We start from the raw sequence: 144,179 nt of genomic DNA, 5'->3' as shown, positions 1-144,179 counted from the left end.
AAATTAATTCCCTTGATGTTCTTGATTTTTTGTTCTTCCAGATGAATTTTGTTATAATTTTTCTAGTACCATAAAAGAGTTTTTTGGTAGTTTGATAGATATGGCACTGAATAAGTAAATTAATGTAGGTAGGATTATCATTTTTATTATATTAGCTGTGCCTCACCATGAGTAATTAATGTTCTTACAATTGCTTAGATCTAACTTTATTTGTGTGAAAGGTGTTTTATAATTGTATTCATGTAATTACTGTTTGTATTGGCAAATAGATTCTCAATTATTTTATATTGTTTAGAGTGATTTTAAGTGTAAATTCTATTTCTGCTAGACTTCGTTGAAAATCTATATAAATGCTTTAAGATTTATAAGAATTTTGTATCCTGTAACTGTGTGTTAAAGTTATTAATTCCACAAAAAAGTGAGTTTAGTTTCCTCATTGCCTACTTTAACTCCTTCAGTTTCTTTTTCTTCTTTTATTGCTAAAGTTAACATTTCTAGTACAATATTAAATAATAGTGATGTTAATGGGCATCTGTGCTTCACTCCTGATCTTACTGGGAAGGTTTCTAATTTATTCCCATTACAGGTGACACTTGTTGATGGTTTTAGATAGATACTACTTATTATTCTAAGGAAAAACTCTTTTATTCCTATTCTTTGTAATGTTTGTTTTTTTATTTTAAACCCTGGTGTATTGGCTCCAAGGCAGAAGAGTGGTAAGGGTAGGCAATGGGGGTCAAGTGACTTGTCCAGGATCACACAGCTGGGAAGTGTCTGAGACCAGATTTGAACCTAGGACCTCCTGTCTCTAGGCCTGGCTCTCAATCCACTAAGCTACCCAGCTGCCCCCTTCTAATGTTTTTACTAAAAATATTCATTGTATTTTTTTAAAGAAGTTTTCTGCATCTAACGAGATAATCATGTGATTTTTCTTTTGTTGGCATACTGATATGGTCAATTATGCTTATAGTTTTCCTAATATTGAATCAGCCTTCCAATCTGGATATAAATCTCACCTGGTCATAGTGAATAATCCTTGTGTTCTATTGCTATAGTCTCTTGCTAGTATTTTATTTAAGATTTTTGTGTCATTATATTTTTAAACCCTTAACTTCTGTGTATTAGTTCCTTGGTGGAAGAGTGATAAGGGTAGGCAATGGGGGTCAAGTGACTTGCCCAGGGTCACACAGCTGGGAAGTGTCTGAGGCCAGATTTTAACCTAGGACCTCCCGTCTCTAGGCCTGGCTCTCAATCCACTGAGCTACCCAGCTGCCCCTGTGTCAATATTTTTTTTTTAAACCCTTGTACTTCGGTGTATTTTCTCATAGGTGGAAGATTGGTAAGGGTGGGCAATGGGGGTCAAGTGACTTGCCCAGGGTCACACAGCTGGGAAGTGGCTGAGGCTGGGTTTGAACCTAGGACCTCCTGTCTTTAGGCCTGACTCTCACTCCACTGAGCTACCCAGCTGCCCCCTCCTGTGTCAATATTTTTAAAGGAAATTGGTCTGTAATTTTCTCTCTGTTTTTGGTCTTCCTAGTTTATGTGTCAGCAAAATATTTGTCTCAAAAAAGAATTTGGTAATATGTCTTCTTTGCTTACTGTGCCAAATAGTTTATATAGTATTGGGATTAATTGTTCTTTAAATATTTGAGAGAATTAACTTGTGAATCGAGCTGGCCTTAGGGATTTTTTCCTTTAGGAATTCATTGATGGTTTGTTCAATTTCTTTTTCTGAGATGAGATTATTTAAATACTCGATTTCCTCTTCTCTTATTCTGGCTAATTTATATTTTTGTAAATAGTTATCCATTTTGCCTAGATTATCAGATTTATTGTCATATAATTGGGCAAAATAGCTCCTAATGATTGCTCTAATTTCCTCTTCATTGGAGACAAATTCACCCTTTTCATTTTTGATATTGGTAATTTATTCTCTTTCCTTTTTCTAATCAAATTAACCAATGCTCTATCTGTTTTATTTGTTTTTTTTTTTTTTCACAAAACCAACTCCTAGTCTGATGTATTAGTTCAATAGCTCTCTTACTTTTAATTTTGTTAATTTTTCCTTTGATTTTTAGGATTTCCAATTGAGTCTTTAATTGGAAATTTTAATTTGTTGTTTTTCTAATTTTTTTACATGCATGCTTTCTCTATCTTATTGATTGCTTTGGCTATATCCCATAAATTTTGATTTGTTGTCTCCTCATTGTCATTCTCTTTAAGAAACCATTGACTATTTCTATAATTTGGCCTTTGACCCAGCCCTTTTGAAGAATTAGATTATTTAGCTTCCAATTAATTGTCTCTCAATGAACCTTTACTGATTATATGACTTGAAAAGGTTGTATTTATTATTTCTGCTTTTCTGCATTTGGTTGTGAAGTGTTTTTTCCTTTAATTTTTAATTTTAATTTTGAATATTTTCCCATAGTTACATATTTCATGTTCTTTCCCTCTCCCCCAAACCCCCTAATCCCCCTTAGCCAATGCACAATTCCACTGGGTTTTACATGTATCATTGATCAAGTCCTAATTCCATATTATTAATAGTTGGACTAGAGTTATCATTTAGCATCTTCATCCCAAATACTATCCCCATCAGACCATGTGTTCAAGCAGTTGTTTTTTTTTCTGTGTTTCTCCTCCCACAGTTCTTCCTCTGAATGTGGCTAGTTTTCTTTCTCATAAGCCCCTCAGCCTTGTTCTGGATTCTTACATTGCTGCTAGTAGAGAAGTCCATTACATTCAATTGTACCACAGTGTTATCAGTCTCTGTGTACAATGTTCTCCTGGATCTGCTCCTTTCACTCTGCCTCGATTCCTGGAGGTCATTCCAGTTCACATGGAATTCTTCTAGTTCTTTATTCAAAAGAGCACAATAGTATTCCATCACCAACAGATACCACAGTTTGTTCAGCCATTCCCCAATTGAAGGAATAATTTTCCAATTTTTTGCCACCACAAAGAGTGCAGCTATAAATATTTTTGTACAAGACTTTTTCCTTATTATCTCTTTGGGGTATAATCCAAGCAGTACTATGGCTGGATCAAAAGGCAGATAGTCTTATAAAGCTCTTTGAATATACTTCCAAATTGCTATCCAGAATGGTTGGATCAGTAGTTTGTAAGGTTTTTATGCCCTAGTACCATGATGGCAACTTTATGGCATATTGCCAAAGATGGCAATCAAAGATCTCTCTGTGGGCATGCAAGCTATCCCTGGCCAGAGTTGCTCCCCTACCCCTCTCCACCACACCTTCCTGCCCCTACCCAGCAGCCCAATGAAAGTTTCTACTCCTTGCTCTAAACAGAGCACTCAGACCACTCCCCTCCCCCTCTTCACATGTGCCTCTCATCACTCACCCTTCTGCCCAGGAGCCCAATGCTGCTTACTCTCTCCCTTGAGCTGAGTGCCCCAGCCACTTCTCTGTTTCTCCCTCCAATGTCTGGGGTAAGGTAGAAGAGAGAGACACATACAGTTTTACTGTCTATTTCTTCCATAAGTTCCTTTAGTTTCTCCTTTAAATTTTTAGAGAGTGTGCCATTTGGTACATATATGGTACTGATATTACTTCATTATCTATATCTTTTTTTCAAGATATAATTGCCTTCTGGAATTTGGAATTGATCCAACCATTCTGGATGACAATTTGGAGTTATGTCCAAAGCTTGATAAAAGATTTCCTGCCCTTTGATACAGCCATACCACTGCTGGGTTTATACCCCAAAGAGATCATAAGGAAAAAGACTTGTGCAAAAATATTTATAGACTCACTCTTTGTAGTGGCAAAAACCTGGAAAATATGGGTATGCCCTTTAATTGGGGAATGGCTGAACAAACTGTGATATCTATTGGTGATGGAATACTATTGTGCTCAAAGGAATAATGAACTGGAGGAATTCCATGTGAACTGGAATGACCTCAAGGAATTGATGCAGAGTGAAAAGAGCAGAACCAGGAAAACATTGTACACAGAGACAGATACACTGTGGTAAAATCAAATGTAATGGACTTCTCTACTAGCAACCATGCAATGATCCAGGACAACTCTGAGGGAATTATGAGAAAAAATGCTACTCACATTCAGAGGAAGAACTGTGGAAGTAGAAACACAAAAGAAAAATAACTGTCTGATCACATGGGTGGATGGGGATATAATTAGGGATATTGACTCAAAATTAACACCCTAATACAAATATCAATAATATGGAAATAGGTCTTGATCAATGACACATGTAAAACCCAGTGGAACTGTGTGTGGGCTATAGGAGGGGTGGGAGGAGAGGAGGGATAGAACATAAATCCTATAACCATGGAGAAACCTATAACCATGGAGAAATAAATTAAGTTAAAACTAAATAAATGAATTAATAAAATAAAATGATATAACTGCCTTCCTTATCTCATTTAATTATATCTACTTTTCCTTTAGCTTTGTCTGAGTTTGTGATTGCTACTCCTGCTTTTTTTGATCTTAAAGTCCAATAGATTCTGCTCCATCCCCTTACCTTTACTCTATGTGTGTCTACCTGCCTCAAATGTATTTTTTATAAAGAACACATAATAGAATACTGTTTGTTTGTTTTTTTAATTTTAAAACCCTTCCCTTCTGCCTTAGAATCAATACTGTGTATTGGTTCCAAGGCAGAAGAGTGGTAAGGGTAGGCAATGGGGGTCAAGTGACTTGCCCAGGGTCACGTGTCTGAGGCCAGATTTGAACGTAGGACCTCCTGTCTCTAGGCCTGGTTCTCATTCCACTGAGCTACCCAGCTGCCCCTGTCTGGTTCTTAATCTACTTTGCCATCCACTTCCATTTTATAGGTGAGATCATCCCATTTACATTCAGTCATAATTAGTCATCTGTATAGTATTATACATCTTGTTTTCCTTTAACTCTGCACTTTCTCCTTTTACTCTGTCCCTCCACACAAGTGTTTTGTTTTAATCACTCCCCCCATACTCCCTCCCTTATATTACTCCCCTCTACTTCTCTATAGGATCTTTCATTCACCCCAGTTCTCTTTCCTTTATATTACTCTCCTTCACACTACCACCTTTCTTATTCCCCTTCTACTTCTCCATAGGGCAAAATAGGGTTCTATACCCCAATTTGTCTGACTGTTACCCCCTCTCTGAATCAATTCCAATGAAAGTAAGGTTTAAGTATTGCTTGTCACTTGCCCATTTATCAATAGGGGAATGGCTTGATTTTTTGTGCAGTTGATTTAGTTCCTTATAAATCTGAGTAATTAGACCTTTGTCAGAAGTTTTTGTTATAAAGATTTTTTCCCCAATTTGTTACTTCTGTTCTAATTTTGATTGCATTGGTTTTGCTTGTTCAAAATCTTTTTAATTTAGTATAATAAAAATTATTTATTTTATATTTTGTAATATTTTCTAACTCTTGCTTGGTCTTAAAATCTTTCCTTTCCCATAGATCTGACAGGTAAACTATTCTATGTTCACCTATGTGTAAATGGAATTAGATCATCCTCATTCATTGCTAGACTCCAGCCATCAGAAATAATGTCACCCCACCCACTTAATTCTAAGTTGGGTGGGGTGACATTATTTCTTTTCTGCTGACTGGAGTCTAGCAATGAATAAGGATGATCTAATTCCATTTACACACCTAATTTACTTAAAGTTTCCTTCTTTATATTCAAGTCATTCACCCATTCTGAATTTATCTTGGTGTAAGGTGTGAGATGCTGATCTAAACCTAATCTTTCCCATACTGTTTTTCAAATTTTCTCAGCAATTTTTGTCAAATAGTGGATTTTTGTCCCAAAAGCTGGGCTCTTTGAGTTTATCATATACTGTCTGATAAACATGGGACATGAATAGGCAATTTTCAGATAAAGGAATCAAAACTATCAATAAGCACATGAAAAAATGTTCTAAATCTCTTATAACTGTTGAAATCTATTTATCATCTGATAAGGATGGTTTAGGTGATAAGAAAGAAGCAGACAAGTCTTTCTGTCAGCTCATGCTGCTGTGTCTCCCAAGTGCCATTAAGTCACAAGTTTATTATATATGAAAATTCAAAATCCCTTTCACCCAGAAGAACAGAGAGAGTTTAATAGCTGTGCAGAATTACAGTTTCAACTTAGACAATACAAAGAGGCTTTAGAAGCTTCAAGGTGTAGATAAGAACCAAGCTGGACTTTCAGCTACCTTGTTATCTGCAATCTAAGTCTGAGAATATTTTGGTAGGATGGGAAGCCCCTGAATTTTTGGCCTTGACTGTCTCACACTCCCTCTGAAACTCAGCAGCTGCTTTCCTGATCAAAGGGGGAATGTTAACCTCTTGACTTCTGGTTTGCTAAGGACTTAAAGTTTTCCAATAAGACTATAATGTTTTTCCAATAAGAAAAGGAGTGGATCATAAAAAAGGTCAAAAGAGGAATCTTGGATTTCTATCCATTTGAGGCTGTTTCTCTTATTGACTTCCCACATATTCACCCTTTTCTTTTAAATTGAAGTGACTTATTATACAGCAAAAACTTTTATTAATGAAAAGAGTCATAGAGTAGTTACAACCATCAGCTATAGCTGGGTCTGATGGGATTCACATTATATATTATTTCTCGATGGTTCACAACATATAATTAGGGAAATGCAAATCAAAAAACCACCTCAAACCTAACAGATTGGCTAAAATGACAGCAAAGGAAAGTAATAAATGTTGGAGGGGATGTGGCGAAATTGGGACATTAAGGAATAATGAACTAGATGAACTCAATATGAATTGGAACTACCTCCAGGAATTGATGCAGAATGAAAGGAGCAGAACCAGGAGAACCATATACACAGAGACTGATACACTGTGGCACAATCAAATGTAATGGACTTCTCTACTAGCAGCAATGCAATAATCCAGGACAATTCTGAGGGATTTTTGAGAAAGAATTCTATTGACATCCAGAGAAAGAACTGTGGAAGTAGAAATACAGAAGAAAAACAACTGCTTGATCACATGGGTCATTGGGGACATGATTGGGAATGTAGACTCTAAGAGATCACCCTAATGCAAATATTAATAATATGGAAATAGGTCTTGATCAATGACATTTCAAACCCAGTGGAATTACTTGTTGGCTATGGGAGGGTAGGGGAAGGGGAGAGGAGGGAGGGAAAAAATATGAATCATGTAACCATGGAAAAATATTCTAAATCAATTAATTAAATAAAAATTTTCAATTAAAAAAATTGCTTATCACCACCCTCATCCTCCCTTTCCACTGTAATAATTTTCCCCCAAGCCTCTTTATGTGATATTTATCCCATTTTACCTTTCTCTTCCCATTTCTCAGTGCAGTCCTCTTTTTCAACCTCTAATTTTTTTTTGCATATCATCCTAAACAGCTTACTACTGTAACTCCTTCTATGTATACTTATTCTAAGAGCTATGACAATGATAAAAATTTTAAGAGTTACAAATACTATCTTTCCATTTAGGAATATAAACAATTCCACCTTGTTGAGGACCTTAAATTTTCTTTTTTTTTTTTTTAATTTACTATTTTATGCTTCTCTTGAATTTTGCATTTGGGCATCAGATTCTATGTTTAGCTCTGGTCTTTTCTTCAGAAATGCTTGGAAATTTATTTTATTAAATAATCATTTTTTCAATTGAAAGAATATAGTCAATTTTGATAGGTAGGTGATTCTTGGTTGTAAACTCAGTTCCCTTGCCTTCCGGAATATCATATTCCAAGTTTTCCAATCCTTCAATGTAGAAGCTGCTAGATCCTTTGTAATTCTGACTCCATGATATTTGAATTGCTTCTTTCTGGCAGTTTGTAGTATTTTCTCCTTGACCTGGAAGCTCTTGAATTTGGCTATAATATTCCCAGAAGTTGTCATTTGGGAGTTTCTTGCAAAAGATCTGTAGATTCTTCTGATTTCATTTTACTCTCTCATTCAAGAATATCAGTGAAGTTTTTTTTTTTTAATAATTTCTTATAATATGTCTAGGCTTTTGTTTTTGGTCATGACTTTCATGTAATCCTATAATTCTTAGATTCTCTCCTAGATCTATTTTCCAAATCAACTTTTTCAATGAGATATTTCTTATTTTCTTCTATTTTTTCTTCTTTTGATTTTGTTTTATTCTTTTGATATCTTATGAAGTAATTAGCTTCTAATTGCCCAATTCCAATTTTTAAAGAATGATTTTCTTCCATGATCTTTTGAATTTCATTTTCCATTTGGTTAGTTCTACTTTTCATGGAACTCTTTTCTTCATTGGATTTTTTAAACTCTTACTAGTAGGTCAATTCTGTTTTTTAAAAAAACTTTTTCTCATTGAATTTTTGTGCCTCTTTTCCTACTTGACCAATTTTACTTTTTTAGCTATTATTTTATTTTCTTTCACTTCTTTTTTTCCCCATTTTCTTCCAACTCTCTGACTTTTTAATTTCTTTTTGAGCTCTTATAGTGCTTGAGGTCAATTCCCATTTTTCTTTGAAGTTTTGCATGTTGCTGCTTTGATCTCACTGTCCCCTATTGAGTCTGCCCCTTTCTCTTCTTTGTCTCCATAAAATTTTTCTATGGTTAGGTATTTCTTTTTCTGTTTGCTCATTTTCCCAGCCTCTTTTGTTTTGTTTTATTTAACTTTTACTTATATCTTAAAAGTGGGTTCTGATCTCAGGTTAGAGGGTATTCTCCCTTAAACTTTAGTTTTTCTTTGCTATTACCCTCAGTTCTACTTCTGGTTTTCTGCAAGTTTCAGTTCTTCCAAGGTGGAATGATGGTGTGTAGCCTGGGAGTTCTGAAAGCTGCTGATTCAGTTTCCTATAGAAACTGCTAGTGGATTATGGGACTAAAAGCACTGTGAGCTATTTTGCCCTGGGGCTAGGGACTTCACCATAGGCTTGAACAGGGCAAACTCTAGGGACTTTGGGGCCTTATTGCAGGCTTGTGCCAGAACTTGTGACTTCAAGGGGTGGGTGCAGGGTATTATGCTTTGGCTTAGGCAAGGTCTTGGGGTCTGGAAATCGGAACCTGGCACAGTAGGTGGGGTGTGGGGAGCCTACACTCCGTTGTGTGCAGATCAACTTCTGGCAAAAATTGACCCTCACTGACTACCTTTCAAGTTTTTTTCTTTAGGAGAGTCACCTCACTCCATCCCTTTGTTGGTTCTGTGACTCCAGTCATTTTCAGGTGCTATTTTAAGGTTGGTTAGAGAGGATCCTCAGAGCAGTTCCAGTTTTTGTTACTGGTAAGTTGCCATCTTAGCTTTGTGCCCCCCCCCTGCCCTTTTTTAGATCTTAAGGGATAAAAGGATTAAGGGCAGACTAAACCCTGACCACTAGAGAGATTAGATGAAGTCAGCAAGATCTCTCCTCCATGCTGGGAAGGATGGTAGCCCAGTTGTGTGGCTAGGAGGAAAGGGCATATTGACATTTATAAGGCCCACCTCTTCCTGTGATAAAGTGATAAGGAAAAAGTTGGGGAGGGTCTCTAAGTCCACTTCTTCAATGACTATTTACAAATCAGAGATATCTTGGGTTATCCAGGGTAGGAATTGAGCAATAAGGTCATAAGGGATACATATTGGCCCACACAAGAGGTGTCTTGATCAGTCAATTAATAAATTAACTTAAAATTAAGAAATACTGTGTCTCGAGAATTTCAATTATGATACTAAAGAGATTTTTTTTAAAAAAGGAAAATTATCTGTATGCAAAAAATGTTTATAGCATCTCTTTTTGTAATGGCAAAGAATTGGAATTAAAGAGATGTCTATTAACTGGGGAATGGTTGAACAAGTTGTAATATATAATTGTGATAGAATAGTATCATGCCGTAAAAAATGACAAGCAGGATGGTTTAAAAAAAAAGTCTGGAAAGACTTAAATGAACAAATTCAAAGTGAAATGAGCAGAACCAGGAGAACACTGTACAAAGTAACAGAAATGTTGTACAATGATCAGCTGTGAATAGCTATTCTCAACCATATAATAACTTAAAAAAGTTTTGAAGGATTCATGATGAAAAATGCTATCCACCTCCAGAATACTTTTTTTTAAACTTTATTTTTCTTGGGGTTTTTTGGAGATGGGTATGTGTTTTCTTTCACAACATTACTAGTATGGAAATATGTTTTACATGACTGAACCTAAATTAAATTGCTTACCTTTTAAAAGGAGTGTGGTGCATATACCACAATTTGTCTAGCCATTCCCTAGTGGAAGGGCATACCTGTGGTATATGGTGGTGATGGAATACTATTGTGCTCAAAGGAATAATAAATTAGAGGAATTCCATGTGAACTGGAAAGACCTCCAGGAATTGATGCAGAATGAAAGGAGCAGAACTAGAAGAACATTGTACACAGAGTCTGATCCATTGTAGTAAAATCGAATGTAATGGACTTCTGTACTAGCAGCAACACAATGACCCAGGACAATTCTGAGGGATTTATAGAAAAGAACGCTACCCACATTCAGAGGAAGAACTACAGGAATGGAAACACAGAAGAAAAATAACTGCTTGAACACATGGGTTGATGTGGACATGACTGGGGATGTAGACTAGAAAAAACCACACAAATGCAACTATCAATAATATGGAAATAGGTCTTGTCAATGACACATGTTAAAACCAGTGGAAATGCGTGTTAGCTATGGGGATGGGGTGGGTGAAGGGGAAAGTAAGAACATGAATCATGTAACCATGGACAATTTTTCTAAAAAATAAAAAATAAAATAAAATAAAATAAAAGGAGTGTGGTGGGGGATGAAGGGAAGGAGAATTTGGAACTCAAAATTAAAAAAAAAACAAATGTTATTGTACACAGAGACTGATATATTATGGCACAATCAAATGTAATGGACTTTTCTACTAGCAGCAATGCAATGATCCAGGACAATCCAGAGGAACTTATGAGAAAGAATGCTATCCACATCCAAAGAAAGAACTGTGGGAGCAGAACCGCAGAAGAAAAACACATGATCAATCACATAATTTGATGAAGATATGATTAGGGTTTTGATGTTAAAGGATCACTCTACTACAGGGGTCAGCAATGTATGGCTCTCGAGCCATATCTGGCTCTTTTGAGGGCCAGATATGGCTCTTTCTGCAGGAGCCATAAAGTCAATTTTTTTTCAGGCGCTGTTATAGAAGCTGTTATATGTAACGAACTGTTACAGGAGCGCGCACTGTGAGCACTGTATGGCTCTCACGAAATTACATTTTTAAAAATGTGGCATTTATGGCTCTCACGGCCAAAAAGGTTGCTGACCCCTGCTCTACTACAAATATGAATAACATGGAAATAGGTTTTGAGTAATGATATATGTATAATCCAGTGGAACTGCTTGTCAGCTTTGGGAAGGGGGAGAAAACAGCGGAGGGAGGGGGAAGAATCATGAATCATATAACCATGGAAAAAATGTTCTAAATTTTAAAAAAATTAAAAAAAGAAGACTATAGAGTTATCTAAAGAGACATAATTTTCCCTTCATTTTTGGCTGGGAATATAATTTTTGACAATAAAATCTTCATGTAGCAGAAAAAAAAATTTTTACATTTAATTGAAAAAAAAATTGAACTGTTCCCTTCATCTTAAAATCAATATTGTAGGGGCAGCTGGGTAGCTCAGTGTATTGAGAGTCAGGCCTAGAGACTGGAGGTCCTAGGTTCAAATCCGGCCTCAGACACTTCCCAGCTGTGTGACCCTGGGCAAGTCACTTGACCCCCATTGCCCACCCTTACTACTCTTCCACCTAGGAACCAATACACAGAAGTTATGGGTTTAAAAAAAAAAAGAAAAAGAAAAAAGAGGATAAAATCAATATTGTTTATTGGTTCCAAGCAATAGAGCAGTAAGGAGTAGGCAGTGGGGGTTAAGTAACTTTCCCAGGGTCAAATAGTGTAACACAGGGTTGCAGCAAATCTCTTGCGTTTGCAAATCCTACTGAAGCATCCCTGACAGTTGAAGAATCAGAATGTTGACCCTGGTCTCACTGGCAAAAACCCTTGGACCCTGGGACTATAAATGTTCCTGCAAAACCAAATGAGGGGCCTTTTGCTTTTGGGGCTTTGCCTGATTTCCCTTGACCTCTCCTTTGACATCCTATTCCCTGGATTTCCCCTTTGGGACCTAGGAGGAGGGTATTTTGGTGGGTGGAGTTCATGGGAATTAGCTTCTGTAGGCATGCAGGCACAACCTAAAACTAAGCCATCACCTCATCTAGTAATCTGCTGAATCTTATTACATCAGGGCAGTGAAATTATCCCTGGCTGAGGGAGCTGGCTTCCCTTAGTCTGATCCCCTCCTCTGTGACCCTCCCCCAACACCAGCTTCTCCCTTAGCAGCAGTTATCAGACCTTAAACTCCTTTCCCTCAGCTTACCCTTGGCTCCAATAAACCCCTTTGGCCTTCATACAAATAGCTTCTGGTGATTTATTGTATCAACAACTAGGGTAAAGGCTGAAGAGGGAAGAACAACTTTCCTTTTATTTCTTGAAGGCTAAACAGGGCATCCATCTTGGGCAGGAAGTGGACCAGCTTTCACTTCCTGTACACTGGGTCTGGCTCTACAGAGGGGAGGGGCTCTTTACTCCTCCCCTCAAGGGAGTTTGAATAACATCTGTGAGGCTGAATAAACCTTTCAGCTAGGCTTCCTCAATCTCTGACTGAAAATCTCTGTACTAAAAGATAGCCTTCCCTGCCTGAAGACCCAACTGATACCTCCCAGAGACTTCAATTACAAGCCTCTTGATTAGCATTGATCAGACATACCATATTCCTTTTTATTTCATAACAATAGCTAGGAAGTGTCTAAGACCAGATTCGAACCTAGAATCTCCCATCTCTAGGTCTGGCTTTCAATCCATGGAGTCAGTCACCTAGTTGCCTTTTAAAAAATTCATTTTTTTTTTTTTAACCCTTGTACTTCAGTGTATTGTCTCATAGGTGGAAGATTGGTAAGGGTGGGCAATGGGTGTCAAGTGACTTGCCCAGGGTCACACAGCTGGGAAGTGGCTGAGGCCGGGTTTGAAAAAAAAATTCATTTTTTAAAGTTCATGATGGTGTAGATTGAAGCATTTTTTTCACTTTATTTTTCTTGGTTTTTGTTTAACAATATGGCTTAGTATAAAAATGTTTTATATGATTATGTATGTATAATGAGTAGGATCATTGCTTGCTTTCTCAATTAATAAAATGTACAGGAGTGATCCTAATGGGTTAGATCCCACCCTCAAAGCCAGCAAGATGGAGACAAGCCTCCTAAGTTCTAGTAGCTTTGCCCTTGAAGATGGTGTTTGGTATTCATCTTCCCCTCAGCCACAAGATCAGTCTTCCTCTCCTCAATGTAACAGCCCCAAACTACCACTAATAAACTAATAAAGATTTTTTTATAAGGATAAGGGAAGTCAGGATAACAGGGTGAGGGATGTTTGAGGATTTTTGAGGAAGGAGGGTATAGGGATTACTTCTCTATCAACTATGAACCCCACAAAAGGAGAGCAATTCTGGTTTCTTCTGTAGCTTTGACTCAAAAACTGACTCTCCCTCCCCTCACAATATCCTATCCTTAACACTACCTCACAAATAGAGGAATAACTGCAAGGAAGGGATATAAGAGGGATCAAGGAAGGGTCCCCCAAGTGCCCGTTCCCTCCGGAGTCTGGGCACTAACTCTAATTATGGAGCACAGCTCTTTCAGTTTCTTCTTCTTCATTGGCAATGAAGTCAGTAGAAAGGTTTTGCTGTTGAAATCTGCAGGTTGCCCCTGAATTTTGGTACAGAAGAGCTTAATTCCTGTCCAGAACCTCCCAGCCACCCACAACCATCCACCCCAAGCCCACCCAAGACTTGAAAGTCCTCTCAGGAGTCTTTGGCCTCTGGCAGTTGGCAGTTAAGAATCTTCAGAATTTTCACCAAACTCCTGCCTTCACTGGCCCCTCCCAAACAAAACCTCCTGAGGTCAGCTTCAACTCCAATTACCTGCTCTCCTTGGCAAAATTCAGACCATACTGTTACAAGAGGAAAGGCTAAAGGGAAGGAGAAATTTTTGAATTAAAAATGTTTTTAAAGAATGTTAAAAAATAGTAATAATGATATTTCCAGGTGTATGTCCATTTCAAATAAATCTAAGTTTCTTTCTTATCAGAGTAAAACTTTAGAAGAAAAAAAAAGTTCATTAACTTCCAATTAAAAACATCTGGTTTAAGAGAATCACTTGATCAGAAATTGAATCCCCCTAGACTCTAAGAGGTTACCAGAGTTATATATCAGACACACCCTACCTTCAGGGAGTTTATAATCTCATTGGGAAACAAGATTTATACACATAATCTAAATGCACAGCCCATTTTATAGTGCATTTAAAAGAGAAACAGAGAGAGGAAACCTAATAGTCATTCAGGCCTTGCAAAATCTGAAGTAACAATAAATCTGGAATTCAATTTAATTCAACAAACATGTACTAAATACCTGCTGTGTGTGTAACACCAAGGTTTCAAAGTTCACAAAGCAAACAAAATTCCTGCCCTCAAGGAGCTTAATATCAGCCTCTGTTGGGGAAACTTATGGAAAGTAATGACATGGGCATTGTGCAGAGATGGCAGGGACCCTGCACCCCTTAACTCAGGCAGGCTGTGGACAGGGAAATTCCCTTCCTCCTTCCAGCCCTAGTGACTCCCTAGGCAAAGACCATTATCCTGGGACTTCCTTTAGGTTGAGATTAAGAGATACACCTCTGGGCCACACCTTCAGAGCCTAAACCCGGAGGATCCCAGACAGACCCTCCCCACCCACCTAATGCCTGAGTGCCAGAAGTCTCAACCAGACTCTTGAGAAGGACACAAAAACCCCTGAACTGGGGCATCTGGGGAGCAACCCCAGACAGTTGCTCCACTCATGCTGCCTTGCCATTCCCTGGAGGGCAACCCCCCCAGGGTTGTTCCACTCATGCTGTCTTGCTGGCCATCGATTCTATCTTACTAATAAATCTTTCTTTTTACTTTTAAGCTAAGCTTGGAGTCCTCTCATTCTTGAGAAAGGTTTCCTTCCCAAACTCAGGGGTCCACCATTTGCACCCCTATAACAGTAAGAGGTACAATCTATCCTAAAAGAAGCAGAACTGGAAAAAACAAAATCTGCTTTTCTGCCTGTGGGCCTACTTAAATGACTTGTTTCAGTGACAGCCCCTTCCAAAATGATATATGTTCTGCCAATGCCTGGGAAATGGCCCTTTTGAAACCGTTGGTTTCTTTGCTTCAAAATATTTAGTGACTTTCCAGCCTTGGAATGTATTTTGGTCCTCTCTGCTACTGCTGTTGTCATTTGCTAACTATATTAAGAAATGCCATTTACCCCAGACTCTGGCTCCAAGACCTCTTTGTAACTTCCCACCCTTTAAAGTTCATAAATAAATAACGAACCCACTGTGTACCTTCCCTGAGTCTCCAACCAGCCCATTTGCTGCAAGGGAAGACCCAAATACTTAACAATTACAGGTTAGTATCACTTTAAGAAAACCTGTAACATAGAAACAAAAAATCAGTGAATTTAGCTTGGTGGTTTTCATTAGAAAATGAAATTTTTATCCACATCTCTTGACATATGAAATATTACAAAATTGGGGAAAATTCGATTTATACGTACCTTTTCTGGAATCTGGTAGATAGCTATTAAGTACATTGGAAAGATAACTAGATTTGATATTAGAAGAATTAGGTTCAAATGTCTAATTCTATTACTACCACTTTCACTCTGCATGAGTTAAATAATTCCTCTATTAACTTCAATTTCCTCTTTTGTAAAATGAGAGGGCTGAACTCGATTAAATGTCAAAGGTCTCTTCCAACTCAAATATTCTTTGTTTTATGATTCTATGATCTAGATCTGTGGCCTGGTTCTGGCACTTATTAGCTACATGACCTTAAGCAAGTCACCTAAACCTCAGGGGATACAGCTTGTTTATATACATTCAGATTCTCCAAAATATATATAAAGTAAACAGGGAATAGGAACTGAACCTGAGATTTCACTGGGATGGGGAATTCTCTCTCCCAGGGCAGGTTAGCATCTTTTCTGTAACTACTAGTCTTAGGAGAGTTGCCAAGAGCACAGTTAAGTAACTTGCCCAGGGTCACATAGCCCTTAAGTGTCAGGAAAGGGTTCTGGCAGAAAGTGATGCCTAAACTGGTCTCTTTTATCTGAGCTTGTGCCACCTCCTCCTACAGTTTCAGTGACCTCCATCTCTGAAGCACCCAAGGTCACCTTCAGGGGCAGATAGTCCCTTCTTCTTTCACTTTCTTTTTTAATGGGTGTTTTGTGAGAGTTTAAGAGGCTTCTGAAAGCTGACCTGAGGGACAAAGCAGAAAGAAAGGGAGCACATCCATATCTATGGGGTTAGCAGGTGCTCACTTATATCTGAGTTTTCAGCTATCCCATGGTAGGCATTAGAATGTATCCCTGTACTAGGAATTCAAAAAGGTGGCCTTTTATGGGGACAGAGCTCATGCAAAAGAATGGAGATAGGGGGTAGATGGGAAAGAAAAAAGGTTGAAGCCAAGTTATGAGGCCTTTGGACATCCAACAGGTATTTGTTTTTGATCTTGGCGATAACAGGGAACCATTGGAGGGAGCTTTCCTGAGTGGGGGAGTGAAATGATTAACCAATGCTTTAGGAATATTCCTGTACTTCCTTACCATGGAATTATTATGAGGATCTGATACATGTATGTTTCTTGTCTTTTGTTTTTGGTGTTCTGCTTATCTTTTTTTTTTCCTTAAAACTCTTACCTTCTGTCTTAGAGTCAATCCTATGTATGGTTCCAAGGCAGAAGAGCAATAAGGGATAGGTAATAGAAGTGACTTGCCCAGGGTCACACAGCTAAGAAGTGTCTGAGGCCAGATTTGCTAGGCCTGGCTCTTATTCCACTGAGCCACCTCACTGCCCCCTTGTTCATCTTTTAAAAAACAAAAATAAACACTATGACTACTTCTACACTTAAGTACCCTGTCTTATCCAAGGGGGCAGTTAGGAAGGGAGAAAGCAAGGAGAAAAAAATGGGTTTTAATGCCTAGAGCATTACAGAAGTTGGGCAGCAAGCTTGGAATATCTGTTATTTTCTCATGGCCTGACACAGGAAATGATACTATAAGCAACGTGGACACTTGAGTGGTCTCAATCCTAAAGAGATTCCAATATTGTTGGTATGAATGAATGTTCAACTTCCCAAAGAAGTTTGTCCACCAATAGCTTGGGTCTGATTTGGGAAGACCAGAAAGGTGAGAGATCACTTCTCCAAAGACCTCAGAATTTCCACAAGAGCTCTCCCTGGAAGTAGGACCCAGATACCTTCTGGAGTTGTCATGGTTTGCTACAAGTGAACTGATGAGAATATAAACCTTAATGGCAGCTAGGGAGCAGCTACAGTCAGGCAGTGAGCTGTAGAAGGGTGATGACAGAGGACTTGGCTTGGGGGAAAGAAGCTATGTACATGTAAGGAACCAGCACTGTTGAATCTCATTGTGTGTGTGTGTGTAGGGGAGTAAAATGTAAGAAAACTGGAAAAATAAGAAGGGACCAGGCTGTGAATAAATGTCAAAAAGAGAAGTTTTTATTTATTATTATTATTATATATATTATACATATCATATATATAATAATATATTATTATATATTATCTCAGCAGTAATAAGGTATCACTGGACTTGTCAAGGGGATGGTGATATAGGGTAGCCCTACACTTTAAAAAAGCCATTGAGGCAGCTGAGTAGAAAATGAATCAAGAGGGGGCAGCTGGGTAGCTCAGTGGATTGTGAGCCAGGCCTAGAGAGGGAGGTCCTAGGTTCAAATCTGGCCTCAGACACTTCCCAGCTGTGTAACCTTAGGCAAGTCACTGAACCTCCATAGCCTAATTTAAAAAAAAAAAATGGATCACAGAGGGGAGAGGCTTGAAGCAGAGAACCAGTCAAAAGGCTACTTCAGTAATCCATGCAGAAGTGAATTACAATTGGAGGCTATATAGGTAGAGAAAAGGGGGAATATGCCAGAAATGTAGAGAAAATGCTTCATCATCAAGTCCTGGAGTAAAAAAAGGTAATGGAGGAGGTGGTCAAAGGGATGTGAAGTGAGAATGAGAGAAGGAGGTGGAGTTCTCAATTTCTGGCCTCTATTTTTTCTGTAAAGTAATAAAAAGAGTATCAAGAGTAGTGTGACAAAAAAAAAAAAATGAGGGGAGGGGAAGAGTATCCAGGAGGAAAAAGATTAATAATATGAAATGTTGCAAAGACATTATCAAGGAAGATTGCAATTTTTAAAAGGCCATTGGACTAGGCAACTGTAGGAAAATATAAGTGAGGTAATGGGGTCACCAGGGTTATTACAATAAACTAAGTGGTTTGTGGGAACACACTCTAGGATTTATGAGAGACTGGACCAGGGTGAAGAGACCAGAGTTTACTGGATTTCCACAGGAATGGCAGTTGATCTTAACTGTCACCCAGCTTCCACTAGACCAGAGTATAGTAACAGGCTAACAAGGTAAAAGGGACTTAACAGCTTTAATTATGTTAGACTAAAAGGTGGGAAAGGATTTCTATACTTAAAAACTAAAGGATAAAACCACAGGGCAATAGGAGGACTTATTCTACTCTTATCTAAGTGATCTAAACTAACAGGGCCCAAGGAGCTATAAATGGAGTCTCTGGGTTTCTGCCTCAGACCTGGAACCTGCCAGGCTTGAGTACAACTAGGACTTTGTGACTTTGGGATTCTCACTGCAATCCACTGATGATCTCTGGATGCCAGGAGCTAAAGTTGTCTCAGGAACCAAGTAGTAAGGGTTTTGCTTGAAGCACTGTCCTCCAGTACTCAAACTTCACCTCTTCTCTTGGCTCTGTAGATCTTGTCCTTTTTCTAGATGCCACACCACACAGGATCCCAGGGGAAAACAGGAAGCAGGATGTCCTTTGCTCTGAGGTCTCCCAGGTTGGCAACAGTTTTGCCCACCACTAATGGAGTCCACACTCAGGGCACAGACAGACTTCCTCCTCCTTCATTCCAACCTGGAATTCCCAGCTCCAGCTCCTTCCTGCTATGTACTTCCTAATCAATATATAATCAATACCTAATAACCAGCTAATCTAATCTTACTCATAACACAAGTAAGAGCTCACTGGTAACTTTGGAGAGGGAAATGGCTGAACAAATTATGATTTATTAATCTAATGGAAAACTATCTATTGTACTATAAGAAATGAAGATGGTTTCAGAGAAACTTGTAAAGATATGTTAATTGATGCAGAGAGATGCAAGCAAAACCAGAACAATTTATACTCTAAAATCAATACTGTATGAACAACTTGGGAGTCTGAAGGACCTGGGTTCAAAGCTGGCTTAAGACACTTCCTAGCTGTGTGACCTTAGACAAGTCACTTAACCCCAATTACCTAGCCCTTGTTCCTCTTCTATCTTAGAATTGATACTGACAGAAGCTAAAAGATGTATATGTGTATGTGTATGTATGTATTATATGTATTATATTACATACACATATATAATACAGAAAGAGAGAGACTCAATCACCTGATTTAGAAGTATTTATGAATAAAAAGAGAAAGAAAGAGTGGAAAGAGAGACTTCAGTCATTAATTTAAGATAGAGTTAAATCCCAGATTTCAGCCCAGCCAGATCTGCTGCATACCAAGGACCAGACCAAGCCTCTCTCCTTCCCTCACCTGCCTTTTAAGCCCTACTAGCTCCTTTCTCTGTGGCTACATTGCTACTTGCTACTTGCACTGATGCCAGAGTATGACATATTGTGACACCTATTGTTGTGAGGTGTAATGGTGAACCCCTGGGTTCGTAAAGGATGCCTCTTGCAAGAATGCAAGACTCCAAAACTTAGCTTAAAAGTAAAAATAGAGATTTATTAGTGGTGTTGAATTTTGGCCAACAAGACAGCATGAGTGGAACAACCCTGGGGGCTTGCTCCCAGGGTGCCTCAGTTCTGGGATTTTTATATTCTTTACAACAATGAGGACATGACTCTGGAGCTAGGGATTTGGGGGAAAAGGGGTAAGGTTTGCCCCAGGGCATGAGGTGGCTAGGTAGCACTTGTGATTTGGAGGGTGTGTTTCTTTATCCATCTCAATTCATTGGGGCAATCAAAGGAGGATAATCTTCTAGGTCAGATGTTTGGGGTTGGGAGTCTAGCGGGTGTAAAGGCACAAAGGAATTTTTCTGCTTGTAGTTTGCCTGAGTTTTGGGGGCACAATGCCCATGCCACTAGGTCCCACCTTGGGGTACTCGGGATAAGTCCTCTGGGTAATTTACTTCACATACAGAATAAGAAACACAGTTTTGGGATGTCTAATGTAGGAATTTGTTTTGTTTGACTATGCTTACTTGTTATAAGGGTTTTGTGGTTCTTTTTTTACCCCAGGAGAAATGAGACAGGAGGGAGGAAAAAAAAATAAATGCTTGGCAATTGAGAAAATAAAGAATAGACAAGACCTTGGTTACTATTCAGTTCAATGTCTGTTCAATTAAATCAACGTGTCATGGGCATTATACCCCCCAAAACTAAGGCAAACTATTAGCAGGGAGATTCTTTTGCTCCCTTATACCTTTGGGGCTCCCCACCCCAAACATCTGACCTTGAGCTTTACCCTCCTTTGATTGTCCCATTGATTTGGGATGGACTAAGAGACATATCTCATTCTTCTGTTCTAGGTGTCAACCGGAACCTCCCTCATGCCTTCAGGCAAACCTCCCCCACTCCTGGCTTCAGTGCTTACCACTCTAGAGTCACAGGGTTCACTGTTGTAAAGAGTACAAAAACCCCAGAATTGATGTCCTCTGGGGGAACAGCGATTCCATCCAAGCTGTCCTCCCTAGGAGGCAGGCTTCCACCTATCCTGGCCAGATTCAACATTACCTTCCAAATTAATACATTTCTCTTTTTATTTTTAATTTAAGTTTCGGAGTCTTGCATTCTTGCAAAAGTTATCCTTCCCGAACCCAGGGGGTTCACCTCTGCACCCCCAACAAACATTGCTGATTTATTTTAAATCTTTATCCTGTTTTGTACAAAATTTGAAAACAAACCGATTTGGCGTTGATTTAAAAAAAAAATTTTAAGCCCTTACTTTTTTTCTTAGAGTCAATACTGTGTATTGGTTCTAAGGCAGAAGTGTGGTAAGGATTAGGCAATGGGGGTTAAGTGACTTGCCCAGGGTCACACAGCCAGGAAGTGTCTGAGATTGGATTTGAACCCAGGACCTCCCATCTCTAGGCCTGGCTCTCAATCCACTGAACTCCCTGTATTGATTTTTTTAAAAAAGGGAAAAAGAAAAAAAAACAAAACAGAAATCCAGGGAACCACTTAAAGAGGCACCTCTCCCAAGACTAATCTCCGTCCGTTGGCACATAGGTCCAGAACTTACTGAGAAAGGAGTGAATCCATTGTCTCAACCATTTGGGGCCCTAGTTTGAGAGTCAAAGTGTCACATTGATCCCAGGAGTTGTTTCAAAAACCTGAATGCCCAGAGGTGGAGGATTAGAAGGCAGTAAGGAAGACTACATCAAAATAGAATTCCCCCCACACACACACACCTCCATCCCTTCTTCCCACTCCCCCAAACATAATCTAGGAGAATTGTTTGCTTATCTGTCAATTCCCAGAATAGAATGCCCAGTCCCTTTTAAATAACCTCATCTCTCATCACTCAGGAGCTATTAATGCAATTTGCATATAACCTTAAAGGAATCCTTGCTCAACTTTTAAGTCCCAGGATCTGGCTAGTTCATTATCTACAAACTCAGACCCAACCCCCTCCTTCCCCACCCTGAGGTGAATGGACTTTTATGGGAGAAGAACTAGAAATATCAGTGCCAAGGACCCTCCATGGTACAGAGCCTAATGCCTTATTAGGCATTTCGGACATGACCCTTAAAAGCTGCTCAGTTTGTTTTATTGGGCAAAAAAATGTGTGCTTACATTAATGGCTAAAGGTTTGTTTTCTCTTCGGAGAAATGTAAACATGTAGTTCTACCACCAAGCTGGGTTCCTGAAACAAATCTCTTTACCCTTCTTCCATATTTTCGCAGGTTGAGCTGCAGTATCTCAAAAGAGGGGTGATGTGTCCAAGGTCGAGCAGCCAGCAAATAGCAGATTTGAGACTTGAACACAGGTCTTACAACTCCCAGGCCAATGCTCCTGTGAGTACAGGTTAACAGGACTCGGAATGAATGTAATTCATAGCTTACACAAAAAATGAAGCAAGTACAGATGTCAAACATCAGACTTCTATGAAGCCTGATTCTTTCAGCTAGAAGTAATCCTAGCTTCACCACATCATTCTCTTCCTCCCTTGGCTTTCTATTACCTCTAGGAGTTTGACATTTAAAGTCCTTCACACCCTGGCCTTAATTTATCCTTCCAACCTGATTACTCTTTACTCCTTTCCATACCCGCTAACGAGCAGTCACATGGTCCTTACTGTTCCTTGAACTCAGCCCTCAATCTCTCATCTCATCTCCATGCCTTTGTCCTGGCTGTCCACAGGCCAGCAATGCACTTCCTCTCTCCTTACCTCCATCTCTCAGAATACCTAGTTTCCTTTGGGCCTCTGCCCAATCCCCCCAGCTGTTATTGACTCTCCCAAAACCACCTGTATCTATTTTGTACATACCTACCTCTATTATAAGGGACAATGAGGTGGCACAGTGGCTAGAGTGCCAGGCCTGTGATCAGGAAGATTCATTTTCCTGAATCAAATCTGGTCTCAAACACTAGCTGAGAGACTCTTGGCAAGTCATTTATTCCTATTTGCCTCAATTTCCTCATCTGGAAAGTGACTGAGAAAAGGAAATGGCAAACTACTTCAATATCTCTAATCAAAAAGGGGTCCAAGGAGATGGAAGTGACTAAACAACAATCTTTATTTATGTCATCTCTCTCCTTCTATCTCCAGGCTATAAACTTCTAAAGTCTGTTTTCAGTTTTATCTCTTATCTTTACCATCTGGCACAGTGCTTAACACATAGTGGCTGCTTTAAAAATGTTAGCTATATGACCAGTCAGGTAATTTTCCTACATGTCACAGTAGTAATCAGAATTCACATTTCTCTTTATGGCTCACAGAGCACTTTCCCTCATGACAACCTTGTTATGGTAGGTAGTACAAATATTATTGAGGAATCTTAATAAATGCTTGTTATATTTAATAAAATCTATATCCACTATCTGACTCACATGCAGTCCCTTGGGAAAAGTGTACAAGTAATCAGAGAAAGGCTAGAAAAATAGCAAAATCATTGAAAACTTTTCAGAGAACAATGTGATCACACATAATTGTTTTAGAGATCATACCACTGCTAAAACTTTATTTTTTAAATATCATGAATCACAAAAAGCTGAAAATGAAATATATGTACAATGATTAGAGGATACCTGAACTACTTATGGTATGGAATACTATCACTGTGTCTTATTAATAGCCAATAGTTATGGGGGTGCAAATGGTGAACCCCTGGGTTCAGGAAGGAAACCTTTCTCAAGAATGAGAGGACTCCAGGGGGCAGCTGGGTGGCTCAGTGGATTGAGAGCCAGGCCTAGAGACTGGAGGTCCTAGCTTCAAATCTGGCCTCAGACTCTTCCCAGCTGTGTGACCCTGGGAACCTCAACTCCAGAAAATCAAGCTAGGAGACTAATACCAACCTCAGCTTCTTCCTCCATTTTTCCTCCAATTTCCTCCAGTTTCTCCAATGATTGTAGAGCTGATCCATACAAGGAAGTACTTCCCCTGATCCCCCTCTCTTTGGCCTAGACAGTGAGAATGGACAGGACGACTGGAGGATGCCAACTAGCACCACAGCTTCTTTACAATTTTGCTATGTGCCTGCTCTTTTGAAGCTACTTTAATAAATCACATGGTCATTAAGTCAACTGTTGACTCTGTGAATGAAGTTGGCCAGTTGTGATCAGGAGGTTTATCAATGTGGAGTGGGGATTTAAAAGAGGAAAATAGACTTCCTATTACAGTAATTTTGGAGTAGATTCTACTTCATACTCCCACCTAGAGCTGTATTAAACTCTGGGTCAGCACCCAGGCAGGCAACATGAGCTAAAAGTAGGCCGAGCATATTCTCATCAGCAGTGAAGAGTACTGGGGTCTTTGAGAAAGTCCACACATGTGTACTGAAAATCTTTTCATGAAGCCACTTAGCTAATAGCTTGAGAGTAGTGACATGGGCATTGTGCAGAGATGGCAGGGACCCTGTACCCCTTAACTCAGGCTATGAACAGGGGAATTCCCTTCCCCCTTCCTGCCCTGGTGACTCCTGAGGCAAAGACCTTTGTCCATGGAATTCCTTTAAGTTGAGATAGATAAAGAGGTACACCTCCTCGATAACAAGTTGTATATCTCAGACATCCATTTGTCCCCCGAAACTATGAGGGTCACCCCCTATGTCTCCAGGCAGACCCCGATCAGATGACCAATACCCCCCCACACCGAATACCTGAGTGTTTACCACTCTAGAATCACATCCTCATCATGAGACAGCATCACGTCCCCACAATTGTAAAAGTATATAATCCCCAGGATTGAGGGATTCAGGGGGAGCCTCCCATGGCTGCTCCACTCATGCAGTCTTGCTGGCCATTAATCCTATCTTACTAATCTTTCTTTTTACTTTTAAGCTAAGCTTGGAGTCCTCTCATTCTTGAGAATGGTTTCCTTCCTGAACCCAGGGGTTCACCAATTTGCACCCCTATAACAGTAGTACCGTTGGATGGCCAAATTACACATTAAGCTAGCTTGCTTTTCTGTGATGCAGAAAAAAGGGAAATGAGCCAGGTGTGGGTTGTTACTGCTTCTGTGACACCACTAAGTGTTCCCTCTAGCCCACACTGGATGAAGTAGAGTGGATAGAGCTATGCAAAAGAACAATGTTCAAAATGACAACAATGTAATTAAAGTCAACATGGGGAGGCAACAAAATTGGTCATAGAGAATGCTAAATGTTTGTGTCACACTGTCAAAGTTATAAGATATACACTCCGTTCTCTTAACAATTGGCAAGCCAATTTTTTCAGAGAATATACTTTGCAAGAGACTTTGAATATTTATTTGTAAGTTTCTGTTGTGCCAAAAGTAAAATGTATAGCTACATGAAATTTTTAATTTAAAAATAGATATAATGAATAGGGGGAAAAGATCTATCTTTACAAAAATACCCATACTGCTCTATTTCAAAAGCAACATATTGGAAACAATCTCTATGCCCAAAGACTAAGCAAATAAATCATGGTATAAAATAAATTCATAGGATCATAGATTTAGACCTGGAAGGGATCTTAGAGGCCAGCAAGTCTCATACTCTCATTTTATAGACGAGGAAAAGTTTTTAAATCAGAGTTTGAATTCAGGTCTTCCTGTCAAAAAAGCATTACACTAGCAACTCTACCACCTAGTTGCTATAGTAGAGTACCATGGCAGTAACCAAATTAAAAATCATGTAAAAAAAATTTTTTTTTAACCCTTCCCTTCCCCCTTAGAATCAATGCTATAAATTAGTTCCAAGATAGAACAGTGTTAAGGACTAGGCAATAGGTGCTACATAACTTGCCCAGGGTGACACGGATAGGAAATATCTGAAGTTAGATTTGACCCTAGGACCTCCCATCTCTAAGCCTTGCTCTTAATCCACTGAGCCACTTAGCTGCCCCCTAAAAATTCTTTGTAAAGAACCAAAATATTTTTAAATGTAAGAAAGGCAAAAAAAGTGAGGAACAACTTACTTGTAGTAATGAAAAGCGAAAGTAGTATCACAGTCATTGACTACAAGGAAGGTGTGTAGGATCCTTGTAAAGGAAGCTATGTACTCCTTTGGTGCTTAATAAAGGTTTATTTACTGACTGACAAAATTGCATACAACTGTTGATGACTTTATTTTTAGATAATCCCATTACTGACTCTCTTAGAGTCTTAAAGAACTTTAAAGACAGATAATAATTGAATAGACTATGAATTATTTTTTTTCCTCTTTCCCAGGATTTAGTTAAAGAAGACAATTAAATCCAAAGTACCTTTCCAAACACCCTAGTCTCTGGCTATAGCATCTAGATTGCTCCAACCACCCTACTTTCTGGCTACCACAACTTTACTAAGCTTTTTGTGAATTCAAGTAACCTAATTTTTGTCCCCTCCTTCTTTTCAAAAGACTATTTCAGAATCTCTTTTTCTGTAGTTCCCTGGAAATCTCAGTGCTGCCACTCTGTGCATCTTCCCAGGTTATAATCTGCCTGCCTCAATTAAAGACTCTTTTTATAACTCCTCTGGTAATTCTGTATTTTTTCCAGTCCACATAGACTTAACCCTGTTTGCCTCAGTTTCCTTACCTGGAAAATGTGCTGTTGAAGGAAATGTCAAACCATTCCAGTATCTTTGCCAAGAAAACATTAACAGAGTCACAAAGAGTTAGACATGACTAAACAACAAAGGAGGTGTGGAAAATATTAGATCCAAGAGAAAAATTAGGCACACTGATTTCAGGAGTAAGCGGCCACCAGGCAAAAAAGTCTTCTCCTTTAAGAATCATTCTTTCCACACCCTCTCAGTTGACAAATCCAATGGCTTATTCTCAGTCTTCATTCTCCTTGACCTCTTTGCAGCCTTTGGCACTGATAATCACTTGATACTCTCTTCTCTCTAGGTTTTTGAACACCAGGCTCTCCAGATTCTCCCATCTATCTGACTGTTCCTTCTCTGTTTCCTTTGCTGGATCCTCCTCCAGACCAGAAGCAGCTGTCCCTCAGGGCTCTGTCTTTGTTCCTCCTCTCTTTTCCCTTTACATTGTTTCACTTGGTGATGCCATCAGCACCCATGAATTTAATGTCTGTCTCTATGCTGATGATTCTCAAATCTACCTTTTTTGTCTCAAGATCTTCAAACTTGTATCTCCAACTTTCAGAGATCTTGTCCAGTAGACATCTTAAATTCTCTATCTCTGAAACAGAACTCATTATGTTTTCCCCACCCCCACTCCTACTCTGTTCCCCTAATAAAAAGATATATTACTGTAGAAGACAAAACAATCCTCCTACTTCCTCAGACTCTCAACCTAGGAGTCATCTTGAATTCCTTACTATCTCATCCCCTGCTCCTTCCAAGTGGTTGCTAAAACCTGCAGAATTTGTCTTTTGCAGCATCTCTCAAATAGGACACCTACCCTCATCTGAGATTGCTACTACTCTAGAAACAGGTTCTCATCATTTCACGACTTGATTAATATAAGAGCCTGCTTACCTGTCTGCCTGCCTTAATTCTTTCCTCATTCCAATTCATTCTCCATTTAGCCACTAAAGTGATTTTCCTAAAATACAGTACTGATCACATCAGTAAACTCCAGTGATTTCCTCCAGGAGCAAATACAAAATCCTTTTTGGCATTCAAAACCCTTTATAACCTCGCCTTTTGAGCTTGGTGTGTCAAAATTCACCAAAAAAAACGGGGCATAACTCGGGTGGTGTCACTTTGAGAAAAAAAAACACCATAATTTTGTGATATTTATAGTTTAAATAACAAAAATGCATAATTGTAATCTATAACTGTATTTAATAAACCAAAATAGGTAAATTAAAATGGGTAGAATTGTCATCTATAGTGCAGTGTCTACACTGTGCTACAGCAAATGTTTCATCCTCCGCATTCAGCCCCATATTTCTCCATAGGTGGCCTTGTGTCATCGAAAATGGCTAGTGTGTCAGTGCTAACCTACACGAGTGTATCATAGGTTTGCCATTACCAACCTACCCCCCTCCTACCTTTCTAGTCTTCTTATACTTTACTCTCCAGTATATTCTCTTGATTCCAGCGATACTAGCATCCAGGCTATTCCATACACTTCATCTTTTGTCTCCAGGCATTTTCTCTGGCTATTCCCCATGCCTAGAACACTCTCCTTCCTGTGCTCTGACTGCTGACATCCCTGACTTCCTCTAAATTCTAACCACCTTCTATAATCTCTCATTGCCATTGTTTTCCCTCTTTTAATTACATTTTATTTATCCTGTACAGAGCTTATTTTATAGAAAAAACTGTATGACCCCCACTCTCTATATTACATTGTTTGTATGCTGTCACTCTAACTAGATTATATGCTCCTTGAGGACATGAATTATCTTCTGCTTCTTTTTTTATCCCTAATGCTTAGCATAGTGTACAACACATAGAAGCAGCTTAATAAATGCTTACTGAATGACTGATCCTTGCAGATATCTACCAACTATGAGGAAAATTAATGTTGAATTGTAATAAGCCTTTTTTTGAAAACCAGCCAGCTTCTAAACTATTTTACTCTCAGACTCAAGGTATCTCATTTAACTGGCTTTTGTTAGAGGCACAGTGGAGACTAGCTCCTTATTTATCTGTAAACAAGAACTCTTTTAGGGGGGCAGCTGGGTGGCTCAGTGGATTAAGAGCCAGGCCTAGAGATGGGAGGTCTTAGGTTCAAATCTGGCCTCAGACACTTCCCAGCTGTGTGATCCTGGGCAAGTCACTTAACCTCCATTACCTAGCCCTTACCACTCTTCTTCTGCCTAGGAACCAATACACAATATTGACTCCAAGATATAAGGGAAGGGTCAAAAAAAAAAAAAAAAAAAGAACTCTCTTAGGTCTCTTAGGTAAGGGAAGTCAACAAGCTCTAGCTATTGAAATTTGTGGCTGAGGAAAGCTTCTGCTGGTATCTTCCTAGTGAGACACCCTTATCTCTTGTGATGAAGTAATAAAGTAGGAGTCTAAGTCTGTAAAGTCCATCTCCTCTCACATAATAGCCACTAATGGGGACCAGGAGGTGAGGTCCTAAGGTCCAGTTGTCAGGCCAATCAAAAGTTAAATACAACTCCCTTTCTAAGCAAGAGACAGGATTTGTTCACTCTTCTGGGTAGGAGGCCAATGGGAGAGCCATTCTTTATTAGCAGATACATGTATCTATTAATAAACAATGTGATTCCTTAAGAAATGGCCTCATATTTATTGGGTAAAAATTTGAATATTGCCGCTAATAGGTAGGTTCCTTTTTTCCTTCAGTACTTGGTTCACAGGATTCTTCTTCAGTCCAACCCCTATCCGTACACTAGAGGACTTCAAAATACATGTTGATATTTCTCTTTAACATCCTGGCTTCCTAATTCTTCAATCTCAGAAGATCCTAAGACCTAAACCTTCATTCCATCCGAGACACACACAAGGATAGCAACACCCTTGCTCTCACCATCACCTAGAAGTGTTCTCTGTGTGTGTGTGTGTGTGTGTGTGTGTGTGTGTGTGAGATCAAAAATTCTGAATTCTTCTTTCTAACCAAAACCTCCCATGATTCCATGTTTCCGTATACCTAATTCAATGTAAAGAGCAAAATTTATAGTTGGACTGAATATTCAAGAGTTTTGTCACCAGGAATTAAGTACTTAATTCCAAATGAAAGACTCAAGTCAGAATGACTTTTATGGTAGTTTATTTACAAATAGGAAGATGTATTTACAAAAAGGAAGAGAGAGAGAGAGAGAGAGAGAGAGAGAGAGAGAGAGAGAGAGAGAGAGAGAGAGAATTACTCCCACCTGGTCCAAACCAGGCAGAGCTTCAGATGCCCCAGCGAAGGAACCTACAGAGGTTAATTAAACAAGGTTTCTAGCCACAAGGCCTCCTCCAAGATGAGGGCCTCTCCAGAGGCTGGTGCCTCCAGAAAGCCAAGGAAAGGGGGTTGGTCTTTTCACTCACTCACGGGGCAGTCCAAAGGGAAGCAGTCTGAGGTCTCAAGCCCGAGTTCCTCCAAAGCCAAGTTCAAAGGAGAAAACCCTCCTCATAGGAAGTTACCATCATATTTAAAAGACAGTTCTTTGCATCACTTCCTGTCTTCCTTCCACTTAAATGTGGACAAATGGCAGCTTAAACTTTGCTTTGGACTGCCCAATGGGCAGTCATTTGTTTTTGATTTGTCACTCACTAGCACACAAGGGTCAAAGATCTCCTTCCCTGATTTAAGGATTAAGTGGGGCTATATACATTCCTGGTGGCTAAAATCTAAAGAATAATAGGGGAGAGTTAATCCCATCCTCACATAATCTTGACTTCTGGCTCTCTTTGCTCTCTTCTGAATCTCAGCCATATAGTTAATCAGTTCAACTTTACCATTCTCTACTTTTGAACTTCTTTACCTCCTGACCTATTGATACTTAAATTTATCTAAGCCCCAACTCTGTGTCTTCTACTAATGTTGTGATTTATTCAAAGAGATCAAGTATGATGAGAAGGTTGTTTTCCTTCTGTAGGAAATCTAATCCCTAAGAATAGTGCCATAAAGCTAAAGGACAAACAAATGGGTCTTCTGGGATGAAAGTGGTACAATATGAAAGTTAAACTCAAGTTCATTTAGAGGCAGCCAGATGACATAAGAATATAGAGAGTTGGACGTGGAGTTGTAAAGACTTGAGTTCAAATCCTATATTACTTGTTATTATTACTGGACAAACCAATTAACTTCTCTTAGAAATCAGTTTCCTTATTTATAAAATGAGGTAGGTGGCCTCTAAGATCTCTTCTAACTCTAAATCTATTTTCCTCTTTCAGTCAAGAATATTCCTAACCTTCTAGTCACCCAGGTCCACAATTCTTTCCTCTTCCTCATCCCCATTTTCAGTTAGTTGACAAGTCCTATGAATTCCATCTTCACAATATTTCTCAAATCTGACCCACATGGCCAATACCTGGAAGAGCTTTTATATAATTTGCTCAATAAAGGGAAGTAATAGGAGGGATGGAGGAATAAAAATATCTCTTATTTTAAAAATAAAATAATAAACTTTTAAAAAATAAAACAAAGGGAAGTAACTTTGAAAGACTTCAAATCTCTGTTTAATGCAATGGCAATCAGTGCTTCAGAGGACAGATGATGAATTATGATTCCCATGTTTTGGCCAAGTGGTGATGGACTAAAGGTGCAGATGGAGACATACAGTTTTAGACATAAACCATACACTGATTTGTTTTGCTTGAACTAGTTTATTTAGCAAATTTAGTCAAGGTCATCCAGATGAATAAGTAATGATGGAAGCTCTTCCAAATAAATCCTTCAGTATATAGCTGTATCATCTGACAAAATAAATTCCCATATTAGCCATATCTGAAAATGTATGTTTCTTTTTGCCTTTTATGTTTACCACTTATCTATCAAGAGAGGAGTGTAATGTTTCGTCTTTATTCTTTGGGACTAGTTATGTTATCATTGTCTAAAATCTTCTAAATTGTTTTTCTTTATACTATCATACACATTTCTGTTCATTTCGCTCTGCATCAGCTCTTATAAGTCTTCTCACTTTCCCCTGAAATTATCTACTTCATCATTTCTTATAGCAAAACAATACTCAATTATATTCCTAAAGCACAATACATTTATTTATCCATTCCCAATAAGAGGAGAATACCTTGGTTTTCAATTTTTGGCTATCATGAAAAGAACTACTCTAAGTATTTTTGTACATATGGGTCCTTTTCCTCTTCCTTTGATTTCTTTGGACTATAGTATGCCTAATAATTGAATCACTAGGTTACAGAGTATGCACAGTTTGGTAACTTTTGGCGAGTAGGTCCAAATTGCCTTCTAGAACGACAACCACATCACAGATCCACTAGCAAAGAATTAGTGTGCCTGTTTTCCATAGTCTGTCCAACATTTGTCATTTTCTTCTTTTTCATCTTTGCCAGTCTAATAGATGTGAGGCAGATCCTCAAAGATTTTATATTTCTCTAATTATTAGTAATTTGGAATATTTCTTCATGTCATTATCCACAGCTTAGATGCCTAGTCCTTTGAACACTATTTGTTCATACTCTGTGGCCATTTATCTATTGAGGAATGGCTATTGGGCAGCTAGATTTGAACTGGTTTCTTACCTATCTTGGATATGAGAACTTTATCAGATGAACTTATTGCCAAGATTTTTTTTCCAGTTACAACAGACTTGATTGTGCAAAATGTTTTTAATTCTATAAAATCAAAATTGTCTATTTAATCTCAAGCAATCCTCTCTATTACTTGTTTAGTCACAAACTATTCTCCTACCTATAGACCTAAAGATAATTTCTTCCTTGCTCTCTTATTTTGTTTATTATGTGACCCCATAGCTAAATCACATATCAAGTTGAAGCTTATCATCATTTATAGTAACAATTATTACCACCCCCCCTCCCCCAATGCTAGATTCTATCCCCATAGAAACATAGAAGCAGAGATCTACAAAAGACTTTGGAAATTATCCAATCCAACCTCTGTTCCAATGCTTTCTGTGAAGATGCCCTCTCTGGAAGGTGTACAGCCAGCCTCCCTTTGAACATTTCCTGTGATGGGAAACTCACCCCTTCCAAAAGTATCCCATTCCATTTTCAGATAGCAATTTGTTAGAAAATTCTTTCTAACTCTCTTTCACCAGAGCAGAATTGAAGTTGGACCATTTTGCAGAAGAAAAAGAAGTTGAAGATCATTCTGTATACAACCTTTAACCAGTTTGCAAATATCCTGATTGACAGAGTGTAAAATGGAAATTCAGTGTAATCCAAACCATTTTGTTATTCAATACACAAATAATTTATCCAACTTTTAAAACACCATTGTGTAAAGTGCTGATAGAAATTAAAAGTTGTGCTGTTCTAAAAAAAAAAAAGTTCTTCCTAATATGAAGATTTAATCTGCCTGTAGAGACACAGCCTAATTCTAAATCCCATTATTTATGCTTACTTCCACCACACCCATAGAAATGTAAAGAGTGAGGTTCAGAGAAAATGAAATTATCCTTTTAATTCTTGTGAAATGTCTGGAGTTTCTTTCAGACTTCTAAAGTCTCTTAGAAGCTAGTAACGTTTTTAAAGGGCTCTCAAAACTTATGAAAAAGGATGCTCCAGAGAAAGTAGGAATACAGATGAAAGCATATGATTTATCACTTGTTTATTTGGGTAAATTGTTGGAGTTTTGGTTTTACAAGATTACTCAGTTACAAAAATGAATTACATGGATGTATATCTTGCATGAGTATACATGTATAATCCAGACTGAATTGCTTGTCAACTCTGGGAGTGGGGAGGGAGACAATTTGGATCATATAACAGGAAAACTTATGTGGAAATTTGCTATTAAAATAAAATAATAATAATAATATAACATTTAAAAAGTAAAAAATAAATAAATGAAAGGTCCCTCAAGCTCCAAATTATTTATAAACATTCACTCTTGGAAATTAATTCCTGGGATTTGGTGTGATAGAAAGATCAACAGACCTAGAATGGGAAGATTTCCATTTAAATATAGGCTCTTCTAAATAATAGTTATGTGGGGCAGCTAGGTGGCTCAGGGAATTGAGAGCCAGACCTAGAGACAAGAGGTCTAGGGTTCAAATTTGACCTCAGACACATAATAGCTGTGTGATCCCGGGCAAGTCATTTAACCCCCATTGCCTAGCCCTTTACCACTCTTCTGGCTTGGAACCAATATAAAGTATTAATTCTAAGATGGAAGGTAAGGTGTTTTTTTTTTTAAACATAGTAGCTACATAAGACCTTGGCTAAGTCACTTAAACTTTCTCAAACATAATTTCCTCTTCTATAAAACGAGATATGGCTCCCTGTTGCTTCCAGGGTCAACTATAAAATTACATATTTACCTTTTAAAGCTCTTCCTAACCTGGCCCCTTCCTGCCTTTCCAGCCTTCTTTCACTTTGCACCTTCCCCTACATGATCCAGTTACATTGGCCTCCTTACTGTTCTTCCCACAAAATACTCCATCTCTTGGCCCTGGACATTTTCACTGGCAATTCCCCATGTCTGTTTTTCTTTCCCTTCTCATCTCTACTTCCTGGTTTCCTTCAAGTCTCCACTAAAAATCCTACCTTCTCCAGAAAGCCTTTTTCCACCTTCCTTAATTTCAGTGCCTTCCCTCTGAGATCATCTCCAATTAACTCTGTATATCATGGATTACATATAATTCTTCCCCATTACATTAGAGTGGGTTTCTTGAGAACAAGAACTTTTTTCTTTTTGTCTTTCTTCATATCCCTGACATTTAGCGCTATGTCTGACACATGGTAGATACTTAATAAATGCTAGCTGACTTTTTGACAGAGTAAGAGGAAGCAGAACAGCCCAACTCTTTCCCATAACTACTCTAATAAATATTGAAGAAGAATACCAGACTGAGTAGCAATTGGGAAATCCCAGAAGTCATAATGAGTTATTTTTCTAGCTGTGGTCAGCATAAGGAGACAGCTAGAGACTCTGGAAAGGAAATCTAGCCAGGAAGGGTCATGACATCCAGCACAGGGACCAGATGATAGCCTATGTGATTGTGTATCCTGACAATGAGAAAGGTCACAGATTCACTATGGATGAAGCTTGCCGCTGTATGCGGGACAGGGAAGAATTAAGGAGAAGTAAGGATTCACTCCTGGGCCAAAAATTACTAAGAAAACTGGACAGTAATCTGGTAAAAATAATGTTAGTCTCATCATACTATATATCAAGATAAGTTCTAAATTAGATATCTGAGTTAGAAAAGATCACTTGAAACAAATCTGAGGATCAAGGAAGAAATTCTATTTGAAATCTATGGATGAGGGGAAGAATTCATGACCAAACAAGCGATAGGGAGGATAACAGAAGATAAAATGAAAGATTTTGATTACATAAAACTAAAAAGATTTACACAAACAAAATCAAAACAGCTAAAATTGGGGGAGGGGTCTTTCTGATAAAGTCTCTCTTCTAAGATACATAGGCAATTGCTTTAAATCTATAAAAAGAAAAGACATTCCCCAATTCATAAATCATCAAAGGACATGGACAAGAAATTTTCAGAAGAAAACCAAGCTATCAATAGCCATTTGGAAAAAAAAAAATTCCAAATCACTAATTTTCTGAAAAATGCACAAAGTGCCTCTGAAATTATATCTCACAGTTATCAGACTGACAAAATTGACCCCGCTAAAAAGGAAAATTACAAATGCTATACAGACTGTGGAAAAACAGGTATATTAATCCACTGTTGGCAGAACTATGAATTAATGCATTCATTCTTCTCTTTTTCTTTTGCACTCTAAATCCTTAGTTTATTGAAATTCTGAACAATTAATTTCATTCATAAAGTGAGAGGATTTGGAACATTCAGAAAAGTTACATATAATAATAATAATAATAATAATAATAATATCATGGAGAAAAAACAAATATTGGTCTTAATTGCAGCTTTTCTAAAAAATTATGGGTTTGCATACACTTTGAAGGAAAATTATTATTGCTGAATTTCTAAATATTTCACATAAAATAGCCCCAAAGATGTTTAAAATAAATTAGCAAAGAATACAGGTCAAGTATTGCTTCAATATACTAATTCTGAACTATTGTGCTATAAGGAATGATGAAAGGGATGATTTCAGAAGGAGCTGGAAAGACCTACATAAACTGAAGAAGAGTGAAATAAGCAAAACCAGGAGAACATTATACACAGTAACGGCAATATTGTGGGATGTTCAGATGTGTTAGACGTTGCTACTAACAGCAATACAATGATCCAGGATAATTCTGAGGGACTTTTGAAAAAGAATGCTGTCTACCTCTAGAGAGAGAACTCTTAAGAGTAGGAATGCTGATGAAAGTATATGATTTGTTCTTGTTTATTTGGGTATGTGATTTGGGGTTTTGGTTTTATTAGATTATTTACTTATAAAAATGAATAATATGGAAATGTTTTGTGTGATAATACATGTACAACCCATGTTGAATTGCTTGTCAGCTCTGGGAGGGGAAGGGAAGAAGGGAGGGAGACAACATCAATCATGTGACTTTGGAAAACAAAAAATTTCCCATAACTTCTCTAATATTGAAGAAGAATACCAGACTGAGTAGCAACTGGGAAATCCCAGAAGAAAAAAAAATTTTGGAAAAAAAATTTTTTTAAGAAAATTTTTAAAAATGTTACTTCTAGGCCTACTTACTAGTTATGGAAATGTTATTTCTGTTGTACCAGATGTGAACTTTACAAGAATACTCAGAATCAAGATGCATATAAAAACATCTTATAATGATTTGGTCTGGTCCAGTATTTTCAGGAATGTCTATATCAATCTTATTGTAAAAATGTTCATAGAGTACAACAGGACATTTTATATATTAGTGTTCATTAGGCCTTATGAGTCCCTTAGTTAAGTGCAGTGGTACAGTAGAAAGAGTAATTATAAAAAGTAAGACACCAAAAATTTCTTTTAGAAGTTTTAGAAAATGAGTGCATTTGCACTCATTCTTAAAAGTAGTTTGAGACTATATCCCAAAAGTTACAAAACTGGGCAATATTACTACTAGGCCTAAACCTACTATGATCCCAAAATGAGGATAAGAATCAATATGTACAAATATATATGTAGCAGCTCTTTTTGTAGTGGAAAAGAATCAGAAACTAAAGGAGTAGTCATTAATTGGGGAATGACCAAACAAATTATGGTATATTCATGAATGGTATTCTATTGTAGTGTAATAAATGATGAAAGGAATGATTTTAGAGAATCCTGGGGAGACTTGTATGAGCAGATGGAGAGAAGGGAGAAGACTAAGAACGACTTATGCAATAACAACAATGTAAAGAAGAAACTTTGAAAGACATAAAAATTTTGGTCAATGCAGAGATCAACTATGATTCCAAAGAACTGATAATGAAGCATATTACCTGACTTCCTATAGAGAGATGATGAACTCAAAGTGCAGGAGATATCATATACATTTTTTAACACGGACAATATGAGTATTTTTTTTTTAATTTTTAAAAAACCAACACTGTGTATTGGCTCCAAGGCAGAAGAATGGTAAGGGGTAGGCAATGGGGGTCAATTGACTTGCCCAGGGTCACCCAACTAGGAAGTGTCTGAGGTCAGATTTGAACCCAGGACCTCCTGTCTCTGGGCCTGGCTCTCAATCCACTAAGCTATACCCATCAGCCCTCACAGTATGAGTATTTAACTGTGCATATTTGCCACAAGGGTTTTGTTTTTCTTCTATTTTCAGTATTATTGGAAAGGTAGGAGGGAAATAAATTCTTGCTAATTGAGGAAGAATTTCTTTATTAGTCTATGAGGAAAAAAAAACAAGGAAGCTTTCCTGTTCCATAAGCATGGGTTGGGGAAATCAGCCTAAGCATTTGTAATTTTTTGTTGTTGTTCAGACATATCTGAATCTTTGTGACCCCATTTGGGGTTTTCTTGACAAATGTACTGGAATGGTTTGCCTTTTCCTTCTCTAGTTCATTTTAAGGATAAAGAACTGAGGTAAAGAAAGCCAAGTGACTTGCTTAGGGTGGCACAACTAGTAGTTGTCTGAGTTCAGATTTTAATTCAGGAAAATAAATCTTCCTGATTCTAGGCCAGCCCTCTATTGCTTAAATCACACAATCAAAATATATAAGCATGATTTTTATTTTGTTTTGTTTTTTTAATTGTGTTAATATTATTGAATTGTACATTTTCTAGTAGATGAAACTGGACTTTTCTCTTTTCTTAAATTTATGCTTCCTGGGAATCTTTTTTTTACTAGACAGCTAGATATTCTGATGCCAACTGTCCTTATATCATAGGACATTCTTGGAAAATACCAGGGTAGGTAGGAAAGTGGGATTATAGGAAGTAGTAGACATTTTCTAATTCAGTTCAACCAAAATTTATTAAGCACCTTTGTGGGAAGCCAATAAGAGAATAGATAAAAATCTGAGACCCCTCTTTTGACACCTCTTATGATCCATGCCTTTTCTTATTGGAAAAACATTATAGAGTTATTGGAAAGTCCATACTCAGACCAGAAGCTACTGAGTTAACAATTTCTCTCCTTGATAATTAAGAAGTCCAAACCCTAAAAAATATATTACTTAGATAAGGATTGGAGCCAGACAATTTAGTCCAGACTATCTGACCAGGTGCAGATCTGTAAATCAAGGCAGAACGCAATTAGTAAACATCTCCATGAAATTTATTTCTGCTCCCAGAAGTAAACCCCTACTAATTGGTGGTTGGAATTTGGCCCTTGTCCTTGCACCTATATCTCTACTTTTTAGACTTTAATGGATTGTGTATGATTTGTAACCCCATTCACAGCTGTTATTCTTTCTTTGTGTTCTTTGTTTGAAACCAGTATAAAATAAAGTCCAAATCCCATTGCGTTAGAACAGCATGGGCTAACCACTAGTCTAGTTGTTCTCATTTTCTTTCTCCTGCTTTAACCATCCTATGCCACCACGCCGCTCAGGACCCCAAAAAATCATATAGAGGCATGGCCCCCTATACACCTTCTATGTTTCTATGTTCAAGGGATACAAAGATAGCTCCAACAAAGACCTAGTTCTAGAGGAACTTACAATGAATAGAGGGAGAGACAGGCACACAGACATATAAGGGAAATATATAATGAAAAAGCAAGATAAACCTGAGGGAGAAGTCAGAGCAAAGTACTCTGAGAAATCTGCAGGGAGAGATAACTTTCACCTGGGGAAGGGAATTATGGAGGAATGCATCATAGAGAGTTCCTGAGTTGGACCATGAAGAAAGAGAAGGAACCCAAAGAGATGGGGGAAGCCCCTTCTAATTGGTCAATTTCTGCCAGAAGCTCCATTTTAAGGAAAATGCTCAGGTCAGGCACATGTGTTCCTTTATTCCTTTCTGAACCTCCTTCTTGACTCTCTGGACCACTTTCTTCACCTTGATCCAGTAAGGTATGATCTCTTCCGCCACCTGCTTTTCAGCTTCCTTTTTTTGTATTATCTTCCTACATTAGAGTATTAGCTTCTTGAGGGTAGGGCCTCCCTTTCTTTTTGCTCATATTTGTATTTCCAGTATTCAGAAGAGTGCTTGGCACATAGAGAGCACTTAATAAATACTCGTTGACATGCTTATTCCATATGTACTATAAAATATTATTAATACATGGTGATAGGGGCAATGAGGTGGCACAGTGGATAGAGTGCCAGACATGGAGTCAGGAGATCCTGGGTTCAAATAGGACCTCAGATATTTCCTAGGTGGTGACCCTGGGCAAGTCGTTTAACCCCATTTGCTTAGCCTAGAGATGTTACTAGGACAGAAAATAAGGGTTTTTAAAAAAAATACATTGGGTATATGCTAAGAGTCAAACTTAGCATAAGCTACTTCTGAGGTAGTAATCTATCATTTGTCTGTTTTCAAACTGATTGGATGAATACTTGGGAGTGTTGTTGAAAAGATTCCTACTTTAAGTAGGGATTGGACTAAATGATCTTTAACCCCTCTAGGACTTCTGGCTGGAATGAATCAATGTGTACAATACAATAAACACTTATTAAGCTTCAGGAATGTAAGCTTAATAGCTTAAGTAGCACTGGGGATTCAAATAAGAAATAGAAACATAATCCCTGTTCTCAATCTAATGGGGTGGGGGGCGGAGGGGGACACACAAAAGGAAACTGAAAAGCAGAGATAGGAATCCACATGATGATGCCACAGTACAAGCCAACTGCTTTATGTGCCTCCTTTATTTAAAACTATGTGGCTCTCTGAGGCTTCTGGGATCAAGTTTAAATTTCCTTTTTTGTTTGTTTTTTTAAACCCTTAATTTTATTTTAAAATTTTAAAACTTTATTTATTTAATTAATTTAGGATATTTTTCCATGGTTACAGGATTCATGTTCTTTCCCTCCTCTACCCCACCCCCTCCCATAGCCGGTGTGCAATTTCACTGGGTTTTACATGTGTCATTGATCAGGACCTATTTTCATATTATTGATATTTGCACTAGGGTGATCATATACAGTCAATATTCCCAACCATATCCCCATCAACCCATATGATCAAGCAGTTGTTTTTCTTCTGTTAAACACTTACTCTAAACCCATACTTACTAGTAACAACTCTATGCAATTGAGGTTAAGTGAGTTGTCCAGGGTCACACTGCTAGGAAGAATCTGAGACCAGATTTAAACGCAGGTCTTCCCAACTCCGAGTCTGGCTTTCTATCCACTGTGCTAACTAGCTGCCCCCAATTTTAAGTTCTAGATCAAGATATTCAGAGTCCTTTAATATGGCTGCAACCCACTCTCCAGCCTTAAATCATACTCATCTCTTCATTTTGGTAAACTTTCTCTCTAAATTGAATAACTTTCCATTGTCCATGCTTTTCCTGCGCATTCTCACTGACTTGGGATAGATTATTGAAATTCTCCACTTCTTTCTAGGCCATTAAACTTTCCCCAAACCTCCCCATCTCTGTCACATTAAAATGAAAGTGATCTCTCCTTCCTTAAATTTCTCATAGCATTTTACCTGGGACACTTCCTTTGACTCTATCACATTCTATATTGCATCCTACTTGTGGATCTTCATGTCTGATTTCTTTCCTTGAGGTCAATGACTATGCCATTCTTCATCTTTGTATCCCTAGCACCTAGTCTAGTACTTAATGAATGTTTATTGATTTAATTTGTTGAAATAAGGTAGTAAGGAGAAAATCCATTCCTGATGTTAATTTTGTAACCTTAGGCAAAACACTTCCCTTCACTGGGCCTTAGTTTCCTTACCTCTAAAATGAAGATTTTGGACTAAATGTTTCCTTGATAATGGGCAGCAACTCTGTTTAACTAATTTTTGTATCCCTCATAGTACCTGTACATAGAAGGCAATATTGGTTGAAAGGATATTTTCTAAGGTCCCTTAAAATTCTAAAATCTTTGGTATTTATGAAGATGATGAGGCTTTGTTATTTGGCACGGAGGTCACATGTCCAGTGCTCTTAGAAAGAAGGGTTGTGGGGGACATCTGGGTGGCTCAGTGGATTGAGAGCCAGACACCAGGCCTGGGTTCAAATGTGACCTCAGACACTTCCTAGCTGTGTGACCCTAGGCAAGTCACTTAACCCCCATTACCTAGCTCTTCTGCCTTGGAACCAATATATACAATAGTGGTTCTAAGATGGAAGGTAAGGGTTTAAAAAAAAGAGAGAGAGAAGGGTTGTAAGGAAAGAGAAGCAGCCTTGGAAAGGGGAGGTCTTGGTTTCGAATTTGACCCCAGATACTTCCTAGCTATGTGACTCTGGGCATGTCACTCAAGCCCAATTGCCTGGCCCTTTTGCTTTGGAACAGATATTTAATATTCATTCTAAGACAGAAGGTATGGGTTTGTTTTGGGGTTCTTTATTTTAAGGAGTTGCACTTGAAAGATTTGAAAAAGACAGACTTTGGGCAAACAAGAATGTAAATCTATCTGGTTCATTAAGGACTCTAAAGATTTATTAATGCCATGCAGTCTGATCTTTGCAAGAATGTCAGCAATTTCTTCATACAAATGACTAGTAATTCATTTGGGAATGGGTGCAAAAAGCACTGTTCATCATGTCATGGTTGGCTGTATATTTAGTGGCATGAAACCTCCCCTTCAAGGTCCACAGATCTAGAACTGTGGACACTAAAAGCCTTGGAGTCAAAGATAATGGCAGCATAATGTTATAGGATAGAAAGAGCATTGGCCAGGGAAGCCAGCAGACTTGGGTTCTAATCCCAGCTCTCTCCCTTGCTAGTGATGTGATGTTATAGGTCACTTCATTTCTCTTAAATCATTATTTCCTTCTCTGGAAAATTGGGATAATCAAACAGATTCCTACCTGCTTCACAAGTTTGACTTAAGGCTCAAAAAAAATTTTTTTTCTTTTTTTTTAAACCCTTACCTTCTGTCTTGGAGCCAGTACTCTGTATTGGCTCCAATGCAGAAGAGTGGTAAAGGTTAGGCAATGGGGGTTAAGTGACTTGCCCAAGGTCACACAGCTGGGAAGTGTCTGAGGTCATATTTGAACTCAGGACCTCCCATCTCTAGGCCTGGCTCAAAATCTACTGAGCCAATCAGCTGCCCCCAAAGGCTCAAATTTTATAATATGTGTAAAGTACTTTATGAACAGCCAAGTATTATATAAAACCAGTTGTATTGTCGGTCAAATAAAAAGGTCAGATTACATAATTTACAAAGCCCCTTATATCTGGATCTCAAGATGCTCTCTGGCTCTAACATTCCCAGTTCTAAAATCTCTCCCTGGTCTAACGGTCTGGGTAGGTAGTTGAAGAAATGGTAGATGAAATAGGCAGGCACATTGATTTCACGGGGTGGGGACAAGAATAACAGTAACTGAGTAACCAAAAAATGCTGCAAATAACTTTCTGTTTTGTGTCAACTCTGGACTTCTCAAAAGTACAAGGTCCAACTGAATGAGCTCATAATATTTCTTTGTTCTCTGCCCCTGTCAGGTATGAGGCCAGAAGACCCAGGTACAATCTCACAGAGCTATTAGAGAGAAGTTAGGAGATTCAGCAGGAAGGATTATTAGAAAAGAATGACGGGCCAAGCAAGTACTGAAAAGAGACCAATGAAAAGAGAGGCAAAGGAATTTTAATGAAAATTAAAATGTTAGAGATGGAAGAGATCTCCAAAGTAATCTAGCCCATTTTATAGTGAAAGTGGAGGTCTCGTGTTTATGACTTGGTCATGGTTACATGGCTAGCTCCTAGAGTAGACAGGACTAGAACTCAGGTCTCCCAAATCTTGGTTTAGGACTCTTTTTCCTATCTCACATTCAGATAGGTAACCTATGGAAATTTTTTTGGTGGGTGCCAAAATGCTAGGTTCTATCTCCTTTGAATCACAGAAGCAGAGAGCTACAAGGGACTTTAGAAATCACCCAATCCAAGCTCTCTGTGGACACTTTTTTTTTTTTAAACCCTTACCTTCCATCTTGGAGTCAATACTGTGTATTGGCTCCAAGGTAGAAGAGAGGTAAGGGCTAGGCAATGGGGGTCAATGACTTGCCCAGGGTCACACAGCTGGGAAGTGTCTGAGGCTGGATTTGAACCTAGGATCTCCCATCTCTAGGCCTGGCTCTCAATCCACTGAGCTACCCAGCTGCCCCCTCTGCCAGTACTCTCTATAGAGGTACTGGAACATTCCTAGCAGATAGGCAGTCAGTCTATTTGAACATTTCCTATGATAGGAAACTCACAACCTCCCAAAGTATCCCATTCCATTTTCAGACAGCTCTTGTTAGAAAGTTCTTCCTACAATCATAAAAGAAATCTGGAAAGACTTCCATGAGGTTATGCAAAGTGAATGAGCAGAAACAAGATAATATCACACATAGTAACAGCAATAATGCATTGATGATCATCTATGAATGAATTAACTATATTCAGCAATACAAGAATCCAAGATTACTCCAAGAGATTAATAGCCAAAAAAACAAAAACCAAAAAACTATCCACTGTCACAGAAGAAAGCAATGGAGTCTGAATGCGATATGCTTCATATCATTTTTCACTTTATTCCCTTAATGAGTTTTTTCCTTGTATAAGCAACATATATCTTCTTTCACAACATTACCAACATGGAAATATGTATTGTATGATAGAACATATATAACCTATATCATATTACCTGCCATCTTGGAGAGGGATGAGAATTGCAAAATGTCAGAAAATGATTGACTATTCAGTGCAATCTAGAAAATAAAAATATAATAAAAAATTTTAAACTTAGGAAGTTTATCTGAATATAAAGATTTAATCTGCCTGTAGAGACACAGCTAAATCTATATCCTGTTATTTTATACTTACCTCCTCCACTCGCATAGAAATATAAAAATGAGAATAAGAGAAAATGAAATTATCCTTTTAATTTTTTTTCTTTGATATGGGAAATCTTTATTTTTTGAAAAAGCTTTTGCCTTCCTGGTTACACATAATAATAATTTCCAACATATATTTTCCAAAATTATAATTATAAATTATAGATCTGACAAGTAAACTATTGCATGCTCCCCTAATTTACTTGCAATATCATCCTTTATATCTAAATCTCTAAACTGTATACCCATTTTGACCTTATTTTGGTATAGGATATAAGATATTGGTCTATGCCTAGTTTTTGCCATATTGTTTTCCAGTTTTCCCAGCAGTTTTTGTCAAATAGTAAATTCTTATTCCAAAAGCTGGGATCCTTGGGGTTATCAAACATTGGATTACTATAGTAATTTATCACTGTATATTATATATCTAATCTATTCTATTGATCCATCATTCTATTTCTTAACTAGTACCAGGTTGTTTTGATGATTAGTGCTTTATAGTACAGTTTGAGATATCATACTGCTAGGCTATCTTTCTGCATATTTTTCCCCATTATTTCTCTTGATATTCTTTATCTTTTTTTCCTTCCAAATTAATTTTATTATTATTTTTTTAAGTTCCATAAATTTTTTTTGGTAATTTGGTTAGTATGGCACTCAATAAATAAATTAATTTAGGAAGAATTGTCATTTTTATTATATTAGCTTGGCCTACCTCTTTTAAATTCTTGTGAAATGTCAACAGCTTCTTTCAAACCTCTGAAGTCTCTGGTTCAATTTCTCTGAGAAGTCAGTGACTTTTTAAAGGTCCCTCAAGCTTCAATATATCTATAAACATTCACTCCTGGAATGAATTCCTGGGATTTGGTGTGGTGGAAAGATCAACAGACCTGGTATGGGAAGATTTCCATTTAGCCTAAGAGTTCTAAATTGTTAACTGTGTGAGGCCTTGGCTACATCACCTAAACTTTCTCTGAGACATAATTTCTTCATCTGTAAAATGGGATAATGACTCCCTGTTGCCTCCAGAATCAAGTATAAAACCATCTGTTTGGCTTTTAAGGTCTTTTATAACTTGATCCATTCCCACCTTTCCATCTTCTTACACCTTGCACCCAGCCTCCCAATCCCAAAGGGATCCAGTGTCACTGGTCTTGCAGTTCTCTGACTGACAGCCTATCCCCAACTCTGAGCATTTTCATTGGCTGTTCTCCCATGCCTGGCTGTCTTTCCTTCCTCCCCTCTACCTTCTAACTTCCTTCAAATCTCAACTAAAATCTTGCCTTCTACAGGAAGCCTTTCCCAGTCTTCCTTAATCTTAATGCTTTCCCTTTGAGATTATCTCTGGTTTGTTTGTTATTGTTCATATGTTGTCTCTTCCATTTGACTATGAGGTCCTTGATAGCAGGAACTATTTTTTTGCCTCTTTGTATCCTTTGGCACATTGCACTGTGCCTACACATAAATTCCCTTTTCATAATTTTCTTGCATCATCCTTATTTCTTTTTCCCACTTTCCTATCTACTATTTATCTCTAGTAGGTGCTTAATAAATTCTTGTTGACTCTAGTTGCAGTACTTCCCTAACAAGGCTGTTTCCAGGATCAAATGAGATAATTTGAGTGAAAGGGACTGATCATTGCAAAGTGCTACAGGACCATGGATCTTGAGTTATTGTTATTGATGACAGAGTTATTGTTGAATAGTTATTGATGAAAAAATCCAAATCTGTCCATTCTAATTCTATTCCCCACCCTCCCTTTCTTCTTCCTCCCCGTTACACAACAATTTCTGCCAATCTTCTTTATAATTAATTTGATTAAATAATTACCATAAGATACCAAGAATTTAGCATATTAGCTCTCCTAGGGGATTTTTCTTTGTAAAAAAACTCAAGGTGCCTACAATGTTTAATCCAAGGGATGAAATCTTAATCCAGGAATTTCAGGCATCAGTGGAAGAGATAATTGAGCACTAAAGCAAGACCTGAAATAGCAACAGCACAAAGAAATTAGAAAATGAACAGTTTATTTCTGTTGCTAATTCTCTTCATATCAAACTCCAAAAAAGATTAAGAAATTCACAAAGTGATCAGCAAAAGAAAAGGAGGAGGGTAGCTAGGTAGCTCTGTGGATAGAGAGCCAAGCCTGGAGAAGGGAGGTCTTAGGTTCAAAACTGGCCTCAGATACTTCCTAGATGTATGACCCTGGATGAGTTACTTAACCCCTATTGCCTAGCTCTTACTACTCTTCTGCCTTGGAATAGATATTTGGTATTGATTCTAAGACAGAAGGGATAGGTTTTAAAAAAGAGAGAGAGAGAGAGAATGAAGAAAGAAGCCCCTTTGCCTTACCTCTGTGAGTTGATCAGCTGTCTAAAGGTAGGAAAGGCAGAAGGCAGAAAATTAAACTGTATTTTAAATTATTCAATCTCCCAAAGCATTCTTATCTTTATAAAAGAAGGATATTTTGTATACGATTTTGGCCATGTGTTGGATTTATGTTGAATTTTTATTTTTTCTGGGTTTTATGACTCAAAACCAAGCCATAGAATTTGGTTGAAGGAACTAAGAGTAGATCTCAGAGAAAAGAAATACAGGACATAATAGCTATATTCAAGTATTTGAAGGGCCATCCTTTGGAAAATGAACTAGTTTTCTTTTTGCTTGACTTGGAGGACAAAACTAGGAGAATGCAGGAAATTTTTAGTTGTTTAGGAAATTTTTCTGATGATTAAAGGAAGATAGCTAAATTAAATTTCCCTAATGAACTTGATGATGTTTTAGAAGGTTAAGCTTTTATTTTGGACTTAGATTATAGCTTCCTTGGGAGAATATGGATAAATTCCTACCCCACCCCCATCACTGATTAGATAATCTACTTGGATACACCCAGTAAATCCCTCAGGGAAGATGAGGACCACTCCTTAAATCTCATCTAAGGGGAAAAAGCTGGTTGGTTTGCATCACTGTGTGTCTTTGAAGTGGGCTATAAAAGGGGTTCTCAAGGAAGACTCATATTCTTACCCTTTTCTCCCCAAGATGATCATGAATTAGAGGCTTTGGTCCCTGGATGGTCCCTAAACCTTAAGGGCCAATCAACCATTCTCTTTTTTTTGAAACTGGGAAAGAATATTTGTACTACATTCCAATTCTTGTCATTCTGTCCCAGTCTCAGTGAAAGTAACTACCATAAGTAAATAATCCTTGAGATTCAGAGAAGCTCAAAGGTATTGTGCTATTCCAATCAAATGATCAAAGGGATACTTTATATGACTAGACAAAATAATAATTCAATTGGAAGAATAAATGATCTAGAAACTCAAAAGCTTTTTTCTGCATTTATTGACATAATCAAGTGATATTTATTGCTTCAATTATTAATATAGGCTATTATATTTAGTTTCCTAATTCTGAATCAATTCTACATTTCTGATATAAATCTAACTTAATCATAATGAATATTTCAACATTATAGTAACCTCTTTGTTAAGATTTTTTTCAATATTTTGGCATTTGTAAAAGATGGTGGCACCAGGGGTGTAAATGTGCCCTAATGGTTTGTGGGTACACATACTGGGTTGAAGAAGAGACAGGACCAGCCAGGATAGGGAGACCAAGAATCAAGAATGGCAGTTGGCCCCAACTGTCACTCTGCTCACCCTAGGCCAGGGTCTTTGGAACCAGCAGGCAAGGTAAAGGGTTTTAACTGTTTTAATTATGATTAACTAATAAAGGTGGGATAGGGGATTCTACACTTAAAACCCTAAAGGGCAAATTACTGGGCAAGGGGAGGAATTGTCTACTCTAATTATAATTGGCCTAGGCCAGGCAGGACTCAAAGGAACAGTTCTGGAGTCACTGGGAAGTCTGCTTCAAACTTGGTTCCAGCCAGGTTTGACCAGCATAGCTAAAGGGCCTGAGGGTGGCTTTGGGGCTCACGGTTATCCAAGGATGATCACAGGATGCCATGAGTCAAGGTGGTCCAAGGTACCCAAGTAGAGAGAGTACTTGAGATGCTGTCCACCAGATCCCAAACCCCTCCTCCACTTGGTGCAGCTCTGCAGGTCTTGTCCACTTGCTGAAAGCCACCACCACTCAGGATCCCAGGGAATCTGGATGCAGGGTGTCCTTAACTCTGAGATCTCCCAGGCCTAGCAACAGTTTGTGCCAACCACTAATGGAATCTCTCTCAGAGCACAAGCCCTAATTCCTGCTCCTTCATTCCATCTTGGAATCCTCCAGCTCTTCCTGCTAGGTCCAACACTATATGTAACTAATACTAAATCATCTTTCTCACAACACATTAATATTTATTAGAGTAGCTATAATTTTTATTTTCTACTTTATCTCTCCTTGGTTTGGAAATCTAGACTAGTATTGCCTCTTAGGGGGAATTTTGTCAAGTTCCTTTTTTTATTCTCTTTTTGCAAAAATTTATTTCCTATTATAGTTTATTGTTTTCTGAAAGTTTGACTTAATTCACTTGCAAATCCATCTGGGCCTGGATTTTACTTATGACTTTATAAACTTCTTTTTCTGAGTTCAGATGATTTTGACAATCCATTTACTGTTCTGTTAATCTTGTGTTATGGGCCAGAACATTAGTGGAAATGGGGTGGTTTCAGTTAAATTTCATGCTTTAATACCACCAATCTGGGTCATTGTGAGCCAAGAGTTTATGAAACAGAAGAGGCAATTTAAGTTCATGTTGACTTGGATGGATTGATCTGAGGCTTAAATGTAGGCCACTTGAGCTAGGAGGATATAGAAACAGTTTTAGGACATCTTTTGGGAGCTCTAAGACCCCCAGGGAACTTCCTTGGTGACTGCTTTTCATCTCTTTGCTGGGAGCTTTTATTTACTTTTTAGTTGTTGAATATATTTTTTTAAAAGCAATTTTAATTTTTATTTATTACCTGAACCCTTGGATTCTGAGTGATCCATTGTACTAGATATGTAACCAGGATTGGGACAGCTGGGTGTTTTATAATTTAAAAAGTATTCATCCATTCCATTTATCAAGATTAATGTTATAAAAAATTGAGTAAAATCATTTCTAAAAATTTTCTGCTTTCCAACTGTAATAAATTCTTCATTTGTTATGGATTCTACTTTTCCCTTTTTTATTTTAGTCACTTAGTTTTCCTCTTTGTTTTTCTTTAAATCAAATTTGCTAATCATTTGTCTATTTTTTAGTCTTTCTTAAATAGTTTCTACTCCTATTTATTTATTTTCAACTTTATTTATTTATTTGATTTTCAGAATCTTTTCTAGTGAGGTTTTTTAACTTTCCAATTTCCTAGATTTTCAGCTGAAAAACCCAATTCAATGATTTCTTCTTTAAAAGGTTTAAAATTGGGTTTATTTTATTTTATTTTTTAGAAAAAATTTTTCCATGGTTACATGATTCATGTTCTTACTCTCCCCTCCACCCCCCCAAACCTCCCAGCTGACGCGCATATCCACTAGTTTCTTCATGTGTCATCAATCACATTTTGTATTTGAGCAACATTTGAGTAATTTGAGTAACATTTATAAGATAAATACATACATATATAACAGAATTTAAAATTAGAAGATACAAGAAAAAAAATTGAGAGGAAATAATGGAGGAAAATGGTAAATATGAAGCATATAATAGAACTGAAAAATATCAACAGAAACCACTAACTCCTTATAATGAAAAATAAGGTTGAGTACAATGCAGACCAACTGGAAAAACATGTTCAGAAAATGAGTGAATTATTGAAATTACTACAAAATGTTCATATTCAAGGGACAGACCTGAATTATAGGTTAGAATGCAACAAATTCAAGATTATTGATATGCCAGAAATTTTCAAAAAAGAAAAGAATTTGAACACCTTATTTTAGGAAATTGTTAAAAGAAAAATCTTTAGAATTAACAGAAACAAATAACAAAATCCAAATTCAAAAGAATTTAGTTGGTTCAATTAACCCATTATTTATTTAAAATTTATTCTGTTTGTGTTCTTACAACAATGACCAATTTGAAAGTGTGCTTTGCATGATAGTAAAAAAATGAAAAAATGAAAAAAAAAAACACCTCTCTGTTAGGCGCTTTTGATACAAAGAAAGACAAAATACAGCCCCTGCTCTCAAGGAACTTACAGTCTAATGGGGTAAGCAACATGGATATTATGTACAAACACAATAAATTAGAAATAGTTAACAGAGAGAAGGGTTCTCCTAGAAGGTGGTACTTTAGCCAGGGAAGCTGAGAAGCAGAGATGGAAACAGAGAGTATTCTAGAGATGGAGGACTGTAAGAGAAAATGCCCAGAGTAGGGAGGGAGGCCAGCATCAATGGATCAAAGAGTACTTGAAAAACTTGGATCCATAGTGTAAGGAGTTTGGAAAGATGGAAAGAAGCCAAGTTACACATGAGGGACTTTCAAAGTCAAACTGAGGATTTGATTCTGGAGGCAACAATGAACCACTGGAGTTGACAGAATAGAGGATGACATGTACTCTAGAAGATCAGTTTGACAACTGAGTGGATGATAGACTAGAGCAGGGGTCGGCAACATATGGCTCTCAAGCCATATCTGGCTCTTTTGAGGGCCAGATATGGCTCTTTCTGCAAGAGCCATAAAGTCAATTTTTTTTCAGGTGCTGTTATAGGAGCCCACACTGTGAGCACTGTACGGCTCTCACGAAATTACATTTTAAAAAATGTGGCGTTTATGGCTCTCACAGCCAAAAAGGTTGCTGACCCCTGGACTAGAGGGAATAGAGAAGTCAGATGAGATTTCCTAATGGTGAGTTTACTGGAGGCCTGGTGAAGCCAAAGAAGTACAAAATGAGTGATCAGAACTTTCCAAATCACTCTATTTTCATTAGCAGCTTTGCTTGGTTTCCACTCTAAAAAATATCATATCTCACCTAGGACAAGCTGATCACCTAAAATCTCATCACTATGCAGATTAACTTGGTTTTTGATACCCTAGACACATTTTTTTTTTAAATCTTTACCTTCTGTGATAATTAGATTAAGTCTACACTGCTCATCTTTAGATTTAATCACCAAAAGTGAGAGTACCTCCAATTTTGGGAGATCAGTAAGGAATCAGAATCAACTGACTGCCCCCTAGGTAGTACTATGAGAATCGTCTATTGTGATTGGACATGCAAATTAGGAGGGAGGAACAGGAAGTGATGCATAAGTGACCCCTTTAAAAGGAGAAGGTTCTCAGTCAGCTGGGGTCTTCAGTGGAAGAGAGCATCTCGGGAAGGACCTTTTCTGATTCATGGGGGAGTGTGGGAATGCTGACTCTGGTGGGACCTCTGACTGCTTCCCTTTGAATTGTCACATGTTAGGCTATACTCTATCTCTTCCCTTGGCGTTTTTGGAGGCTCTACCCTCAAGGAGGTCTCTCTTGCCTCTCTAATTGTAGAAGTCTTGTTTAATTAACCTCTGTGCCCCTCTGCTGGGACCTCTAAATTCTTACCCGGTCTGGGCCTCTGGTCTGGGTCAGAGTTTCTCTTTCTCAAATTCCCTACTGTAAACCTTCCTAATTGTAAATAAACTTCCAGAAAAGTCAATTTTGACTTGAGATTACTATTAATTGAGGATTGATAATAGTTCAATCCTCTGGAGACCATCTTTTAATATATTGAACCCAAAAAAACCCTTTTTGCCCCTTAAACTTCCATCTTAGAATCAAGATTATTATACCAAGTCCTTTTCTTATTTGTATCCCCAGTGCCAAGCACAGTACCTGACACATCAAGAATGCTTAATGAGTGACAGAGTAGCAGCTGCTTCTATTATTTTTGCTAGTGCCAAGTTCAGGTGTTTTATGATGTTGAAGGTGTCCATAAAGTGAAGTAAAGTTTAGAGCCATCTAAATTTCAGGGCTTTGGAGCAAAGCTTCAGTCCACCTCTACCTTAGCCCCCCTATCCATTTTGCAGCTTCAATAGACTATTTTATTTCATGAAGGCAGGAATGTTGTCAGGTACTTATTTGTATCCCCTTCAGTGCCAACAATATGGTAGATACTTAACAGACATCTGTCCTGGTCCTTGAAACCTTTCATCTAGGTCAGTGGTTCCCAAACTTTTTTGACCTACTGCCCCCTTTCCAGAAAAAAATATTACTTAGCCCCCTGGAAATTAATTTTTTTAAATTTTAATAGCAATTAATAGAAAAGATAAATGCACCTGTGGCCATCACCACTCCCCCTGGATCGCTGCAGCACCCACCAGGGGGCGGTAGCGCCCATTTTGGGAATCACTGATCTAGGTTATTATGCCTGGCTAGTCTTATCTGTCCTCCAGTTTCTTTCATCTCCAATCCATCCTTCACAATTAGCAAAATAATCTTTCTAATGCCCAGGTTTAGCAATATCTTTTCCCTGCTCAAATTTTTCCAGTAGTTCCGTGTTACCTCTAAAGTCTTCAATCTTCTGATTTTAAGCTACCTTTCCAGCCTTATTTCATATATTCCCTACTTCATGTATTCCCTATTCCAGCTCAATTGGACTAACAGCTATTCTGTGATTTATCCTGTCTAGTCCAGTCTTTGTGTTTTCTCATAGTACATCTCCAGTGCCTACCTATTAAGATTCTTTTATGCCTTCTAGACTCAGGTCAGGTGTGACCTCCTAGAACATGCCTTCCCTGAATGCTCCACCTGAAAGTGATATCTCTATCTTGGAATATCTCTTCCAGGGCTGTGCCAGTAAATGTTTAACAATTGGCTTTGGAGTGAGGGAAAATGTAGGAAAGAATTTTAAATTTAATCTTCATTATTAGCATTTCTTTCTTATCTCTAGCTCACTATAGAAGGAGCCACCTAGCTGCCTCTTTTCCTTACTTTCTTAATTTTAGACAATCAAAAAATATTAAGTTGAAGCCGGATTTATAGAAACTGTTTTCTGAGGTTTAAGTGCTCACATTGAAAATTATTTTTTTTAAAAAACCCTTACTTACCTTCAATTTTAGAATCAAAACTATGTATTGGTTCCAAGGCAGAAGAGCAGTAAAGACTCTGCATTTGGGATTAAGTGACAAGCCCAAGGGTCACAAAGCAATGAAGTGCCTGAGGTGGAACTGAACCCAGTTCTTCCCTTTTGAGGGCTGGCTCTTTATCCACTGAGCTACCTAGATGCCTCTCACATTAACATTTTAAGGATCCCCTTTGGGAAGCCGGTTTAAACTGACTCTATTCAAGCCCCTTCTTCTCAGCCCATTGTCCAGACCAGTTCTTTGCATTTTAATCACATTCTACCTAATATCTCATTTGTCTTGTCCTTGCCCCTCCTCCCAACTCAAGTACTTGGAAGCAAAATTTGTTGAGCTAATGAACGAATGAATGAAATTGTTGGTGGGAAAATCTAGAGGGGATTGAGCTCTTTAAACTATAGCTCCCTCATAAAAATAAGACTGGCTGTAACCTATAGAGATAGAGGGAAGAAAGGAGCTAAACAAACTGCTTTCTAACAGTCCTAAAGGCAGAGTTTCCAAAGCTGGGGAGTCAGTGCTGCCCTTCTGCAATAAAGCTGCGAAAGAGAAAGTTCTTTCTCCAGGCTACCAAGCAAGAGAACTTTGTCTTTGGGTGGCTTAGGGAACAAAGTGCCAGATTTGGAGTTAGGAAGATCTAAATTCAAATCTGACCTCAGACATTTACTAGCTGTGTGACCCTGAGCAAGTCACTTAACCCTGTTTGCCTCGCTTTCCTCATCTGGATCACCTCAACTGGAGAAGAAAATGTCAAACCACTTTAATATCTTTGCCAAGAAAACCCCAAATGGGATTAGAAGAACCTGAAACAACTGGACAGCAACACATTTTTCAGTCTGACACTAGCTATAAGATTGTTAGTATGTTACTTAATGTAACCTGTAATGTAATGTAGCCTGTTACCTCATCCATAAAATGAGGGGGGATTGAATTGCTCTATCTCATGTCTCTAATAGCTCCAATCCTAGGATAGCCCAGCCTTTCTTGGATTATGAAGAATTTGAGCAAGGCAAGCATTTAAAAGATTTTCACTGGTAGGAAGAACTAGTATGAAAAACATTCAGAAAATATTCTGGTTCTACTCTGTAACACACTGACTCCTAGTGGACAAATAACCAAGCACTTTGATCCATGTGACCTTTTCATAGAGTATGTTTCTTTTTTTGTGTGTGTGGTATTTGCAGATTTTTTTAATACTATCTTTTATTTAATTAATTTAGAGCATTTTTCCATGGTTACAGGATTCATGTTGTATCTCTCCCCTCCTACCACCCCCTCCCATAGCCACACAATAATTCCACTGGGTTTTACATGTGTCATTGGTCAAGACCTATTTCCATATTATTGATATTTGTGCTAGGGTGCTCATTTTGAGTCAATATCCCTAATTATAACCTATTGATCCTCTCACGTGATCAGGCAGTTGTTTTTCTTCTGTGTTTCTATTCCTATAGTTCTTCCTCTGAATGTGGGTAGCGTTCTTTCTCATAGACCCCTCATAGTTGTCCTGGACATTGCATTATTGCTAGTAGAGAAGTCCATTACATTTGATTTTTACCACAGTGTATCAGTCTCTGTGTACAATATTCTTCTGGTTCTGCTCCTTTCACTCTGCATCAATTCCTGGAGGTCATTCTAGTTCACATGGAATTCCTCCAGTTCTTTATTCCTTTGAGCACAATAGTATTCCATCACCAACAGATACCATTATTTGTTCAGCCATTCCCCAATTGAAGGGCATCCCCTCATTTTCCAGTTTTTTGCCACCACAAAGAACAAACTATAAATATTTTTTGTACAAGTCTTTTTCCTTATGATCTCTTTGGGGTATAAACCCAGCAGTAGCATGGCTGGATCAAAGGGCAGGCAATCTTTTAGTGCTCTTTGGGCACAAATATATATTTCTGAGACTATTGTCATTCACTTAACCCACATGTTGAACATATACAATGGGCGAGACACATCCAATGGCTGTAGTCAGCCAGCACCATTTATTACGCTTCTATTAGGTTCAGGCAAAGGAGACCACAGTCTAGGCTGGGATAACTCCCAAGCCTAACACATGCATAATGATTAGAAAATATATGGAGTATTTGCCAACGAGGGCAAAGATGAGCAAGTTATTAATAACAGACGCATAGCTCTTAACAGTTAAGATGTTGAGAAGATAAGTGATTAGTAAGTTGTTTTTTTCCTTTTAACTTTTGCTTTAACTGGAGTATTTTGTTCTTTATAAATAGAACAGAATGCAAAAGAGATCAATTCCTATGCTGATATCTAAACAACACACATACGAACTAGGTATATTTCATATATATCGTGTGTGTGTATATATACAGGAATTATATATATTGGGGTATAAATTTCTAAATTACACACAGGAAATATATATTTCATTATATGTGTGTATATATATAGGGATATATATCTAAACTACACAATTTGAACTATGTATATTTCATATTATATATAAGGATATAAATCTCTAAACTACATGCATAGGAAATAAGTATATTTCATTTATATTATATGTGTATATATGTATATATACAGGGATTATACAAGGATATAAATCTCTAAACTACACACATATGAAATATATATAGTTCATATATGTATATGCATATACAGGGATATATCTAAACTACACACATATGAAATAGGCATATTTCATATATCATATGTGTGTATGTGTATATTATATATACTGTGATTTCATATATAGGGATATCTCTCTAAAGTACATACATATGAAATCTATATTTCATATATAGGGATATCTCTCTCTAAACTACATATATATGAAATATATATTTCATTCCTCATTACTCAAGAGTGGTGGAGTATAAAGAACTGTTCCTTGGGAGTCGGAAGGGACTGAAAGAAGACTGGACTTGGGGTAGCTAGATAGCACAGTGGAAAGAGCACCATGCCCGAGTCAAGAGGATATAGGTTCCAACTCGGCTCAGACAGTCCTGGCTGTGTGACCCTGGACAAGTCACTTAACCCCATTTGCCTAGGCCTTGCCCTCCTACCTTAAGAGTTGCTACTAGGACATAAGATAAGGGTTTACAAAGAAACTATTAATAGCCATATGAAAGATTGCTCAAAATCACTACTAAGAGAAATAGAAATTTTGAAATTTCACTTCACATCTAACAAAGGATGAGAATAATCAGTGTTATTTTCTGTGTGATCTTGGGCAAATCATTTTACCTCTGCTTCATCCTTTGCAAATTGAGGGGGATTGATTAAGCTGCCCTCCAAGGTCCCTTGTAGCTCTATATCTGAGCCTACAGAGACAGCTAAGTAACTCAGTGGATACTACTTGGCCTATAGTCAGGTGAGATTAAGTCTGGCTTCAGATACTTACCAGCAGTTTGAAGTGGTCACCTAACCTCTGTTGGCCTCCATTTTCTCAATTGTAAAAATTCGAATAATAATAGCACTTACCTCCCAGAGCTGTAAAAATCAAAGGAGAGATTTGTAGCATGTTTAGCATAATGCATGGCACATATTAAGCACTTAATGATTGCTGCTCTCCTTGCTAGTTTGAATCCTGACTCCTAGACTTTCAAATCTGTTGAAGTCTCAAAGTGCTCTACAGCTGTGAGTTGCCTGCAAAGTAGCCCAAGGTCTCTAGTGAGTTGTTCTGGCCAGGAAGGAAGTGAGGGGAGTTGGGAGTTTCAACTTTCTTCTACAGTTTCTTCCCCCAAATGTTGAGGTTCAGTACAAACATGAATAAGGCATGTTTCTTGGCAAAGAACTGGGGGGGGGGGCAGGGGGGACCTTGACAAGCTGTTGAGTATTTTGGAAGGATAGATTCTTTGCTCCAAGCAGGCTTTCTTTTATGCCTCTACACTTGCTATTAGCACTTGTTTATTCCTGTCTGTTCCCTTGAAAAGATTTTTAAACAAGTGTCTATATTTGCAAATATCCCTCAGGGGAAAAGTTTTTTTGATATGCATATTTTTCCTCCCTTATTCCTTGAAAAGAACCTGCCTTTATTCTTTGTTTTGAACTCAGCATGTCCTTGGGAGAGTCTCCTTTTTTCACTGCCATGCAGTCTCTCCCCTCTCAAATGGAGCTTTCTGACCAGAGGTCCAAACTCTTTCATAAAAGCCCTTTCTGTTGTATTTGAGCAGAATGTGAAACGCTGGGAGATGGTTTGTTGCAGTTGGGGGCGGCCCCAGTTCTTGCCCAAACTAGTCATCTCAAAGCAAAAGCTTTGTGTATTTCCCCCTCCTCCCTCCCAATCTTGGCCTCTCCAAGCTGGTGTCCTTCCAACCCCCCCCCCCCCCCAACAACTAAAGTTTCCACTTGGCTCTTCAGAGTTTCTTTGTACTTTCTACTGTAAAGAACCCATTGCTAGCATTTTCTTGTTAGACTGAGGAAGAAGAAATTCCCTACAGGAATTGCCCAGATTTTGTGGCAACAGCTGGATACCAGGCCTTGGTAATTTGCTCCTTTAAGTCAGTTACAAGTGTAGGGGATTGCTCAAAAAGCAGAGTGCTGGCAATCTGGACTACCCCAGCCCAGCTTTGCTACTGCCATCCAGAGGGAAGCTGCTCCCACCCCAGTGCTGGCTGATGGCAAGTCTGAGGTACCCTGCTAGGGCATCCCATGTCTCCTGACTTACTCCACCAATTTTTAAATAGGTCAAAGACATTTCCAGAAGCCCAGGAAATAACAGTATTCTTACAGCTTCCTTCTTTCTACCCTTCACAGTCAGTCAACAAGCATTTAAATACTTACTGTGTGCTCCTGCTGAATAATGGAGGTATAAAGAATAGCAAAAACATTTTCCTCCCCCTGCAAAAAACTCACATTCTTCTTTAACTTGCTTAATGTTCTAGAAACAACTCTTAAGACCCAAGGGCAAGGGCTAGACAAAGAGGGGTTAAGTGACTTGCCCAGAATCACTAGGAAGTATCTGAGGTCATATTTGAACCCACTACCTAGCTTCCCCATAAGAAGGTACATTCTAATGAGGGAGACGACATTCAAAGAGCTATGTACATATATGACATTATTTAGTGTAAATGGAAGGTAATGGCGACCGAGAAAAGTAGGAATTGAGCTGAGTCGTAAAGAAGGTCAGGGAAGAGGGAGATGGAAGTGAGGTTTTAGGAGTTAGAATTTGAGCTAAGTCTTGAAGGAGACCTGGATCATGGGAAGGTAGAGGTGAGGAGGGAGAACACTCCAGCCATGGAGACACTTGGGATGCTTTCTAGTGATAGTCTGGGGGATTGGAGGAAATGGCAGAGAGGAAGTCTGGTCAACTATTGGGATATGGTACCATGAGCCTTTTAGACTAAGGAAGAAGAAAATTCCCTACGTGGACTGTCCAGATTTTGTGGAAACAGCTGGCCATCGTTACTTGGTCATTTGCTCCTTCATGAATCCAGGGCAGTTAGATGGCATTGTGGATAGAGTCCTGGGCCTCACCTTCCTGAGTTTAAATCTGATCTCAACACTTATTAGCTGTGTGACCCTGGGCAAGTCACTTAACTTTGCCTCACTTTCCTCATCTGTAAAATGATTTGGAGAAGGAAATACCAAACCACTCTATTATCTTTGCCAAAAACCCCAAAAAGGGTCACAAAGAGTTGGACATGATTGAAAAATGACTGAATAACAAAAAATATGAGCCACTTAAATGGTCTGGGCTAAAGTCATTCAAGAATTATGCTAGGCCTATGGAGAACAGAAAGACATAGAAGAGCTCTATATATGATCTTAAGAAACTTTAGTGGGGCAGCTGGGTAGCTCAGTTGATTGAGAGTCAGGCCTAGAGACAGGAGGTCTTAGCTTCAAATTTGACCTCAGACACTTCCCAGCTGTGTGACCCTGGGCAAGTCACTTGACCCCCATTGCCTACCCTTACCTCTCTTCCGCCTAGGAGCCATACACAGAAGTTAAAGGTTTAAAAAAAAAAACACTTTAGATTTCCTCATAATTACAAGTATCTCTATTACTGTTGAGAGCACCACTATTCTATAATTATTCATTTTTTGCAACTTCAAAGGCAGAAACCTTTTGACTTCCAACTCTCCTTCACCCCACTTATCCAGTCATTTCCCCAATAGTGTCATTTCTACTTCTACAGTATGTCTCTTCTCAATATACATGGCTTTTAACCCAATTCAGGCTCTCATAATCCCTTGCCTGGACTATTGCAATGGGTCTATTTGCTTTTAGGATGGAATATATACTCCTCTGTTTAATTTAGTCCTAAACTACCTTTCCAAATTTATCACTCATTATCTTGCATCCTGTGAGCTAAGGTCCAATTAAACTGGTCTCCTTTCTGTTCCTAACACAAGACATTCCATCTCTCATCTGGCCGTCCCCTCAGAGCTGGAATATTCAAGTATCCCTTCAACATGGTGACTTTTGTTATATTGAATCTGGGAGCTTGAAGTTCACCTTTGATTGACTAATAAGTCAGTTGGATAGAATGTTCCCAGGGAGGCAAGCGAAAGGCAGGAGGGGGGCAGTTGAGAACCCTGAGGGAGTTCTGAGTCTTTGACCTGTGCTGAGGCTGGAGATTGGTGGATCCTGGTCTTGGAGTGAGAGGGTGCAAACATCTCTCTGCCAACTCTTCCTGTACTTCATATACTGTTTTCAACCTGTACTTGACCACCACCTTGGTGTCTACTGCCCCTAGATATTAGGAGTTTCATCATCTAGATATCTAGGTTTCCCAGGGCCCGGGAGGGATCCGGGAAGTGGGCAGGAGACAAAGAAGAGGGTGGAAAGGGTGGACATAACTCAACTGTTAAGGCTGAAGATCTACAGAAGAAGAATCTGAAGATTTCCCAGCAGTTTACCTACTCTGGTTTAGCCCTGGCCAGGCTGAACTAGAGGGAAGCTAAAACTTGATTCTTCATTTGCCAGCAGTTGAGAGTTTCAATAGTAATAAGTTTAATAGGGTTTCCCATTACCTCAGTCCTTTACCCTTATCCTTCTTATTAATATATAAAGTTTAAAGTACCTTCCTAAATCAGTTTCAAAGCTTGTTTGGGAAGGGAGACAACGCAGTCAGAATATCGTCGTTTTCCCAGCTGAAGAGCCCAAATCAATATATCAATTAACCCCAGGTGGGTCCTAAAGGATAAACCTCTTTTGACCTGAAGGATCCTGCCTGGGCAACTGTTATAAGGAGAAGTGTCATCTTATTCCTCTCTGCACATCATTCCTACCACCTCAAATAGATACAAGAGACCTTCCTTAATTATAACACTTTCCCCATCAAGGATTCAATATATTGCAGGTTGGCATAAAAAATTAAATGGGAATTTGGGGGCAGTTTTGTGGAAGCCACAGATAACACATGAAGGCCAGCAGAAGACACAGAAAAAGTTTGGAAACTCAGAAATGCATAAATATATGTGTACTATTATAACATCAACATTATATTTTAATACCATAAATAGATATACTTTCTTAAAAAGTTAAAGTATCATTTAACATTTTTATTTATTTTAATTTAATTTAATTTAATTTAAATTTTTTTAATTTAAAATTTTTTAGAATATTTTTCCATGGTCACATGATTCATGTTCTTTCCCTCCCAAGACCCCCTCCCTGTAGCTGATGTGCAATTCCATCATTTCCAAACATATCATAATTTTTTCACATTTAAAAAAATTTTTTTTAATACGGTATTTTTACTTAATACTGACCTAAATGTAGTCAATGACCAAATACTTAACCCAAATTTTACATGAATTTTCCAGATATGGGGGGAGTGCTCCTAACCCCCACAAGGTAGAAGGGATACCTGTACTTGCTCCTCACCACCCTGGATTCCTACAAAACTCTGACACTTTCTATATGCAGCCTTTCTTGATTTCCCCATCTTCTATAAGGTGAGGCTCCTTTTTTGCTTGTGTGAATAATTGGATGGTTGAAAGAGGCGCCAAGAGAACATTTAGTACTAAAAAACTGTAAAAATGCAACTGTGAAGCACAGTGAAGGGGAATATCTTAATAGCTTAGTTTTTCATTTCTGTTTCCCCAGGGGAGTATGACTGTTTAACAACTGACTGGGGCACAGGGAAATAAATGTACACACCACAAACTTTAAGTCCAATCTACATTAACATTTTCTTTTAAAGTGTAGGCAATTAAAAACAATAAGCCCTGATTTGTAGTTTTTACTGGTTTCCAAGGGGTAAGTACTCAGACTGAAAATTTAACATTTTGGCTCCAACACAACCCGGCTTTCTCCCCAAATCTTTTTGGGCGCTAAGATAAATAATTCAAAGATAAGAAGGCTTGTCCATGCTATGATTTACACTAACCTTAAATAAGATAGTGCCTGCCTTCTTGTAGCTTATAGTATAATAGTATATATTATAAGCTATATACTCATTGAAGGATAACAAATATTAAGGCAGAATATATGGAATAGGCACAAGGAAGAATGAACGCATAAAACAGGAGTTTGGGGGGCAGTTAGGTGGCTCAGTGGATTGAGAGCCAGGCCCAGAGCCTAGGTTCAAATCTGACCTCAGACACTTCCTAGCTGTGTGACCTTGGGCAAGTCACTTAACCCCCAATTGTCTAGCCTTTACCACACTTATATATACCAATATATAGTATTGGTTCTAAGGCAGAAGGTAAGGATTTTTAAAAAACAGGAGTTTGGGGTAGAGCTATAAATTTAAAAATATTATAGCAAGATTCTTCTGTTAGGTCTTTGTATCATCTTATTTTAAACTTTAAAAAACCCTTAAGGATCATCCACATGTTTTAGAAACCTGGCTATCCCCCTATTTTGCCTAGGCATGAAGTGAATGGCTTCTCTGGGCCCAATCCTTCTATTCATTGATCAGCTTGAAACTTTAACCTGCTCCATTTCTCCTAGGCCACTTCATATTCCCACAGGCAACCTGGTGGCCCCCAACTCCCAAGGGTTCAACATTCAGATGCCAAGACTTAGTGCATACACCCAAGAGGCTTAGCCCATTGCAGCTCAGAACTCCTGAGGTCAAGCAGTCCCCCAATTTCAGTTTTCTTGGATATAGGAATTATAGATATGTGCCACCTCACCAACCACTGTAATTTTATAAATGAGGAAACTGGGGGGAGGGAAAGTTGACTTGCCTAACATCACATTTTGTGGCAGGACAATGACTAACATCCAATTTCTTGATTTCCCATTCAGTGCTTTTCCCACAGCATTGCACTTCTTCAACATGGGTCCATAGCAGATCTACTTTAGAATTAATTTCTTTCTTTTTTTTTTAAACCCTTACCTTCTGTCTTGGAGTCAATAATGTGTATTAGCTCCAAGGCAGAAGAGTGGTAAAAGTAGGCAATGGGGGTCAAGTGACTTGTCCAGGGTCACACAGCTGGGAAGTGTCTGAGGCCAGATTTGAACCCAGGATCTCCTGTCTCTAGGCCTGACTCTCAATCCACTGAGCTACCCAGCCCCAGAATGAATTTCTTAACTGACTTACAACATGTAATTTTATATAGAGCATATAATAAAATATAATAAAAATATAATAGTTGTACTTCTCAAAGAGAGGCAATAAGAGAGGAAGCAAAGGAAAAAGACCTGGAGGACTCAAGACTGAGATTTTCAAGTCTGGATTTTATATCTTCCATTCAAGAGAGTTAATATGCTGTCTTCTAATTTTATATTTTTGGGAAAGGCCCCGACTTAATGGGGCCAAGTATTATATTGCTAGTCACATTCTCTAATTCAATTCTGGTGCTGTGTGCTCAGCACATAAATCAGCAGGAGTGGAACAATTTCTGGGAATTGGATTTAGAAGACCTAGATTTGAGGGCTTGGTTTTTTTTCTCCTTTTAGAAGTCACTGAAATGCTCTGTGTCTCAGTTTCTCCATTTGTAAAGTAAGTCCTACAACTCTAAATTGTAAGTAATATGCTTTATCACGTGGGCTGCTATTAATCTATCAGTAGTCAGTGCAGTTCTTTTTGCCCATTTAGTCCTTTCACAGAATAAATATGCCAGCTGTGCTATTTAAAAAGGAAGGAAATTCCCACAAACAGAGCAGTGAAAATTTTTTTTCCAAGAACTAACTTGAGAAATTTTCCAAACTTTTAAAAGCAATAATTCCTTTCAGCATTTCTTTGTTGTTAGGGTCTTAATTGCTGTATAGTATTGTGCTGAGTACTGATCGCCATCTACTGGAATTTTATTGAATTTCACTTTGATGCTTCCCTCTGAACCTTTGACACCCAATGAGTTTGCCTAGTCTTGGCCATTTTTACTGAGTATTTTCTTTCCTTTTTCTCCTACTGTCTATTTGTGCTCTCACCACACTAGAAGAGACCCTCATCATCACCCCCATGGTTTATTGCAACATTTTTTCCTAATAAATTTTAATTAATTAATTAAGAATAGTTTTTTCATGGTTATAAGATTCATGTTTTTTCCCTCCTCTCTCCCTTCCGGCCTCCCATAGCCAACGTGCAATTTAGATCAAGACCTATTTCCATATTATTGATATTTGCACTAGGATGCAAATATTGACTAGAGTCAATATCCCCATCAACCCATGTGATCAAGCAGTTGTTTTTCTTCTGCATTTCTACTCCCACAGTTCTTCCTCTGAATGTGGATAGAGTTCTTTCTCATAAGTCCCTCAGAGTTGTCCTGATCATTATTGCAACATTTTCTTAATGTTTCAGTCCACCCACATTCTCTCTCACTTCCAATCCATTTTGGATTGCCAAACAGTTTTCTTATGCACAGGTCTCTTCAGTCATTCCTCTGCCTACTACAGCACCTGAAGCACCTCCCCTCACATATTAGGCCCCCAGAAGAGTTGGCTACCCCAGATTCGCAGTATTTTCTAGAGCCCTGTCTACTTCAACTGTGGTTCATTTTTCTCCCCCACCCCACTCCAATAAAGACGTTTTTCCTTTAGTCATCAATGAGACACAAAGCAAACACATTTAATGAAATATTAAACAAGTCACAATAAAACATTCCTTCCATAAACTTGAGCCACACTCTCCTGAAATACATATCAAATCAGTGGGGAGATTGGGCATGCATTGGGACCATGTATGAAGAGTATATAGAGCAGGCACAAGACTATGAGTGGTCAGGGTATATGTATGGAGGAGCAACACATGTGCCCACTCTTATTCAGGATCACTGATTTTTCTGGTGGGGTCATGCTGCCTTCGCTGGAGCAAACACAGCTGACTTGTTCTCACTGGGCCGGCTTCCCACTAAGTGAAGCTTGTCTCCTGGGCATAAGACCTGAAGAAGCTGCTCAGGTTAGAAAACTCCACATCCACTACTCTATTAGATCATGTTGCCTCCTCAACCCAAGAAGTAATTAGAAGCTCTCATCGATTAAGGAGATAGCTAGGCAAATCTAATCACAGACACTAGCCATGAAAACCTGGACAAATCATTTAACCTCCATTTCCCTTGATTCCCTGGAAAAGGAGATACCAGACTACTCCAGTATCCTTGCCAAGAAAATCCCATGGACAGTGTGGTCTACAGGGTCACAAAGAATCAGACAAGACTAATTGACTGAACAACAAGAAATCATCTGCCAAACCAGTGTGGTTCAAGGGCTGGACTTGACTCTGGAGTTCATAGGATCTAAATGACAAGCAGTAAAGAGTAGGAGGGATTGTAGAAAACCCAACATGGATGATGAGATCAGAGCAAGCAAGGGATTTATTAGGTTTTCAAGTTTGGGGGTCACACAGCTGCCTTCAGTGTCCCAGGGGCAAGCTACAAGGCTTTTGGATGTGTATCAGATTTATGCCTTGAAGGAGGACCCAGGATGTCAGTCGGAGGGACTTCTTTTGGATTTCAGTTATTAGAAAAAAGATGTGGGTTCAATGGGAGCCCCATTAATCAGCTAGTAGAAAGAACAAAGAACAGGTTTGAGGAACCAGACATGAGTGATATAGTTTTGGAAAGAGCATGTTTGGGCAAAAGCATGTTTGGGAAAGGGCATGCATGATGCTTCCCATGGAAGCTTTTCATACTCAACTGCCTGTTCCCTTAGGGCACTCTGAGGTCAAATAGTAATGGCTCAATAATGTGGAGCTTTGCTGAGGACTGATAGCCTAGCCTACAGACTAGGTTCAAATGGTGCTCAGTATGTCTTTAGGGAAGTCACTTAATTTCCTTTGGTCTATATTTCTTTATCCGTAAGTTCATAGGAGTTGGTGTAAATGGCCTCTTAGGTTTCATACAACTTTAGATCTATAACGCAAACACTATCCACAGAGATTGCATTATGCCCTTTAAAAAAACCCCAACTTATTTTCTGGCTTAGTAACAACTGTAAGACCGAAGGGCAAGGGCTAGACAAATGGGGTTAAGTGACTTGCCGAGAGTGACTGAGCTAAGAAGTGACTGAGGTCAAATTTGAACCCAGGTCCTCCTGAACCAGGCCTCACACTTTATCTACTGTGCCATTTAGCTGCCCCACATTATGCCATTTTTTAAGAAATAAAAGAATAATATTGAACCTAGCTCCTCTGACTCCAAATCCAGTGCTTTTTTTGATATTGCTCTCCCTTTAATAATACTAAATGACATCATAATTGTTGAAGTGGTTGTCCCTTTTTTGACATTGTTCTCTCTTTAATAATACTAAATGGTGTCATAATTCTTGAGGTCTAAAGAATTCTACATAATCTTAGTGGATCCATTGGAATGCAACTAGTAGAAACAGTGATCTAAAAAGAACAATATAAGTAAATTACAAATCCCAGGTTCCCTACTATTCTAGGTCTTAGTTCTGCATCATTTACTCAAAATATCTAACCTTTCCATGTTTCAGGTTTCTAATTTTAAAGCAGGAAAAAGAAATGTATGTCCTATTTGCCTTATAAAAACTTTGGGAAAAAATTAAAACATCACAAAAATTTAAGCTATCAAGAAGTAACAAAAAGATCATTAAAAAAAAGCTAAGTAGACAATCTGAGTGTGATTTAAAAAAAAAAAAACAATCAAAAAGAGGCCAAAGAGTCTTTGATATTACCTTACTAGATATTCCTACATTTAAGATCTTTCTTTCTTTTTTCCCCTTAGACAGATTGAGTGTATAATAAATGCTTGCTGAGTTAAATAGAATTATTTATAGATTTGTTTCACTTGAGATAGAAATAGATTTGACTAAGTAAAGGACTTGGCTTTGGGAAAAATTACACAACTTATACAATTAACAGTAACATTGTAAAGACCAACAATATCAAAAGACATAGTGCCTTTGATTGACACAATGAACAATTATGATTCCAGAGGATTCATGATGAAACATGTTATTCACTAGATGAGAGATACTGAGAGCTGACTGAAGTTTGTTTTATTTGGATATGGCCAGTATGGGAATTTATTTTCCTTGAGGGTACACGTTTGTAACAGGGAATTTGTTATTTTTTTTCTCAATAGAAGAGGTAGATTTTTGTTTACTAAAAAAATTTTTTTAATTAAAAAAAGAAAAGTGTTTCAATATTTCCAGTGTTCCTTAAAGCATTTAATGGCATGGCATAAAGATCACAGCTGGAAGGGACCTTTGAGTCTAGTCATCTAGTCCAATCTACTCATTTTATAGACTCCACGAAGATTCCTAGTGGGTAGGACACTCAGAAAGAGGAACCAAGGACTGAGCGAAAATGGGTTACTGGTTGAGATCTAAGGGAAAGAGAACATAAGGCGAGAATAAAGACATGTAGACAAAGAAAGTTCTGGCATAAGGTAGACAGAAATCGAGTGAGCTCTGGTGGACAAGAGCTTCCAAGGTTCAGAGCTTCACTGGGATGAAGCTCTGTTGGTTAAGAGCTTTCAGTGGTTCCCAAACTTTTTTGACCTACCACCCCCTTTCCAGAAAAAATATTACTAGTGCTTCTGGAAATTAATTTTTAAAAAATTTTAATAGCAATTAATAGGAAAGATAAATGCACCTGTGGCCATCACTGCCTCCCTGGATCGCTGCAGCACCCACCAGGGGCCGGTAGTGCCCACTTTGGGAATCACTTCAGAGCTTAACCCTCAGCTGCCATATAACTACTTTTATTGGGGTTACAACAGTATAGGGGGAAGGGAAGAGCCAAGTGGTCTGATACATTAACATTAAGAGGTAATCATCATGAGATACAAACAGTTGGAACCTAAAACAATAGGAAGAGCTAACCCCTAGATGGGGAGTTCAGATGGCCTAAGGCATCTACAGTTGTTCGATACATATGTTAACTGATTGTTTTAGGTAAAATTAGGAGACTGAGATAACTGACCAGTCTTCCAGAGTGTAGCCTTAGGGAAGGGCTAGGAATTTGGCAAGGTTGAGGTTCAATTTAACACAAGGTTACAGAAATTAATCATGAGCAGTACAAGAGTCAGTTTTTGAGCACTCTTAAAATAATATCCAGATTAATGTATACCTGGATTGCTACAGATACCGAGACCCAGGAAGAAATCGTTATTCTCTAAGCAGAAGGGAAAACACTACTTATTGGCAATCTCACCCTGAGGAGGCCTTTTCTTTCTCGACAAAGAAGTTGTTATATTGAGAAAAACTGCTGCTATAAAGGAATGAGAATTCATTGTTGAGACTTATAACTTCTGACTCAGGAAAAGAGGTACATATCTAACCTGATTTACATGACCAAGGCATAGCATTTGTTCCTTTATTTTCTTCTCAATTAGTAAGGTATAGCATACACACGTATGATTAGAATTTGCTCCCCAGAAACTCTCTTTCCCAGCTTCCCTTGCTCCTTCTCACACACATTATGTGCTAAAGTAGGGAGGATATAAGTTTTGTGTAGCCTTACCTTTGGCTTTCTTTTCCCCAGATCTGTTTGTGGAGGTGGGGGGAGTGCCAGGCAGGAGAATTTTTCTCAAGTGTCTTTACTCAGGTTTTTACTTTTGTTCTTGTATTTTTTCTACTTTAAGTGATTATTAATAAATCTTATAAAATATAATACTTGGAGTTATTGGATATTAATTTAAATTTTACAAACACACATACACAGACCTTAAATCAAGGTCCATTTTATTTAGTCATTGTCGACATGGAATCTAGAGGCCTCAAACTTGTGGCTTAGTGAGATCTGATGAACCCCAAGTTTTAGGAATAGCTTGTAGGTTGGAGACCCCCAAAGCTTGTGCTTGTTCCCTGTTTCCATGAGAATCCACCCTGAAGGTGGATTCTCAGGCTAGCAATTGCAAACTGAATAATGGATCCTAATAATAATAATAATAATAATAATGACTCTTTAGCACAGTGGGCAGCGGATAGCACATCAGTTTCATAAGCTGAAGGTCCTGAGTTTGATCCCCAAACGGGGGATGTGGTACAATGGGAGAAGCTTCTAAGGCAAAAGAATCACTACTGCACTGCCTAGATACCCAAGGTCCATTTACCAAAAATAAATTATTTTTCGTGGTTGAATAATATAGTTTGCCTAGCTAGGTGGGGTATAATGATAACCCCCTTTCTCTAATGTTTCTTTTCTGAGATATTAGGTACTTATACTACCTCACCAAAGTGTGAGATAAAAACAGTGATAGTGAACTTTTTAAGAGATGGAGTGCCATGCCACAGCCCCGCCCCGCCCCCAACAGAGTGCCATGCCATGCCCCACCCCCCAAACTGAGTTCTGTACCCTGCACCCCCCAACTTGACCCCTGGCCCCCTTCCTTACTCCAGACAGGGGAGGGAGGAAGAACTCTCATTGGCTGCTAGGCAGAGGGATGGGAAAGTGAGGAATGTCCTCAGGTGCATGGAGAGGAGGAAGGGGAACAGCTCCATCCCAGTCCCTCAGGCTTTCTAGTAGGGAACTCTGGCAGGTGACTGCAGATGTGCCCACAGGGAGGGCTCTCCGTGCCCTTTTTGGCACCCATGCCATTGGTTTGCTGTCATGGGTATAGAAGAACAATAAAGGAATATAAAAGGAGATTTATTCAGTATACCTGGAAGTTACTCCTCTTCTCCCCTGAGCTGGCTCATACCTGCCCCTGAGCCTTTCTTTGTCCTCACATCCCTGAGTTATCAGTCAGTCATCATTTATTTATTTGTTGGAAAATCTTTCTGTCTTAGGATGTATGAATCCTAAGGCATTAGAGCAGTAAGGATTAGGGAACTGGGGTTAAGTGACTTGCCCAGGGTCTTCTGAGTCCAAATTTGAACCCAGGACCTCCCATCTCCAGAGGTCTGGCTCTCTATCCACTGAGCTACCTAGCTGCTCCCAGTCATCATTTATTAAGAACCTACTAAGTGCCACACACTGTGTGCTAAACAGAAGGAATACTACAAAGAAAGGCAAAATATACTCCCTGACCTCAAAGAGCTCACAATCCAATGGGGGAAACAATAAGCAAGAGCATTTTATTATGAGTGGATTCCTCTATTTCTTATCCTTTATCTTATCCAGCCTATATCATAAAGGCTGTAGTATACTGTAGAAGAGAGAACACTAGCCTGAGAATGGGAAAGAACACAGTAAAAGATTTGACATTCTCCCTTATAGTCGTTAAATGCTAATTGATCACAGAACACAAAGTATTAAAACAATAGAACAACCAATTAATCAGCCAATATCTATAAACATTTATTAAGCACCTTTTTATGGACCAGGCACTGTGCTAATTGCTGAACACAGAATGCTCAAGCAGCTCTATGGAATACAGGACTTGGAGTCAGGAAAACCAGAGTTTAAATCCTGCCTTAGATTAGTGCCTCTGTTTCCAAAAGAGGAAAACTTAGTCCAGTATTTGGGTAGATCTAATTAACGAATGTAGAGCACTCTATAAATGCTAGTTATTACTCTACCAGAGGGTCTTTTATATACAATTATTTTCAAATTAGCCTCATTTTTAAGGGAAGAAACCTTGTTTTTGCCTTTCTTACATAGTACAAGGTCAAATACATAGTAAGTGCTTAATAAGTGCTCCTTGATAGATTGCTGGATTTGGAATCTGGAGAACAGGTTCAAGTCACGCACCCAACATTTTCTGAGTTAATAACTAACCTCTCAGAGACTCAGTCTCCTAATCTATTAAGTGGGAATTCTATAAGTTGTACCTAACTCACAGAGTTGTTCCAGGGGCTCAAATGAGATAAAGATCATGATGTAGTCAGAAGAGTTTAAAATGCTATATAAATGTCCATTTTTATTTTAAATTCAAGTTACACTGTTCAATTTTGACATTATTAAAGAATAACAAGAGCTAACATTTTATATAACATCTGCTATGTGACTGTGCTCAGCACTTGAGAAATATTATCTTATTGGATCTTCGCAACAACTCTGGGAACTGTGGCATAAATTTTCAGGGTCCTTGCTAGCCGCCGCATAAATAAATCAGCACAGATTACAGACAAACAGGTACACTGCAGTTTATTTATCTGCTCAAGAGTGGAACATATACCATCAGCAGGTGATAGCCATATGTGTCTCACAATTCCACAGATATGGGATCGTGCCCCTAGGAACAAGGAAGGAGGATTAAAGTTTATTTGGTATGGAGTACAGTTTTATAAAGTTAGTAACAAGAGGCAAAAACAAACAAACAAACAAACAAAAAAAACCACAAAACAACATACAGCAGTCTGGTAAACTTTAAGAGCATATTAAGAGAGATATTTATAGGTAACCAAAAAACAATGGTTGAGAGCAGAAAAGGTGAAAAGGAGGTGAGAAGCTGGATTGACTGCGAAAACAAGGTTTTAAAGCAAAATATTGAAGAACATAGGTTAACCCAGGAACAAGAAAAACAAGAAATAAGTTGAATGTAATGCAGAGATATGATGTATCTATTGTTATGAGTAAGATTAGATTAGCTGGTTATTAGGTACTGATTATGTATTGATTAGGAAGTACCTAGCAGGAAGGAGCTGGAGCTGGGAATTCCAGGTTGGAATGAAGGAGGAGGAAGTCTGTCTGTGCCCTGAGTGTGGACTCCATGAGTGGTGGGCAAAACTGTTGCCAGCCTGGGAGACCTCAGAGCAAAGGACACTCTGCTTCCTGATTTCCCCTGGGATCCTGTGTGGTGTGTCATCTAAGAAAAGGACAAATCTACAGAGCCAAGAGAGGAGGAGAAGTTTGAAAACCGGAGGACAGTGCTTCAAGCAGAACCCTCTCTACCTGGTACCTGAGATCATCTTGACTCCTGGCATCCAGAGATCATCAGTGGATTGCATTGAGAATCCCAAAGCCACTAAGTCCTAGCTGCACTCAAGCCTGGCAGGTTCCAGGTTTGAGGCAGAAACCCAGAGACTCCATTTATAGCTCCTTGGGCCCTGTTAGTTTAGATCACTTAGATAAGAGTAGAATAAGTCCTCCTATTGCCCTGTGGTTTTATCCTTTAGATTTTAAGTATAGAAATCCTTTCCCACCTTTTAGTCTAACATAATTAAAGCTGTTAAGTCCCTTTTACCTTGTTAGCCTGTTACTATACTCTGGTCTAGTGGAAGCTGGGTGACAGTTAAGATCAACTGCCATTCCTGTGGAAATCCAGTAAACTCTGGTCTCTTCACCCTGGTCCAGTCTCTCATAAATCCTAGAGTGTGTTCCCACAAACCACTTGGTTTATTGTAATAACCCTGGTGACCCCATTACCTTACATATATTTTCTTACAGTATTAATATTCGTTGTTTCAAGTTGAATGCCAGGTAGTTCAGGAAAATATCAAGGTATCAAAAAGATCAATATATAGAAAAAATAAACTTTTAAAATATGAACCAATGTTTAAGTTAGAATGGATGTTAGATCTGAGTTTTGACTTGAGGTTGCCATAAAGCAAGGAGGAAAGTCTGGGGCACCAAGTAAAAAGTAAATGTAATGGGGAACTTGACAGTGAGAGCCCAGTCCTGGGAATATATGCAATAACAGACTGCTAACTCATGTCTGCGGTAAAGGGAGTCTGCTTTTGGAAGGGAGTGATGTTTAAGGGTTCTGCTTCCTAGTTCTAACCATGCATAGGTATTCTGTGACTGTTTCCTACTGATTTACTGAAAGGTGAATAAGAGCCTTTTGATTGGCTATTGAGGTGAAATCACGAGCTTATAAAAGTTTCTAACAAAAGATCTCAAGAATTTTCTGTCTTATTGGCCATGAGGTGTAAGGAGGACTCTGAACTCCAGTGGGCTGGCCAATGGATGCATGCATGGTTTCCTAGGCAAGTCTGTGTCTCAAATGGAATTGGCTTCTATGTGAATCTTCTTTGGTACAAGGGCCTTAGAGCTCTCAAAAGGTGGACCAGAGTTTCAATGATCAACCCAGAGTAGTCATGTGCTTGACCCATTCCAGCAATGAATAAATGAAGCCTTTTAAAAAAAAACCTTTTCCTTCTGTCTTAGAATTGATACTAAGGGGACAGCTTAGTGTCTCAGTGGATAGAAATCCAGGCCAGGAGATGGGAGGTCCTGGTTAAAATCTAGCTTCAACACTTCCTAGCTGTGTGACCTTGGACAAGTTACTTAACCCCATTTGCCTAGCCCTTACCACTCTCTACTTAAGGATTTGTTGATTTATTTGTTTAATTTAAAATTTTTATTTTAAAATACTTTCCCACGTTTCCATGATTCATTTTCTTTCCTTCTCCCCTTTCCTCCCCACTCCTAGAGCAGACAAGCAATTCCATTGGGTTGTACAAATGTTATCACTTGATACCTATTTCCATATTATTAATTTTTGCTATAGAGAGATCTTTTAAAGCCTAAATCCCAAATCACATACCCATATATACATGTGATAAGTGATGTCATATGTTTTTCTTTTGCATTTCTATTCCCATAGTTCTTTCTCTCAATGTGGATAGAATTCTTTCCCACAAGTCCTTCAGGAGTGTCCTGGCTTGTTGCATTGCTACTAGTCAAGTCCTTTACATTGGATTGATCCACAATGTTTTACTTTCTGTATACAATGTTCTCCTGGTTCTGCTTGTTTCACTTGGCATCAGTTCATTGAGGTTCTCCCAGTTCATATAGAAATCCTCCAGATCATCAATCCTTACTGCACAATAGTATTCTATCACCATCATATACCACAATTTATTCAGCCATTCCCCAATCAAGGGACAACCCTTCATTTTCCAATTTTTTGCCACCACAAACAGAACAGCTATGAATATTTTTGTACAAGTATTTTTCCTTAGTATTTCTTTGGGGGTATAAGCCCAATACTGGATGAAAGGGCATTTTAAAGTCCTTTGTGCATAATTCTAAATTGCCTTCCAGAATGGCTGGATTAATTCACAACTCCACCAGAAATGCATTAGTGTCCCAATTTTGCCACAACTCCTCCAACATTTATTATTTTCCTTTACTGTCATATTGGCCAATCTGCTAGGTGTGAGGTGGTACCTCAGCATTGTTTTGATTCGCATTTCTCTAATTATGAGAAATTTTGAACACTTTTTCATGTGCTTAATGACAGTTTTGATTTCTTTATCTGAAAACTACCTATTCATGTCCCTTGACCAATTGTCAATTGGGGAATGACTTGATTTTTTTTGTACAATTGATTTAACTCCTTATAAATTTGAGAAATTAGACCTTTGTCAGAGGTTTTTTTGTTATAATTTTTCCCCTTAATTTTTTGCTTTGGAAGGTAAGGATTTAAAACAAAATAAAACAAAAGAATTGATACTAAATATTGGTCCCAAGGCAGAAGAGAATTAAGAGTTAGGCAATGGTGGGCGAGGGGTGTTAAGTAATCTGTCCAGGGTCACACAGCTTGGGAGTGTCTGAGGTTAGATTTGAACCCAGGACCTCCCTTCTCCAGGCTTGGCTATTTACTGAGCCACTTAGCTGCCACAAATTAAACATTTATTAAGTGACTGCGATATACAAAAGCACTGGGGATATAAATTTTAAAAGTAAGATGGTTCCCTGTTCTCAAGGAGCTCATATTCTAATAGAGGAAATAACACATATAGAAAGTTCCAGCTGCAAATCAGATAGGAAGGTCCAAAAGTTCTTAAGGTATGGTAGCAAAAGTCAATGATCATATTTCATTTTTAATGTAATTTCCACTGATAAAATAATATTGATTTATGATGTTGTTGCATTTGACAATGCTTCTCTAAGAACTTTGGTGGCAAGAACATTCCTTTCTGAATCTTCAAAAGATGTGGATCTTACCCCTGCAGAAACAGTTGCCAGGCTGCTTCTCCACAGGGTGCATCTTCCCAGGATGACAATGACACATTGGGCTTGAAGCATTACTATTCCAAAGACTCTTGCATTCAGGGTCTTGGGCTATCTCCATCTAAGTACGAGGGAAGAGGGTGGTCAAGGTGGTGGTAGAGGGGGTTTGCTGGGGGGTTCGAAGGGAGATTTCCAGCAGTCCAGTTCCCCTTGGGGGCGGGACAACTGAGCGAAAATGGAGTGAGAAGAGCCAGAGACCCAGTAGGTTTGCGGTGGCTGATTTCAAGTGCCATCTGCTGATTTTAATTTTTATATCATTTTCTTCAAGATTACATCAATGTTGGCATGAATTCCATTCCCACCATACATCTTATCTTTAGAAACATTGTGTTAGGTGTGTTTGGCATATCTCTTGTGTTACAGTGGTGAGAACGTACAGGCCTTTTCATGGGAGACAATTTCTTCAATTCATTGTTCTTTTATATTAAATTACTGTACCAAATCGGATCTGGAAAGGGCAGGGGAAAAACTTGGAGACTGTTCTGGCCTGTTCTTGCAGGCACCTGTGTATGGGAATCTGAGTTAGAGATTTGGAATTTTTTTTTATTTTAAACATTTATTAATATTTATATTTTAGAAAAGTTAACATGGTTACATGATTTATGCTCTTACTTTCCCCTTCACCCCCCGACCTCCCCCTCCCCTGGCTGATATGCATTTCCACTGGTTTTAACATGTGTCATTAATCAAGACCTATTTCCAAATTGTTGATAGTTGCATTCGTGTGGTACTTTCGATCCCCAATTATGTCCTCATCAACCCATGTATTCAAGCAGTTGATTTTCTTCTGTGTTTCCTCTCCTGCTGTTCTTCCTCTGAATGTGGGTAGCATTCTTTTCCATAAATCCCTCAGAATTGTCCTGGGTCATTGCATTGCTGCTAGTACAGAAGTCCATTACATTCTATTTTACCACAGTATATCAGTCTCTGTGTACAATGTTCTTCTGGCTCTGCTCCTTTCACTCTGCATCAATTCCTGGAGGTCTTTCCAATTCACATGGAATTCCTCCAGTTTATTATTCCTTTTAGCACAATAGTATTCCATCACCAGCATATACCACAATTTGTTCAGCCATTCCCCAATTGAAGGGCATGCCCTCATTTTCCAGTTTTTTGCCACCACAAAAAGCGCGGCTATGAATATTTTTGTGCAAGTCTGTTTATCTATGATCTCTTTGGGGTACAATCCCAACAATGGTATGGCTGGATCAAAGGGTAGGCAAGATTTGGAATTTTTAACATTAACTCACTAACTGCTGGCCCTTTGCTGGGCTGATTCTAGGGGAAATTTCTATACTCTAGGGGGTTGTACAGGGGTTTATTTTGGGATAGTGGGTAGTCTGTGACTGTGATTGTTCTTGCCATGAACCTGTATTGTTTTTCTGTGCCTCTTTGGAGCCGAATAAGGATATTAATTGTAATAATTTCAATGCAAGTGAATGTCACTGTTAAAAGAATCACATAGGGGAAACTGAGTGTGGAATTTTCATCCTCCTGATAACCTGCCGTGCTGGATTGTCAGAGCTTGTGAGTAGCCTTGCTAAAACATCACAGCCTTGATAGCTTCCGGCAGGGGTTGATTTTCCTGGCACATGCTGCATCCTTAGGGTGCCTTGCTCATCTGTCTTGCATTGTGAGTGGAAGTTGGTTGACATTTGATGAGAAGAACTGGCTCCTTCTCCACAAGAGCTGGATGATGGCTGGATGATAAACAGAACCACTCTCTTTCTGCCTGTTGATGGAAAATGAAAATGAGCTTATTCTTCACAGTGATTTCTCCCCTCAATAATGGCTGTAGGGGCTGGCTTAAGGCAGGCTTTGATGTTTGAGAGACATTATTTTTCCCAACATTCTTTGGTTTAGGATTCTGGACTCTCTCCATTAGGGTATAAAGGGGAGATGATGGTCAAGGTGGTGGTGGGGATTCAACTTGCCTGTACATTCTTCTTCCTTTCTTCGCCTCAGGGGGCTCTAATGAATCTACCCAGTAGCCAAGATACACTGTGACCTTCAAAAATGGAGTTATTTGGGGGGCAGCTGGATGGCTCAGTGGATTAAAAGGCAGGCCTAGAGATGGGAAGTCCTGGGTTTAAATCTGGCTTCCAACACTTCCTAGCTGTGTGACCCTGGACAAGTCATTTAACCCCCATTGCCTAGCCCTTACCACTCTTCTGCCTTAGAACCAATATACAGTAGGGATTCTAAGACAGAAGGTAAGGGGAAGGAAGGAAGGAAGGAAGGAAGGAAGATAGGAAGGAAAGAGAAAGAAAGAAAGAAAGAAAGAAAGAAAGAAAGAAAGAAAGAAAGAAAGAAAGAAAGAAAGGAAGGAAGAAAGGAAGGAAGAAAGGAAGAAAGAAAGGAAGAAAGAAAGGAAGAAAGAAGTGAGCTCAGAGACAGAAATGTTGGTAGCAATCACTTTAAGTTGGAGTTCATTATTCTTAAAAAGGTAATTGAGGGAACAGTATGCCACGCTTTGGGGGAATTTGGTTGTATTTCTGTTCCTGTTATATTTTCTTAGCAAATATCTCTTTATAAAAATTCATTGGTGTTAACTGGTTGATTAATATTAGGGAGAGAGCAGTTGATGATAATGATAATGGAGCACTAATCACTGGAACTGATGGTATTGAGAAGGCATTAACTGGCACTGGCAAATGATATTGAGGAGAACACACCAGAAAAGGGGCTATAACATTTGCAGAACCACACAATCCCCTCAAGAATACCCCCATGAACTGTGAGGGGGAAATGAGTGAAGAAAATTATGAATGAAAATTATATATTAAGCTTTTATTATGGTCAAGCACTAGCCTAAGCACTGTGAATCCATACAGAAAATTAAGATAGTCTCTGCTCTTGAGGAACGTGTGTGTGAGAATGAGAAGACTTGTTCTTGCTCTTATAAATTAATTGTCTTTGGGGCAGCTGGATAGCTCAGTGGATTGAGAGTCAAGCCTAGAGACAGGAGGTCCTAGGTTCAAATCTGGCCTCAGACATTTCCCAGCTGTGTGACTCTGGGCAAGTCACTTGACCCCCATGGCCCATCCCTTACCACTCTTCCACCAAGGAGCCAATACATAGAAGTTAAGGGCTTAAAAAAAATAAACAAACAAATAAATTAATTGCCTTTGATCATTCTGAAATTTTTTTTAAAAATTATTTTCTTCCCTTATAGATCTTTAGGAACCTAACAACAAAATAAAATAAGACAATAAATGAAATCAGAATTGCAAGTGGTTGATAAGGCAAGCAGTGATATTTTCCCTCAACCTTTATAAAGAAAGATTTGGTTCTCCACTGACCTTTTTTTTTTTTTTTCCACTTTCCTCAATTCACCTTTAAGCCCTTAAAAACAGCCAATGGCCCTTTACTTCTAATCTAGGCAACACTGGTTATTTGAGGAATGATGAGGTTGAAGTAGATTTAAAAGTTAGATAAATGTGGGGAGCTGAGTTATTTTGTCATATGACCAACAGATGTTTGGTGAAGTTAAAGGAGAAGAAACCTTAGGGAAAGGCATGTCTGAAACTATCCAGATATCTTCTGTGGCTATTTGGTTTGTATATTTTTCCTTGGATATTAGTTTTCTGATTGTGCCTCAAGGCAGATCATCTGTCAGTAGCAAAGACCCATGAAACTACTAAGCCCTAGGCATCTCATAACTCAGTCACATAGTGGAGGTTTGAAAGCCAAGATCAGTGGAAGTCAAAACCACTTCCATTTTTCTCAAGATAAAGGAAATAAGATCATAGATGTCAAGACAACCATCACTTTTATGGCTGGAAATCAATATTCAGAAATGTTGTTGGTGAATTTGCTTCTGCAGATGTATGATGAGATAATGGAGGGGCCCTACTCCTCTATCAGTATATCCTCATCCTCTTCTAGATTCATTCTCAAATCAACTCATTCCTTCCAAATGTACAAGTGAAGAAGGCAATTGTCTTTCTCAATGGCAAAGCTAGAAGTCTTTTTTTTTTAAACCCTTACCTTCTGTATATTGTGGCTCCTTGGTGAAAGAGTGGTAAGGGTGGGCAATGGGGGTCAAGTGACTTGCCCAGGGTCACATAGCTGGGAAGTGTCTGAGGCCAGATTTGAACCTAGGACCTCCCGTCTCTACGCCTGACTCTCAATCCACTGAGCTACCCAGCTGCCTTCTAGAAGTCTTTTTGAAAAGAATGCTGTGCCAGTTTTACCCTTACCTGGCATAGATGTGATGGCAGTCAAGACATTATGAAGGATGAGTTTTTTATAGTATATGTGTTATATATCTTCAGTGAGGAATGTTGAAATATGTATTGCATGAAAACACTAGTATAATCTCTATCAGACACTATTTATTGCCTTGGAAGTGGGGAAGGAGGGAAGGAGAGAATCTGAAAATAAATTTCAGAAAACAATTGTCAAAACCTTTTTCTACATTAATTGAAAAAATTACTTAAAAAAAAAGACATTATGAAGGGGAAGACAAGAAGTTGCTAGAATTAATGGAAAATTCACTTCCTCTGCTCCTGGGCCCTATTCTCCCATTAGTACATTCTTCCTAGAACCTCCATTTTGAACAAGGGCTCCAACCAGGTATTCTTCATTCTCTGGACTTTAGCTCCATCCCCACAAGTTCCTCTCTTCCTTCTCCCTCAATCCTTTTCATATCCACTTTTAATGTGTTGCCTTTCCTCATAGAAATGTAAGCTCCATGAAAGCTGGAGCTGCCTTTCTTTTGGCTTGCATTCATATCCCCAGTATTTAGTGCTGTGTCTAGGACAGAGTAAGTTTTTAATAAATGCACATTGGCCAAATGGCAGAGAGGTCATAACTTGCAAATATATTTCTCAAGTATAAACTTGGATCTTTGCCCTACTACTTGTCAGAACTCTGGCTCCAAATTTCCAAACACCTATGAGACGTTTTTAGTTGGGATGTCTTATTGACACCGATTTCTCACATTCAACATGAATTAATCATCTTCCCTTCCTTGGCCAGCCTTTTTATTTAACTTCTTTCTTTTTACTGTTAAGCCATTTATTCTTCCTGTCCTCAAGTTCAGTATTTACTGCCATTTTTCATTCTTTCCTCTCTCTTGACTTCCATGTTTACTCATCTGCAATAATAGTTTCTAAGCTGATATCCCTCACTCTAGCCTGCCTCTATTTCTACCTGTTGTGCAGATTCTTACTGGACTAGTTTTCACTGGCTCCCCATAGCCCATAGTATAAAGTACAAACTTGATCTGACACTCAAGGCTTTCACAACATGGTTCCAACCTATTTTTCCAGGTTATTCTTAACTACTGTGTAACACTAGGTGTTGTCATGGAACCTGAAGGTACTGTTGTCCTTAGTGAGTCGTGCACCATAATTCTATGGCAAATCAACAGGTTAGGCTTATAGAATGGTGTTGCAGATCTAAGAGGCCAGTTTCATATTAATTATGCCCTTAGGAGTATAGTTATTAAACATATAAAAGGCTTGTTGTCCCCATTCCTCCTCCCTATTAGAGACAAAAAAAAAAAAAAAAAGCAATGATGGGAGTTGTTCCCTTGTTAGGAAACATCACTCTCCCCTGTGTGACTTACCAAGCTACCCCTGGACCCTCATCCTTTAAACCGTGGATTTAAGGAAAATACACATATTTGGTTCAACTGTAGGAACTGATAAGGAGTAGTTTTTTTGTTGTAAGATAGCAGAATAAAGTATCACACTTAGAAACAAGCTTCAGCTGCACTCAATGGATGTTATGAGTAATATGAAATAATTGCTTACTGGTGATGACCTTCATAACTTAGCCCACTCCTACATTTCCAATTTTGATACATCTTAGTACCCCAACATGTACTCTGTAATTCAATGACACTAGCCTCCTGGCTCTTCCTGAATAAGGCCCTCCATCTCTCATCTCTGGGAATTTTCTCTGGCTGTCTCCCATGCCTGAAATACTTTCTTACCTCCGCTCTGACTACTGACCTCCCTGGATTCCTTTAAGTTCCCACTAAAATCCTTATTTCTACAGAAAGCCTTCCCTAACCTCTCTTAATTCTTGTGTTTTCCTTTTTAAAATTATTTCCTAATTATACAGAATATAGCTTGCTTTGTGTATATTTGTTTGCATATTGTCTCCTCCATTAGATTGTGAATTCTTTGAAGGCAGGGCCTATCTTTTCCTTTTTGCATGGTATCTGGCACATAGTAGGTACATAATAAATGTTTATTGATTGATTGAGTGGAGCAGCCTATGCTTTTGTCTGTGCCTCTTCATTTTGCCTTTGATTCCCTCTGACCTAAAAGAGGGGAAATATCCCAGCAAACTACACCTCTGGCTGAAATTGCCAAAATAGCTCCTTCTCTGCAGGGCTGCACTAGCCATTGCCTTCAGGCCTTCTCTCTCCCTCTGCCTCTCTTTTGAATCACTAGGCTGCTAAAGGAAGTGTCATGCTCTATCTCCTCTTTTTTTTTTTTTTTTTAAAGTCTGACTCCATCCTAAGTCACATGATACTTCGTGGCCTCAGGAAATGAGTGAAAAATTCCAAATACCACCCTACCAGTGTATGCTAGTCTAAGTGGTCCTTCCCTCTTCAAGAGGAGGCTTCACAAATGCTTAAAAAACAAAATTTCACTCAATTATACAAGGAGCTAAATCAATTGTACAAAAAAATCAAGCCATCCCCCAATAGATAAATAGGCAAGGGACATGAATAGGCAATTCTCAGATAAAGAAATCAAAATTATCAATAAGCACATGAGAAAGTGTTCTAAATCTCTAATAATTAGAGAAATGAAAATCAAAACAACTCTGAGGCATCACCTCACATCTAGCAAATAGGCTAAAATGACATCAGGGGAGAGTAATGAATGTTGGAGAGGATGTGGCAAAATTGGGACATTAATGCATTGCTGGTGGAGTTGTGAATTGATTCAACTATTCTGGATGGCAATTTGGAACTATGCCCAAAGGGCTTTAAAAAGACTATCTGCCTTTTGATCCAGCCATAGCACTGCTTGGTTTATACCCCAAAAAGATAATAAGGAAAAAGACTTGTACAAAAATATTTATACCCATGCTCTTTGTGGTTACAAAAAACTGGAAAATAAGAGAAGGGAAAAAAAATCCCTTCGATTAGGAAATGGCTGAACAAATTGTGATATCTGTTGGTGATGGAATACTATTGTGCTCAAAGGAATAAAGAACTGGACTCAAATCCGGCCTCAGACACTTCCCAGCTGTGTGACCCTGGGTAAGTCACTTGACCCCCATTGCCCACCCTTACTACTCTTCCACCTATAAGTCAATGCACAGAAGTTAAGGGTTTAAAATAAAAAAAAAATTAAAAAAAAAAAGAACTGGAGGAATTCCATGTGAACTGGAATGACCTCCAGGAACTGATGCAGAGTGAAAGGAGCAGAACCAGGAGAACATTGTACACAGAAACTGATACTCTGTGGTATTGTGGTACAACTGAACATAACGGACTTCTCTACAAGCAATAATGCAAGAATCCAAAGCAAGGCTGATAGACTTATGAGAAAGAAAACTAGCCACATTCAGAAGAAGAACTGTGGGAGGAGAAACACAGAGGAAAAGCAACTGCTTGAACACATGAGTTGATGAGGATATTATTGGGGATGAAGACACTAAACGATAACTCTAGTCCAACTATCAATAATATGGAATTAGGTCTTAATCAATGATACACATAAAACCCAGTGGAATTGTGCGTCGGCTAAGGGAGTTTAGGGGGGTTTGGAGAGAGGGAAAGAACATAAAACATGTAACTATGGGAAAATATTAAAAGTAAAAATAAAAATATTTTAAAAATAAATAAAAAATAAAAAACAAATTTTCTTCTACATACCAAGTGACCTACTTTCCATTCTTAGAACATAAAGGCAACATATGTAGTAAAGAATATAAGCTTCCTCAGTAGAATGTAAACTCCTTGAAAACTGGGAAGTCTTCATTTGTGTCTCTATCTTTAGGGTCTGAAGAATATCTTGTACATAGAACTGAATTGCTGTTGTTGAATGTTTAACGCACCAAATGGGCTAGAAATACAGGGCCTAGGAGATGTTGGGCCTTAGTAAACTCATCTATAAAATGAAAGGATGGAACAAAATGCCTCCTAGGTCTTCTCTTGTTCAATCCCCCCCCCCCAATTCTGTTCCTTTGCTCCTCCATGATTACCATGCCATTTTCTACCCCATCTCCATCTATTCATCAAAATTACTTCTCTTTCAGGATCTAGATGAAAAACCAGGAAGCATGTTTTAGTGATGGCAAGATGAAATGGCTACTGCTTTGCTAACTTAATATTAATCTAAAAAGTTATTTCTTTTGGTGGTCTATGAATGACTATTTCTGCTTTTGTTCAGGATAGCCATGGCAAAGAAATAAAGTCTCTCACCCAGTCCCAACTTCAGCTTGGATAACTGTCAACAAGTATTTAATTATGGACTTGCTATGTACTAAACTCAATAAAAACTGGAAAAAACAGTCTTTACTTCTCAAAGAGGTCACATTCTACTGAGTGCAGAGTTGGTATCATTATAGTTGGAATAGTCTGTAAATAATGCATTTATCACAACTGGACTCAAAGGACTCATTTCTATATTACTGGGAAATAGAAAGAATGGGGCAAACAAGTACAGGAACTGGGGAAATATGGAGTTGCAAAAGAAGCTGGAAATAAAGAGGTTAAGAAGAAAAACTGAAAGAATGGGAAGTCTTTAAGCAGAACTTAGATACCCACTCATAGGGTTATTGTAGAAATGGTTACTGTTTGCATATTCCTTGGAATATAATAATAGAATCACAGGTCTTAAAACTGGAAAAAAGACCTCAAGAGATTAGCTTGTCTAATCTTCTGCCTTAAAGAAGATATTACTATCATTCTATAGATGAAGTAATTGAGGCAAAGAAAGACTAAGTAATCTGTTCAAGGTCATACAACTAGTAAATGGCAAAATATTCATGTACAAATTTTTTGACAGAAAAGGACTTTTTTCATCTTTAGCTGTCTTATGTCTTTACTCAAGAGAAAGAAGCCCCACTGATGGAACACTAGAGAGACTCAGAATTTACTTACCAATCCTTTATTTATTCAATAACACTGAAACATTTATTCAATATATAAGGTTGTATGTATGAAGGCTGTATAATACAGAGATAAATGGCTAAGAGAGTCATAAATAGATATCTATTCTGTGATATATCCTGCTCTGTCTTCATGGAACATTGCGTATGCCCAGTTGTCTAGCAAGATCCAAGACCTATATGGGGAGATAGTTTCTCCAATACTTTCATCTCCAAGAATGGTATTAGGTTGGAATTATATTTTATCAATATAAATAAAAATAAGTCAAAGAAGTTATACAGGTTAGGTTAGACCAGGGGTTGGCAACCTTTTTGGCCTTGAGAGCCATAAACGTCACATTTTTAAAAATGTAATTTCGTGAGAGCCATACAGTGCTCACAGTGTACCCTGTAACAGCGCCTGAAAAAAAAATTGACTTTATGGCTCCTGCAGAAGAGCCATATCTGGCCCTCAAAAGAGCCAGATACAGCTCGAGAGCCATACGTTGCTGACCCCTGGGTTAGACCAAGTACATAAAATTGAATGAACTCTTTGGCTGGAAATGAGATATCTAAGGTCAACTAAGGAGATATATCTCACCAAGGAGAGTCTTTTCGAAGCACTATCTGTTTTAGGCACCTGGGAATTAAGGGGCATGATGGAGGCCAGCTTCCCCATGTTTTCTGCTTCCAGGAGATTTCCAATCTGCCTTTTAAAAGTCCATGCTTGCCTTTTTGTCATGGTCTAGCCAGACTTCCTTTTCTTAAACTTCTCCAAAGTGTGTGCCAATTTTACTGAGTGCCCTAACTCACAGTAATTCCTCAGCCAATCAGTAATCACAGCTCCCTCAGTGTCATATCAGCATTTAGTGTCAGAAGGCTATGACTCAGGAAACCTCACTTGGACAGAAGTGGGGTTACACACAGGTATTTAAATCATTACCATATTGAGAATATTGTGCAGGGTGTTGGGTTAAGTACAAAAACAAAATAACATAGTCCTTCCTTTCAAAGAGCTTGCATTATACTATAAAATTTATTATTTTGTGATTATAAAAGGCTTTTCCAACACCTGTTGTTGATTTGAACCTCACAACTTTGTGCTGTAGGAGTTATAAGTATAGATGACCTATGAAGTCTCTTCCAGTTCTAAGATTCTGGGATTCTATACTTCAAGACACTTATGAAGTAGAACTGGGGAGAATGCAGATGAAGAATATGGCAAAGAGAGATGACAGAAGAAGAATAGGGGGAAATGGAATCAAAGAAAAGGAAAAGAGAGAGAGAAAACTGATGATCATGAACCTCCCTTGCTCAAAATCCTTCAGTGGCTCTCTGTTGTTTCTAGGATTAAACACAAATTCTGTGACCTGGAATTTGTGCTTTTCAAGTCTTATTTCAAAAAATTGCCTTCAGGTCCTCTATTCACATAATAAACCTCTAGATGTACCCCTCAATTCAACATTCTACTTTGCTCATTTGCCCCCTGTCTAAAACTTAATAGGTCCTCATTCTTGCTTCTCAGCCTCCCTAACCTTCAAAGTTCAAAATTTCAGCTGCCACATTCTGAGTAAGCCCTTTCCTAAAGCCCTCCCCAGTTATGAGTATTCTTTCCTTCATTACCTTGCATTTATTTATCTGGATAGATGTAGTATTTCCCCAGCAGAATGAAGCCTTGAGGGAAGTAACTCTTGGTTTTATCTTTGCATCTCCAGAACCTGGAAAACACTTTTGCCTCTTTTTTGTGTTCCCAGAACCCAATACAGTGCATAGTAGGGATTTAATGAATGCTTATCTACTGAATGACTGAGGAATGTTTACTACATTTTATTGGGGCAAGCAGGTGGAAGAGTGTGTGACTCTGGCCAAGTCACCCCTGTTTGCCTCAGTTTCCTTATCTGTTAAATGAGCTGGAGAAGATATGGCATCTCACTCCAATATCTTTGCCAAGAAAACCCGACTGAACATTTTGTTTGGGGGGAGGGAAGAGGAAGGGAACATGGCTGAGGACCTGGAGAACAGAACAGAATTGAGAAGAGAGGAAGTGGGAGGGAAAGCCTGGGGTTAGGAAAAACACCGTTTTCTTCTCTGTAGAAATGAGGGCTTTGAGTGAGACCATTTGTCAAGTACATTCAAAGTATAATCCGGTGAATTTGGACTCGGAAGGAATTTCAGAATACCAGGCCCATTTCCCTTCTGACAGGCGTCATCAGACGCACTTTATAAAGAGAAATACAGGCTCAACAAGCACAGAGAGATCGCAGGAAACTGGACCCAACCCCCCGCCCATTTTGCGCCTCAAGATTTGACCTCGGAGGGAAGAAAGATGTGGGAAGGGAGAGAAGAGGCCATGTTCCCGCGCTCTCTTACCCCAGGTCAAGGCTCGCTGAAGCCTTGTCCCGAGTGGGGCGGGGCCTCGCGTTTAGCCAGGCTGGGGGGAAGGCGGGACTTCCTGTTGCCCTACTAGAACGGCTTCCGTCAGGGGCCGGAAACTCTGATCTGCGGCGGTCTCAGGGACAGCCGGACGCCCGGGACAGGAAGGTGAGATCCGGGATCTTCCCGGGGAATCCAGGATGTCCGGTCTCTTCGGCTCTGGGCACGGGGCCTCCGCCCAACCCTTCCTCTGCTGGGGACGGCGTGGCGCGGGGCTCCTGGAGAGGACGCAGCGCTCTCCTGAAGAGCTGGGGGCACCGTCCCCGGGCCGGCTGCGGGGCTCGAGGAGGAGGACTGAGAGCGAGCGAACTACTGGTCCCGGGGATGCGGTGGGAGGCTCTGGGGCGGGGCTGGGTGGGGGCGGGGTCTGTGGCTTGGAGGGTCCACATGACTGAAGGCTTGATCACGCTTCTGTTAATCATCTCCAGCCTAGCTCCGTGCGCCTGGACCTGGGGATAGCTCGTGGGGTTTAGTAGTAAGTGATGCCACGCGTGTTCACCTGCCTTATTTGGTCTGGGCAGGGAGCAGTAACTGGGGGGAGTTTGGGCAAACTAGGGGTATTACTTTTTTTTGAGGTCAGTTCTGAAGAGGATTTCAGTTCTTTTGTGGTCGCCTCATCTGAAATGCCAAAACACCCCAAGTATTCTGAGCTAATTGACTCTAACTCTTGCCGTGGGAAAAGGAAAGATGGGAGCGCTGTAAGTGTTTTAAGAGTTACAGTGTTTAACTTTAGGTTTCCTGGAGTTTGTTTGAGTTCTATGTTAAAACTTTTTCAGGAGAACATTTAAAGCCCTAGATCTGTGCCAAAAAGAAAATATTTGAACAACTAAAAGAGGTGAAACGCTCCTCAGGAGGCTGGCTTGATTCCAGTTTTCAACTAGAGGTACATACTTGAACTATGTTTAAAATATAAAAAGCATTGCACTTTTAAAACAGGATGTCATTTGATTTATAACATTGGAGTTGTCTTCCAGTTAAACATAAAAGCAGTGAATATTTTATATCTTGGTACTAGATTTTTTTTTTTTTGCTCAGCAATTTATGTGGCATAATATTTCTTAATGGGTTTTAAAAGCAAAACATGAATTTAAAAGTTTTAGACCTAAAGTTCTCCACGTTGAAGCCAGTAAGGTTAATAGCAGAGCTATAACAATCTGTAGCACTTAAAATATATGTATTCTTTCATTTTAAGGCACAGAGCATGGAGAATGATGAACTTCCGCCAGAGGATGGGATGGATTGGAGTGGGGCTGTATCTGTTAGCAAGTGCAGCTGCAATTTACTATGTTTTTGAAATCAACGAAACTTACAACAGACTAGCATTGGAACACATTCAGCAACATCCAAAAGAACCACAGGAAGGAACGACATGGACACACTCCTTGAAAGCTCGTCTACTTTCTTTGCCTTTTTGGCTATGGACAATTATTTTTTTAATCCCATACTTACAGATGTTTTTGTTCCTGTATTCTTGCACCAGAGCTGACCCAAAAACTGTGGGTTATTGTATCATTCCTATATGCCTGGCAATTATTTGCAATCGCCACCAAACTTTTGTCAAAGCTTCTAATCAGATCAGCAGATTACAACTGATTGATACATAAAATGAACACTTTTCCAAACTTAATTATTTTAAAATTGCAAGTACTGTATCAAGTTTAATCACAAGACTGAGGTTCTCAAGTTTACAGAGGAAGTTATGGTTGGGCCTGAGCCTTTTTTTTTGAAATGTGAGGAGGCAATTTTTTAATAATGAGTTTTTAGACAGACCATGGTATATACAGTGCTGCAATCATGATGACTTCAAATAAGGATGTTATTCAGATTTTCTTTGGAAGCAAGATCACGTCATTCCACCTAGAGCTTCTAGAGGACATACATCTGGATTCTGATTCTGTTTTATTGTGCAAGGAAATAATGATTCAGAAATCTTTCCTTTGGGCAAAAGTAAATAGATACGGACATTTCCTTTGTATTAAATGTAAAAAGTTCCTAACATGATTATAAAATTTAAATTTTACATAAATATTTGGCTTCCTTTTCTTTAACCGTTACAAACTCTGCAATAGGTAACCTGCTCTCTGCATTCTAAGAACTTATGAAGAATGGTGCATATGTATTGAGCTGTTTTTATATAGAATTTGTTCTCTCTATAAGGTAACTTTTGGATTCTATTAATTATTGGTGGGTCTTAAATCACTTATATGAGGGAATAGCTGAAAAAAGGTTTTAAATTCTGTAAGTTTTAGAGAAAGTGGGAGAATTTTTCACTTTTTCCAAGGTCAGAATTTAGTTTCTACCTCAATGATGAAACTTATCTTCTGGAAATCTAGCAAAAGTTGTTAGGCCAAAATCTTTGTACCTCCTTTTTTGCATCTGTACAAGCCATTACTTAAAATACCTAACCAGTTCATATTTAAGAACTATTGGTATTTTTTGGTATTAACTATCTAAGGTCATAAACAGCAGAACAAAATTTTACACTAATGCATTTAAAATCCTAAGTATTTCAGCTGTGGAATCTATGCCAGGAGCTAAGAATAAACTGTAGAGCATGTTGGGGTAGGTTGTTGAAAGATAGAAAAATGACTAGGAATTTTTAAGTCATCAAATTTGCATAGAATGGAGAGTACTGGATCTACTTGCAGCTTTCATTTGATAGACTGGAAAGACATTCCACTTCAAGCACAATACTAAAAGTTAGATGCTTTAATATTTATTTGCCAAATTTTAGTCTGAGGGTTGGCAAATTATGGCAGAAGAACCAAAGAGGCCATACGAATACAGGCACTTGCTGGTTAATTTGCAGACTTCTAGTCTATTAATTTGATTTCTAGCTACCAAAAAAAAAGCAGTTAAAGCAGTTCAGTTTTTAAGATAGGTAGCTTTGTAGAAAGATTGTGCTGATTTACTTTAGAGATCTGATAAACACCACAAGGAGGAAAATTTTGAAGAACAAAACTTCAGTAGTTAATTGGCCTTTAAGAGTCCTATGATTTGGGGCAATTATGTTTGGAGTACTAATTTCATAAAATGACAAGTTCAATTATGTATAAGCTCTATAGTGCTTTTCTCTGATAGGCCAGTACTAGTAAAAAGTATAATCAAAGCCTTCAAGTGACAGCCTTGTTGGAGACAAAAGTTAAACATGTGAAACATATATGGCACTATATGTTCAATGACATGAATGATGCAAAAAAAAGTGCTATGGGAATTCAGGGAGGGGAGTGCCCTAATTACTGTCTAAAAGATAAATTTTTGATTTTTAAACTTAAGTATAGTCATATCCCTTATTACTGTTTATAAACTATAATTGTCATTTGTGACAATAATATGGAATGAGTGAATACCTAATATGTTTTTAAAGGCTTTTTTTAGCAACTGCAATCACATAAAATAGCTTCACCATGTCCAAATCACATCGCTCTAGTTAGTAACTTGATTTTGCTAATTCAAAAGCCTTTGCTATATGGACCTCAATCCTAAATTTAGAATTTAGGGTTTTATTACAGAACTTTTAAAATTTTAGAAAATTTTCTTTTTAGGTTATCCAAGAACAATGTCATCCATTGAAATAGTTCTTTTGTTGCTCCTTTTCTAAAAACTTTTATATTAAAGTTCTTACTGGATTCCTTCTTGTGCCCCTTGCCATTTATTCTCAAACTCTAAAACAGGATGTAATGGAAAGATTATATTTAGAATGAAAGGACTAGGAATTGAATCCTGTCTGAATTAGTTTCCTATTCTAGCAGCTTCTTGTCTTTTTTTAATCTACCTTGACTATAGTCATATCCATGGCAGTTAAGTGTAAAATCAGTGAAACACTCTTTTAAAAAGATTTTTGGCTCATGCTACAAGCTCAAGAAAACTTGGATGAGCTATTAGATAAACAGCTTGACCTTTTCTGGATTGAGTTTCCTTATTGTAAAAAAGCAGGTTGGGGTAGATATTTACGGCTTCTTCCAGTTCTAAATCTGATTCTAAAAATCTGCAAATAGTTTATTCTTGCATCAAGAAGACTAAGTAATTAATTCTTCAATTTGTGCATTTTTTCAAACATTATATAGTAAATTCTCATTCTGGAGCCTGGTTCTGAATAGTTTTTGAGTTTTTTCTATATATACTTAATGCTTCAAAAAACAAAGCAGTAGAGCTGAATCAAGAGAACAGGAGGTCTGATTGATTTTAGGAAAGCCTTGTGCAATGTTCTGGTAGTTTGCTTCATCTTATTATCATTGTCCATTGTCATGGACTTCAGCAGCCTTGGAAGGCAATTTTAAAAAATTAAGTAGTCTAACCACCCACGCCTAAACTCACTTATCTTAGATAAAAAAGAGAATGGTTATTTGTAGGGTTATTTCAATAGACAATCATAAACAGTTCAGATCAACATCAAAGGTAAGATTTTATAAATTGTGTTATTCTAATTCTTTTAGATCTCAGTCTTCTGAAATTCCCATTATTGATGTGCAAAATAACTAATATTGAATTGGTACTCTGGGTTTATTTGTTTTTAGAGTCTGAGAATCATTTAAATAGTTGGAACTATGTCAATACATCAAGCCTGCCAAATTGAAACTGGAAATCAAAGTGAATAAATGGACATGGAGCCATAGTGATGATCTAAGGACCTTAAAGTACTCCCTTCAAGCTAGTAATATGCTCCCTCCTATAATCTTTGTATAATGTTCCACTTTCCAGCAATTCTTTGGCTTTTGGGAGCACTTTTATTTAAAATTGTGACCCCTCCCCCTGCAAGAGGTTTTGTTGCTGCCCCAAATTGTGACCTCCTATTTTTATTAAAGATTTAAATAGAAACTTGAAATTAACCATTCACTATTTCCTGAACCATAGCTTAAAATAGAGGTATTTTTGACCCTAAAGATTAACTGTATGCTAAAATGTCTCAAAGAAATAACAGCCTTACCAATTTGAATTCACTGTACAAACTCTTCATTAAGACTGAGCATGTTGGTTCTTTACTTTGATACTTTGGATCTGTGACCTTATCAATATGAGGACTTACAAATCACAATTTACAAGTGCTATCCTGAATAACTTTGTCTATATTGTCCTGTGAATCCTTCACAGGAGGGGCCACTCAACATTTTGGGGGCCTCACTAGTTTTCTTGATATTGCATGCAGCTATCCATCAGTTTTCTCACTCCCCATGTCCAGCTCATCTTTTTTTTTTTCCTGGTTTCAAATTAATGTTGACATTCTTTATGCCTCTTTTACAATTCTTTGTAATGCTGCAACCTACTCAGTACTATTTTACTATCAGACTCCCCTCCACTACTCTTTGGATGACCTGGAAATTTAATTCATTAAGGAATTTTAATTTGTAATTATTAAAATATGCAGTTTCCATTTCCTGTTTAACTCTGGACCCTGCTTATCATTCAATGTGCATTGTTTCTGCAATATGCACTGGTAAACTAACTCTATGGACTGTCCAATCAACTGTCATATTTTAGACAACAGTCATTCTTCATCTGTTTGGTTTTTCTAATATAGATTGCCAGGTCAAACTCTTAAATGATTATGGGCTTCATTCAAGAAACTTCAATGTTCTGATTGGCTTGACATAGACAGCTCAATGCTGTCCACAAACAGGAGCATTTAGAAGATTTCACAAAGGGAAGTTCCTCTGAGGAGTCTATTTGTACTCTACGCTGCATATCTCCATATCCTTAATGAGCATAGTTATTTTTATAACTGTTAAGTTATATGTTTTATGCCTTGCTTGATATTAAAAATAAAAAAAACCAAAAAAAAAACCATGGAGTTACTTCTAGCACACAAATATTTTTTCTGTAGTCCAACTTATGCTTCCTGTATTTTCTTCAGTGCTGTTTCCACTTCCTTGTGTAGGACATTTGGGACTGTGATATTAGATTTCAAATGTGATAGCTTCCCTGACATTAATTATGAAGAAAGGTTGATATAAAAACTTTTATACATCTTCAATTCTTATACTTGGGGAAGGGGAAAGAAAAAGAACATTTTCATTAAGCCTACCCATGTGCCAGCCTCTATTTTGAGCACTTAACAAATATTTCATTTTTTTCTTCAGGTGCTATTATCCTCATTTTATACATAAGGGAACTGGGGCAAACCAGTTAAGTGAATTGCCCAAGGTCATACAGCTAGTCTGAGGTTGGACTTGCACTCAGATCTTCTTGACCTTAGGTCAAGCACTCTATCCATTGGGATACCTAGATGGCTTCATATTTGTTATCCTCTAATCAGTTTCATTCCTTTACTTCTCACTTTTTCATGAAGTAATGTTACATACCATCTTATTTTCTCAAAGTTTTATAGATGAATGTATATATCCTATAGGAATGTTGCCTTATCTCTCTGTTTGACAAGTAGGTTAAATGTTTGCCCACTTTGGTTTCTAGGTCTTTTTGATCTTCCATTATGTTAACTGATTTATATTGGTTAAATTTTTTTTTAGAAATGAGTGAATAGTGGCCATTTGTGTTTGGCCTGGTTTTTTTCTCTTTTTTATTTTTTTGCATTGATTGCTTAAATTATAGTTGCTTCAAGTACACACCATACATTCTCATTTTATCTAACTTGATATTGATTTTGATCTTTGATTAAAAAGTCAGTAGTATAACTGTAGACAGCTAGTGCGGAAATGCCTCCCCTATCAGTAACTACTTGTTTCCTGTTATGAAATAGAATTTCCAATTTTTGTGATATTGTTTGGTGTTTGCTATCTATAATGTCTCCCAACTCTTCTAGAAGAAAGCATCTTTATACATAAGGGGTAAGTCTGGTATATTGCAAAAACCTTTGGCTTCAACTGTTCTTATTTGCATAACTATAATAAATCACATTTCCATAGCCTTTTACAAAGTGTTTTCTTTATATTTCTTTTAGGTGGGCCACACTTCACACTTACAGATAAAAGAAGCTGAATATTATAGTAGTGGTTAAATGCTTATGATTACACAGGTTGTAAACTGCAATTCCAGGGCTCATCAAAGTCAAAAGGTCTGTTCTTTTTCTAACCTAAGCCTCTGGGGATAGTTACCATTTATGCCCTTTTCTGATGGGAAGGATGTTTTTGCTTTAAAATAAGCTCTGAGAAGTTTCATTTCAGTTTGGATAATTGGTTCATTTTCTTCATTTCCATTATAGTTTTTTTGTGTCTACAAAGTTGACTTACACTAAAAATCATTGCTGTTGGGGGCAGCTGGGTAGCTCAGTGGATTGAGAGCCATGCCTAGAGACGGGAGGTCCTAGGTTCAAATCCAGCCTCAGACACTTCCCAGCTGTGTGACCCTGGGCAAGTCACTTGACCCCCATTGCCTACCCTTACCACTCTTCCACCTATAAGTCAATACACAGAAGTTAAGGGTTTAAAGTAAAAAAAAAAAAAAAATCATTGCTGTTACTTAGAAACTGCAATTTAATAATAACTAGCATTTATATGGTATACATTATATGCCAAACACTGATTTAAGCCCTATATAAATATTACTTTATTTGTTCCTCACAACTCTGGGAGGTGGGTGATATTACCATCCACATTTTACAGATGGGAAAACTTGAAGGAGAGAGAAGCCAAGTGATTTTGCCTAAGGTCAAACAGCTATTAAAGGCTGAGGCAAGATTTGAAACAGGTCTTCCTGACTCCAAGTCCAGTATAAGTCCACTATATAACTGCCCCAATTTCCTCCTTTCGAGTTTGAATTAGACAATTCCATAATCTAGCCTTCAGCTATTAGGTTCACAAAAATAATCATCACCAATAATGATTAGATGGGAATTGCAAGCCTTGCTTTCAAATAAAAGGATAATTATGGCTTTCTTGTAGACTGAAAAAGAAGCCCTTATCAATTAGTGTCTCACATTTAGAATAAAAAAGATAAAAGTTGGGAAACTGCCAGCTTTATTGGCTGAAGTCAGTAGAAAGCTGTCCCTGAATGAACAGTATAGCTTGCTGAGTATTATTGGTATTCTTGCATTTCAGTTTCTGTTCCTATTTCATCTGTAGCCACATGGTAGAATACAAAGGACTAAGAATCAGAAGTTCCCAGTTTTTATCCTGGATCTGATAAAAATATTTAATAAAAAATATGCTTTTTTTTTTTTAAGAAAAATTTGGCATCAGATCACTTGGGACCTACCTTAGTGGTTTGCATAAAACCAAAGACTTATTTTGTCCTGAGAGTAATGACAATCCTAAAATGAGATGGTTGTCTTATATTTAATCTCTGCTGGATACCAAGTACACAAAAACAATCATTATGAAAGGCTCTTTTTTCAGGAAAACATTGAATTGAGTTTTATTGTTTAGATATTCTTATCTTTAGATCCAAAGTTTTTTATCCTTTGGTTGCAGACATTTCTAATCACAAAATAGGTAGCAAAGTTCAAAGATAGTGTTCCTTTTAATAAGTTTTTAAAAGTCTTGACAAAACAGCCTGTGTATTTTCCCTCTGGCTGTGTCATTTCCATTTGGCATTAAATACGCCCAATGCTTCTAATAAATTCAACACAGCCTGAACTGCCTGGGATACTTAAGAAAAAAACTTTTTTAATTGAAAGCATTCATGAAAATCTTCATTTTAGTTATGATTCACTTAGGAAATATTAAAGCAAGAGTCTGTTACAGTTGCGGCAAAGTGGCAGATGAGTTTATGTTGGCATTAGTTCAGTAGCCTTCAAAGGACATCTAATAATGCTTCCTTGCCTTTTATAGATTGTGGCCAACTTCCTTTCATTCCAGACAGGGTTACTAGTTGTACTGCTAGAAACACCTCAAAACATTTTGCATGTTAGATATAATGCCACAAGAGGGCACAGGAATAGGAAGTGGGAGAATGGAGACAACAAAATTAAAAAGAAAAAATAAATTTTAATGGGGGCATTCCTAGTTATCTTTTAAATCTCAACTCAAATGCTACTATGTGCATGAAGTCTTCTGTGATCTGTCACCATCAGTAACAACCTTCCCATTTCACAACTCACATGACACTGTCCTGCACCTCTGTACTTAGGTAATATAAAATCTTTGTGTTTGTCCCTTTTCTAGACTGTAAGTAAACTCCATGAGGCATGGTCAGTGAAAAAAAGTGGAGTTCTCAAGTTTGCTGTATGAATGAAATGGGCATGAATATTTAAAAAATAGACCAGTCTTCTTCCTGACTTAAATGATATTGAATGCTCAACTTTACCAGCTATGTCTCAGATAACTTGGTGATTTAAACTATCCCCCCCCCCGCCCCAATATATATATATTTGGTAATGTAGGATTATAGAACTATTTACTATTGACATTTAAAGTAGAATTTTGGATTAATCTTATTAATTTGTAACAATATGCAAAAGAAAACAGGCAAGTATGCATTCTGTACATATTCAGAATACTAACAGTCTCATAAAATGTTTTAAGCCTATAAATATTTTTGTTTTGTACTTGCTTTTGAACGCTGACTTAGAAAACAAACGAAGTTATAGTTTTTCAATGCCTTCTCCACACAGATGACAAAATGATTTTTCTGAAGCATATCTAACTGGTCACTCCTTTGCTCAGAAATCTTCAGTGGCTACCAATTATCTTTAGGCTAAAACAAATTTCTCAGCTTCACATTTTAAAGACCCTTCCAATATGGCTCAAACTTATTTCATACTAATCTCACTTGACATTTCAGCCAAACCAGATGGTTTGCTGTTCCCCAAACTTGGCAGCTTTTTCCTTTTTTCTGGGCCTTTCCATAAACTTTTATGAACAGCTTCCTTCATTGTTCAGCTCAAGTGCCGACTTACACAGAAACCTTTCTAGACCCCCTAATCCCAAGTGTTTTTTCCATATCCTCAAATTATCTTGTATTTACTATTTATGTTATATCCTGGTACAATGTAAGCTTTTGGAGGGTAGGAGCCCATTTCCAGTTTTGTCTTTATTATCCAGTGAGCCTAAATGTCTTACACACATAGGTCTTGTATTCCACCTTTTCCCAGGGACAATTTTCTTCCTCCTTTTAAAAAAATATTTATTCATTTACATGTAGAAGCAATTTTTGACAATTGTTTTCCTAACATTTTAGGATTCAGATCCCACCTCCCTATTTCCAAGACTGTAAATAGTATAGGCTATATCAGTGATTTCATGCAATCCATATTTCCAGATTGCTCATGCTGTGACAGAAGACATTTATCACACATATAACAAAACATTCAGGAAGGAAATAAATAAAATGAAAGATAGCATGCTTTGATCTGCAGTCAGACTTCAATAGTTTATCTGGCTTTAAAAAAATTGTATCAATAGCCTAAAATTTCCCCTGTATCCTGTTTCCTCCTAGCAGTCTTTCCATATAACCACAAATCAAAACATAAAACCTGGTAATATATGCAATGTACCACACCTGTAGATTCCTCCATCCTTCTCCATCACCCTCCCTCTTCCCCAGCTCTGGATAGACAAAGTAATGGAAGGGAGGTATCTTTTCAAAGCTCCTCGGAGTCCAAGTATGCACTATGAAAAATTCATTTTCATAATTATTGGTTTTTTGCATTGCTATAGCCATCCTGTATGTTGAATCTGTTTACCTTAGGAATCTTTTAAGTTTTATACTTCTAAACAAATATTCTAGCCAAGTAATTGTGAACTGTATAAAACTGTATAAGTATTTCTGGCACCAGATCACAGTATTATATTCACTGAAGAACAAATATTTCTTGGTATCAAATTAAATTTTTTTAAAAAATCTTATCAGAATTCAACCCATCATGATTTACATTCTTTCCAAAAGTGCTCATTACAATGAGTCTTGAATAAAACCCACATTACTCATTTTTTAGATTCTGTATTTGGGTTAACTGTTCTACAAAAAATAAAATAGTTCTTGCTCGGCTAAATTGGAACACACTCTTCTCTTAGAGAGGTTAGGTTAGAGGCTACAGGTGAGAAACACTGCATGCTCATCAGTTTGAATATCAGAAGATTTTATTTCTTTGTTATAGGAGAGAGTTCTATGGATGGGATGATGAAAAACAAAATATTGATAAAAAAATAGTTCTTGTTATTTCAGAGATCACTTTTCCCCCTCTCAGCTGTGGCTGAAGTTTATATGTTTTGAGTTATAGCAAACTTAGGAAATAAAAGAATAAAAATCTGAGTCATTACTTCTATTTTCCATCAAACCTAGTTTTGTTACTTATTTTGAGTTTTATGAAATTTATCTAGTGCCTATATATTTAAATTACACAGAATACTAAGTAATACAAACATTTCTTCATTCTTCTCTGGTTCAGTTCCTGACTCTTCAGAATTTTCTATCTCTTTACCATAAGCATTCATACCATAGAGATGCCTCCATCCCTTCAGCTTCATCCTCTGATTCATAGTTTCCTATTTGGGGCCACCATTGTAAGCTCCTGATCTACTCCTGGCCTCCCAGACTTTTCCCCCTAGTTCTCCTGCACAGATAACTTCCCCACCTTTTTTTCAGTTCCCTTTTTATGTATTTTCTCCCATTAGGAGCTCTTTGAAGGCATTTTTTTTTACTTCCATTTGAATTCCCAGCACTTGGACTATAGTAAGCACTTAATAAATGCTATATATATATATGTATCCATATCCATATATATATGAAAATCATATATATTATCCTTTAGTGAGATGTAGCCTTTAATACATGCACTAGACAAAGTACACTGGAATTTGTAGAAATAAATCTGTATTCAGCATTAAATATCACAAAATGAAAAATTCTAACTGAGAATAAGGACATGTTTTTTATGTTAAAAGATTATTTGCAATGAAAAATGTTTCATTATATTTTGACATAATTAGGCTGTCTTTACATTCTTTTAAAAGTAAAGTCTAACCAAAATTTCCAGAAAAATTTTTTTCTGAACCATTTAAAAAAGGCTTTACATAACTGGAATTATTATTTTGATTATTATGTAAGAGCTCTTAACAGCAGGTAGAAATGCCAAGACAAACAAACCTGAAGAGCTGAAGAAAGTTATGTGATTCCAGTAGCTTTAACTGTTCTTTGGGTATAGATTTCAGAACATGTTTAACTCACCTTTCTACTCACATTTCCTAATTAGAAAAACAACAGGTGTAAGTAGTTTAAATTATCTGGTTTCTCAACCACTCCCACCTAGACTGCTCAATGATATTCCAACTGAATCTGTAGGCTGAAAGAAGAAAAGTGTACTTAATAGATAAATGTATTGTTCTAACATAAAAAGACATTTATATCCCTGGCTCTGTGACCTTGACTAAGACATTGGGCTATTTCCTGACTTGTAAAATAAGGGCTGGTAGTTAGCTCTCAAGTCCTATAAGTTTCATTTAATTCTTCCACATATGATTTGCATTAATTTCCATGACTACCATTATTAAACATAATAAGAAAATGGTAGGTTTGCCCTTTGCTATCAGACTTGGTAGATGAGTTATTTCATGAAATAATATCAAGATTGCTGCATTTAATCCCCAATATTAAATTATCATGTTAAATCTGGAACAAACACCTCTGGAAAATACCTTTGAAAATGAATCAAATTTTTTTATTTCTAAGCTGTGTTTAACACACACACAAAGAAAATAGTTCATTACTGTATACTCTAAAGACCTAATTTTTAGTTTGTTTTTAATTTATACATTTTTGGCATAGATATATAGCTCAGCAGGCCTCATGATATAATACTTGCTTGAACTTTCTTAATGAATTAAGATTTTGCAAAATCCACAATTCAAGTGGTTATAAACCATTATATCTCTGGCAGCCAAGAAGTAAATGGTAGAAGAGCTGTCTCCTTCATATGTGTGTCCTAAAAGCAATTTTGTAGAAGTATTTAAATGTAATATATAAGTCAATAAGGAGCACAGGATTTTCTTGGAGTGCCAAGGGTTTTCCCTCTTTATTTCTTTTAGCACTCTTTTACTTTGAACCAGTCTTCTGAAGTCCTATCACTACTATATATAGTTAAGTTTGAAGCTCTCACAAGCTCTGCTCTTTACAATTCTATCACTCACGAATCTTGACATAACATTTTTTTTTTTATACACAGCAGAAGCAAACAGTCAAAAGATACAGACACACCATCCCTAACATTGTTAATTGGTTCTGCACAAATATGATGATAGGCTAAACATTACAGGATCTCAGGTATTTCACAACATTAGGGTGAGGTCTGGTCATAACATCTATATGTCACCATGGAACAATTGTTATTTTAGGGGAAAAAAAAAGAAAGAAAAATGATAAGTTGCCTCTTAGGAGGAATTTCTAGACCATGTAAGACATAATGTCAGGGTTCTTTTAATTTAAAATTTATATTAAAGCTTTTCACAATGTAGATCCAGCATAATTTTGCAGATAGATCATTTGACTCCCTACTTTTGTATCTTAGGTTTTTGCTAAACTGGCCCTTTTCTTCCCTATAGCAACATACCATCTTCTCTCTTTGCATAGGCTGTTGGTTCCCATGCTGGAAGGGATCTCCTTTACCAGATCTCTTGTACTTTTAGCTGTTCTTTAAGGTATAGCTTAAGGGCCACCTCCTTCAAAAGGCCTTTCCTTATTTCCCCAGTTGTTGGTCTACTCTTCCCATAAATTTATTTTGTATATGGGGAAACAATGTGGTAAATGTAAATTTACAAAGTAAATGGGCAAACTATTTAATTCTCCATGAACTCAGATTTATAAGACGAAGGAATTGGATCAGATGGCCTCCAAAGTTACTTCTAGCTCCAGATGATATGGTATTTTGTCCTTCTGTGTCTGTGTCTATGTTACATCTCCCTGGTGGAATGTAAGCTCCTTGAGGGCAGGAATTGTTTAATTTTTGTATCCTCAGTGCTTAGTATCTAATAGGCGCTTAATAAATGCTTGCTGATTGAATGATGTCCTCACCCAAGAGGATTGCTTTTATTTCCAAATATGGGTAATATCTTTTTTTTTTTGTTGGCAATACACAAAAGAAACATTTTTCTTGACAGAATATCCAAGAAGGTAAAAACAGATGCATTTCCAAAATAGAGTACAAATTTTTGCAAGATGTCAATATATTCTGATTTACATGATGATTTAGCCAAGGTTTTTTATTCCAAAACTACATTCAAGACTATTGTCAAAATTTAAGGGTTTTATCCGTTTTGCAGGTGGTCCACTTGAGTAAGTTTTGTTATGAGTGTTACTTTCTTCATCTTCAGCCTCATCGTCTTCACCTTTTAAAATAACAAATATTTGTTGTATGATAGTATTTAAGATGGATAACTAAAGGAATTGATGTGACCAAAGGAGATAATTATAAAGTACTTTTAAAATTACAAAGCATTATATAATGTACTATAATGGGAATATTTCACTTCTGAGGTAAAAAAAAATAAAACCAATACACAAACACACATTATTACTTTTGACACTATTAACTCATTTTCAATAAGAGTATTTTTTTTTTCTGATTTAAGGGGGGGATAGTGGTTCTTGTCCTTATTACCAATCAATAGCACACAATTTCAAGAAATTAGGAATTGAGTTTGAGGCTATGAACCATAGCAGTTGCCCACAAGCTAACTGATTTAAACAAGGATGGAAACTACCATCTTATATTCAATATCATGCTTTAAGAGAGCTAACCAGCCTGAAGTCACAATGTTGTAATTACTGAGTAATTTTTTCAGTCATGTCTGACTCTTTGTGACCCCATTAGGGGTTTTCTTGGCTGAGATACTTCAGTGATTTACCATTCTTCTGCTCATTTTTCAGATGAGGAAACTAAGGCAAATAAGGGTTATGTGACTTGCCCAGGGTCACTCAGTGTCTTAAGGCTAGGTTTGAACTCAAGAAAATGAGTCTTCCTGACTCCAGACCCAGCACTCTATCCACAGCTCCACCTAGCTGTTATAAGAGTAACATTACAAAATATCTGTGTTACCAAGACTGTAAAACTTTATGGCCTATCCTTTAAAAAATTTAAATTGCAGTCAAAAGGGATGAGATTTGTCTGGTAAAAGAAAATTTCAAATCATAGTACTGTTCAAAATATACAACTGGTGTGAAAATTTACCTATCTGCATGTAAAACCATAAGCATCCCATAAAAATACATGGAAAAAGATGTAATTTCATGCTCTTATACTCCCAATTTTCAAACAGTATAAATCTAAGTACTTATAGACATATATACAAAAACGACTAATCCAACTTAAGAATTCAAAATTGAAGATGTAGGGATAAGGGAGACAAGCACCGTAAGTCGTTTATATGAATATGCGAAACAGTGGTAATAATAAGTGGCAATAGCTAATACTTAAATAGCACAGTATAGATATCTTATTTGATCCTCACAACAATTCTGTGATATGAGCTACACCCCCATTTTACAGATGAGAAGTAGTCACTCTAATCCACCTTCCTGCCTCTAAGTAAATAATAAGTACTGCAGGCAAGGGGCAAAAAAATAACCAGACAACTCAATTTGGGCATTATATCCAACCACAAAGTACAGACCCTATGTGACATGGGCAAGCGATTTATGTAAAGGTACCTCAGTTTCCCCATCGCTAAAAATAAGATATGCATGACACCTCCACTTAAGTCTTTCTCTTCTTCCTTGTTCTGGTGTAGATGTGACTCTCATTTCTTGAAAGCTATCCATAGAGCATAAGCTTAGAGAAGCTCTAACAAGTAGGAAAAATTTCAAATAAAAATAGGAAAGAATCTCAAATAAAATGACCCCTGGGTGTGTGGGTCAGCATTGCCACATTCGGAGAGATATTTATTCCTTGGTGAATTTTTTTTTTAAACAATCAACTTATAAAATATCTGTTAAGACATGGAATGGGCTGGAGTGCTAACACTAGCAAAATTATGGATTTTTATTTTTACTTTTAGTATTTGTTGTTTTGTAAAGGACCTGGATTTAGAGTCACAAGACTTGGGTTTGAATGTCGACTTTGCTCCTACTACCAGTGTCAATTTGGACAAGTCACTTCCCCTTTCCAGATCCCTTTGCTAGCCTTTGAAATAAGGGGCAGTCTAGATGAACTCTAAGGTCCCTTTTAGCTCATTAAGTCTATTATTTATAAGTTTCCCACCATACAAAGTTACTTTTCTGAGAATCTACTATGTATAGTACTTGGTAGTTGGAACCACACTGTACCATAGTAGATCTTCAGTAACATAGCTTTGTAGGGCAAAAAGTGTAAAGGATTTGGCGCAGGATTTAAATACTCTCAGATGCTTAGTAGCTCTGTGACCTTGGGCAAACAAGTTAACCTTTCTGAACCTCGGCTTACTCATTTATTAAACAAAAAATGGGGATAATACTTGCACTCCTGACCTCCCAAGGTTGTCCTAAGAAAACCTGAAAGTACCCTATATGTTTGCTATTATTTTTCCTTTCTTTTTCTTATTTTCAATTATCATAATTGTTATTTTGTTTGCAATGACTGAACATACAAAGGACAAAAGAAACCGGACAAGATGTGAATCAAAATTCTAAGACTATCCTTTCCTCCCTCAGGCTGTTTCTACCCACAAGACCTCGTTCTCAGGGGTCAACAACTCCGACCAGGTGCCCCTTCCGGGGTGTGCACCCTCTAGGGCTCAATCTAGAGTCCACCCCCCTACCCCTCCCAATTTCCTTCTAGCTCCTCCCCCATTCCCACCAGCACAATCAGCTCCGCCCTGGACCCCCCCCCCGGTTGCCAGGGTAACAACGTCGCCTCGGCCGCAGTTGTCGCTCACCCTCAGAGCCTGAGGTGGAGCCCCCAGCCACCTCCGCGTCTTGCGGCTCCTTTCCTTCCACGGTTTTGAGGAGTTCGGTCACCTGCTCTCTCATCTGCGCCAAACCCGAAAGCAGTCCTTGGAAGCGACTAGATTCGCTCGGCCCCTCGCAAGTTACTCGAATCCGGTGCGGCTGGCCGTCCCGTCCCACAAACTCTCCCAGAAGCTCCATGACGACAGCTCTTCAACTACCCGCCACAAGGGCGACCCGGAAACGGAAGCAGGAGCTACCGCTACAGCCGCCCCTGCCACATGGGGGAGGGGGATGGGGAGGTGAGAGTGAGGGGGTAGAGGAAGAGGGGAGGGGAGAAAGCAACAACAAAAAAAGAAGCCTGCTCTTTCCGTTCCTCCCTCCTCCCCTGGACTTCCGTTTCCGCAGTTGTATCCTCCATTCTCCTCCCTGCGCTTTGATTGGTTTCTAGAGGCGGAGGGGCGGGGTTCCGCCATCTCCGGCTACACCCCTCGCGCGCACTTTTCCCGCCGCCCCCGATGTTGAGCTCCGGGCCTGCCGGCTGACAGTTGAGTATGGCGGGAGCCGAGCGGGGCGGGGGGCGGCCGGCAGAGCAGGAGCCCGTGGTGTCGTTAGTGGATGTGCTGGAAGAGGATGAAGAGCTGGAAAATGAGGCCTGTGCGGTGCTGGGCGGCAGCGACTCTGAGAAGTGTTCCTACTCGCAGGTGGGCGGGGGGAGGGGTGCGCACGGGCCAAGATTGAGGGTCTCACGGCCCCCATCCTGTCTGAGGTCCTCCAACTCCCCGCTCTCGCGACCTCCTCCCCCGGGCTCAGTCTAGGTTTTCAAGCCCCCAGCCTGCCCCCCCAACCTCCCGGCCCTTTCAAGATTCTCCCTCTCCCAGTATCATTCTGGATCCTCCCATTCTCGCCCGCCCTCCCCTCTCCGGTTTTTGGCTCGTTTTCTCCGCTTGAGATTCCTTCTGTTCCCCGCCCGTTCTCTCTACGGAGATTCCTAACTCCCATTCTTTGCTCGTTGACCTCCCCTTTAGCGAGTCTCCGCCCCCGTGCTTGATGTGCTCTTACCCCTTCCTGCAGGATCTCCGACCTTCTCTGCTTACCTTGCTCTCAGGGATTCCCTCCCCAATTCCCAGCTTGCCCCCCCATTCCCAATCTTTCTCCAATTCTCAAACCACCCCTCTCCCATTACCAACTCAATTTCTCATTCCCAATGGCACTCCTTTTCCCTTTTTTCCCCCCTTAATCCCAACCTGTTTTTCCCATTCCCAGCGGGACCTCCCATTCTCAATCTTATCTTCCATTCTCTATTTATACCTGCTTTCACTTAATCCTCTCATTTCAGGGTAAGAACACCCTTATTTCACTCTTAAAGGCTTTCTGCCTTTGAAGGTATTTTTTCACAGCCTGCCCTCTCTCCTTGAGATTGTCAGCAAGCATTTACTAACTGTGCTCCAGTCCCTGTACAAAGTGCTGAGGAAACTAAGGAAAGGCAAAAAATACCAAGAGCCTTGCCCTCTGAGGACATCACACAATCAGATTGCTTTTGCCCTTCTATGCTAAGTATCAGCTTCTGCCTTTGCACAAGTGCCTGAAACATTGTAGGCACTTAATAAGCTAACAACTTTTAAAATAGTATGTACAAACAAGATAAAATATAGATAATCTCTGGGGAAGACAGGAGGATTAAGGGCGTTGGGGAAAAGCTTCCTGCAGGTGGTGATTATTTTAGCTTGAATTATTGCTACTTAAAGGCAGAGTATCCTAAGGATGAGGGGATAACCAGTGAAAATGCACAGAGATTACCTCGTTCTTGATTTGTCCTCTCTTCCTAGAATACTAGCCTCCCAGCCTTCTCAGGGTCACCTGATTCCTTTTCCAGATCTCCTTGGATCTCCCCAGTGCATTCATGACCAACTCTTACTCACAACTTCTATTTCCTACCACCTCCTCAGTCACTCTCCATTTATGGTTTGCCTTCCCCATTCCTTTTCATAGGTAGGATGGTCCTGTTCTCCCACCTTGCCCCCTCAAAATTATTCCTCTCAAGATTTTCTCCTCTACTGCCTTTTCCCCAGGATTATCCTTCCCTAAGGATCTCCCAGCCTTTAGTCTTCCTCACTTTAGATGCCATTCCCTTGTTTCTTACTCTGGATGTTAGTGTTCTCTAAAATCCCACTCACTCCTTTTCTTCCCTTTTCTAACTCAGCTTTCCTCCCTCCCTTCTTTTTTCTCTTCTTTTCTCTCCTTTTTCCTCCATAATCTTTTGCCCTTTTGGTGCTTGTCTTTCATCCTGGCCTCCCCACCCCCAAAAGAAAGAATGGATAGTAAATTCCCAGTGGGCAAATATCCAGATCCAAAGTTGGGGATTCTTTGGGATATGAGGTTCTTGGGCATCTTCTATCTCTAGTTTTGTAGACTTGATAAAGCGTTTTGTGGAAATGAATCATTTGTAGATCTGCCTTAACATAGTCCCTCTAATCATTACAGAGGAATTAGCTCTTACAGATAATTGGCAGAAGAAAAAAGAGCAATTTGCCCAGCAAATTTGGCATTGGAGGACTGTGCAACAGAATTAAGGTTAAAGGGACTTCCCTTTACCTTACAGGAGTACATAGAAGTGGAGTAAAAACAATAACTAGAGGAATGAGAATTGGTAGAGGAGATTGCTCAGCACCAGAGAGCTCAGTGGAGTGTGGAAAGAAAGGGACTTGAAGACATGTGATGTGGACCGAAAATAATACAGCAGCCACTGAGAAATACATGAGCTGCTGCAACATTAAATAATAATTTTCAGTATCAAGTTTCCCTTGTGGATATCAAGGCAATACTTTTTAATTTACAAGATATATTCTTCAGGACTCCATATTAGTGTTATATGTTATCCTTTTATCAGAAGAGGGTACCTACAGCTGTGCTAAAGCACATCAAAGGTGATTTTTAAAAATTTTGATTAGCAGCAGGTGGATAGTAAGAATCTGTTTGTTCTGCAATTTCCTTACTGGAAAGAAGGAGAGAAGGCATTATTTATTCTTCCCATAAAGTAAATTGTCTTTCAGATTTGAATGTCTAAGTAGACCAAGCATTTTCCAAGATGAAAATGGTTAATTCATGTTCTCAAAAATAGCAAATTGTAAAACATCGATTTACCAGAACCCAATTACTCTTAATTAGCTAAATTTGTTTTGCTGTTTTCTATTTTTAATAAAACTATATAAGTCATAAAGCAAGTAGCATCAATATTTTATTACAAAAAGTATATTTCAAGTTATGTCTGGAAGCAAATAGAGATTCTACACAACCCCTACATTACCCACATCTTTTCCTATAATCCTTTATAATCATAGTTGATATGAAATGATGGTAATGTGCCACTAAAAAAGTCTCAATAATCAAATATTCAGTTATCTGTCACAGACTATTATTAAGGCAGAGCAGTTCCTTGATTCATTTTAGAATTTTGAAAAGGGTTTGGAACACATTTTTTGACAGAACCTTAGTTGACCATAATCGCTCATTCTTTGTGTAGTTAATAAAATAACTATTGAGCAACACAACTTTATGCAAATATGTTTGACTTGGTTCTTTTTCTCATGGATTTTTGAAGTTGGGGACTGAATTGGGCATATACACACATAAAAATAACTGTCACTAGAAGGCAGTAAATGATAAGTACAAAATGAACAAAGCAGTTAAAGTGAATTAAGACTAAAGAGGGAGGAGAGATCTTCAGAGGGGTCAGGAGAGTTTTTCAGAGGAGGGAGGATTTCATCCAGACCTTGAAAAATGAATAGAATTTTGATGGGTGGGAAAGTTCAAGGCAACTAAGTGGTATTAGTTGGTATAGTGGATAGAACACTGAGCCTGCAGTCAGGAAGACTCATCTTCCTGAATTCAAATCTAGCCTCAGATACTAACTGTGTGGCCCTGGGCAAATCCCTCAACACTGTTTACCTCAGTTTCCTTATCCTTAAATGAGCTGGAGAGGGAAATACTCCATCTCTACCAAGAAAACCCAAAATTGGATTCACAAAGAGTCTGACGTGACCAAAAAGACTGAAAAGCAATAAAAGGTTTTCCGGATGGGAGGTGATCATAATGATTTGTGACATGACTTTTAGGATATAGATGCTACTGGTCAATGTAAAGCATATTTTAAGAATAGTAACAGGCCATAATTTAGACTATATGATTAGAAAGGTAGGCTAGGAATTGCTTGCCAATTCTGGGACGGGGAGGGAGAGAGACAATTTGAATCATATAACTTTTGGATCATATAACTTGTGGAAATTTGTTGTTACATACAATTGGTAAAAAAGTAAAATATAACTTAAAAAGAGAGAGAGGTTAGGGCCTAGACAAAAACAAAAAATTTAAATACAATATATGGAACCTATATAGAAATCTGACCATAGATCTAGAGTTGGAAGGGACTTCAGAAGCCATCTAGACTAAGCCCTTCATTTTGTATGTGAGGAAACTACCCAAGGAAAGTTAGGTGTTGTATCCAAGGTCACAGGGGTAGTTAATGTTAGAGGCAGGATCTGAACCCAGGTCCTCTTACTTCAGAGCTTGTGTTTCTTTATAAATACTTTTTTTTTAAAATCATATTTTGTGGTCCTGTTGTACTTCTTAAAAATTGACTTGTAATGTACAACCTAGATTGAATTGCTTGTCGGCTCTGGGAGGGGAGAGGGAGACAATATGATCAGATAACTTTGGAAAATTTACATGGAAATTTGTTGTTAAAAATAAATAAGAAAGAAAAAATTTTAATTGACTTGTAAGTTTGTATAGGAAGACCTTAACTACAGATCTATGAGTTTTGAATCAAATTTCACTTATTTAGATCCCAAACAAGCTTAGAACCAGCTATACTACTTTTGAATGAATTGTTCTTGATGATTTTCTTTTTCCTCTTTGTGCCTTTTATAGGGCTCTGTAAAAAGACAAGCATTATATGCCTGTAGCACGTGCACTCCAGAAGGAGAAGAACCAGCAGGAATTTGTTTAGCATGCAGTTATGAATGCCATGGAAGTCATAAACTATTTGAGCTATATACAAAAAGGTAAAGCTGTTCAAAGAACATCAATGTCTGGATTAGTTCTTAAATGTTAACACTAATCCAAAGAATCAAACTTTGTATAGTTTTTGCCTTCTCAACTATATTTTCCCTAGCCCCAACTTTTTAAATTTAAAAATGATCTTTATAAAAACCTAGAATTGATTAAAGCTGATGTGTGTTAATAAAGCAATGTAATCAGTATTATTTTTTTAAAAGGAATTAGTTCTTGGGAACATTTTTTTAAATGACAGCTTAAGGTATAAAAATTAATTTGTGTTTGATAATTTGGCATATTTAAGCTCAGGCAAGTGATCTTTTTCTGTAGAAATTTTACTTATTTTTGTATTCTTCTTGGCCTCTTTATATTTTGGGCATCATACAATTTTTCTCTTAGTACTTAGGATTCAGTAGTACCAAGTGCACTTTTTTTTAACCCTTACTTTCTTTCTTAGAGTCAATACTGTATTGGTTCCAAGGCAGAGGAGTGTTAAGGGCTAGGCAAGGGGCTTAAGTGACTTGCCCAGGGTCACACAGCTAGGATGTGTCTGAGGTCACATTTGAACCCAGGACCTCACATCTCTAGGCTTGGCTCTCATACCACTGAGCCACTTGGCTGCCCCCAAGCCCCCCTTTTTTGTTTTGTTTTTTATTTTTATTTTCACACTTTATTTTATTTTATTTTATTTTATTTTTTAAACCCTTAACTTCTGTGTATTGGCTCATAGGTGGAAGAGTGGTAAGGGTGGGCAATGGGGGTCAAGTGACTTGCCCAGGGTCACACAGCTGGGAAGTGTCTGAGTTCAGATTTGAACCTAAGACCTCCCATCCCTAGGCCTGGCTCTCAATCCACTGAGCTACCCAGCTGCCCCCCCTTTTTTTTTTGTTTTTTTAAACCCTTATCTTCTGCCTTAGAATCAATATTGTAAATTGGTTCTAAGACAGAAAAGTGTTAAGGGTTAGGCAATGAGGTTTAAGTGACTTGCCCAGGGTCATACAGCTGGGAAGTGTCTGAGGCCACATTTGAACCCAGGACCTCATGTCTTTAGACCTAACTCTCAATCCACTGAGCTACCCCAAACTCACTTTTTTATTTATTTTATTTCTTAATTTTTAAAAATGTCGTATGTATATATGGTTCTTTAAAAAAAATTATTATTGTTCCAGATGTTTACAAACCCAGACAAAACAATCATTTCCATATAGAAAGAAAAACAACATTACATAAATGAAATCACAGATCTCCTATATGTTTAACTTACTTTTCTTCATATCTACATAATTGATCCCTTCTAGTGTCCCAACCCTTCCTCTCATCACATCTTGTCATGGAGGCCAACATGTTCATATAAATTCTTTCATGTTTTATCTTCTGTTCATTTTCTGGAGGTAATATTTTCAGTTTATTCTTCTAGTATTACTTCTGTGACTGTTGTATACTGTTCTCCTGGTTTTACTTCTTTTTTTTTTTTAAACCTATACCTTCCATCTTAGAATCAATAATGTGTATTGGTTCCAAGGCAGAAGAACAGTAAGGGCTAGGCAATGGAGGTTAAGCGACTTGCCCAGCGTCACATAGCTAGGAAGTGGTTCTATTCATTTCATTGTTTGTTATCTCATATAGTTCTTTCCAGATTTTTAAAAAAATCAATAGCATAATAGTATTTTATCACAATCATACAGCACAATTTTTTTCTCCAATCATTTGGCATCCCCTTCAGTTTCCAATTCTCAACCACCACAAAGAGAGAAACTGCAAATATTCTGGAAAATGGGTTCTTTTCTTTAGTTTTTTTGAGTAACAGACCCAGCAAATCTATTCCAAGCCCACTTTTTAAAAAATGGGGGATGACTGTGATCTGACTCTTAAACATAAAAAATAAGACTTTAAATTTAAAAAATAAATCGATATGATTACCTTTCTCCTTTGTTTCAGAAATTTTCGCTGTGATTGTGGAAATAGCAAATTTAAAAACCTGGAATGCAAATTGCTTCCTGTAAGTAAGACTTTCAACCATTTAATGGGGAAAAAAGTGAATTGAGATTAATACTAGAAAGGAAATTCTTTTTTATTTTACTTAACAATTAGCTTAATCTGCATTAGATTCTAATCTCTTTATTATTTGTTTTCAAGGCTAAATGGTAAGTCATCAAGTTCTAGAGTTTAGAACAAAATTAAAGTACCTAAAAAATAGATGACTACTTAAGTTATATTACCAAAGTGTGTTGCATATCAAATTGAATTTGTTGAATGCTCTTGGTCTTTCTGAGTAAAGAGGGTATTTTAAAATCTGAATAAAAAGTATTTCTAGAGAAGTAAATGTAGACAAAGAACTTTTTGTTACTTTTCATTATCATATTGACTAATCTTGTAATAAAGTTCTGTTCTTATAACTCATGTTATGAAGAGTAGCCCTAAGACCTTGAAGGTTATGCTAGTAAATTACAAACAAGAAAGACTTTGCATATGGATCCTGTAATGAATCCTATCATCTGAAAACCAGTTTAGTTTTGTTTGGAGACGCTCATCACCATAGGGTTGGTGTTCTAGATAAACTAGGTAAAGAAACTATCTACTTTCAGTCCGCATTGGGAAAGTTTTTTTGGTTGACAGAAATGTTGGTTTACTCAAAAAATTTGCTTGAATTAGAAAAAGTCCTTACTTTTCAAAAGAAAGTAAGGGATATTAAATTAATTAATCAGGAATTCATTCCTGAAGGTTTTGGGCTATTTCTCTGATTGCCTTTGAGGAAGGGTAATTAATTTGAAGAAGTAGGACTATTATCTTGCCTTTCTGGGACACTTGGATCATTCTGAGTGGGCATTGAGATCCAAAATTTCACCAGGATTTCAGTTTCCCTTTAATTTAGGGTGATTCTTATTTGTCTACAACATTAGATACTCCGTTTCCCATGTTGCCATTCTGATTTTCTCTAGATTTGGTGGCAGCCTTTTGAGTTTTTTGCTCAAATGTTTATACAACCTGTCTTGTTAATTCTTGAGAGACTGGTAATTAATGTAATTGTATTAATTATAATAAATCTTAATTTACTGAGAAACCAAGATTTACCACTAATGTCAAGAAACAAGAAAAGTTTTTCTTTTTTCCTTGTATCGGAGACAAAACCTTGCTTTGAAGGGCTGAATTTTTCTGGTTTGAAAATGTCTTTAAAAAAAATTCTAAGATAATTTTCATGGTGTATATCTTTTTTCTGTCATTAAAGTTTTAGTCATATTGTATACTGAAACTAGTATTATCTTGCTTTTAGGAAAAAGGAAAGTTAAATTCAGGCAATAAATATAATGACAACTTTTTTGGACTGTATTGCATTTGCAAGAGACCTTATCCTGATCCTGAAGATGAGGTAAGAAAATTGAGAGTCAAAACTAGAGTCCAAAGGCATCTGGGTGGCTCAGTGAATAGCAAGCCAGGCTTAGACATGGGAGGTTCTAGGTTCAGATATGACCTCAGACGCTCTTAGCTCTATGACCCTGGGCAAGTTACTTAATCTCAGTTGCCTAGCCCTTGCCCTAACTCTTCTGCTTTGGAACTGATACTTAGTATTGATTCTACTACAAAAGCTAAGGGTTTAAAAAAAAAAAAGTGTTATTAGAGTCCATGTCTCCTGTGGCCTAAGCCCCTTGAATCATGGGAATGCATGGTAAGGTTTGAGCTTCTTTAAGACTAGACTTTTTTCTTAAAGACCCTAGAATGATTGAAGCAGCCAAGTATATTGTAAATGGTGGAAGCTAGGTTCTTGTCCCAGAACTAGTGCCAGAAATTAGTTGTGTTATGTTGGCAACTTCTTTCAGCTCTCTGGGAATCAATTTTCCTGTATGAGAAATGATAAAATTGAACTAGATGGATTCCTAATGTACTTTTAAAGCTCTGCCTCATTTTCCCATTACTTCAGGATCATCTTTGGGTTGAAAAGGACCCATATAGGAAACTAAGCCAGGGAGAAAAAGACTTCCAAGGGCACATAGGTCTTGTCCTTCTAAATTCAGTGTTCTTTTCCATTGAGCTTTGCTGCTTTTTTCCTCTGCCATGAAAGAAGTAGGGATTTATGTTGGCAGTTTGAGCTTTCTCTAGAACCACAAGGGGGCCCTAGGCTCAGGTGTAATAATAACGTGCCACATCCCATATCTTTTCTGTTATAACTAGTACTTCCTTAATTGTCTTCCGTTTTTACTCTGAGCAAATAGTTTCGTTTCTGTTCCTGTTAATTATCTTTGGACTACATTTACTAAATTAAATTGAAAAAGAATAACAAATTGAAAGCAGCTATGAATTAAATTTTTTTTTTAGATTAAAAATTGAGCATTTTATATGGGTTTAAAGAAAGGGGACAGAAGCCATAATTGAATAATAAGAGGAAAAATTAAGTTAGAGCAGAAAAAAGAAGGAAAAACTCTAGCTTTTAAAGAAATTTTTAAAAAGTAGATATATAATGTAAAGTATTTTTAGATATGAAAGACTAGAAAGAAGTAATAGAAGAAAGACATTTATAAATTAGGTACTTCTTTGTATTTTTTTTAACCCTTACCTTCTGAGAATCAATACTCTATATTGGTTCCAAGGCAGAAGAGTGGTATGGACTAGGCAATGAGGATTAAGTGACTTATCCAGGATCATACAGCTTGAACCCAGGACTTCCCATCTCTAGGCCTAGCTCTCAATCCACTGAGCCAACTAGCTGCCCCACTTTGTTTTCTATAATTCTGTTACTGCATTTACTGCCCTCCTTTTGGGGTTAGGGAACTTATGAAGAATTCCCAATGTGGATTTCCTGCTTCTGCAGATCAGAGCAATTTATCTGTAGTATGTATTCTTAGAGAATTGCTTGAAGAAGTATTAAGAGGTCAGTGGTTTATTTTCCCCTGGCCACACAAGAGTATGTTTCAGAGGAAAGACTTTGAATGCAGGTTATCCTGACTCCCATGGCCTTAATTCCTAACTGTCTATTCAGTTGTATTGTCTCTGATTGCTGCCTTTATCCTGACTCTGATTTCAGCAATGGTTTTCTGATTCATTTTCATGGTATTATACTATTTATTGCCAGCTTCACTATTCCATCTATTTTTTATGTAATATTTAAGTTAAAATATATGCTTGAAATCTAAATACAGGCAGGCATGGAGAGGGCTCATGAAGAGTTCTCAACTAAATTGGCAATATGAGCACAGAATGACTTAAATTTTTATGTATGAGGACTATTTTTGTGTCTTGGGTATCTTTATTCATCACAACATTGCCTTTTTGTACTAGATTCCAGATGAGATGATCCAGTGTGTAGTTTGTGAAGATTGGTTCCATGGAAGGGTGAGAAGTGTTTCTTTTCTCTTTTAAAACTTAGGAGATCTTTTTTTTTAATTAAGGTTTTCTATTTTGTAATAGGCAATACTAAAGGTTATTATATAAACTTTACTACTTGTTTAAAAATTAATGTATCTATTGGATAAATTGGAGATCATTTTCTTCTAAATTGACAGCATCTGGGTGCAATTCCTCCTGAGAGTGGAGATTTCCAAGAGATGGTGTGCCAGGCTTGCATGAAACGCTGTTCCTTTTTGTGGGCTTATGCTGCACAATTAGCAGGTAAAACTTTTCTATTGTCATATTTACACACTCCTAATGTCAACTGAAACAACCTGCCAATCAAACTGTTGTTGAGTACACTATTACAGGCCCTGTATTGCTAGGTGTTATGGAGAATCCAAAAAAGCTATAAAGTTTGATTTTTGTACCTTTGGGAAATAGAGATCAATGAAGAACACATCTTTAGCTATATCTTTTAGAATATCGGTTCAATAGACATCAAAGAAAGCAGAGAGCAATATGAGCTGGAGAAAGCTTTATTGAAAGCTGGAACTACTTAAGCCTTTCTTCTCTCATGTTACTTATCTGCATTGTCATTTCTTCTTTCACAGAGAACATCCTTACCTTCCTTTTCAATCTTTATCACCACTACCACAGACTTTTATAGATTCTTACCAGGACTACTGAAGTCACCTCCTACCTGGTTTTCATTGCCATCAGTCTCATCTGATGACACAACAGGGCCAAATTCATCTTTATATAGGATAGCATGTTCCTTTTTGCTTAGAAACCTGTAGTACCAGAGGAATAAAGTCCTTACTGCCTGGGCTTCTCTAATCTTATCCCAGTTTCCCCTTTCAAATGCCACTTCCACTGCTTTCCTACCCAGGCTCTTTATTGTAGCCACAATACTCAAGAGTTCCCTGAAAGCCACTTGGTTCAACCCAGTGGGAGAAGTGCTGAACTTGGAATCGGGAGACCTGGAGTTGGCTTCAGCCTGTCTACTTCACCTGTGGGATCTTGAGCATCAAATCACTCTCCCTCACTAGATCTTGGTTTCCTCATCTGTAAAATGAGTGGGAATAAATAATGTCTAATCATCTGCAACTATGCTTTTCACATAGGACTGAAAGAGAGTCTTTCCAGCTCTCAATCCCACCCTTTTTTTCTACTCATGGATCAAGCACATATACCCTTATACCCTTAAAAGCCTTCCTACCTTACTTTGGAGAGCCTTCTGTGGAGTGGCTGTTGGGTGCCAAGGTTATCAGGTAACCAGAGGCTTGGCCTGCTCCAATTCTTGAATTGTTGGCCTTCATTGTCAGTCTGTAGCTCTCTGGGAACTCATAGCTCTCTTTCTAAGCTGACAGAGATCTTTTTGCATGTTTGGTATCCAGTAACTGATGAGTCTTAAGTTGGAGTAATAGCAAAGTGTGTGAGCAATTCAAGAGGTCTGTCCTTTTTCTTCCTCCATCCCTTCCTCTATTAAATTCTATCATAGAGAGATCTTTCTGGATTTTTGTTTGGGGTTTTTTTTTTTTTTGGACTTTTGAAAGAAGATAATAATTGCTAAAATTTATATTGTGCTTTAAAGTTTACAAAGTACTTTTACTATATTATCTCACTTGATGTTTACAACAGTCTTGTGAAATAAATGCTATTATAATTTTTCAGGAGAGGAAACTAAGGCAGATAGTGGGAAAGGGACTTGCCCAGGGTCACACAGCTAGTAAGTGTCTGAGAACCAGGTCTTCTCGATTCTAAGTCTGACATCCTTGTCACTAATGCCTCTCTGCAAGATAGTAGATGGAGGGATAGCCTTGAATTCAGAAAAATATGATTTCAAGACCCGTTTCCAACATACAATATATATGTAATCATGGAGAAAAGATTTGATTTCTTAGTTCCCCAAGTAGTTCTCTGAGATTCTAATGGTTAATAAACATTTGTTAAGTACTTGCTGTGTGCCAGGCACTATGCTAAGCTCCAGAGATGCAAAAAGCCCTTACCCTCAAGGAACTCATAATCTAATGGGGGAGACATGCAAATAAATATATACAAAACAAGCTATATACAGGATAATTAGGAAATAATTAACAGAAGGAAGGCACAACGATTAAGAGGGTTTGAAGAAGACTTCTAGTAAAAGATGAGATTTAGTTGGAACTTAAAAGGTAGCAAAGGAAATCAGATGAGAGAGAAAAATATGGAAGAAAGCCAGAGAAAATGCCTAGAGCTAAGAGATGGAGTGTCATAGGACTATGAAAGCCAAGCAGAGCATTTTGGACTTGGTCTTGGTACCAGTGGAATTTATTGCGTAGAATTTATAGAGTAGTAGGAGAATGATGTGATTGAACCTGTGCTCTAAGAAAATCGCTTTAGTGGCTAGATAGGAGGATACATTGGAGTAGGAAGAGACTTGAGGTAGACAGACCCACCAGCAGACTTATTTCAATAATCCAGGCATGAGGTGCTGAGGACCTGCTCTAAAGAAGTGTCAGAGAAGAGAAGGTGGTATAATCAAGAGATGTTGCAAAGGTGAAATCAATAGGCCATGAGAACAGTTTGGATATGGTTAGTGAGGAATCTAGGGTGGATGACTAGGTTGTGGGCCTGAGGGCCTGGGAGGATACCATTGCCCTCTATAGTAACAGGGAAGTGGGGAAGTACTAAAAGTTATAGATGAATTGCTAATCTGTATTAGTAGGAGTTTTTATACCAGGAATTCTTTATAAAAACTGATTTAAAAGTCATAGATTTGAGCTTTCTTATGTAGAAGAAAATATTTCCCTTTTTTTTGCCCTGCCCCTGCAAAAAGAAGTGAAGTATGGTGAGAATTGGCACTATTTGTAGATCTGTTTGCCAAAAGAAAACTAAGAAAAAACCACTTTTTTCGATACTTTAAAGGGGAGCCTTGTTTCAGATGGTGGTTATATTAGAAGCTCTCTGAGGCTCTTTCTATCCCTATGGTTCTTTATGAACTAACATTGCATTTGACTTTACAATATCCCTTTACATATCTCTTGCTTGATAGATATCATGAGACTTAAATGAGTTAAAGTATTTAAATAGTGCTAAATAAATGCCATTCATTCTGTTACTAACTTCTAGTCCCTAGGCCTTCTGTCTGGTGATGGCTTCAGTCTCTGAGCCTCCTACCTACACTTCTGATAATTCAAGCTATTTATAGAAATAAAAGGGGTGTGCTGGCAGATGTTTAAGGATGGAGTACCCAATTGAGGAGGAATATACTTTTTCCCCCCAAGTCTTCTGCCTTAGAATCAATACTATTTATTGGTTCCAAGGTGGATGAGCAGTAAGGGTTAGGGGATTAAGCGGCTTGTCCAAAGGTCACACAGCTAGGAAGTGTCTGAGGTCACATTTTAATCCAGGACCTCCCATCTCTAGACCTGCCTCAAATGTACTTTTAAATTTAATCTGCATTATTAGCTTTTTAAAATCTAGACAATAAAACCAAATCAAGCCCTGATTTGTAGCAACTAATTTCTGAGATATAAATGTTCCCAGTGAAAATTTAACACCTAGCTCTTGCAAGCCCTTTAGAACTGGCCCTAGCACACTCCAGCTCATTGTTTCCTTCCAGTATTTGAAGGGCTTCCATGCAGAAGGCTTAACCTTGATATGCTTTGTCCAGACAAAACTAGGAAAAAGAGGGAAAGTTGAAGACAGAGGCAGATTTCTGCACAAAGTCAAAACCCAAAAATGGTGTGGGCTGCTTGGGGTGGGAGTGGGGCTGAAATGGTGGGTTTTAATTCACTGGATATCTTTAAATGAAGGCTGGATGACCCCTTGACAGAAATGTTATAGACTGCAGTGGTTCCCACACTTTTTTGGCCTACCACTCCCTTTCCAGAAAAAATATTACTTAGCCCCCTGGAAATTACATTTTAAAAAATATTAATAGCAATTAATAGGAAAGATAAATGCACCTGTGGCCATCACCGCTCTCCTGGATTGCTGCAGCACCCACCAGGGGGCGGTAGCGCCCACTTTGGGAATTAGTGTTATAGAGGGATTCTCAGTTAAGTCTGAGTTCAGAAATGTCCTCTTAGATCCTTTCAAATTCTTAGGTTTGGAGCACAACCTCCACATCTAATTGCAATACTCCTCTCTCATCTCTTACCTACAAGTTCCGGCTTTGAATCCTAGTTCTTCTATGAAAGCCTTTCTGGACCACCTGAGTCCACAGTGGTTACTTTCTGCCGATAACACACATTTGGGAAGCAGTATGGTGTGGTAGAAAGAGTATTGAATTTTCAATCAGACCTTGATTCATATCCCCTCCATAGGCTCAATAGCTGTATGATACTGACTGGTCAAACTAGTTAAACTCTGAAAACCTAATTTTTTACATATGTAAAATGGGGATGATAATAGTACAATGCATTACTCTTGAGATCTATCTGTCATCTCCAAATAATCTGATAAGGAGTTTAGTTGATAAGGAAATAACTGGACCAGAGTTGTCTTTTAGCTCATGCTTCCAGCTCTGACTCCAGGAGCATGGACTTTATTATATATATTTCAAGACTCATTTCACACAAAAGAACCCCCAAGAAACTTTGCAGATGCGCAGAAGTTATAAATTATGTCATATCAAAACACAAAAGGTCTCATTGCCTTCAAAACAGACCAAGGCCAAGGCTGAATTTTGACTGGGTTCTTATCAGAAAGCCAAGTCGGGGAATATTTTCTCAGGGTTGAATTGCCCCTGCTAAGGTTTTGGCCTTGACTATACCAGGCAGCTGCATTCCTGGCCAAAGGGGGAGAGTGTTAACCTTTTAAATGCTGGCCCGCTAGGAACCTAAAGCTCTTCAATAAGGCCACAATATTTTTCAACAAGAAATCACAAGGATCACAAAAGGTGTCAAAAGAGGAGTCTCAGATTTTTATCTATTCTCTTATTGGCTTCCCACATATTACCTACCTCATAGGGTTGACTTAAGGAAAATGCCTTGCAAACTTTTAAAAGCTCCATATAAATGTAAGTTATCATAGGCTTTTTTGAATTATTATTTTTATGTGATCTACTTTCCTAAACAAATTTAAAATTTTTTGAAGGAACTTTTTTTTCCTATAGCACTTTACTGTATACCTCATGCCTAGTAAACTGATCAGTTTATGAAAGAAACAGCCCAGTTCTATGAAAGCTTATGCCTATTAGGTTGGAAGTTAGGCTTTTATAATCCTTAAAGTGTAAGAATTAGTTAATATTTTTCTTTCTATCTCCCTCCAATTTGTGGAGTTTTCTTTCTTCTTTCTAAGAAGTTCTGCAAAAATTTCTATCTGACAAAACTATGGATGTATATCTCTTAGTACCTACAGTCACCAAAATAGTAGCTGCTGAAGATGATGGGATACTGAATGTGGATGGAACAGAAGACCAGAAAGTCATTAAGGCTGAAAATGGAGCAAATCATCTTGAAAGTATCTCCAAAGAGAGTGTCCTAGGAAAGGGAAAAGACATCAAAGAGGAGAGTAAGGCAGAGCAGGTTGATGAGCCTTCTACAAGTTCTGGTTCTGAATCTGATCTACAAGTAAGAATAATATCTTTTTAATATAATTTTTATTTTTTTAAATAATATTTTTCCATGGTTACATAATTCATGTTGTCTCCCTCTCCTCTTCCATCCCCCTCCTGAAACTGACGAACAATTCCTTTGGGTTATATATGTATTATCACTTAGAACCTATTTCTATGTTACTCATTTTTATAATAAAGTAATGTAAGAATGATATTAATACTAGATAGAGGGGGGATTATGAGCTATTAAAAAGTAAAACCTAAGTTAAATAAATTTAATTTCAATATGCAAATAAGTACAAAACATTGTATGGACTATAACCTGACATTTAAAATACAATAAATTAGATATAGATTTGATATAATTAACTTAATTACTTAGTTATATATTTGATAATCTAATGGTTTATAGTAGTAATACTTTCGATGTTTGTATTTTGTTTCCAAAGAATATAATATTGCAAAATTCAAACTGAGAAACGAAACTATAGTCATTTAAAATGGCAACAACAAAAAAACTTGATGCTTCGCTTTAATCTAGACAGTTTCCACAAATGAACATCAGAATACAGAAGAATCTCATTCAGGCTGCAAACTACAAGATCTGAGGACCAAGAAATATGTAAAGCAAGATACTGCCACCTATTGGCCTCATAACTGGCGTAACAAGTTATGTACCTGTAGTGACTGTATGGTGAGTACTAAATCTAGTTAGATTTTGATTGATTAGAGAATAGATTTTTTAAACGACAACAACTGAAAGCATATTTTGTAGCTGATATCAAGAATTATAGCAGAAATCTAGGACTATGTAATACTTACCTCTGACTCTTATTCTTTCATGAATTTTATTTTAGAACATGAGTTGTTAACTTAGAGAATTTAAATGTAATCCACTCTGTTTGCCCAAATTCTTCCAGATTCACACTAATTCTGAGGTAGTTAGTAAGAGTCATTGGTTTAGATAACCCTTTGGTTATACTAAAAAAAACTCTTTGAGTTTCAAATAGCTTCTGTGGTTTCAAGTGACCTATAAGGTAAGAAAACAAAACATTTCTTCTTCATAGGGGTTTAGATTTCTTTCTTTTTATTGTTTTGCAAAACACACTTCTATATTGGTCATGGTTGTAAGAGCAAAGTCATGTATAACTGAAATCCCAAAATAAAACCAAAAATACACTGATGTGAAAGATGACTCCAACAGTTTTTTCTCTGGAGGTGGATACCATTCCTTATCATAAGTCTTTCAGGATTGTCCCAGATCATTGCATTGCTGAGAGTAGTCAAGTTTTCACAGATAACTTTCACATTGTCTGGTATTGTTGTTATTGTGTACAGTGTTCTCCCAGTTCTGCTTATTTCACTCTGCTTCAGTTTCTGCAGATCTTTTCAGCTTTTTCTGAAATCATTTTTAAAAGCACAGTAGTAATTGTTCAGCCATTCTTCCGTTGATGGACATCCTTTCAATTTTCAATTCTTTGCCACCACAAAAAGAGTTGCTATATTTTTATATAAGTAGGTCCTTTCCCCCATTTTTTATTATCTCTTTGGGATACATACCCAGTAGTGGCATTACTGGATCAAAGGGTATGCAGTGTTATACCTTTTAGGTATAAAATTGCCCTTCAGAATGGTTGGATCAGTTCACTTCACCAATAATGCATTAGTATCCCAATTTTGCTGCATACTCTCCTGTATTTACCATTTTCCTATACTGCCATCTTGGCCAATCTGATAGGTGTGAAGTGGTACCTCAGCATTGCTTTAATTTGCATTTCTCTAATCAAGAGTGATTTAGAACATTTTTTTCATATTAATAACTTTGATTTCTTCATCTGAAAAATAGCTTGTTCATATCCTTTGACCATTTTTCAGTTGGATAATGGCTTATATTCTTACAAATTTAACCTAGTTCTTTATAAATTTGAGAAATTAGACCTTTATCAGAGACATTTGTTATAAAAAAAATTTTCACAGTTGTTTCCCTTCTAATCTTGGTTAGATTAGCTTTGTTTGTACATAAGCTTTTAAATGTAATATAATCAAAATTATTCATTTTACATCTTATAATACTCTTTCTCTGGTTTAGTTATAAATTCTTCCCTTCTCCACAGATCTGCCAGTTAAACTATTCTGTGTTCCCCTAATTTAGTTATGGTATCACTCTTTATATCTAAATAATATAATCATTTTGACCTTATCTTGGTATAGAGCAGTGGTTTCCAAACTTTTTTGACCTATCGACCCCTTTCCAGAAAAAATATTACTTAGTGCCCCCTGTCACATACTATCACTGCCCCCTTACAGTTATTCACCACCCCCAAATACACCTGTGACCATCACAGCTCCTCTGGATTGCTGTAGCACCCACCAGGGGGGGTGGCACCCACCTTGGGTATCACTGGTATAGAGTATGAAATATTGGTCTATACCTAGCTTCTGCCATAACGTTTTCCAATTTTTCCAGCAGTTTTTGATAGAGTGAGTTCTTATTCCAAATGCTAGGATCTTTGGGTTTATCAAACAGTAGGCTGCTGTGGTAATATACCCTTGTATATTGTGCATCTAATCTATTCCATTGATCTATCATTCTATTCCTTAACCAGTACCAGATTGTTTTGATGATTGTTGCTTTATAGTACAGTTTGAGATCTGGTTCTGCTAGGCCTCCTTCCTTCACATTTTTTTCATTAGTTCCCTTGATAATTCTTGACCTTTTGTTCTTCCAGATGAATTTTGTTATTTTTTTCCTAATTTTACAAAATAATTGTTTGGCAGTTTGATGGGTATGGCACTGAATAAATTAATTAATTTAGGTAGAATTGTCATTTTTATTATATTAGCTTGGCCTCCCCATGAGCAAATAATATTTTTCCAGTTGTTTAGATTGGACTTTATTTGTGTGAAAAGTGTTTTGTAGTTGTGTTCATATAATTACTGCGTTTGCCTTGGCAAGTAGATTCCCAAGAGCTTTATATTGTTTAGAGTGATTTTAAATGGAATTTTTCTAACTCTTGCTTCTGGACTTTGTTGGTTATAGAAATGATAATGTGGATTTATTTTGTTTCCTGCAACTCTACTAAAGTTATTAATTATTTCAACTAGTTTTTTAGTTGATTCTCTAGAATTCTCTAAGTATACCATCTGCAAAGAGTGATAGTTTAGTTTTTCCTCATTGCCTACTTTGTTTCCTTCAATTTCTTTTTCTTTCCTTATCACTTAAAGCTGACATTTCTAATACAATATTAATAATGGTGATAATGGGCATCCTTGCTTCACCCCTGATCTTATTGGGAAGACTTCTAATTTAATCCCATCGCAAGATGATACTTGCTGAAGGTTTTAGCTATATACTAATCATTTTAAGAAAGGGTTTGGTTAGGGCCCTGCACCTGGAGTCAGGAAGACCTAGGTGCAAATCCAGCTTGATGCTTCCTCGCTGTGTGATTTTGGGCAAATCACTTGACCTTTATGTATGACAAAAAGATCCACTGGAGAAGAAGATGGCAAACTACTCATTATTCTTGCTGAGAAAGTCCCATGGATAGCTATGGTCCATGGGGTCATGAAGAATTGGACGTGACTAAACAACAAAAATCTTCAACTTCTCGTTGTGTTGAACTCTTCCTCATCAAATGTTGATTTTTAAATTTTTTATGAGATTAAACTTTGAGAATAGTAAATTCTAATGAGATAATTTTATTTTTAAAGAAAATGTATGCAGATCTAGAAGTCCTCTTTCTGACAGATGAATATGATACAGTCCTGGCTTATGAGAACAAAGGCAAAAGTGACCAGGGAACAGATAGGAGAGACCCCTTGATGGATACACTTAACAGCATGAATAGAGTTCAGCAAGTGGAACTTATCTGTGGTAAGTATTATTTCAAGGTTGGAATTTGGAGATATTTTATAAGGCACATTTCATTATATAAACTGACTTGTACAGAAGCCAATATGGTAGATGTCATCAAAAAGACAAGTTTTTTTCAATTATTTTCTTAATTGAATGTAAAAATATTTTTTAAACATTCATTTAAAAAAATTTTTGAGTACTAAATCCTCTTTTCCCTCCTCCTTCCTTGAGAAGGTAAGCAATTTTATACAAATTGCACATGAGTGTGCAAATGTTCATGCAAAACCTATTTCCCTATTAGCCTGCTTGCAATCTTTTTTGCACAAAAAGAATCAATGAAAAAATAAAGTTAAAAAAATACGTTTCAATCTACATTCAGACTTCATCAGTCCTTTCAGAAATACATAGCATTTTTCATCATAAATCCCTTGGAAATTATCGTAGATCATTATATTACTTAGAATAGTTAAGTCATTCACATTTGATCATTGTACAGTAGCTCTTACTGTGTACAGTATTCTCCTGGTTCTGTTCACATTGTAAGTCTAAGTTTTTTTGAAAGCATCTTGTTTGTCATTTCTTATGGCACAATAGTATCCCATCATTGTCATGTACCACAGCTTGTTGAGCCATTCCCCAACTGATGAATTTCCCCTTAATTTCCAATTTTTTACCACCACAAAAAGAGCAGCAACATTCTTGACCTTTTTGTCTTCCACATGAATTGTTACTGCTTTTCCTACTCTATAAAATAATATTTGGGGAGTTCAGTATGGCACTGAATAAGTAAATTAATAGGTAGAATTTTATTACATTTACTTGGCCTACCCATGAGCAAGTTATACTTCTCCAGGTGTTTAGATCTGACTTTATTTGTGTGAAAAGTGTTTAGTAATTGTGTTCATATAGTTCATGCATTTGTCTTGGCAGATAAATTCCCAAATATTATGTGTAGTTATTTTAAATGGAATTCCTCTTTCTATTACTTCCTGCTGAACTTTGTTGTAAATATGTAGAAATGCTGATACTTCTTATGAGTTTATTATATATTCTGCAACTTTGCTGAAGTTAATTATTTCAGCTAGTTTTTTTAGTTGATTTTCTAATATTCTCTGAGTATACCATCATATTGTCTGCAAAAAGAATGATAGAAAAAGACAAGTTTTTTGTTTTTTTGTTTTTTTTTTTAAACCCTTACCTTCAGTCTTGGAGTCAGTACTGTGTATTGGCTCCTAGGCAGAAGAGTGGTAAGGGCTAGGCAGTGGGGGTCAAGTGACTTGCCCAGGGTCACATAGCTGGGAAGTGTCTGAGACCAGATTTGAACCTAGAACCGCCAGTCTCTAGACCTGGCTCTCAATCCACTGAGTTACCCAGCTGCCCCCAAAAGACAAGTTTTATTGAAGGTATGTGATTATGGCACCATCTGTTACTGCTGTTGCTTAATTTTGCTAATGTCACACTGTTTGGGGATACTTTAATTGTTATAACAAAACTGTATTCCAGAATACATGCTTGAAGAATAGCACAATGGGCTATTTTGAATGAGTGTGCATGTAGAAGTAATAGAAAATGTAATACAAAATCATTTCTTCCATTTCTTTTATAATTTCCTAAAATAATTTTTGACAAACCCTACTCATGTGACATCTCCAACTTATGATTATTTTTCAGTTTCTGGCAAAAAACCAATCCCTTTTGTTAAGATTTTTTTAAAATTAGAATTAGAATTTCTAGCTGGAAATGGAATTTTTCCTATCTCTTTAACTTTATTCCTTTCCAGTCCTCCTTTATCCAAAATAACTTCAACAAAATTCTACCAGGATGCTAGTTTTCCTTCATAATTTCTAGAACAACTTGTCTTCTACCAAAACTCCAGCCTTCATATTCTTGAAGAGAGCTTGCTCCTGCTTCTTTTTTTTTTTTTCTGTCCTTACCTTCCATCAATAGTGTGTATTGGTTCTAAGGCAAAAGAGTGGTAAGGGCTAGGCAATGGGGATTAATTGACTTGCCCAAGGTCACACAGCTAGGAAGTATCTGAGGTCAGATTTGAACCCAGGTCCTCTCTGTCTCTGGGCCTGGCTCTCAACCCACTGAGCCACCCAGCTGACCCCTAAGATGATATTCAGAATGAACTTCTAGATTTCATCTAAGAGAAATAATTCTAGATTTGAAATGCTAGGGCAAGCCTATTCAAACAGTAAAAAGAAAGGTTTTATTTTATAACAGATGCATTTTCACTGAAGTTAACCTGTGTGTGTTTCTCATCTAGAATATAATGATTTAAAGACTGAACTTAAAGACTATCTCAGAAGATTTGCTGATGAAGGAACGGTAAGATATGTTTCAGCTTTCTAAAACTTAGAAATGGCTTACTTTCATTGACAATTTGCATAATCAGGTGTACCTTTCATTGTAAGTTGAAGTCTGATGTGTCTGGGTTGATAAATATTGAGGTCAATCAGCTAGAAAGGAAATATTTTACTAAAAACTAGGATATAAAAGAATTTTCTTCTTCATAAGAGAGTCTTATCCCATTTGTCTTAGTATATATTTAAAGAATGAAACTGGTACTCTTAGTCCTATTGGAAAATTTTGCCTTTCCTGACTCTGATGACATAGGAAAAACCTAGATTTTTCTAGGCATCCCTAAGCTTTTATCTGACAGCTTTTTCGAATAGGCTGAAATCTTTCAAAATAGCTAATATTCTCCTTTTCCTAGAAATACAGAATTTCTTTACTGGATACATCATTCCCTCTTCATAGTCATATGATGCTTTCGTGTATCATTTCTTCACCCTTTTCAAAAATACTACTCAGATAAAAGTCTGAGACATTCTGCTTTTGTTGTTTATCTTCATAATATTAACACATTTTGGCTTGTACCCATAACTAAGGTATGGGGAGCACATTCCTCCGTTATCCCATTAACAATTTCATTATGTTTGAATTCCTCAGTATACCATGAGACCTGATACTTTGGCATTCCTGTGACAGAATGGGGCTCCCTGATAACCTTTGACAGCTTGTATTATGTCCATCTTCTGTCCATCTTCCCTATTCTGATTATTCCTTTTATTTCTTGAGATAAAATGCTAGGGTAAGAATTCTGAGACTGTATGTTCCTAATAATAACACTGAAACTAATAACAAGCTCAGTAATCAATAAACATTTATTAAGCACCTCTTATGTGTCAGGCATGGTGTTAAAAATGTTGGTTTTAGCAATAAAATTTGTGGAAAAATTTTAAAATCTTGATTTAAATTTGTTTGGTTTAGATTATGTTATGTATTTTTTTAAACCCTGACCTTCTGTCTTGGATCAATGCTGTGTATTGGCTCCAAGGCAGAAGAGTGGTAAGGGTAGGCAATGGGGGTCAAGTGACTTGCCCAGGGTCACACAGCTGGGAAGTGTCTGAGGTCAAATTTGAACATAGCACCTCCCGTCCCTAGGCCTGGCTCTCAATCCACTGAGCCTCCCAGCTGCCTCCTATGTTACACATTTTTAGAAATTAAGGTAACAAGTGTCATTTGGTCATCAATTATTATTATTTGTAGAAAAATTATTAAGAGTTAGAATTTAATTTTGCATAAAGCTGGGTACTTGTGTAAAGTTTTCAAAATACCTTCCTTAAAACAGCAGGAATCTTGAGGGATCATGTATCAGAAATTTTCCTTAGGAGTTCTTAAATCTTTTATTTTTTTGTTATGGACTCCTTGGGGACCTGGCAAAAAACCTCTGGACCCTATATCAGAATATTGCTTTTAAATCGACATAATAAAATACATAGGATTACAAAGTATATCAATTATATTGAAATATAGTTATCAAAAAAAATTTTTTAAGTTCACAGACCTTAGATTAAGAACTCCCTAGAGTTTTCTTAGAAAAGGCAAAAGGGTGAGAGTGGGCTGAGCTTCCTTTGCATATCTTTCAGGTTCAGATTAACAAATGTTCATTAATACTTACTACGTGCTAGACACTGTGCTAAACATTAAGATTCCAAGTATCATGTAGCAAGCTTCACTCTCAACCAACAGGCTGGTCACATGTCATACCTTAGGTAAGAGTGAATCTACTTGCAACTCATGAATTCAGACATGTCTTCTACCATGGTTCAATTTCTTGAAGTGGGGTCTTTATGACCAAAGATAAATAAAGAAAAGAAATGCATCCCTTTTCCCAGAGATCTTGGGGAGTAAGAGTTATTCTAGAGGATAGAGTTGTCGTGGGGTGGGGTGTTGACCTTTTAGGTGCCAGAAAGCTTTTTTGAAATAGATTAAAAGCTTTAGAAATTATTAATAAGCACCCCTGCATTAAAAATTTTTTTTTTCAAATCCTTATCTTAGATCAATACTGTGTATTGGTTCCAATGTGTCTTACACAAGGTCCATAGCTAAGAAGTGCCTCAGGCTAGATTTGAACCCAGAATCTCCTGTCTCTGGTCCTGCCTCTCAATCCACTGAGATACCTAGCTGCCCTGAGATTCCCAACCCCCCAAATCCTCCCCCCCCCCTTTAAAAGATAAAGGAAGTTAACAAGCTCTGTGGCCCAGTTGATGCTGGGAGGAAAGGGCAGGTTGATGTTCTCTTTCTGTGAACAGAGATCCACCTTTTCCTGTGATGAAATAATGAGGAAGGAGTTGAGGTCTCTCAGTTTACCTCCTCACTCTTACTATTTATCAATCATAGAGTTTTGGGATGTCCAGGGGAAACTGAGTGATAAGCTCATATTTACCTCACAAGGGGGTATATAAAGAGCTACTTGGGTGGATTTCACTCTCTTGGACACCTGTTTGAATTGTGGAGGGAATCGGCTGACCAGTTTAGAATGTATTGAGCATTCAATTAATAAATTATTTTTAAGATAAGAAATCCTGCCTCTGGAGAATTTCAGTCATTACACCTGGAGTACCTGCCTGTTAGAAGGTTTTTTTTTTTATTTATTTTTTATTTTTTTTAAGCCCTTAACTTCTGTGTATTGACTCCTTGGTGGAAGAGTGGTAAGAGTGGGCAATGGGGGTCAAGTGACTTGCCCAGGGTCACACAGCTGGGAAGTGTCTGAGGCCAGATTTGAACCTAGGACCTCCTGTCTCTAGGCCTGACTCTCAATCCATTGAGCTACCCAACTGCCCCTGGTTAGAAGTTGGCAAGCTTTGCTAAGAGAGACTCAGAAATGTCACACTGTTTCTTATGGACAATCTTATACTGTAGAGTTTTTTTTAATAAGCATATGTAGCCTTTTTTGCATTGTCTCAATTTCAATTGAAAAAGATATTCTTCAGGAGACATGCAGGACTTAATAGGGAGGAAGTATTTTAGCATAGTAGAAAGATTTAATCAGAAAATCTGGGTTGAAGTCCTGGTCTTCCCATGGATGATTTATGTCCCTCTGAGTTTTCTCATCTATAAAATGGCATAATAATGTTTATATTATCTGTCTTATAGGATTGTTGTATATTTTCATTTAGGTGATATTATTATCAATTGCATTTGCTCATGAAGATCACATGATTTTTCATTTACCAGTTGGAGGCCAAAGATAGAGGCCTAAGATTTTTAAAATTACAAACCGTGAGCACTCTAATTTAGGAAGATACAAAATATAGCACTGTTAAACAATTTTAGAGGAAATAATAATTTGCACAGCTGACTTTGCTGAGCCTTCATGTCATAAAAGAGAATTGAACTAATGTACTGATTCTTCAACATTTTACTCTATTTGTCCTTTTCGTATCACATGCTGGCTTCTCTTTTAAGCTTAATGCCTTTTTCTTTGGCAGCTGCCCTTTATGTCACTAAAGGAAGCTTGCCTATTATTGTATGATGAATTCTGTACAACTCTTAATTCTATTCTGCTTCTTTTATATATGTATGCTACTCTCTCTGCAAAGCCATATAACAGCTGGTGAATTCTAAGACACAATCATAGCTCAGTTCTGCTGAATACTGCTTGACAGGTTACAGTACCTGTAACCTGTATTCTATAGTACCTCTTGTGGCTTACTTTATCAGTGTACTATTAGAGAAGAATACCAACTTCATAGTTTTATCTTTTGGAACCCCATTTTTCTGATTGTAAACGTATCTGAGGTTTGGTGCCATGGCTGCTAATCTCTTACATTCTTCTTTCTCTCTTCTTTCTTATTTTTACTCTCTGTTTGCTTCTCCCCTCTTTTTTTGGCTTATTAACAAAAGACTAAATGTAGTTTGGGATGGGATTTTAAATTTGCCATATGGGATTTTTTTTAAACCCTAGAAATACTGATTTTTTTTTTTAAACCCTTACCTTCTGCCTTACTATGTATTGGTTCTAAAGCAGAAGATTGGTAAGGGCTTGGCAATGGGGGTTAAGTGACTTGCTCAGGGTCACATAGCTAAGAAGTATCAGAGACCAGATTTGAACCTAGGATTTCCTGTCTATGGGCTTGACTCTCAATCCATTGAACCACCCAGCTGCCCCCAATACTGACACTTATTGAGCAGGGAAGTGATATGGTCATATCTGTGCTTTAGGAATATCACTGGCAGTTGTGTTGGAAGACAGGAACAGGGAGCCCAATTAGTAGGCTATTGCATTAATCCAAATGAGTTAATGAATTCCAGAACCAGAGCAGTGGCTGTGTGAGCAGGGAGATGGAGATGGATCAGAGAAGCATAGTAGAGGTGGAATTGATGTTTCTTGGCTCATTGAGGGATGCAGAGTATGTGCAAGAAAAATCAAGGAGTCAGATGATTCTGAGTTTGCCTGCCTGCCGCAGAAAAGGGGAAATTCTGAAGGAAGGGTGGGCTTAGAATAATGAATTCTGTTATCCAACATAAACTATAAAAAGGATACAAAGTTAAAGAGCCTTCTACTTTCTTAGTGCTTATGTAGTGCAGAAGGAAAATATAATCCTTGATCTCTAGGTTATGAGGAAAGCTAAAATTTAATATTATTTTGAGGACATGTATTATTTGGGCACTCCATTCAGAAGTGAAGATTCTTGTGCAACCCTTATCTATATCATCCTATAAATCCAGTTCTTGGCTATGATAAAAAGTACTGCTATGAATATTATTGTAAATATGAGACCTTCCCTCTCTGTCCTTTACCTTCTTTGAATATATGCTGAATGGTGGTGCCATCCCGTAAAAGGATATATACCTTTACCTAAAGTGGAGGGGTTGCATCTAAAGTTGAGTCCTGGGGGCAGCTGGGTGGCTCAGTAGATTGAGAGCCAGTCCTAGAGACAGGAGGTCCTAGGTTCTAATCTGACCTCAGACACTTCCCAGCTGTGTGATCCTGAGCAAGTCACCTAACCCCCATTGCCTAGTCCTTACTGCTCTTCTGCCTTGGAACTAACACATAGTATTGATTCCAAGATGGAAGGTAAGGCCCTAAACACAAAAAATAAATAGAGTCCTTTCTCTAAATCTTTTTACATTGTATACCAGGAGAGTACTGGATTGCCCTTCACTTACCTGTTAACAGCACTCTTTGGTGTCTTTGCACAGGCACTCTTTGGTGTCTTTGCACAATTCTTGGTTGGTAACAGCATACTTTGATTATATAAAATTGAAAATCATTTGCACTAACAAAATAAATACAATTAGAATCAGAAAGAAAGTATTAACTGAGAAAAAAATCTTCACAGCAAATTTATCTGACAAAAGTCCAACATCCAAGATATATAAAGAATTGACTCAAATATTAAACAAGATCTATTCACCAATAAATAAGGGTTAAAGAATATAAACGGGCAGTTCTCAAATGAGGAAATATGCAAGCTATAAACAACCATGTAAAAGATGCTCCACATCATTAATAATAAAAGAAATTGAAATGAAAATAATTAGGTTCCCTGTCACACCCATCAGGTTGGCAAAGAAGAAAGAAAAGAAGAAAATAGTAATTGTTGGAGTGGTTGTATAGAGACAAACATGAATTAATGCACTATTTGTAAAATTGAATTATTTGTTCTAACCACTCTGGGAAACAATTTAGAACTGTACAGCCAAAGTAAACAAACTTGAGCATGAAAGGACACAGCATTTAGCACATGCCACAAGGAGGTTAAGGACAGTGGGGAGGACCCACACCCACAACAGTATTCACAGCAGTACTTTTTTGTCGTAGCAAAGAATTGGAAACAAAATAGATGGCGCTTTTTTTAAGCCTTTTACCTTCTGTCTTAGAATAAATACTGTGTATTAGTTCTAAGGTAGAAGAGCAATAAGGGCTAGGCAATGGGGGTTAAGTGACTTGCCCAGGGTCATATAGCTAGGAAGCATCTGAGGCCAGATTTGAACCCAGGACCTCCTAATTCTGGGCCTGTCTCTCAATCCACTGAGCCACCCAGCTGCCCTCATAGGTGACTTTTAACTGAGAATGTAATAGGATTTTGTGCACCATAAGTAATGATGAATATGATAGATTCAGAGAAATATGGAAATATTTATATGTGCTGACACAAAGTGAAATAAGAATCAGTAGAATAATTTATGTAATGGTTACACTAATGATAGAGGAAAAAGGCTTTGAATGACTTAGAACTCTGACCAAACAGCCAATTTTGACTTTAGAGATTTATGATTAGTTACCTTCCACCTCTTGGCAGAGAAGTAGAGGGACAGAACAAGATGTACAATCAGTTGGTCTTGTTTTGCTTGATTCTACATTTATTACAAAGGAGGTCTTTTAGTTGGAGCCAGTGGGGAGGTGGATTAATAGGTAAAGACACAGGGAAAGAAAGAACATCAATAAAATATTTTTAGGTGGACAGAAGAAAACAAAAATAAGTGCAGACAAGGACACACAGTTTGTTAAACTTGACATTTCTTTTTTAAAAAGGAAACAATTTCTTATAATCCTCTTTTTTAAATCTTGAAATATTAGTGTTTGTTGGTGAGCAATAAGTTCACAATAAAAAGAAATATTTCTTTTTAAAGAAATGCAACAAGAGATAGTCTTGGAAAGATGGCCAAGTGAAGTAACCTAGGGGTACCTCTCCACTCACCACACCAAATAATAGAAGGTGAAAGCTCTAAAATGCAAGAAACAACAATAGAAGGAAGAAAAATGAAAGAACTTAATGGAAAAACTAAGATCTCCACAGCATAGTTCTGGCATTAGAGTCCCCCTTTTCCCCTAATTCCCACAGTGTCTCCTGAACTTGCATACTCCTGGGGCAGGCTGTATTCAGTTTTAGGAAACTTGTAATTTTTAAAAATCCTCCCTGGAGTAGGGGAAGTACCCCATTTACCTAGGTCCTATTTGGACCTCATGCTGGGTATTTCTGCTCTGGGAAAGTACTTACCCTCCTTATAACTCTCATTTCTAGCATTTTCAGGAATTTGGTTCTGGGGGAAAAACCAACTTCCATGTTAAGTTTAGGCCATCAGAGTAGCCCTAAGGCTTATGAAGAAGTGTATAATCCTTGGGAGATGATTTTGGAGGAGAGGAAAGACCAGCAATACAGTACTGAAAAAGAATACCATATTTCTAGAAACCATAGAAAAATTGCTTAGAAATAGTGGAAGCAGATTGTAAAGTATAGCTCAAGAGAATACATAGAACACTGACAGAAATCTCAAATATAATTCACCAAGAAATCTGGTCAGCTTTCAGATCTGTAAGTAACAAGGGGCAAAGAAAATCAAATTCCAAGAAGAATGAATAGAAATAACACAACGTTGTCTGGTGATTACAAGAAATCAAATGTTAAAAAAATGAAATTTGATATTTCTATAGGGAAGTTGCTTGTCCCCCCTGTAAGAAGGAAAATTTAAGTATTTATAGATATATAGATATATATTAAAATGTGTGGCCGCCAGGAATCAACAATTTAGGTTGATTCCGTAATTAAATCAGACCCAAGTCAGCATGGGGTTGAAGAGTTTATTTACAGTCTGGTAGGTAAAAAGTAGGAATAAAGAGAAAAAGGAAGAGGACTGAGAGAGAAGAAGGTTATAAAGCTTAATAATGAAGCTGTAAGCCACAAGGCCCAACAGCCAGATAGGCAGAGTTTAGAATTGGCCCAGCAAGGCCAAGGAAGTCAGCCTAACTTACCCACGTGACAATATAGAGCGTAAGCGTTCTGTGGTCTCAGGAGATGCTTCTTCTTCCAGTTGGAGACGGCAACTGCCCCACAGGAAGTTCACTCACTTACTTAAAGAGATAGTGTCTTTCATCACTTCCTGTGGTCCACCTCTAATTCAAATGGACAAATGGCAGTTTCTACATTGATTTGGACTGCCCAAAGGGCAGTCCCTTATTCTTGATTTGTTACTTATTGTCACGTGTGGGTAACTCCCCTCCCCTCCCCACTAAGGGAGGTGAGAGTGACATCATTAGCACGCCTAGGTTGAGTAGATTTTTGACTATTAATAGGCTGGAGCTAATTCTATTTACACACCCCAGAATATCATCCTATGGTTGGCAGGATTTAAACATCCAACAAATTAAATGAATGTTCAATAAGAGGGAAGAATTTAAATCATTCCTTCCAAAGAACCTAGAGGTGAAACAGATATTTAATGTGTAAGTTGATCTGGCAGGAGAAAGATAAATACTTTCAGATAATACTGAAAAACTTAAGAAATGAAATGGTTTGGTTTTTTTCCATAAGGCTAGAACTGAACAAGCTCATGAATGTGCTGGGTGAGAATGTCTTTTGTTATTTGATTCTCAGTAGGAAAAAAAGAAATGTTTCCTTTTTTTTTTTTTTTAAAGCCCTTTCCATTTTAGGGTCAATTGTATTGGTTCTATGGCAGAAGAACATTAAGGTCCAGGCAATGGGGGTTAAAGTGACTTGCCCAGAGTCACATAGCTAGGAAGTTTCTGCATCCAGATTTGAACCCAGGACCTCCCATCTCCAGGCCTGGCTCTCTATCCACCGAGCTACCTAGTTGTCCTACCAAAAAAGAAAATTTTCACTATCTTGGTATGAAAAGGCACAGGGAGCCCTTGTGAACTAAAGAATCCTTGGATTATACAGCATTAACAGGAACAATCAGGACAATAGGTGGAAGGCATAAATAGTTCAGACAAAAAAAATCTCATCCTTTCATTAGTAAACCAGTGTCAGTGGTCAGATAATATAAAGGAACACCTTTTGGTTGTGAAGAGGTTACAAAACAGGTAGAGAAGAAGAGGGTCAGGGGACCAGGTAGTAGTGACCGAGAAGGGCTTGAGAGGAAAGGTGGATAAGCAACTTTGTGTTTTTCTCCTGCTCTTTAGGTGGTGGCCAGATAAGGGCAGAGCATTGTGAGAAAGGTTATGGAGGAAAAGGAGTTTGTTTATAGACAGCAGGCAGGAAAGGATGTGGCAGCACCTCAAAGTCATCCCATAAAAGTGGGAATGACTGAAATAAGCAACCAACTCTGCAAAGAGGGCTTGGATAATCCGGGAGGTAAAGTTAGTAAGAAAAAAAGGTTGTGCATCTTTCTACTAACTTTCACTGAGGATGGAAAATGATTAGAACCCTGGTGTAAGACACGGGTTGGAGAGAGTTGAAGAAGGGGGTCATATAGGAAGGACAAGGAAGTCAGTAGGGATAAATGATGGTGGGAGGGAGAGAAAAAAAATAGGATCTGACTTCTTTGACTAGATTTAATCTGCAATTCTATTATCATTAGTGATTTAGAACAGGGTTTCATTTGGTTATTGAGTTTATAGTTCTTGTTTTGAGTAGTTTCATGTTCTTTGACCACTGAGACCATTTCCTCCATTGGGAATGGCTTATCAGAAATGTTTGATGTAAAGATTTTTTCCAGTCAGCTGCTTCCCTGCTTATCATAATTGAGTTGGTTTTGTTTATGCAAAAAAATTTCAATTTATGTGATAGAAATTTTCTTCTGTAAATAAATAAAATTTTAAACAATTAAAAAATATATTATGTTCTGTGATTGCCTTCAAGTATTGTTTGGCTAAGAAATTTTCCCGGGGGCAGCTGGGTGGCTCAGTGGATTGAGAGCCAGGCCTAGAGACTGGAGGTCCTAGGTTCAAGTCCAGCCTCGGACACTTCCAGCTGTGTGACCTTGGGCAAGTCACTTGACCCCTATCGCCCACCCTTACCACTCCTGGGCTAAGGACGGTCCCCGATGAAAAAGGAGGGAGGGTTGGGCATGGGGCTAGCAACCCCACCCTGTAAAAACTACATCTGCTAAAGAAACTGCAACCTAAAGTAGGGGCAGCTGGGCTAGCTCAGTGGATTGAGAGCCAGGCCTAGAGACGAAAGGTCCTAGGTTCAAATCCGGGCTCAGACACTTCCCAGCTGGGTGACCCTGAGCGACCCATTGCCTACTGGTTGTGGCCCTATGCTCCTAGAATGGAGTCCCAGGATAAAAAAAAAAAAAAAGAAAGAAATTTTCCCTAATCGTTTTTGAAAAATATTCTAGTTCTTTGATGTTTTTATAGTGTAACTTTTACCCTTATCTTCTGTCTTAGCATTAATACTAAGTATAGATTCTAAGACAGAAGAGAGGTAAGGGTTGGACAATTGGAATTAAGTGTCTTGCCCAAGGTCACCCAGCTAGGAAGTGTATGAGGCTAGATGTGACCCCAAGATCCCCTCCTATCTCTAGGCCTTTCTCACTATCCACTGAGCCACTTAGGTGCCCCTTATAAGATAAATTTTTACGTATTTAGGTTATAAATAACCATTTTGAGCTTATGGTGTATGTATATGGTTTAAGATGTTGATCTACACCTAATTTCTGCTGAATTGCTTTCCAGTTTGCTCAAGAGCTCTGAAATTGAGGCCTCAACCTATTCTCAGAAAAATGAAACTGAAAAAATTGTAAAAGAATTCATTATGATGAAGTTGAATTTATATTAGGCACCTAAAGATTATTCAGCCTTAGGAAAACAACATAATTGTATTAAAAACAAACATCCAAACCACACAATTATATCAACAGATATAGAAAATACTTATGGTAAAAAACACTTTTTTCTTTTTTAAAAAGCATAATCTTTGAAGGGTCAATTTCATTGGCTAAAAAAACTGTAGAGACAGAGCTAGCAGCAATCCTTGCAATGGAGAAAACATCAGACGCTTTCTCAGGAAACCTGAGTGGGTAGAAAAAGGATGCCTATTCTCCCCAGTGTTATTTATCATAATTTTAGAATTGCTAGTAGTAGCAATAAAACCAGTAGAAGAAATTAAAGGCATAGAAATTATTGAAGAGGAGACAAAATTACCCTTATTTGCGAATGATAAGATAAGTTTACCTAGAAAACATTAGCAAAGAAATTATTTGAGAAAATTATCAGCTTCAATGAATAAGCACACAAAATTATCATTTCTCTGTAACAAACAAATCCAGGAGGATATAACAGAAAAGCAATCTCATTCTAAATAAGTACAGAGTGTCTTGAAATGTCTAGGAATCAGTTTACCAAGACACACTCAAACATAGAATTATAAATACAAAACACAAAGGAAACAATGTCATGTTTGAAAGGATATTAATTCCTCATTTTTGAGATCACTACATGTTTTTTTAAGTGGAGGAGGTCCACATGGGATTGAGAACCACTTTGAGTTTTTCCTTCCCCTGGATCTTGATGGCCTAAAAATTAATCACTAAAAGGTTACCTCTCCAGCGAATATTTTTTAAGACTTTTCATATTGATTCTAAGATTAAGTATCATTTCTAAGGCAGAAGAGTGGTAAGGGCTAGGCAGTTGGAGTTAAGTGCCTTGCCCAAGTTTGCACAGCTAGGAAGTGTTTGAGGCCAGATTTGAACCCAGAACCTCCTTTCCCAGGACTATAACTAGAGTCATCTAGCTGCTTGCAATTAATGTTTTAAATACTGGTAATTTTTTACATTGATACTATCTTAATTATATCAGTAATTTACAAAGTTTTTTAAAACCAACCTAATATATTGATGATATTGTTGGGCTCAGGTAAGAGGGAGATCATAACTTATGGTCTCCATTATCTCTACCCATGAGAATAGATTCAGCACATGATTCCAGCCTTTACCCAACGTGGCTAACCCCAAGTTGTATGTCTTTAGTGGTATCTGTTAAACATTTCTCTAAGAATAGAGATTTCCCTGTGGGGAAATTTCCCCTGGTGACTACATCTCTACTAGGTACATGGTTTGCTCAAGGCCAAAGGCGCCTGGTTGTCATGACTTGAACATGGCTTTAGGGGCAACATATCTCGACACTGGTGCCTTCCTGGAGGAGTGAACCTGGGCCACCAGCTTGGAAGGCATTTATGCCACTATTCTATCTGGACCCAGAGCAAAGCCCAGCATGATGGTAAGAGCAGCTGTTGTTGATGTTGCTCTTTGGAGACCTCACGATACTATAATTCTGTTATTCTGGCTTTTAATTCCTGTAGTAACTGTGGTATCCTGGTGTTTTGGAAGAGTGGGAATTTTGGGTTTGGATCTCACCTCAGAAATTTACTAGCTGTGTGACCCTGGACAAGTCACTGAACCTCTGATCCTGTTCTTCGCCTCTGTAAAATGGGGATAGTATTTGTATTAATTACCTCATAGGATTGTTGTTAGGAAAGTACTCGGCAAACATCAAAGCACTAAGTAAATTTTTTATTTTTAAAAGTTTATGACAATACCAAGGAGCTTTATGAGAGAGTAGAAATGCAGAAGAAAAACATATGATCATGTGGTTCGATGGGGATATGTGTAGGATTTTTAAATTAATATCCAATACTCTTAAGAATGATATTTTATAGTTTATTATTAATCACTTGAAGTAGAAGGAATAAAAAGGAAATAGAAGTAAAAAAACCTAATTATTTAACAAAATTAAAACCACATGACTAAGTTCTCCTTGCCTGCTTAAAAGCCCGCTCCACCAAAGCCGCAACAGGAAGACAAGAGTGAGAGGCAGGGCTAAGCCAAATTTATATCCTCCCTATGTCAGCCCTTAAAGTGAGGAAAGTGGGGTGCTGAAAATTGTAGTTTGTAGGATAACAGATTCTAATTACACATATGATTGGGGTTTTGGCTTTTAGAAGATCACTCTTGCAAATATGAATGATATGAAAATAGATTTTTAAATACATATGTAACCCAGTGGAATTGCTTGTCAGCTTCGGGAGTGGGGAGGGAAGAGGGAAGAGAAAAATCATGAATCATGTAACCATGGAAAAATATTCTAAATAAATTTAAATTTATTTTTTAAAAAACACATATTTACTGCCACTACTGCTAGCTAACAGTTCAGTGACATAAAACTTTTAAGGTTTATAAAGAGCTGTACATATGTAATCTTGGTTGGATCCTCACAACAACCCTGTGAAATGGTGCCAATGCTACTTTTATAGATGAGGAAACTAAGGCTGAAAGAGGTTAAGTGACTTGCCCCACCAAGGTCACACAGCCAGCAAATGTGAGGCAGGATTTGAATTCAAGTTGACCTGACTTCAAGCCTAGCTTTCTTGCCGGCTGCCACCTTGTTGCCTGTAAATCAGGAAAATGAGATTTAGGTCGGTTGATTTAATATGTGGCAAACCCAGGACTTGCATTCTGGTCCTTTGATTTTAAGTGCCAACTCCACGCTTTCCTTTCCACATATCTGAGACATTGACATTATGACTGGGATGTTGGCAAGGCCACAAAATGCTGGTGCGTGTTTTACCAGCTGATCAGAGTTTCTTGAGTTTGATCACCTTAGTTCTGCTTGAGGATTCAGGGTAAGGGTGCGGGAAGGCTGGGATTTTAATGTCTGAAGCGGGGGGTTTAAAAAGTCATTCTCTTCTGGGGAAGAGGATAAATCTTGGCAATGTGATTTTCCTCTTTGCTCTTTTATGACCTTTATTTTCTGCTTATTTTGTTGTTCTCCAACAGGTTGTGAAGAGGGAGGACATTCAGCAATTCTTTGAAGAATTTCAGTCAAGAAAGAGAAGGCGATTAGATGGGATGCAATATTACTGCAGCTAGAATGGCACACATGAGCTTTTCATTTCAGACCAAATGGGAATGCTGCTGTTCGATGAATAAAGGAGGCACATTTCTAACTGTTTGGTCCCCTTTTCACCATGCTCCTTTCCCAGAGGACTCTTCCAGCCTTCCGCTGTTACTACATGCCATTACTTTAGTGACCAGAATGCATATTCTAATTTCACTCCTAGTGATCCTCATTGTGATTCAGTTCAGTGTAACTGGTTTGTTGACTCCCATTCCCCACTCCCAGTGTCAATCCTTTTTTTTTTTTTTTTTTTTTTTTTTAGGTTTTAGGGAGTTTGATTTGGTTTTAAGAAAAGGTTGCCAGGATAATAGCCCCTTTTCTGCTGCCTAGTACTCTAAGCTGGGTATTAACCCTATTAAATTTTGGTGGTTGTTTACAAAGTGCTTTGGATTTTTGATATTATCAGGGATACTTATAGGCCTACATTGAAAACTGACCTACTTTGATATTGTCATGTTTTAAAAATGCTGTTATCAGAGTCCCAGCAAATTATGTTCTTTCTAAACCTATGCTGAAGCAAATCTATCTCTGGCAGACTGTCCTACTAGGAGTGAGCTTTGTGACCAGGGCAGTATGTGCCCCATGTGGAAGGGGACAGACTCTTATGAAAATGGATAGAGGAAAGATTTTGTGCTTATGGATGATTTTTTTTTAATGTAAAAGAAAAATCGACACCCAGTTCCCTTTCAACTATGATGGCATCTCCTCTGGAAGCTGGTCAAGTTTCTTACATTTATGAAACGTGAAGTTCCAGAGGAAACCATTTCACTTAGTAGAAAGTTCCCTTTCCCCTCTCCCGCCCAGTTTTTGTGGAGTAAGAGCATTCATTGAGAAGTATGTAGCCTCGAATCAGTGCCTCCCTCTATGTGAATCAGATTCTTCCTGGAAATAGATGATGGATGTGCTTTAGGACACATTAACTGCTTTGGGCTTATTAGGCCCTGTCGGCAAAACACATGCTCACGTAGAGGCCACATAGGTTCAGTAGGAACTTGGTATTGGCATGCCCACCGATGTCTAGTATCTTAGAGTGCAGTCAGGCATTGGGCCTAGAAAGAATGGAACCCTGCCTTTTCTAATGGTTCTTGTGTTGGAGACAGTGGAGGGCTAGGTCTTTCGGCTCCAAGATTCCTGTGTTTTCTGAGCCTCAGGAGGGCTTACCACACAGCCATGGTACTTGGCATTCCCTGTAAGAGTGAGGATTCTGCAGGAGGCCCAACTTGCCAAGGCTCCTCAGGTGGCCTCACCTAGGTATTCTCAGGACCTGGTTGACTAGTGGTTATGGCTAGGACAGCCTAATAAAGGCCTGTGTACTTTTATTTTTCAAGTAATAGGATCATAGAATTTAGAGTTGGAAGAGACCTTTAAGTTTATCCTAAATCTAAGCATCTTATTTTACTGCTAAAAGGAAGTAAGGCCAGGGAAGTTAGGTGACTTGTTACAGGGTCACAGCATAAGTAAACAGCAGAGCTGAGAATTGAACTCAGGTCCTCTGACTCCAAATTCAGTGCTCTTTCTACTAGTCTGACAGTTTGGTTTGTTTTAACCTGTTGGCTAAGACTATATCTCCGTGTGTACTACTGTGGCCTAAAAGTTTGCCTCTTTCATTCAATAAACATTTATTACAAAAGTACCAAATGTCTCTGGATTCTGTGGTAGGGGCTGGGAATACAGTCTAAATAATCAGAAGTTATGCCAATTCTTTCTGACTTAACCTCCCAAAAGTAACTTATTCACCTGGACCTAGTAGATTTGTAATTGGTTGTCAACAAGAGCAATTCACTACGTGTCGTGAAGGTTTTGTTTGATGAAAGGAACTGTTCCTTCTTTAATGTTAACCAAAAAATGCCTTTTCTACCTGTTCGCAGCTCCTTTTCTGACTGACTTTACTAGGCCACCTCTCCTTGTAGAGACTAATTTTGGTCAAGATGCAAATGTTCTCAGCGCATGTTTTCTGCAAGACAGGAATATATTAGTTGCTTTAAAAATAAATTCTGGTATTGTATGTGCATTTTTGTAGAAATTGTTACTGGAATTGTAACTTCTTAATTTTAATCAAGATTCTGTAAAAAATTAAATAAAACAAATTCTTCAGAAAAGGTCTGTATCCTTTGTCTTCAAATGAAATTTTTTTACCTCTAAAAACTATGCAGCCTAGCCTCCCTGTTGCAGGAGTGATGGGTCACATCAGTCTGGTACTTTAAGGATTACAAAATATTCTCTTCAAAAGGATCATTGTTGAGGGGAGTCTTTCCTCTTGTGTCCATCCTCCCTAAACTGCCAACATAATATTCCCAAAGCACTAGTCTCCCCATTGCCCATCCCTGCTTAGTAAACCATAGTGCCTTGAGATTGTCTGTCTTCTCATACACGGTATCCCATCTCCATGTGGAATGCACTTGCTCAACTTCAGCTCAGGTGCCACTTGCATCATATGACTTCCTGATTTTATTATCTATTTTTTATTTTTTTCTAGATTACATATTGGTATAATTTCTAATAATTGTCTTCTGACATTTTGCAGTCCTCGTCCCTCCTCCCCAAGAGGACACATAATATTAAGTAGGCTGTACTGTGTTACACGATATATATTCCCACGCTTGTCATGTGAAAGAAGACGTCGTTTACACTGGAGGGGAAAAAAGCCAAGAATGGCCTCCTTCCGTCGGCATTCAGACTCCATCGGCTCCTTCTTCATCACGAGTCCCTTGGAGTTGTCTTGGATCCTGGCGTTGTTGATGCGAGTTTGCCCATTCCCAGTTGATTGCCCTGCATTATTGCTATCAATGGTACAATGCCCTGATTCTGCTCACTTTGTATCCTTCTGACCAACCTTTCCAGGTTTTCTGTGATCATCTCGTTCTCAATTCTTATTTCATATATTCTTTTGTATCTCCTTAGATGTGTACAGCTCCCCTGACGAATGTTAACTTCTTGGAGATGAGGCCTTTTTTCTTTTGTCTTCTAGCATGGTGTCTCGACGGGGATAAATGAAGCCTGAGAGGAAAAAGATTTTACAGATTCAGAATCAATCAAGAGCTGAAGTGACCGACTTTTACGGAGCCACGCCAGGATTTGAATCATGATGTCTTGAGTCCCGAGTTAAGTGCTTTTTCTACTCTCTCATAGTATGTCTGCGCCCTGTCTGAGTTGTTTCAGACCAAAGGGAAAGTTACCAGTGGTAAGCCACCGACTTCACTTTCCCATCCGGTCCTAATGCCCCGGTGGCTCAGGGTCCAGGGTAAATGTGACCGCATTAGCCTGGCTCCATCTTTCCTAGAGGGAAGTGTCTCTTAGCCATAACGACAAGACGAGGTCCACAGATCGCCATATTTGTTTTTATTTGCTAAAATAATTTGTTGAGGACCCAATGAGTGCTATATTTATGCCGTGACTTGTCTTGCTTCTCTCAGAATCCATTGAAGTCCAGCAGCAAGTCAGGATGGCCGGCAATGGTCTGGGATGCGAGGGACGGCCTTGGCACCTTCAATGTCGGACCAAGCTCTGAGCGCTCCGGAGCACCGCTTGTGTGAGCCACTTTCATGGTCACTGGAACAAATGGTTCTCATCCACCCATTCCACATCAGGGGAGGCTTCACCCATCTCCCTAACTCACCAGAGAGCCTGAGGCCTGTCAGCTGCCCTCAACTTGGTTTGGAGATGGCAATGGGCACCATACATGCTGCAGCTTCTTGGAGCCACAGGCAAGAGTGGGTGGCAGATAGTCACCGAAGGTGCCCCTGAAAAGGCCTTAGCAAACCCTCACACCGGAGGCGCTGGTCTCCCCAAACACCCTGCACACTCTGTGTTTGAGACTGACTTAAAGGTCACAAGATTAGAGGATTTCTGTCTTACAATCGACACTGTGTATTGGCTCCAAGGCAGAAGAGTGGTAAAGGCTGGGCCATGGGGGTGAAGTGACTTGCCCAGGGTCACACCTTGGAAGTACCTGAGGCCAAATTTGAATGGAGGACCTTCTGTCTCTAGGCCTGGCTCTCAATCCACTGAGCTACCCATCTGCCCCATTGGGTATTTTTCAAGAAAAGGACTTGGAATCACAGCTTTCCTAGCAGCATATGTAATACAGCTTTGTAAATTAAAAAGAAAAAATCCTTACAGGCTTCTAGAAGAGTTAAAAGTGAAAGAGAAAATCTGGATTCTATTTCTGGCTTTACCACTAACTAACTGTATGGCCCTGAGCAAGCCATTTAACTGCCTCATTTATAAACCAAGTAACTACATGATCTCAAGTCTATAAGCCCTAACATTTCAGGATTCTATAAAATTTCGGGGGAATCGATGGTTATTTGCCCTAGGTATGGGGAGAGGGGTGGAGTGCTCTTTGTCAAGAATGATTTATGTGCTTTGCTTTATCCTCAACAGTCATGAGTTAATATTATTTTTTTTTTTTTACATCTTCCAACAAATTTTAAAATGCAACATCTTGGATGTTTCTAAAATTATGGCTGTTTCTAAAATAGTTAAAATAAAAAGGATAAATACAAAAGCCATAGTAATAAAAATACAGAAACCTATCCTAGTCTCATTGTAGTTCTCACTACCCCAGCGACTGCTTTAGGTCACTAGTAAGACTTTCTTTTTCCTTTTTAATTTTTTTAAAGAAAGAGAAGAAAAAACAGTTTAGCAAAACCCGCCAGCACATCAACAAAACCCATCCTCATATGCAAGTTCTAAGATCCTATTTCTGCAAAAAAACAGAGGGAGGTGGATTCTCATATCTCTTCTTTGGGATTACCAATTTTGATCAATAAAAACAACAACTTACTTCTACAATGGACTTGTCAACCTTGAAAAACACAGAACCACCAAAGTAGTTAGAAAAAATCTTTAATCAGGAGAAGGAAGACAATACTCTGATCAGCCACTACACAGAGTCAAGGCTCTGGGACTCAACAATATTTGGAGGTGGGGGGAAGCCCCTCAAAAAGAGATTTTAAGAGGGAAGGACACACTAACTGGTTACAAGCCGCCTTGGGAAAGAGGTTATAGCCTGAGGGCTGAAGTACCAGGGAGTGGCTCAGGAGAGGCTAAGAAGACAAAAAAGGTACTTAAGGTTTGAGTATTTCTTTCAGGTTGCTTAATGGATGCTTGATAGTCCATTGTTCATTTTCCCAAGTACATATAATAATTTTCAACATGTTTTCCTTAATAATAAAATCCAAACTGTCTCCTACGCTCCTTTCCCTCCCCTTTCCCAGAGATGATAAGCAATTTGATCTGGGTTATACATGTATTATCATGCAAAACATACTTCCATTTGGTCATTGTTGTAAGAGAATACTCGAATAAAACCCAAACCTCAAAATAAAAACACAAATAAACAAAAGTTTAAAATCATATGCTTTGGTTCCGGGTTAAGATGGCGGCAGAGTAAGAAGCAGCTCTTAACCTCTCCTGACCGAAACACACAAAACTCCTCAAGGGGACATAAAAACAAGTCCAGACGAACGGAGGAACCCCACAACAGGGCACAGCGTGGAAGGTACGTGGAATCGAGACATTTCCAGGCTATAAAGGGCTCTCACTAAATCGCGGGCTGAGCAACCGCCCCACCCCCACCCCCTCCACACACAAAATCTATAGCTCTGAAGCCAGCTAAAAAGAAATAGAGCAAGTTTGGGGCACCCATCGAGTCATTGGCAGCTCCGGGCCTGTTCCTGAGAGCAGCAAGATTTAGGACCCCAATAAGCCAGAGCTTATTGAGCGCGAGGGCAGAGAGTGGACGCCCAGTGCAGAGCGCACAGGCACTGGCGGAGGCGTGGGTGGAGGCAGACACAGCCAGGAACTAAAGCTCTGAAAACCTGAGTGGGGAACCAGTGCAGACCGGTATACGACTGCGGAAGCAGTGCCCTGAGACTTGTAAAGGAACCTCCTGCAGAGGATCAAGCAAGGGGGTCCACTAGGGGGCTTGACCTTGGAAAAAACCAGAACTCAGACCTCAGGTACCAATAGACCACGGACAGACACTGAGCGCAAGGATAAACCTGAGAAGCTGCTGGGCTAATGATGGCTACCCAACCTCAGGAAACTCAGAAGAGAAAGAATAACAACAAGAAAAAGAAGCCCTTAACACTCGAAACTTTTACACAGAGAAAATCCAGACAACCGAGCAAACAGAGGAGGAGAACAAACAAGCATCCGGATCCTCCTCAAATAAGGAAAACCCCTCACAAGCTATGGAAGAGTTCAAAACTGAGATTTTGAGGAAAATGGAAGAGATCTGGCAAGAAAATAACTGTTTAAAAGGTAAAATCTTGCAATTGAACAGCAGAAATGACCAGATTGAAAAGGAATCCCAGAAGATTATGGCCAAAAACCGAAAGATTATAGCCGAAAATCA

The 144,179-nt window shown here is 38.0% G+C and overlaps 3 protein-coding genes across 3 annotated transcripts; 2 read left to right on the top strand and 1 right to left on the bottom strand.

Annotated features, from left to right (window-relative positions):
• The first annotated feature begins 85,716 nt into the window (after positions 1–85,716).
• TMEM251 (transmembrane protein 251) lies at positions 85,717–87,380 on the top strand. The gene is given in 4 exon segments (XM_044662142.1): positions 85,717–85,835; positions 85,936–86,021; positions 86,023–86,058; positions 86,553–87,380. Coding segments are annotated over 3 exon segments (486 nt in total). The 5' UTR covers positions 85,717–85,835; positions 85,936–85,983; the 3' UTR covers positions 86,965–87,380.
• An 11,862-nt stretch (positions 87,381–99,242) lies between these two features.
• GON7 (GON7 subunit of KEOPS complex) lies at positions 99,243–102,441 on the bottom strand. The gene is made up of 2 exons (XM_044662140.1): positions 102,097–102,441; positions 99,243–99,573 (listed from the first exon to the last, which is right to left on the bottom strand). The coding sequence occupies exons 1-2, from the start codon at positions 102,305–102,307 to the stop codon at positions 99,434–99,436; spliced, it is 351 nt and encodes a 116-aa protein (XP_044518075.1). The 5' UTR covers positions 102,308–102,441; the 3' UTR covers positions 99,243–99,433.
• Positions 102,442–102,610: 169 nt separating this feature from the next.
• On the top strand, positions 102,611–139,451 carry UBR7 (ubiquitin protein ligase E3 component n-recognin 7). The gene is made up of 11 exons (XM_044665035.1): positions 102,611–102,810; positions 107,036–107,169; positions 109,100–109,160; positions 110,433–110,528; positions 112,433–112,486; positions 112,657–112,762; positions 117,830–118,041; positions 118,570–118,722; positions 121,740–121,902; positions 124,154–124,215; positions 137,698–139,451. Exons 1-11 carry the CDS (start codon positions 102,661–102,663, stop codon positions 137,788–137,790), a joined length of 1,284 nt encoding a protein of 427 aa, XP_044520970.1. The 5' UTR covers positions 102,611–102,660; the 3' UTR covers positions 137,791–139,451.
• The last annotated feature ends 4,728 nt before the right edge of the window (positions 139,452–144,179 follow it).

Source organism: Gracilinanus agilis, chromosome 2 (genome assembly GCF_016433145.1).
Source record: "Gracilinanus agilis isolate LMUSP501 chromosome 2, AgileGrace, whole genome shotgun sequence".
Taxonomy (NCBI): domain Eukaryota; kingdom Metazoa; phylum Chordata; class Mammalia; order Didelphimorphia; family Didelphidae; genus Gracilinanus; species Gracilinanus agilis.
Note: the sequence above shows the minus strand (reverse complement) of the source record. Positions and strands in the feature narration are given on the sequence as shown.

Excerpts from the sequence above, each read along its gene's own strand:
- GON7 (XM_044662140.1), bottom strand. The coding sequence starts at position 102,307 with ATGGAGCTTCTGGGAGAGTTTGTGGGACGGGACGGCCAGCCGCACCGG. Across the intron at positions 99,574-102,096 it reads CTCCACCTCAGGCTCTGAGG|GTGAAGACGATGAGGCTGAA; the intron begins GTGAGCGACAAC and ends TTATTTTAAAAG.
- UBR7 (XM_044665035.1), top strand. The coding sequence starts at position 102,661 with ATGGCGGGAGCCGAGCGGGGCGGGGGGCGGCCGGCAGAGCAGGAGCCC. Across the intron at positions 107,170-109,099 it reads TTTGAGCTATATACAAAAAG|AAATTTTCGCTGTGATTGTG; the intron begins GTAAAGCTGTTC and ends CCTTTGTTTCAG. Across the intron at positions 109,161-110,432 it reads TGGAATGCAAATTGCTTCCT|GAAAAAGGAAAGTTAAATTC; the intron begins GTAAGTAAGACT and ends TCTTGCTTTTAG.